Source organism: Amblyomma americanum, chromosome 1, assembly GCF_052857255.1.
Source record: "Amblyomma americanum isolate KBUSLIRL-KWMA chromosome 1, ASM5285725v1, whole genome shotgun sequence".
Classification (NCBI taxonomy): Eukaryota; Metazoa; Arthropoda; class Arachnida; order Ixodida; family Ixodidae; genus Amblyomma; species Amblyomma americanum.
Window position 1 is genome coordinate 107,335,898 of NC_135497.1, and position 144,179 is coordinate 107,480,076.

At 47.5% G+C, this 144,179-nt stretch overlaps 1 protein-coding gene across 1 annotated transcript; it reads left to right on the plus strand.

Annotated features, from left to right (window-relative positions):
- The first annotated feature begins 63,622 nt into the window (after positions 1–63,622).
- LOC144113414 (uncharacterized) lies at positions 63,623–112,938 on the plus strand. The gene is made up of 12 exons (XM_077646482.1): positions 63,623–64,102; positions 64,403–64,588; positions 64,828–65,003; positions 67,732–67,833; positions 68,058–68,173; positions 73,256–73,309; positions 79,923–80,048; positions 81,813–81,925; positions 88,050–88,135; positions 94,343–94,469; positions 96,815–96,905; positions 109,118–112,938. Exons 1-12 carry the CDS (start codon positions 64,049–64,051, stop codon positions 109,636–109,638), a joined length of 1,752 nt encoding a protein of 583 aa, XP_077502608.1. The 5' UTR covers positions 63,623–64,048; the 3' UTR covers positions 109,639–112,938.
- Positions 112,939–144,179: the final 31,241 nt, after the last annotated feature.

A 144,179-nucleotide genomic window follows, 5' to 3' on the forward strand; every position in this document is an offset into this window, starting at 1 on the left:
CAGAGGTGTCATACACCACGAGTTCGTCCCACAACGACAGGCGGTGAATCAGGCGGTGAATCACGCATGTGCTCCAACTCATGCGTGATGCACTGCGACGCCATCGCCCTGACTTACGGGCATCTGGACAATGGAGCCTTCTACACGATAACGCAAAGCCGCACACTGCTTTTAGCGTGTCAAAATTTCTCGCCAAGCACAGCATTACTGTACTTCCCCATCCGCCATACTCGCCTGACCTCTCCCCATGCGATTTTTTCCTGTTTCCTCGTGTGAAGAGAGCCCTAAAAGGTCACTGGATGGGGAGCGTGGCGGCCAGTCAAGACGCCACGACAAAGGAGCTGACAGCCCTGCCAAAAGAAGCGTTTTCCAACTTTACAAGACCTCAAGAAGCGTTGGAAGCTGTGTATTGACTGCAAGGGAGACTATTTCGAAGGGATGCTGCACAAATGATTTCAATGTTAAACGCATTCTTTTTAATGGACTCAGTCTCGGAACTTTACGGACAAAGGTTGTACTTTGCGAGAGCTGCGGCTTCAGGGATATTGCGGCATTTTGTGCAACGTGCTTGACGATGCTGGTGAATCAGTTCGTGAAGTGTGTTTATTTGCGCCTCGGCCTGGAGGGCGTGAATTGGGGTAATTTGTGGGACGCCCGTAATAACACGCACTGCAGCTCGATTGATCGATTCCAAGCGATCCCACTCCGCGTGTGTCATGTGCTGGAATTGGGCTTGGTAAATCGATCTTGGCTGTAGCACAGAACGTATGAGGAGGCGGGCGATGGTGGACGTGGCACCACCTCACTTCTGATGAGATGCAGCATTTGGGACGCCTTCTGGCGTGCTGTGCGAAGCCAGGGGATTGCGGAGCCGGAATCATGCAGGTCAAGGCGGAGGACTCGGAGTGAGGTGAGGACTGGAAATCATTTCCGTTCAGATAAAGGCTGGTAGGGGTGCTGTTAAACACACGGTAGCCACGCGCGTTCGCGATGGGAAGCAGAGCAGTCTTTTGGAGCTTTAACGCGAGTGCTACAAAAGAACGCCATTGATCTGTAATTGTTAGAGGGAGCTGTAAACTTGTGGCTTGAGTTTGGAGAGATGGATGAACGGACCAGACTGTAATGTCATCCGCATAAATAAGTGCGTGATGGTCAGCAATGTCGCCCAAGCGCCATGCCAAAGGTAGGAGGCAAATGTTGAAAAGTGGTGGAGCCAGCACTGACCCTTGTGGTGCACGACAATGTGGCCGAAAGGATCCCACATTTTCTTTGTTGATGCGGATGGCGAATTCACGAGATGCAAGAAAGGTGTGAAGAAAGGAGCACATGTTGGCGGGTAAGTGGATCCAATGTAGCACTTCAATGAGGGCAGCATGACTGATATGCACTGTAAAAAGAAAAGAACAAAAAGGGAGTAAGCTGTCCTCTAGCGCGCTCCCGCTTACAAAAGGCAGTGAACTAGAGAACAGCTTACTCCCTTTTTGCTCCCACATAGGCGTATTCGTGTTTAGAGTTTGGCGATATGCCTTGTGCACATCCATGCCGAAAACTGTCCGAATACGGGTCGATCGACCACCGATCAGAATCATAGAGGATAAGTGATCTAGGCCATCCTCTGCGTCAAGGTGTGGGCGAACGCCAATCTGTGACGGATGAAAAGTGATGTACGTCTAGCCGCCACTGCAGACGGCTCGCCAACATACGTTCCAAATTTTCAAAAAGGTGACGTGAGAGAAATTGGGCGAAGATTGGATATGTTGTCCTGAGGCTTTCCGGGCTGTTGGATGGCGATGATAGCTGCTTGCAGCCATTTCTCAGGTACCTCTCCTGACTGCCAGGCTGCAGTGTTTAATGTACCGAGGACAGGTGCCAAGCTGTATTAAAACACCTCATATGTCACTCCTTCAGGAACAGGGGCAGTCTTCAGTTTTGCTTGATCTATTGCAGCGATAAATTCAGCCAAAGGGAACGAAGAGTGCATCCCAGGGATGACATGTGCAGATGGAAATGCTCCTGCATTCGGTGGAAAGATGAATGGGGCGGAGACCACAGGTCGCTGCGTGTCATAGCTTGGAAATAACGTCTGCTCCTGGTCAAACGCAAATACATCTGGGGCTTTTCCCGACGCGAGGCGCGCGCTGGAAGCCGGTTCAGGGGAGTGTCCACTGCCTTGCATTGCTGGGAAAGTTCTCCAGATGGAGGCTGCACTCGTGGTTGGACCCAGCGCAGAGCACCACGCTAACCAGTGCTGGCGCGAGAGGCGGCGTTCGTGACGTCTGGCTGCAGCTGTCAGCTGACGGTTGCGGAGCTGAGCCTCCATGAATTCCGGGTGTCGGCTGGCGTGAACCTCTGCCTGGAGACACTGCGCCCAAACCTGAAGGCGCCGATGATCGGGTGCTGGACGAGATTCCTCGACCCGTGGTGATAAGGTGGCTGTGTCGACCGCCGCTTGCAGCATTGGGATGGGGTTGCGAACAGGGCCGAGCGCGTCCCTTGCTAACGAGGCACGAAACGCGTCCCATTGAATCACCCTGCACTGGCGACGAAAGCGATGTGGTGCGTGAGGGGTGAGGCCGGGCCGAATGGGATGGTGATCACTCCCCAGCAGACCGGTTCGCGATGCCCGAACCAGGCCAGGTCCAATGAATGCGGCGGCAATGCGTGGGTGGGTGCTGCGTCGTGTAGGCATGGATACGTGTGGATAGCCTTCGGTGTGTCGTGCTTATTTTTAACGCAACATCGCTGTCATGCAGCGAAGCTGGCGTTTGGTGCACCAGTTGTCATGCGGGAAAGCCAGCCTAATGAAAGGAACGGCGGCGCAAACAAGGACACTGCACCAACTCGCTCCTCAGGCCGTTAAAGCCAGTCTAGTTGACTTAAAGCTTGCGGCAGCTGTCTTCGCTCTCTAAGCTACTGAAGGCGCCGCAGAAATCAAATGCACCTTAATTTTTAATCGAGATTATTTTCTTTATAAATTACCGGTAATAGGAGTAGATCTCTTACCATAGGCAGTGGCTAGTTAAAAAGCATCGACCACTGCGACTTTAGTAGGGAGCGCGCCAGGCTTAGCGACATCCGGCGAGCGGCGCGCTGACAACACGCCGGTGGGCGGCATGTCGCTGCAGGAAGCGCGCCGCGCTTTGCGGGTACGTGCGAAGTGTTCACGCTTCTAGGTCACAGATAAGCTTATATACTGCCATGTTTTGTATATCGAATTATCGGTATATCGAACTATTTTGCAATCCTGTTCGAGTTCGATATGTTCGGGATCGCGTGTATTTCTCTTCGAGGGCCCAAACTAGCACGCTGTGATGGCCCATGAGGTTCGCTTACCTGAACTCTAGTTCACTCTACCTGAACTTTCCAGGTGGTGCGGGGGTCCAACCCGATCATCTTGTGGACGCAATTCTACTGTGATATAACCACATGTCAACGAACTGCTTATCTCCGTATATCGTTATGTTTATGGAATGCTTTAACAGTGCCACTAACCATTATTTGAGCTAGCGGCCCTCCTTCAAGCTTGGCAGGGACGTTTGCAGTACGCAGACGTATGGTCCGCGCGCTCGGCTCCGCGGTCACGGACCCGATCGCGAGTGGGTTGGACCAGGCTGTGGTTGGATCCACCCACGGACGTACGCTCTAGATCGTGCGTGGTGGGGACCTGTTCTTTTCCTCTCTCCCCTTCATGGCGGGGTTCAGGTGTCCACCCAGAGTGAGACTGTTACTGCGCTTTTCCTTTTTATAAAGTTGAATGGCGCAAGGGAACGAATACAGAGACAGAAAGAGCGCCTACTACCAACTGAGTTTATTGCGGAAAACACCACCTTTATATGCCATACATTATCACCATCAGTGCGTTATCATAGCCGGGACAAGGTAACAAGAAAATATATGTACAGAAAAAGATTACATTTAAGCATAAAAGCCAGAAAATTGCTACTCACACAACAAGGCATGAAAAATTTACGAACATGATAACAAGACTGGATGACAGGATCTACACATGACCATCTAAAAAATCCATCCTTGCGCCATTCAAAAATCCCTTGCGCCATTCAACTTTATGATGAACCAACTAGTCCAGCAGCAAGTACTTCTGCTTTACCTTTCTTCATAACGTTCTCCTCTTCCTCCCTCAAGCTTTGGAGGCGAGAAACGATAGTGCACTGAGGAGAAAATAAGTGGATTATTGGTAAATGTACTATCGGGGACAAAAGTCTCCAGGACACGGGAAAAGCGACCTAGGCGCATAGGTGTCACGCCTGCTAACGAATATCTTGTTTCACTGCCCTACATTCGAGCGCGTGAGTCCGACTACCACTTCCACAAGTTAGGCTCGGATGAACCGCCTAATAACGGAGCTATAGTCTCTGGTTCCCGGTCATGCGTCCTGGATACTTTTGTCTCCGACAGTGCACGTTGCGCACACTAACTGGCATTAAAAAGCTCAATACAGAAATCCACAAATAGTTTCTAGGGCAACTTAATTAAGATTCATGGCATATACTTCCCATGAAACCCGCGGTGGCTGAAAACCTATGTATGGAACCTCCTGTGCACCGCAACGCCAGATTTGCCTTAGAATGCTGCTTGCAACGATACGGGCGAGTTTGCGCAGTTATGCCAGGTGCAGAGTCATATAGACACCAGCGCGCCGTCACCGCCACCAAGATACCGGGATCCGCGCGCTTCAGCGCTCCGTATAGTCGTGCGTATCGTATTCCAGTTTTCGCTGTGGTAGCGACGCATGCTGCGCCACGATTCACTCGTAGTGTTGTGTGCTTTCGTTGATTACTTTCGCGGGAGCAGTGCCTCGTGGCGTCAGGTCCCCACGTCCAGTCAGCACAACGGCGCAGACCAGCTGCTCGTCCCTCCACTGAGCTCGCCATAGTTGCTGCTAGCGCCATCGCAGTGAGCGGGCAACGCGTGGCAGCGGTTTACAGTATGAGCGGCTGACAAGCGAATGAAGTGTCCCAGGTGCGTTCTCAGTAAATCACAAAATATCTGTATAGACCTTTTCCCTGCTCACAGCTTGATTGAGTGCGCGTGCGTGTTGGACTGTGCGGCGCATGCGCAGTAGATGCCTGTATGAAATCTGCCAATCGGAACGTTGCTGGCACAGTTCAGTGGTGAGATGGTTGCGCTCAAAAAGGCAAATGTGAAAAGGTCTGTAGTCAATGGGCCATTTCTAAAAGTCGCGTCACAACGCTAAGCATTCTGGCAGCTGTACTTATGCCCAGCGTGTACCGGAGCCGCTTGTGGCGCACGGGTATGCATGCGCGACAGTCTTGCACATAACGTCGCGCACAGGCGCACGAATTAATTTCCGCCAGGAAAAGTATGAATGCAATTAACGTGGCGCTACCACATTCTGAAGCATACACAACATCGAGGTTTTGGCCTCCCTCGGGAACCGAGATGGGCCTAACTTGATTGAAGTGCCTTTAACACGCTTTGCAGGCAGTGACTCTAGTTTAAACTAAAAGGAAGATTAGTTTAAACTACAGAAACAAAAAAAAAGCTGTCGAGGAAAGGGTTAATGTCGTTATGAATCGATTTTCTGTGCAGGGCGCTTCAAAAGCCTCAAACGTTAATAGCTCTATATTAAAAAAAAAAAAAAAACATGCTGAAGCTTGCGCACCTTGATTGTTTTCATTCCATGCATGGAAGACGGAAGTCTAATAGCGCGATGGGCTGTGTTGAAAATGTAGGTGTCGCTTAAATTGTTAATACTCGCCACTACACAAAAAGGCCCGTGGGCGGCTTAACAATAGATAAACGCTTTTCAGCGAACAATGCCTCCGGCACAGCGGACCGAAATATTGACCGCGTGCGTTCCCTCAAAAGAACCGAGACACCTTTTTTTTTTTTTTTAGGCTGGAAAGTATTGAATTGCGTCACACAACGGATCAGATTATGAATGAAAACGATAGGCTAGATGGGGTCGTAATACAATTTTAAACTGTGAGCCTGCCTATTCTGGAAACCAAGCTGCTTTATTTTTACAGTATTCGCGTGGAGGTATTTTTATACAGTTCGTCCTTTTTGTCGGTGACTCTTAAAAAACAGTCGTTCAGTGCGAAAGGCAAATAAAATATGAACTCACAAATTTCACTTCGAGTATATCGTATAAAATGTTGCCGCCGCAGAAGGGCGTCATGAAACAGATATACAGACTGATGTTCACGAAAAAGACGTGAACGTGTAAAATGCAGGCATAACTTCAAGGCATGAAAGGGACTCGGGCTGACTCATACTTTGTTTATGAATTAGTTTCTTGCTTTGAAAGTAGGGATATATCAGAATAACGATTTTCAAAACCGAATACGAATCCAAACGGAATGTTTTGCGAATAATTTTCGAATAGCATTCGAATATCGCTGTATTAATTATGCGATATGTTTGAAATAAAACGAACCCCCCACCCACACAGCTGCTGAGCCTAGCGCGAGATCTATCGCGACCGCGGAAGCCGCATTACGATGGAGGCGAAATGCAAAAACGCTCGTGTGCATGTGCGATGTCAGTGCGCATCAAAGAACACCAGATGGTCAATTCGGAGCCCTCCGCTACGGCGTCTCTCACAGCTCGTGCGCAGCTTTGGGACGTTGAACCCCACATACCTTACCGTACCGTACCACAACACACTATTCCATACCACACCATACCACACCATACCACACCATACCGTACCATACCACACCATGCCATACTATTCCATACCATACTGTACCATACCGTACCACACCATGCCATCCACACCACACCATACCGTACCACACCACAACCATGTCATACCATACGGTGACGTGCCATATCATGTCATACCGTACCGTACCATACCAAAGCATACCACACTACACCACACCATGCCATTCCATACAGTACCGTACCATACCACACCGTGCCATACCACACCACACTGTACAATACTGTACCATGCCACAGCATACCATACCGTACCACGTCATAGCGTACCATTTAATTCAATTCAATTTTATTTTCCCATGTACACATTGTGAGGGTCGAGGGAAAAAAAGACAAATTGTGGCTTGACATGCCCCTCGGCCCCTACATTGCAGGACAGCAGGCAACATGCAAATTACTTACATTAGTAACGTCGCAAAATGCAAACAATGGTTGTCAAGGACGGTTGGCGCATCATTAGAAAAAACAATAAGGTATGAAGCGCACACAAAAATGATAAAAAACAGAAAAATATACTTCATAGAAAAACAGATCTTTGGTTATTCAAATCAGGTCAACACTTTATGGAACGAAAGAGATAAAGAAGCAGTGAAAGCATGGTGCAATCTAAAAAGTAGCACATACATCATGTATATCTTTGCGGCATGCTCGTGATACATCAACTTTTGGAGCATGAAACTTATTTAAAAGACGGGGCAATGTGTTTTCTAGGCTATATATGTACCATATTGTGCGGCATGTTGGGATATGCCATAGGTCGCTGTGTCTGCTAGGGTAAACTTGTACATTTGAGCGAAAGGTGTGCTGTGTCACGCAAGTAATTCACATTTTGTTTTGTGGCCTTCTTATATCTTTCAGCCAGCCTATAGCATTATACATTTCAGATATATTTACGGCATTGCACTGGTAGAATAAATCGCCGTACCATACCGTACCACACCATGCCATACATTACCGTTCCATGCCACAGCGTACCATACCATGCCGTACCGTGGTGTATCACACCATACCGTACCATTGTCGTACCACAGCACGCCATACAGTACCATGTCATGCCACACCATACCGGACCGTACCACACCACGCCATGCCATAGCGTACCTAACCGTGCCATACTACACCACACCACGCCATACCACACCACACCATCATACAGTACCATGCCGTACCATACCACACCATGCCATACCATACCGTGCCATACCACCCGACGAACGGAAAGAAAAAACGCTCACTATTTTCCCTCTACCGCTTTCCGTCTGATAGTGAGAACCAAAATGCTCTTAGAGGAACAAAGGATAGAAGTATGAATAAAAAGGCTTCAGGTGGAAAGCAGAAGATACGCAGCAACTGTCTCTCGCATGGAGGACACCTCAGCCTTCCCGTTGTGGGGATAGTTGGGCTAAAAAAAAAAAAAAACGAGCAAGAACATTTCCAGAATGAAGGATTTTCAGGGTTGCTTTTTTTTTTTCGAAATGAGTCTAGTCCACCAAAACGCAAACTGAGGAAAACGGGATAGTTTGTGAAGGGCTATCAAAGCTGTTATATAACATGCTTTACATGTTAAAGTAATATGCTACAGCGCGACTCAATGAAAAATTATGCAAATAATTTAGTCAATATCAATATCTAAACTTTGGATTTGGCTCTTTTCGATGTGAAACTCTGAATTTGACCCAGTTATTTTTTCAGAAAACTGTTTCTATGGTTGTTTTCGAGCTCTGTTTAATAGTACTTAAAAATTATGCTGTGAATTCAGCAGCAGAACAATTGCATCATTCATTGTGTGCAATCGGGATCTGCTGTGCTTCAACACGAGCAAGTAAATACAAATCACGGGCGTCTGTCTGACGCGACAACATTGTTTTCAATTGTTCACCCTTTTCTATTGTTCACTAGCTACGACATATAAAAAATAGTATATATTTTACTTCGCTGTAGCATTCTACTTTTATCAGCAGTAGCGACCTGGTAGACTCTTGCGAGAGTACAACGGCTAATACTGTCCTTTCTTGTCTTCCTATGTTATTTCGATTGTCATAATGAATTAAGAAAGCCACTGCCAACCAGGCCAACTGAGCGCTTCAACTACACTGTAGCAGAGGCGCATCCTTGCACAATCGGCGACGGGGAAAATGATCCCATCGTTATCGCCGTCTTCTGGATTCTGATCTTCCGCCGACCTATTTATATTGTCACGTGGTGGTGACGGCAGTCCGGCGAGCAGGAAGACAGCGAAAAGGCTTCCAAAGGAAACTCTTTAGGGGCTGCCTGGCACCCACAAAAAGCTGAATGACTCGGCGGCGGCGTAGTAACAAGCGTGATTGGCGGTCGTCGAATAGAATGCCCGCAATTTATAGCTGACACCGAACTTTTGAGATAAGGCTTGCAAAGTAGTAACAACAGTCTCTAACAACGTAGAATCAGTTCCGCCTGGCTGCGATAATTCGAGATAAATATGGTCGCATCTTGCGTCACAAACAGTGATAAATCCGTGTGCCGGCGGCATTGAGCATGAGCAGCCGATGAAAGGTAGCGCTTGGAAATGAATCAATGAAACCAATCTCGAAACAGTCTGACCTATGCGGCTGAGGCTGACAAAGAAGGTTCTCACGAGTGAATGTGGCTCATTTCGATCCGCACAGCTAGAAGCAACATGAGAGGGAACATGCGAGCGCGTGGCCTCCACGCTTCGCACAGCGCTGCCGTCTGCGGCCGACGAGAATGGGCGGCGCCATGGGCATGCACGGAAAAAAGCAGCGGGCCATGCTTGCTGGGCATGCACCTTTCCCGCCGATTCTCGCCGCATCTCGACGCCAGCGGTCCGGAAAGTGTGGCGGCCACGAGCTCCCCTGTTCCCTCTCATGTTGTTTCTACCTGTACGTACTTACATCAGCAGGATCCTGCTCATTTCTGATTTGACAGAGGATCTGTGCGATGGTTTTTAGGTGTTATTGGGCACCTTTCGTTCTTACCGCTTTTCCAAACGTAAGATTAATCGATGAGCTTTCCATTACAACAAAATTTGACTTAGTTTCTATTCCTGAATTTGGCTCATTTCGAAAAAAAAAAACGAAAAAAAACTTAATTTGTTTATGTGCTTGTCGCGGTTGCTTGTGGGGATTAATGTCCCGAACTTGCACATGGGGCTATGGGGGACGCCGTGTATTGGAGGGCTCCAGATTAATTTAGATCGCAGTTGCGTTCCTTTTACCCCTTTCTCTTCTTTGATGTCAGCCCGAAGCCCGAAGGGGAAAGGTAGAAGAAGGTGTTGGATGCCGACGTCTTGAGGTTCTAAACTTGCTCAGTCACATTACTCGAGGAACTTCAGGAAGTAAACTGTTTAATCACATATAAAATAGTTAAGACGGAACGGAAGGTACAACAAGGATAACAACTATGTACATAGTGATTGATTCGCAGAGTGACCAGACGAAATCAACCCCCGGTCCCACCAAAACGTCTTCTTTTAATCCCTAAGTCCCCGCACTCACCTCCGGCGCCGTCCGATTGACTCATTAGTTCCATGTGGAGTCAAAAAAAAAAAAATCACAGCGTACGCACTCTTGCCCACACACAGGTGGCGTTCCGTACGTGTTTACTTGGGGCTCCGGATGAGACCAAGCCAGCCGCGTACGACAATCGCCATTAGGGGTTCTTTAACCTGCGCTGAAATAACAGTACACAGGAGTGATTCAACCAAAAATGTGTGGAGTTTGACTATTGATTGCCTCAAAATGGCGTAGTAAGTCTTAATTCTTACATGAACTTTAGGATGTGCGTACATAGCATAGAGCTGGATTGAAGCGGCCAACACTTAATTATTTATATAAATTCCCGTGACTTCCTCACGCTTCAAGATGTCTATCACCAAATGACGTTCTGACATTTTTTTTTTACTGGGCCCACAAAACATTCCGGGACTGATTTGACCCATCGCTAATTCACGACTGCGGGCCCTCACCAAGCCATCATCAATTCGTAAGTACCTCAACTCCCTGGTACCACACATCGACGAGTTAAGAATCTTGCATGCAAGAGTAGAAGCGATTGAGCTGTATGGTCTGCTGTGGTGAACGATTCATATTGTTGTACGCCATGCGGGAAAATTCTTCGGCCAGTCCTCTATTGCCTTGACTTTTGGTGAGGGTAGACATCTTATGCATTCTTGTGGTTATCATAAGTGTCAGCACGGGCAGATTACGTGTTTTCTTTCCTTCTGCGGTTGAGCTTTTTGTTTCGTTTTGTTAGTTCTTGGAAAAGGTATGTTACCTGTCCCCGCGCAAATAAAGCTCAAATGTGAGTCGGTGCTTTTCCTGTCGCTTCCTGCGTAAAAGAGGGAGAGTATAGGCTGTGTGTTCTTTAATAGGCTATACCATCTTGCCCTTCTGCATCACCTGACACGCCCGTGAAGCGGCAGGCATATGCCTAGGCTGCATCTCTATTTCAATGTACACCAACGGCACAAACTCTTTAAATGAATAGAAGAGTTAATCAGCACGATGCACTCAACTCGTCAATTGTAGAGATTTTATTTTAGTTACACTGGCTGTCCGAAGCAGACGACATACTTGCTGAAAGCGCTTCAATCCGAGTTCCCTTTCATCAAAACTAACTGCTCACACGTACACAGCATACTTAGCTATGTAGGTAGCGAAAAGAGGCTGCTTATACTGACGTAGAGTCACCTTTATTCTATTAAGTGAACCAGGCGGAGAAATTGCCGACGGACCACTGTAAGGCTAATCCCCGACTGCAAAAATACCACCGCCATCAAGATAAGCCTAAAAATCTGGACCTATAGAGTCAACATAACGACCACAAACAACTCCTGATTTTCGACTACAACAGTTGAAAGAAAACTCTTTCAAGCCGTATCCATGGATTACGGTCCTCGGCCGCATCGTATTGTACTCTGCCATGACTGTGATTGTACAATCCGCTTTAGACGCATATGGCTGTGTTAGGACATAACGGACGGTCTCGGAGCTCAGAGTACGCGAGGCACTGAGATTTCTTAGACTAATTGGTCACGCTTAGAACTCCAAACATTGTGTATTCGCGTAATACTGCGTTATAAAACTGATTGCCTAGATAGTCGGTTACTTATTCACAATTTTCGAATTTTCCCGCACCGCTAACTAAGAGGGCCCTTTATCGGCTGTGAAGGATGCACGCACTTCGTTACGGGGCGAGTCTGGCTAACTGTTCTCTGAGCCACCACGCGTTTCAGCGCTAAACCGCAACCGGATTATACTAATCGGTGCAACAGACGTCGCTTTCAGCACAAACTGAACGAAACAGCCGGGCTTTCGGGATAGAACCGTCCGAAGCACGTTGTGCTCTGCGCAAATGCGTCGGCGAAGTTTCTTTTTGTGGTCTAACGTCCCAAAAGCCACTCAGGCTATGAGGGACGCCGTAGCTGAGGGCTCTGGATAATTTCGATCGCCTGGGGTTCTTTGATGTGCACTCACATTACTAGCATTTCGCCGCGGTCGGGATCGAACCCGGGTCTTTCGGGCCAGCAGCCGAGCATCATAGGGAACCGGCGACGAAATTTGCCTTGTCGATTACAGCGCCGTAACACACAGTCTATAGCACCGCAGCGGTGGCCTAATCTGTCGAAACAGGCAATAAAGACAAAAAAAAAAGCGGTGGCCTAATCGTTTGAGCAACCTCCTCGCATGCGGGAGGTGAGGGGTTCGATCCCCAGTTCCGCCGGGTACCCACCGGTGATACAATGGGTACAAGCTTTCCCCTAGTCTGGTGTTCGGCTTATTTAGGGTGAAATTTTTGGGAAATGGGTCTTTGACCCCCACCTTGAGTAGTAGAAAAAAACCTTGTGCCATGGCGCTCTTTGGCCGCGGATGCCCTTGCGTCATAAAAATGCATCACAATCATCACGCAGCCTGTAGCGACAGGATCAAGTTGTTTTTGGTGCACTCGTAATACTTTTTTCACGCCACCTTCTTGCGCTTATTGACGTGAGTTTCCGCACTCTGTCGAAGCCACACGTGCCGTGCGTAAGCTGTCAGGGCTACGCCGAGAGAAGCTAGGCAATGAACGCTTGGACAGCAGTTTTTATTCGTCGAATGGAACAACTGCAGTGCCACCTGGGCAGCGCAGGTTCCCTAATCCACCGCGGCGACTATAAGGGGTCGCCGGAGTGCTGATCCGCGGTGCGTTTGTTCGCGACGGCGCCGCCATACGAGCGTTGTCCTTATCGCTCGCATTTCACCGGGAGCAGAAGGCGAAAATATGCTTTGCTCTGCTGGCGGGTCGCCACCAACGGAAGTGCTTTTTTTTTATTTGCCCCTGATCACAATGGGGGTCCTCTTACCTGAGCCTGTCTTCAGGTTAATACAGCATCACCGCTGAATCAGATGATTACGATATTTCTAGGTTAACGAAATGCGGTTAATAACCAGTGAGGCATAATTACTCCCTCTGCACGATTAGCGGTGTGATTACTAGTACCGGGGACGAAGACAAAAAAAAACAAAAGTACTTCACAGACAGAGCACCTGATGGAATCCCTGCAGTCTCTCGCGCAATTAGTATTCATGTTGTTTCTTATTGGCAACAGTCGGGCTTTGCTGCAATGCACGGCGTAAACCATATAAGGCATACCCGATGAAACTCTGCATACCATTACGGAGGCAGTGATCTTGGGCGTTCTGTTTGCGGTGGAAACAGCTATACAGTCTGTTCCTTGATGGCGTTGCGCGCACATGCATGCGTTGAGTGCGCTGAAATCCAGTTTTTGGTATCCTTCCAACATGACCAACGCCCCATCCGGACCAATTATGCTGCTTATATTAAACCCCGCATGGCATACCGAAAGCAGCGATCGTGCGCGTATAGGGTTTTATTGAGGCGAAGCTCCTGGCTACGTAGTATATGATAACGCCGCAACTGTGGTATACGTCAACTAACAGCTTCCCACCTGCAAAGTCCAAACGCAGACAGACTATGAGCAGTATATAGCGTAGTTTCTATATAATTTTTTTGACTGCCCGTTGCTGCAACTTGAGCGCATAAAGTGTTGTGTTGTGTCGGGTTTTATGGCACGTAGGCTACTAAGGCCATCATGCGCCAAGCTCAAGGTATAGGAAATGTTTTCATCAGAATTTAACAGAATTATGAAAAATCATCGCTGGTGTAAGGGGCCTAAAATTTGCACAATTAGACACCGCGAAGAGCAGCCGTAACCGTCTCTCGTCGCCGTCTTGTGAAATTATTAATCTGTGCACATAAACCACATCCAAGATCGTTGGCATTGTGTATAAAGGACTACAAGGGATGGGCACTGAAAAATGCGGCGTTTTTTTTTTTTTTACACTAAGGTGTAAAATATCGGACCTTCGCAGAGCTGTATTTACACATGCAACTTGCCTGCATGACGGCGCACACATGAAGAGAACTGGAAGTTATGATTATTACTCCACTAATCATCACAGCACACGGGTGTTTTTGCAGTTCGCCTGCATCTAAACGCGACCGAAGCGTCTGGGGTTCGACCTAGCGACCAGGGACTCAGCAGCCGAACGCCAAAGCCACTAAGCCAACGCGGCGAGTTACCTCAGCGGTGTACAACTTCGCTGTGTTATTCTCTCACAGGTGTACAAATTGCTCAAGGTTACGCCTTCAAGGATTTTAAATCTTCCGATTTGTCGCCGTCGATCGCTCGATAATTCTGAGGCTCTAAACAATAACGTAGCCGGGCAGCGCCGAAAAATTGCAGCAATGTTACTCTTTTTGTTTCGGTGAAACGTTAATACATTGTTCTTAATGTGCTTTTTACTTACATTTGTGGAACGGTACAAATAAAATTTGGATTAACATTTTCCTCACATCAGTTACATGTTTAAACAACATACGTGAAACTTTGCTAAAACGGTAAAGTAAGACTTCAGAAAGGAACTCCTCCGGCGCCGCACACGTGCTCTCATCCCTCCTTGTGCGGTAACCCTCCCCCGCGGTCTTACCCGTGCAGAGGAGGTTGCGCTTAGGAGGATCCGTGTCGGGGTTGCCCTCACACTAGCCGTCACTCGGAAGTGGCCTCAGTACCGAGAATTGTTTCCTCTGCCAGGGTGTCCGATATGTAAACACGAGGACATTGAGGCCGACATTTATCACTTACTGTGGGATTGTCCAGCTCTCAAGCCTACAAGGATCCGGCACCTGATGGTAGCAGGTCTTTCACCAAGCAACCCTGCTTCATACATTGCCTGGACGCAAGGACCGTACCATCGTTCTCTACTGGACTTCATCAAATCAGCTAACATTTTTCCATTCATTTAATCTCTACTACATCATTCATCACACCTTCACCCATCATTGATGCCCTGGGGAATAAATTTCGCTTTAAAAAAAAAAAGACCGGACCCGTCAATTGTGATCCGCCATAAATTCAGTCCACTTTGCAAGAAGCATGGGGCAGCGAGGGCGACATGCATTGCAATACACTTCAACTAATACATGCAACACACACTCACCTTCTAACAGGCAGCATGTTCTGAAGCTTATGCAGCCAGCCGTGAAGGATGCCATAAGTTGTAGTAGTGGATGGGTAACATGCAAAATTTTCGGATGAAATTTTTGGGCTGCGCATGCACTGTGGCAGACATCATCTCACACGTTCAACTGAAAAGTTCTGCTAGTTTAGAAACAACACTGCACGAACAGTGAGGAAGTTTTGAGATGCAGTGTTGAAAATATTGACAAGGTTGTTTTATGATTTGAACATAAAAATAACGCTTTGAGCACAGCATTTGCATAATACCTAGTTTGAACGTTAAGCTAATGCTTACCACGCAACCTATAAGGTTAATTTTAATTTTTGACAAAAGCATAACGTCCCAGTGTAGCATGTAGCGTTACTGGAACTTAAAAACAGCAATTCTATAACATGTGGGACTTTTTGGTGCTAACATGTTACAACGGTAATATTACTAATACCCCTGTCATACGGGCCCTCAAAAGGCACTTTGAACTAATGCTCCTTTACGCTCCCAAAGGAGCACTACTTCAAGGGAGTTCGTCCGTGCTACACGGTCGCGGAACGACCTTCGCAAGAAGTTTTTAGCGCCCTCATCGGCGAAAAGCGTTATTAGAATTGCAAACCTCACTGCACATGTAAATACAGAAATGTCACATTTCTTTTGGTAAATTAGTTTTATAACCGTATTATGTTAAAGCAACGCAGTTTTAACTGCAATAATGACATGATTTTCCATGTACAGAGCATAACATCACAGTGCTGGCCACACTGAGCCCAACTCGCTCAGTCTGGCTCAGGCTCAGCTTCGTTCTTCGGTTGTTCCCTTAATCTTATGAACCACTTATGAAGTGAATTTATAAAATGAAAATTGAACGTTTCTTTTCTCAATTTATTTATGCTGTTAACTCCCTTGAAGCCTCAAAGGACGAACTCGAGCTGCCTTGGTTCGAAGCTCCTTTGAGCTAGGTGTCCTTTGGTGCGTCCGTGTGGCAGCGCGCGTTCGTCCTTAGAGTAATGGAGCATTAGTTCAAAGTATCTTTACAGTGTCCGTGTGACAGGGGTATTCGACGCAAACTATTTTTACATTAAAAAGTATTTGAATACATCAGTTACACGTGCAGCACGTAGACTGTTTTTGTTAGGGCGCTGGCCATCCTGGCAATAAAGCACCATCTGTCGCCTGGTGTGATCCCAGCCACGCTTCAGAATTACTTCTTTTCGCACGGCTTTTGCTTCAGCGGTGGTCGTATTACGAGAACAAACATTTCATTCCCTTGTCACAGGCGAACGCCGAAGCCGTTCTGCGCCTAAAATTTGCGTTGGGCAGATATGTCGCCTGTGTCTTTTCGTATTGGTTTCTTAGGAATTCGCGTTGTCTTCAGCGTTTGAACAACGCACACAGTGCACGATACTGAAGACGCGGCCTTACTAAGACAACATTTCAGTTCACCCATTAGGCTATACTGCATGCATAGCCCAATGTGCGACCACAGCATGAGTTTTTTTGAGTTTGCTTTAATAAGGCTAGGTCAAATCTCAATTTATCTGGTGTGCGACGCCAGACAGATAAGAGGTGTGCGTGAAGCGACCGCAGTCTCTCAACCCCCAAATTGACACAGCCTGCCCCCGTTTCCGAACTTGTCTTTTTCCAATTTCCTGACTCGACCTGCTGGTCTCGCTATAGCATGCCGTTAAGTTGGACAGACAAGCATAATGCGCCAGAGGACGGACGCATCTTGAAAGGCACGGGTAATTAATATTAATCCTGCTTACCGATGTCTTGGACCTGCCAGTTATTCGCCATATCTCTCTCTGCGGTAAACCCTCCACAAAAAGTTTAATGATGAACATTCGATCTTCAATCGGAATACGTGGCACCATTTCACTAGGCGACGCACCTTTGCTCGGAGCTCCACACTTTTATACCTTTAAGAAGTTTCACTGGCCAATGAAAAGCCCGAACACATGGCGAGCGGGTGAAGATAAAGTAATGGCGTGACAGCCGCATTGTAGTCGAACCACTGAAAATCAGCTTGTTTTCTGTGTAGAACAATCTTCATGCCCCTCTCGATAGCAGGTTTTCTTTTTTCTTTCATGGCCGCCTGCTCTCAGTGGCCCCCAAAAAGTCCGTCTTGAGAACAACCCGACCGCGGCGGCTGCGTTTTTATGGAGGAAAAACGCTAAGGCGCCCGTGTGCTGTGCGATGTCAGTGCACGTTAAAGATCCCCAGGTGGTCGAAATTATTCCGGAGCCCTCCACTACGGCACCTATTCTTCCTTTCTTCTTTCACTCCCTCCCTTATCCCTTCCCATACGGCGCGGTTCAGGTGTCCAACGATATATGAGACAGATACTGCGCCATTTCCTTTCCCCTCAAGAAACCTATTATTATTATTATTATTATTATGGTCGAAAACGCTTCACATGTCACGAGACGAGTATAAGATTGCTTTCCTAGGAAGCATCGGTGAATGCATTGTTTTGCTAGTGAATCCTCTATTGCGTTGATGTAATTCTTTTAAAATGGTCTAGTTCAGGTCAACGCAATTGCTTACAACTCCATGATATACAATGCCCTTTAGCCTAGTGGCCTGCAAATGGCGCACACATGACGAAAATACAATGCGTAGATCCGCTAGTGAAATGTTGTGTGTTGTAATTATGGAACCATGTTTATGAACTGCACGGCACAGTCCTTTGGTCGTGTTGCTGCAAACTATTTTTTATAAAGCTGTATGGCACACCCAAACTTTCATAGAGATCAACACGACAAAGAGATGTGGAATCTTTTTTATTCCTATAACTTGAAGAACCACACGCTAACTTGAAGAATACCTAGCCGCAACTTTTTATCATTAAATGTTCAAAGGGGCAGCTGTAAAGGAAAGCTGTATGCCAATGAGCAATTTCTCCCTTATTTCAAATTACTCCAGCTTGGGGGATTCCCCTAAGCATTTCAACATTTTCAACGTCATGTCGATATGCAAAACGACCTTGGGAGGCAAGCGCAAAACAATAAAATTAGAAATTAAAACAACAATAAAATAAAAAACAAACAAAAAACGAGACGAAAAATGGAAAAGAAAAATGAAAACCACAAAAGAAATAAAAAAATACGTAAATATAAAAAGCTATCAAACAGAAAAACAACAAAAATTAAAAACAACATGATTAAAGGTTAACAACTGCCGAAAGAAATGTGTAAATAATTTTCAGAAAAGCAACTTTCGCTCTGCGTTAAGGTTCGCAGAATTAGACGAACCTGCACCAGTTTTTTTCTCTCACAACGGCGACAACGTCGACACCGGATTTTCTAGACAATGAGGCTCCACTGAAAATTTCTCTACCGGTTTGTCTTCGAGGCAGTAACGTACAGACACAAGGTGATGACGGCAGGCAGGGGCACCGGTGCATAGGAGAGACGGACAGGCTGGCGTGTCATTCACGCTCTTTAGTGAGAAACTTGTTCCCACAAATAGAAATCTCATCAGCGGCAATACTTGCCGCTGCAGTGAGCTGTCATTGAACGCAGACAAACCGTTGCTTCGTGTAGTTGCGCGCAACAAACGATCGAGAACTTTTCGGACAGGAAGCCTATAATGATGCAAATAGTACCATACATCTTCCGAACTGTCACGTGTGATCACGCCCCTTCAGGGCAATCTGCTCGCGTCTAGCGAGCATGAAAATTACAACGCGTGGTTACAGAAATGACCCAGGCCACGTGCCATCAGCGATGAACAATAGCACGCTAAATATGACAGAGATCTCGCTGGCTATGTGCTGTCTGTCTAATCAGGGCAAAGGGAGCAGCGCACGCACCCAGCTTCACCTTCGTCATACCCGCGCCGAACTGCGCGCTTGACGCAGAGAATAAAGAAAGCGACTCCCACTGCAAATCGCTGCATGTAATCAGCTAGTCCACTGCAAGCGGGAAAAAATCAGTAGAGCTAAGCTTACCGACTTAGTGCATTAATCAGCGGAAGCTGGTTGTCATTAGCGGCGTTTCCGGCAGGTAAGACAGTAAATGGGGTCGCGCGTGCTCGACCGCCGGTGCCGGCGTCTCTGTCGAAGCATTTCCGTCTTCGCCACCTGCATGCATTGGCACCATCGCTCGTCGTCGCAGCGCAACTATAGCGTCAGCACCACCGCTTGTGGCGCGGTATTGCACGTTCGGCCCGGATATCGACACGCTTTCGAGTTTTCCGTTGGAAAAAGAATATCCACTTCCGCCGGCATGGCGACTGTACGAGCATTACTCGGCGCACCTTCCGCGAACACCCGTCGCGTCTCCTTTTCTTCGCACCTCGTTGACGCGGCATTGAACTCCACAGCTGCCTCCTGCCTCATGCGGGTGCTGCGGCTGGCGTTACGTGACGCGCTCCACCACCGTGTCTAGTGATTCTCCAACAAAATACGGTTTTTAGGAAAGGATATGGCGTAATAACTGTCTCCCTTCTCGGTGGACACCGCAATCGTGTCGGGAGGTAGGAGGAAAATGTGGCGGAGAGTTTGAAGGATGCTTCACTCCCGCCACCGGTTGGTCCGGTATTGCACTACCTCCGGGATCGGCCTTGTCTTTAGCGCGTCTTTGCTATCGTGTCTTTCTATCCCCTCTTTCAACGCTCCTTCTATCTGCACGTGGTAGCGATTGTGGCTCGGCTTGAGCCAGTGAGCAGGCCTGTGCACTTTCATTTCTTTCTTCCTAGCAGTGACAGACAGACAGACAGACAGACAGACAGACAGACAGACAGACAGACACAGACACAGACACAGACAGACAGACAGACAGACAGACAGACAGACAGACAGACAGACAGACAGACAGACAGACAGACAGACAGACAGACAGACAGAGGAAGGTGGGAGGGAAGGAAAAAGTCAGTGGAGATTCCGGAATGGAAGGTTTCGAAAATAATTTCGACCATCTAGGGATTTTTAAAGTTAACCGATATCGCACAGCGCACGGGAGCCTTTGCGTTTCCCCTGCGGCCTCCGCGGCCGGGTTCGATCCCGCGTATACCGCGGCTCAGTAGCCGAGCGCCCTCACCACTGATGATGATTGTGATTTCGTTGGAGAAGTTGCTCGTTGTGAGCCTACATCTCGTCGGGGAACACTGCTTGGGGTCGTTGGGGGAGGGTAAGGTCCCGGGGGAAAGCAGGAGGGTTGGAGGTGGATCCATGGTGGGCACCAAGCGCGCTACGCGCGTTTGGTCCGGACGGGGTCAGGAGGACATGGTTACGGGGGGAGGGGGCTGGTCCGCAGGGCTCCGTCCTCGAGACCATGGTCAGGCATCGGCTCACAGCCGGGATTCCAGGCCCGTTGCCCGCAGGAACTTCAGCAGGTTCTGGAGGGCCGCCAGCTGATGTCGCGCAGGAAAGAAAAAAGGTCGGCGGCCGAGTCCGACGGTAGAAGACCATATAGACTGTAGCCGTCCACCAAGGTCCACCGGGCCTGGTCCAGGGCTTGCAAGGAAGACAGCAGGTGATCTACAGTTATCGTCATCTCCACAGGAGGGACAGACAGGAGACGGTGAGTGGCCATGGCGGTGACGGTGAGAGGCCGTCCAGCAGCACCCCGTGCGAAGTCGCAGCAGGAGGCGCTTCACGTGTCGGCGTAACCTCAGTAGCGGATTAGGGTCGGGGTGCAGGGCAGTTACCGCCTCCCGGGGGACGTGCCTAGAAAAGTCAAAGGCCGTGACAGCCTCGGTCTCGGGGGTGGTGGCGTCGTTGTGGGCGACCTTGGTGATCCTGTCTGCCTCTTCATTCCCGCCAATGTTGAGGTGACCTGGTAGCCACTGCAGTGTGAGGGACCCCAGGCCTCGCATGGACAGGAGGCGGGACCGCAGCAGGGCGACGGACATCTGCCGGCCCCAGGGACGCCTCAGCAACTGAAGTGCTGCTCTCTAGTCGGACAGGATGGAGACTGGCAGATGGGGAGAGACCTCAGCCAGGAGGTCGGCAGACAGGTGGCGACCGGCCAGCTCGGCTGCTGTCGAGCTGGCTGGGAAAGCCAGATGGCAGGAATTGGCCAGCCCAATCTCAGAGATGATGCAGACTGCAGCAGCCTGCCCCTTAGACGGTAGGGCCGAGCCGTCGGTGTAGACCTGGATACAGTCCTCCAGGCACACCCTGAGGATGGAAGCCACAGCCTGCTGGAGGGCAGCAACCGGTGTGCGACGCTTGCTGTGCATCTCGGGATGTCCACGTTGATCTCCAGTGGAAGGCGGACCACCGTATTCGCCGGACAGTCCCCGAATATCGCTGCATAAAAGGCGCACATGGGGCCCATCCTGTAGGCAGGTGCTCGGCGGAGGCGAGACAGGAGGGCAGCATCATTTGGAGCATGGGGCAGCCGGTCGACGTTTAAAGGACAGCCTGTAGTAGCAGCAGGGATAGAGGTAAGGTGCCGGATTCTGCGTGGGTGGCCGCAGTCGGGGACTTGGCCGACAGACCTATCTCCTCACGAGGGACCGGTAGGCCGTCTGGAGGAGTTTGAGGTGTGTGGTGCGCAAGTTCACTAGAGGGAAGGCGTACAGCAGCTGGTATGTAGCCGCCGCCCAGTAGTGTCGCGGGCACAGGTAGGTGCTGCAGCCGTTTCCTCCTGCAAGCAGCCGCAGGACAGACAGCCCGATGTGCTTCACGAGGAAGGAGGGCCTTCTCGGAAGGGATTTAAGTGAGCTTGCGGTCGATCACTAGGCCGAGGTATATTACTTAGTCTCGCCATGGAAGGCTCGTGCCGTGGATGGCCAAGGGGGCTGTTCGCGACCGGATCCTCTTCGGGTGGATGAGGAGGGCCCTTTGTCTTCGTTCTGGAGACAGAGAGGCCGATGGTTCCTGGCGGCGGGTACCACCTCGTTAAACCACTGCGCTAGCCTCCCCCTCCCCCTGCTTCCGCGACGAGCGAGCCGCCGGAGCCTCGGCAAGCTGCGGCTCGACTTCTTTCTCTCCCACCTTCCTGCCTACCCCCAAGGCGCGGTTCCACGTCTCCCCTTTCCTCCCCGTCCTCCTCGTTACTCCAGCTTCGGCTAAACCGGCTTTACCTGTACTCGACGGCGCGTTCCGCTCGGCCGGTGCCAAGCAATCTGCGGCTCTCTCTCCCGGCTTTCGTTCTCACTCGTAAACGAGGGGGAGTGAACGCGTTAAGCGTTACATGGCTGCCGTTGTACCCCCTAAATGGCTTGTACAAAGCTGTTTGTAAAAAGACACGGCTGCGAGCATGAAAGGACGCGCACGCGCACTGCAATGTCTTGACACCAGAAGCGCAACATCAGACGGCGCGGCGATGCAGTTGTTTCTAGGGTGTTTCGATGCGCCCCCCCCCCCCCCCCCCACCTATCTGTATCTAGTTGTATCTCATATGTGTCGGCTGTCGGGTTCCCCGACCTATTTTGCCGTTGGTTCCACATGTACGCCGCCCCTCATGCGCCGGCTGTCAGCTGATGCGCACTAGAACCCCCAGTGCTGGGCACACATTGCAGGCCGACCCACATCTCTTTCCTGCCACTGTGCGTATACCTCGACGGCCACCGAAAGCTCGGCCGCTACGCCACAGCCAGAGTCGCCCGCCTGATCCTCGCCTTAGGACCCCGGATGCCCTGAACGACTCTTTCGACGACTTGGACATCGACTTGCATCGAACCCTTTGTGCGTAGCTCTTGTAGAGGGGCGTTGGAATGAAACACGAACAGAGCGGAGCCTAGGCGCCCCGCTGTTCGCATTCTTTTCGTCACGATTTTACTTCGGTGCTATCAAAAAAACGCTAGAGTCGTCCGCGATGCATTCTAGAATGGCAACGTCTCTTTCGTACCACCGAGGTAAAAAGCGCGATCAAAAGAAATTCGAACTGCGGAGCGCATAGGCGCCGCGTTGTACGCGTTTCTTTTCATCGCGATAGTATATAGCCACAACTTCGCTTTCTTTATCGACTAATCGTCTAGGTGTGTGTGTGTGTGGGGGGGGGGCTCTGACCCGCGTGGCTAGCGGCGGTCAAATACCGAAGGTGGGGAAGTGTCACCAGCACGTTAGAACGTTCGGCACCTTTGCCTCGGCCGGACGCTGCTACCGTTGTTCCGCCGATCTCTACGTTGGCCTGCCCTCAATAAATGTGGCCGCTGTCGTATAACAGGCGACCTCCACAAGGCCTTTCTTTATAGCCAAGTGCTGACAAAACCTTTCGTTCCTGAACTTTTCTTCTGTGCACTACATCGAGCTACCGAAAACAGACAGCGCTCACAGTTCGCTGCTCCAGCACGGGTCACGAGGCAAAATTGTTACGTGGTAGTGTGGCACGTCATCTGTGTCTTCGAGCATATCGTCTAAAGCACCACATGAGCTCTAGCTTGCGCGCTTGAATCGCCTGACTGTAGAGCGACCAGTCCGGAAATCCAAGGAAAGCCTCGAAACGACAGGCGAACATAACAAAAGGAGACAGCGGCTAGCAGAAACCAAGACGAACTATAGACTACGTCAATGGTGGAAGCAGGGCGCTGTGCACTCCTCGAATCAGACAAGTACCATGCTTTAACCGCGGAAACAGAGTCCACCGAAGGATGATACAATGGAAGTCACTCCTCGGTCAATAAGGCAAGTTGACACTTCAGAAGGTAGCAGGTGCGGCCATGAATCACCCGGCGAAAAAAAGCAGCTGACGTGCCATCTGCCGAGGTCCTTTGAGAGGTGAAAAGAAGGCCATAACTTCTGGCAGAAAGGCCCGTTTTCCAAGCGCGTTTATAAGCGTTTCGTCAGTCATTACCGTGAACAGATCCGCGCATGAGTCGGACCCGTCGTATGGCCTGTAGCGAAGCCGCGTCAGCAGACGGCGTCGCCCCCCTTACCGTCGTGGATCCCGAGCAAGGTCTTCCAGCCGTAGCGTCGCAGGCCAGGGGCTGGTAGAAAGCGCCGCTGCCCCGCTGGAGGTCATCAAGAGGGAAGCGCCAGACTGAGACACCGCTGCCACTCCATGGCGCCTCATCGGAGGGCAGTGCCGCAAATTTGGGAAGAAAGCACGCGCCTCCACGAGTTTTGCGAAAGCAACCGGCGGTAAGCGCAGGGCCGCCAACTTATGCCCAGCTTTCTGGGACATCTACTACTTGCGCCATCTACCGGCAGTAGCGGCGACAGGGAGCGTATCTGAATGGGAAGGGGTACAAAAAAAATCGTAAAACGTGCACCTACAAAAAATGCTTCGGGGATTTGTGCAATAATACACTTAGCTGAGGAATGTGCCGAAGTTTCAGTCCTGTGCTATTAATACACGAGCTTCCCAGCGCGTTTGAATATTATACGATGCTGCCTACGGGAGGGGGCCAAAGTTTTGGCATTTTTCCAGACTTTGAAACTGCATAGCACCGTAACACAGATAGATATCGAAAATGCTTCCCGGTTTTAGGTACCCAAATATATGGTGTTTAAAATGGTGTGCAACGATCTGGCATAGCTTTGATCAAGAAGCTTCCTGAGGCCTTTTAATTGAAACCTGATATTGCCTAAAATATGAAAGATGGCGCCCGGTAGCGAGCTATGCTGCAGAAATGGTTCGGACTGCTGAAGTTGCGTCCATTTCGACGCAACGTAACTGACAAAGGATGCAAGGTACTGGGGAGAGTTATTCCAACTCCAAGCTATAGGGACCATGCCCAATGGAAGCTTCGCACGGAGGCTGAGGGAAGACCCTGGGACAGACGTGCTTTCCTTGCGCCACAAAATTGGTATTTGACATTTATCTTAAAATGAACTACTTGGCCAGAAATCCTTCGACCTGTAAGCATCGGATGCTCGAAATCTGTGCGAGGCGACCAATAATGCGTATGGCCAGAATTTGGACCTACGGCAACCAGTGATCGCGACCAAATCTGAAGCCGTTTAGGTGGTGGTTACTGCATAAAGAGGAAACTTGTTCGTAAAATCTCTCAAGTGCTATTACACTATGTTCCCAGACAGTGTTGTTGTTGCTGCTGACCTCAGTAAACATGGCACATACCCACCCGGGTGGATTGCCCAAGGTTTGGTGGGGAGTGCCAAGGAAAATCGCATAGGTAATTGCGCGGAAAAGAAAGGTATGAGGCGGAGAAGTAGAATAGGGAAAGGACTGAAACTAGGAAACAAATAATAATTGTAGAAAAATTAAAACAAATAAAACAATTTTTAAGTACCAGGAATAGAAAAAAGTATATTTTAGACATGCGGAAGAATTTTGAACACAGTTAACAAGACAACCTTCCAGTTGCAATAATTAATGTACTCGTGAAGGTATCCGCAATCCCTACTTAACGCAAAACCCTTGGCGCTCGCACCGAAACACAGAAGTACTGGGAGTGACACAGGAAGCCTATAACCTCGAATGAGGGACCTCCAGATAAGTCTTTCTCTGAAATGCGAACCGCCGGCAAGACAGGGGAAAATGTTCTGTTGCTTCAACTTCCCCGCATGTGTCACAAAGGTAGCGCATCCGAATCCGCATAAATATAAATTGGCATTAATGTTTTCTTTTTCATCGCATCAATGCGCTTGCGATAGGTGACGTTAAAATTTTTGGCCATTTCAACGGCGAGAAATCTGCGAAAACGCCGATCTGATTTCCATGGACCTCTCAGAATTTCTGAGGACCAAGGTGTTTTCTGCTTTTGAGCCAAAAAAATCACGCTAGAATTACTGCTGTATTTCTACGGAGTGCGTTCCATTCATTTGTTTGTATTCAGCGACGGCAATTTTTTCAGAACACGGCATTCCGTAATTCCTACAGATCTGACAGACATTGAGTTCTGCCTTGGGAAATATTCAGTGCAACGCATAACCGAATTCCAGTGATTAAAAAAAAAACGCCAACGCGAAATGTGCTCGTGACAGCTGGGAGCGGCTCGGGAGTGACTACCCGCTATACTACTCGAACAGACCTTCGAAACTGGGGAATGAATCATATGAGTCATGATAGCTGTGCTCTTGTATGCCCTTTCTCACAAAGATCGCGACGGGAACAGGTGGAGGTGCTCGCAGCCATTGCCCCTCCACCCAAAATAAGTGTCGGCGGCAGGAAGTGTCACCCAGTTACACAGTCCTAATATGCTGGTTAAAATGCTGCCGCGTTTTTTGGTGGCAGTTATATATGGCACACATATGCGCCGAAACCCCGAATCTTTCCGTTCAACAGCAGTGCCAAACCCAGAGGGGAGCAATTGCTGCACAGCGAAACACTGTGCAAGCTACGGGGAAGTGGGCAAAAGGTGCGACCACCGGCTCACGCAGCCCTTCATCGTCATCGGGTGCAATAGGTAAGGCCTCGCCAAATGCTTCAAAACGCCTCTCGGACGCTGCACGTAGGCGGGAGAGCGCAGGGAACACACGCCCGGGACGCTGCCCGAAAACATCCACCAGTCTGCGCCTACATATTTCACGGACAAAAACTGACAACGCTTGTGCCATGCGGCAGACTCGGAGGCAGCATCACCTGTTCGCGTTGGTGATGCTTCACACCTGATTCGTGGCATAGCTCGAGGCACGAGCGTCCTCGTTCTGCCGAAGCCACAGTGCGCGCGCATCTGTTTGGAGGTTATAAGTAGTTGAAAGGAAAGAAAAAGGCGTGCTAGCAGCGTCTTATACAGTGGGTAGACACCGGGAACATACCCTTAAGGAGAGGATTAAGGAAGGAGTGAAAAGGGCAGAGGTTTAAAAGATTAATTCAACTATGGTATAGCTACCACTTAATTTCACGATTTACGCAACAAGCGTAACGCCGTCACCACGTTGTCACTTTTCATGCGATCAGGGCCCGTGGCGTCGGAGTAACGGTGACGTCACACACGGCGTACGCTCCGACAGAGATGGTGAAGGATGCAAATGAGATGAATTGCCAACATAGCGGCCCGCTCTGAGGCCTCTCTCTTCGGAGTGAACTGGTCGGTGGTACTGCGTTTTTCAGCGCGTCAACTGGCTATAAATTGTATGAAGGGCTTTATTTCTCTTCGTCTTTCATGCCTGTAACAAACTGCATGGACGATAAATTTGGCCTGTTTTTGTTTTTATTCGTTACACAAGTGCGTAGCTCCTAGGCCTAACGTGCACCGGTTGGTTGCAGAAGTGGTTCACTTTAAGAAAACCAGATGACGCCACTATCACCGAAGTTACCGTTGCGTCTGTGTACGTTGAACGATGCGGCATAAAACGCCATGTACCACAAAATGGTTGTGTTTACTGTATGCAAACGTGAATTCGCTGTTCTAGTACTTTGTATATTACCTGTCGGAACGTCCCGCATCACAATCCTGTGCGCTGTCTGGCAGCATGAACCCGCTCAACATGCGGATTGTGTGGATGGTAAGTCGCCAGCGACGCGTTTGACACGTCAAAGGTGGTTTTTCGGGGCTCCGAAAAAATGTCCCCGGAAAAACCGTCCCCATTTTCGAAGTAGAAAAAAAAGAGTCCCCAGACGGGTGCAACCAAACGTCTCGCAATCCCCTGTGATTTGAGCATCCGCCTCGCATGCGGGAGGCGGGGGGCTCCATCCCCAGTGCTGAAAGGTAACCTCCCGTTTTGGAATGGGTATACAAGCTTTTACCTGGTCTGCTGCTCAGCTTGTCTTTCGTTACGTGGAGTACAGGTACGCAGTGCGCTCTAAACTGGACACTTCTTCCCGCTGGTGTTGTGCAAACGTAATGGCTGCAGAGGTGTTTTAACTGTGGACCATTTTTTAAGAGACTAATGCCAGAAGCTGCCCGAGAAATATTAGATTGTTTTGATACATGATACGTTTCCGGTACCTACAGGCTGGTAAACAGAGCTATGAGATGGTAAGTTTCCGGCGAACGCCTCCCGCCTATCCCCTTGCTATGTAAAGCGTACACTCAGTCACTCTTGTTGGAGGACACAGGACCAACAATCATGCAACACTGTGCGCTACAGCGCCAGTCTTTGCGAAACATGTCTCATCAACTTGCTCAAACGTTTACGCTTTTTGATAACGCTAGATTACGTAGCGCAGCTGTACGTTTTGAGGCAATGCTGCAGGCAGTATTCTCCGAAAAATCAAACAAATGAAAATTGGATTATTAAATAAACGGTAAATCCGCCCATTTTTCAAGACATAAAAAATATAAGCAGGTCCCCTCTCTCGCAGTGGCGAAAAGTACTAAGTGTTTGCTAAAAGGACACCAAAGAGGAAAATTAACTGGAGGAGGAAGCAGCGCTATACTGATAGATTACCCGTCGGGAACACTGCCAGCGCATTTTCTGCCCGAAAAGCGAGCGCGTTGCTCAGAAAATTGCAAACGAAGTCCTCGATTTTCCTAAAATTTACATCTCCACGCAACGCGGGCGGTGTTGCGTCATTCCAGAGAGGCGGCATTGTCTCGACTACCAAGGTCGTGGTATCGTCCGCAGGGAGGAAGTGAAGAGGGAGAGATGGCCTCGCTCGGAACCCTGCGGCCACATGTGGTCTTTTTGCGCTGCAGCGTATGGGAGTGTACGTGAAACCGCCAAGAAAAAAAAAAGGGTTAATGTACCCCAAGGGTACGACGAGAGATCAGCGCTAGCTGGTTCGCGAAGTCGTTAAAGCAGTGATGGCGCCAAGCATAGCGTTACAGCAATTGTGTTTGTTTTGGGAGTGTCACAACGAGTGCTTTGTGCTCTGAGAAAAATATGGGCGCGGACTGGCGGATCCATCCTCGCGGACAGCTTTCTGTGACACTGCAGTCAGGGCTGGAGGATCGAAGCGCAAGTGTCACTTCGCGGTGGAATATATAGTCCAGAAGACGGGGCTGACGAGAACAGCAGTCTGCCTCTGTCGCTCTCTACAATAAAAGGACTCAGCCACCTCTCGCAATTGTAGATTTAGGCAGCAGGAAAGATATCGGCGGTCAAGGCATTGTGTCGGCGATCGAAGACCAAAGCCGGAATGCTACGGGCTTCGGACGCCGAAACAAAGAAACAAAAGGAAAGACCCATACAAAAATTTCTTTAGACAGTCTGCAGACTGTCCAATAGTTCTGTCTTTAAAGTCTATGGACATTCTGTAGCCAAATTCTATAGACAAGTCTATCATCATCATCAGCCTGACTACGCCCACTGCAGGGCGAATGCCTCTCCCATGTCTCTCCAATTAACCCTGTCCTTTGCCAGAAGCGCCCACCTCTATATGCCTGCAAACTTCCTAATCTCATCCACCCACCTAACCTTCTGCCGCCCCCTGCTACGCTTGCCTCACTATAGGCAATGCAAATCCCTTAGACAGTCTATAGACAATCTATAGATTTATGGCCACACACTTTTAGTAGACCGTTTTCTATAAACAGTCTATATACTAAGAATAAACAAAACTAAATATCTGCCGCCGTACGGGGTGGATCAGTGGTTATGGCGCTCGGCTGCTGACCCGAAAGACGCGGGTTCGATCCCGGCCGCGGTGGTCGAATTACGATGAAGGCGAAATTCTAGAGGCCCGTGTACTGTGCGGTGTCAGTGCACGTTGAAGAACCCCAGGTGGTCGAAATTATCTGGAGCCCCTCACTGCGGCGTCCATCACAGCCTGAGTCGCTTTGGGACGTTAACCCCCCCCACCCCACACACACACACACACACACACACACACACACACACACACACACACACACACACACACACACACACACACACACACACACACACACACACACACACACACACACACACACACACACACACACACACACACACACACACACACACACACACACACACACACACACACACACACACACACACACACACACACACACACACACACACACACACACACACACACACACAAAACTAAATATCTATAGGAAAGCAATAGAGTCTAAAAGAAGTCCACAGACCGTCATACTATTTTTATAAGGGGAACGCTCGTAGTGTGGCTAAGCGCTCGTTTACAGGCCGGACTACTTGGGGCAGTGGCACATTGGCAGATGACCGCCTCATTCCCTTTCTCGTCTATAGCCTTGGTTGCAGTATCGCATGAAGCTGTCCGCGTTTGCGGGCACCGTTCCGAGCGCATTGGCTCTGCATTTGACCCGCCTAACGTTTGCGTGCTCCTGTTCCGTCCCGAGCACCACGTGTCTCTCCTCGGAACGAATCCGGTGCGCCACGTCGCCGTTCGCGATTATGTCACTGCGGCGGCCACTACTGGCAACAGAACAATGCGCGTCACGTCATCGTGGCGAAGAGGAAGACTGAAAGCTTCGTGCTCGTCCGCGCCTGGCCCTCTCCTCATGCGTGCCTTCCCGAGCGCCTTCCTTCTTCCCACTGCGATTACTACGCCGCGGAACCCGTTGGTGTCGAACTAGCACAAAGAGCTATCGCTGCGAAATAGCGCCTCGCTCGGCATGCTGCGGCTGCTCTTCTCACGCATGCGCTTCGCTTTCGCAGCGGAGCGTGGCTGGCGGGCCTGCTGCGCAGCGTTTCCTTTTTCTGACGCAATGGGAAAGCCGGCGATTACAGCAGTGTGCGTATACTGCACAAGCTTTCCTCAAGTTTCGTGTTGCGAGTGAAAGTGGTGAACCAATCCTGGCCGGCGAAGAACTCACTTGGCTGGGAGCAGCTACTGGAATTCCCGAGGGACGTAATAATGTGTATTTCGCGTTTACGTAATTTTTACGCCCATGCAACCTCTGCTGCCTGCAAAAATGGCATATTTGCAATCTGGGGACACAATTGTTTCTCAGTAGAGCTGGACCGTTTCATGTCTCTTTAATTCACAGGTGGGCAAATGTCATCATTTTTACTTTTCCTCCCTCACCCTCACTTTTGAATCCATGGCCCTCCCTGATTTTGAAAATTTATCCGGCCCTCCCTCCCCCTCACGTCGGAAAACTTGCTGGCCCTCCCGCGTCCTCACCCTCACATTGTCAACCCTCACTATTAATAGTTGTTTTAAAACTCAAGCTATTTTTTCTTGTCGGCAGCTTCCGGTGATATTACTGAGTAATGAACATATAAGGCAAGCCCTTATATCCCCGAACGAGACGTTCCGATCCGGTCGTGACTCAGAGGCTGACGGAGATCCGACTTGGTGCAGACCCTATGGCCTTATTCCACAGTGTGCAACTTGTTGTTTGCGTGTTAGACTCTTGAATAGTTGGAGGCTGACGGGGATCCCGCTTGGTGAGGACTACGGCCAGCTTGAGAGTTTGTAACTTTTACGGGGAGTGCCTGCCGGCCACTTTGTAATATAACTGTAAATAAACGCGATCCCAACGCCGGCATGTGGTTGTTTTTTCTTCTGTTTTCTAATCAGTTATCCTTAAAATAATTACCCTATTCATCTCCCATTGATGAACACCACAAATTAAAAAAATCCCCTATGCTTCTTGGTTTGAAGTGACTGCCTTCCGTCACGTGTGCAAATAAACGGTTACAGATGAAGCGTTGTCCTCTCCGCCCGTCGCAACGTGTCGCCGGGCCAGCAAACAAGCGGGAACATCATCCATGAGGAACAGAAACATCGTTGCATCATCTAACCTCAGTACTTGTTACGCCGAATTTCTTCGAACAAGAGCTTCTTTTATCAACACTGATACGAGCTTTGTAATCCCAGCGCACACAGTGCCCATTCAAGACACCCAATGACGAGAAGTAACGCACAACCTGCGGTGGCGCCGCGGTGGGACACACATGATCATAACGCGAGCAGAGGTCGGCATTTGACCTAAAAAATCTCGACCTCACCTCAACCTAATCAGTTGAGGTTGAGGTTTTCTGAGACGCCCTCACCTCAGTTTTCCTGAGGCTACTGGCGACCTCACTCAACCTCACCTCAACCTCAAATTTTGAGGCTGAGGTCGGCTGCTCGACCTCAGGAAACAAAAAAAGCGATTAAGAAGTTTTTCAGTTAAAAAAATTGGCGGTGGTTTAGCTCTGGTTAAACCTGGAGTGACGCGATAGCTACAGCTGGCCGAGTGGAACTTGGTCACGTGACCAACCACGTTACGAACCACGTGATCAGCTACGGCGCCGCGCCGCCGGCAGCTGCTCCGCATCACGTGACCAACCATGTGACAGCATGGCGGCGCAGCCATAGGGCGGCAGCGCCGCCACTAGGGTGCCTCGATGCCAGCGCCGGGGTGTAGGCAACTTAAGCGACGCCGCCATATTTGAATCACAACTGGCCTCTCCCATGTACCGCGAAATGCTCGACTGGTAGCCCAGTGTAGCTCTCGCTGCAAAAGGCCGTTCAAGTTAAAGCACTTTGAAGCGCGCCGAGAGCATGAACGGCGCCGTTACAAACGCTAGCGCCGCTGATCCCGTGTGATTCAATATGGCGGCGCCGCTCACGTTGTCTACACCCCGGCGGCGCTGGCATCGAGGCACCCTAGCCGCCACAGGGTGGCAGCGCCGCCACATGGTTGCAGCGCCGCTACCGCCACGGCGCCGCCACGCCGAAGGCTCGGAAAGCTACCGTTCTGTAGCTATCGCTACAAAACAATTCTCAGAATCCTCTGAGACAGGAAAGTCAAAATGATGATGGTACTGTTTAATAAGGTGTGTACAGACATTATTGATGTGCACGCAATAGGAGAAGTTTATAATCTAGGATGAACACTCGGAAGAGTTTATGGCCTGCGGACAGGGGTGTCCCTTACGCGGTTACTACCTGTACGGCGGAGGGTACTTTTTTCATTAAATTTGCTCCCACTATTTGTAAGCTTATCAGCGTCAATATTCGGCAACCTGCCTCGCGTATACGTGCTCGTATTGGACGCCCCTCGCTCATTCACGCACGGACCGGCAATTGACAAACCCAGACCTTCCACACCATCTACCAGGAATTGGGAGGAGGGGGGGGGGGGTATTCACGATACTGTTCTTAGGCTTGAGAATAGTTAGCGAATGCAAAGAAGCTGGTCGCCGATGTACTTTGCAATGTGACGTCACATCTTGTCGCGTGACAACGATGTAATGTCACGTCATACCAGGTCCCCACCCACACCTCCCACCCACATTTCAAGATCCATATGGGTCCCATATTACTACACATGCACGCATGACGCATTACAGAGTGCCCACAACTCGGTCCACATTAATGACATTCGGACTGTCCAGCAGGTGCACACGCGCCAGTTCTCATGTATGACATACTGCAACCATCATGCAACGACACATGCTGTTGACACTCGAGATGATGTCGATGATGATGATGATGATGCTAATAGTGTACCTTTATGAGCCCAGAGAAGTCTGATATACCGATGCCAAATTAAAAGTTTCCAGAATATTGATTAAATATTTTACACTACCCAGCAACCGAAGACAATTAATCTGCGATAAAAACATGAATACCTGCAGCTAATAATTAAGGATGATGACATTGATGTTCTTGGGAGGTCAAGGCCCTTTCCCGTTTCCGCCACTTTCCTCCAGGTGGCGTTGGTAATGGTTTCGAGATCCTGGGATTTTCTCCGAAGACTCCGTGATCCCGCGGCGCTTTGCAAGAATGGGCTAGGTTACGTCTTTAAACACTGTGCCGACTATCAAAATCACACGGGTCAAAACAACTGGCCTAGAGTGCACAGCGTGAACCGCTCTCTGTCAAGAGCACCATGGCACTCCGCTCAAATTTCGCCACAGCGAAATCTTTTTCCTAGCCCCCCCCCCCCCCCCCCCCCCCGGACGAAAAAAAAAACACTGCCTAAATACTGATACGCATGAACGGAATTCTGGATACCATTACGTCAACCAGTTTGAGACAAGCTGCTTTAAGTCAATCACTTGTATTCCTTCAAAACTGAACTAATCAATGCTACGCCGGCATCCTAGACGTTTTTACCCGCGAGCATTCCTCGAAGCCGTTTAAGGTTAACGACTGGTATCTGCAAAATAGTTAAAGGAAATATATGCCTGGTCGTCTGCAAGGCAGGCCGCCAACCTAACTGATTCATACGAGCAAAAAAACAACAACACAGCGAATGATTAAAACTTACAAACAAATATCGCACACTAAAACCGAAGCAAACAGTGTGCCACATTTAGCGTCATATTAGGAGGTATGAAACAGCGACTCAGCAGAACATGTAGAGCCAGCACGTGATCAGTTCTATACAAATATCTTTATTTAAAAAAAAAGGAAAAAGGATCAGCTACCACAAAATCAAACATTCATTTAGTTTTGCATTTTTTTTACCTCTATAACACCGCTATGATGGTACGTTCGCCCCGTGCTGCAGTGTTTCGGCATAATAAGCGCATTTCCGAGAATGGACTAGGAACCGGAGACCAAAAGAGAGGTTATTCGGAAGGATATAAAAGTGAAATTATATTTGCATCTGCTTGCATTACGGAAAGGAGAAATACAGAATTAGTGTGAGATTCGAAAGGGGAAGACGCCGATTAAAAGCTTCGACGGTGTTATGCAGGTTTTTGTGGCTTAGTGCTTTTTTCATGAAATCTGCAGGTGTCTTTAGTAGGAATCGCCTGAATCACATTCTCCTGTGCCGAATGCTCCAGTTTCTGTTAAGCCACCGTGTAATGTACATATATATGGACATATAATATGGTGGAGCTGCCATAAAAAGAATGTAAACCAATAAGCTCCTGCCTGCACCACTGACGTATAACAGGCTTGACCCAATCGTAAAATAAATGAAAAGGCCCGAAGGCATTCCATCGTTTTGCCACCCGTAGGTGGAAAAATAAAAGAAAGGGGGGGAAATGCTACAAGCGACCCATCGCCGGGGGAACGGGCCCGGGGAGACTCCCCTGATCTCCCCTAGGACGTAGCGGAGGGGGTGGGATATAGGGTATGGGAAATTGGAGTTGGGAAAGGGTTATGGGAAATGGGGTGGGAATGGGGACAGCGAGATTTTGCTCTGATCCTTCGTTTGACATCGACTCCATTTCTGGCCCGCCTGGCCAGGACAGGTAGGGCATCGAGCTTTTCCAATAGTGCGGCTCCCCCACGGGATGCACGACCACCCACTGGCTCCGACCGTCGGAGACAGGAAAGGAAGAAAAAAAAAATTCCTAACTTGGGGTCCGCAGCCACCTGCTCCTCCACTATTTTAAGGGTTGGATCGGACCGGCCGGTTACTAGCCGTCGACTGTGTTTCGCGGTTTTTCAGACTCCGGAAGTGTGTGTGGTGTGGTCCGGCCAACAGAGGCCCAGGTCGTCAGCCTATCGGCGCTTGGCCCTCGGCACCATAACCCGGTAACCCTGGGGGACCCACCTGTGCTACCTTCCAACCACCATGCACTTATTTCCTCCCCTTGCTTGCTCCACGCCTACTGAGGAGGGAGTATTCAAGGCCGGGCGCCCGGGCCACGAACCAAGAATCGGGCATAGGGTGAGATAAGCCGGGCCTACTCCACCGGTACTCCACACATCGACGGTTTTCGCACTGGTCCTACTGCACACCCTCTACCTCGGCGTCCCCAGTGGCCCCCAAGACCGGGTCAGCCTCGGCGTCCGCAATATGCCAACCCATCATAAGCGATCCGCAATGAGACTGCTTCCCCGAGGACATCGATTCCGAGGAGCTCGGGCTGTCGGGACCCCCGCGCGGACCTGGCCTCTATGTAGCCAGAAACCGTGCGTCGGCACGCTACCGCGCGGACCTGACCTCTTCGTAGCCAGAAACCGAGCATTAGTAGCCGTGCACGTTCCCGTGAGCGGAGGTTTTTGACTTTTGACATTCCTTTCTACCGGATTTCGTGGGTCCAACCTGGTCTGCCTCCAGGCCTGCCTCCGCACAGACAACGGACCTCACGATTCGGCTGGCCCTCACAGCCGTGGGAGTCGCTGCAGCTCCAAAGAGGATGGGCCCCGGACAACCCGTCCCCACCGCTGGCGTTGCATGCACCGGAACAAAGCCTAGTAGCCGAAACTACACCGGCCCGTATCCGGCGGCAGGGGGGGCCACGGGCAGGCCGCACAGTCGGATTTCCCCCCCCACCCCCACCGTGTAATGTACAGCAGGATCCCTTTACTCGACTGCAAGGCAAGAGCCATGACGTCAGCGCCGACAACGAGCATGAACACGAAGCAGTCTTGCTTGGCGCCATCAGCGCTGCGACGAATTTATTGCGTGCTTGTTGGACTGAACTTATTTGTTTGCGACATCAAAGTTACCGCGGGTCAACGTGAGTTATGTGGTTTGTGCGCTCCCGGGAGTTGGAGCCACCCGCCAGGCAGCCGGGTGCAACGCCAGCGGGGCAAGGGGGAGGGAGAGTGGCGTGCTGTGACAGCAGCACTCCTTCCTGGAAGAACAGAGGGGTGCGTCTTCCTGTAGGCTCAGGCTGAACGGACATTACGGCGCAGCACCGGAAGCTAAGAGGGAACTGTGGCATCCGGTTGTCCAAACAGGGGAATCCGAACACCAAGCTTCATTGCATGAACACTGCTGTAGATGTGCTCCAACTCTGCTTCAGAAGCGGCACTCGTCGGAGTAACACGCGGCAACTGCAAAAAGTCTCGACCTCAAAATTTCGACCTCACAGAATAAAGACCTCACTCAACCTCAAACTCAGGCGTGAGGTTGAGATCTGATTTGCTGACCTCACTCAAAAAATTTCGAGCCGTCACCGACCTCACCTCAACCTCACCTCACGACGTGAGGTTGAGGTCATTTTGAGGTTAAGGTCGACCTCATGAGGTTGCCCACCTCTGAACGCGAGACGTTCCAACCGTGCCGCGATGGGCCGAACTCGAGACAGCCATCCCAATTTCCATCTTACGCGCGTCGGTTCGGGAAGACATGGCCAAATTTATTATCACGACTTTGCAATGATTGCCGCGCGTTGGTACACATGTATTTACTCATCAACGCGCTCTTCTTTACTCTATGTCGCGCAGTCCGCTCCCTGGGTTATTCCTTAGTCTTTTTCTTCCACAAGCGCATGAAAAAAAAAGCGCACGCACCTGCACACTCTTGTTTTGCTTGGACGTCTCGAACGGCAGCTGGCTCGCTCATGCAGTTTCGTTGCAACTTGAGACCACAGGGCTCGACACCTATAACCTGAATGCGGAATGCGCGCCCCGCATACATGAGCGCTTCTCCGCTTTCAAAACTAAACGCTCCCTTCATTCATAGCGCATTAAGTTCAAGTAAGAGAAGCCCCAAAAGAAAAGAAGGCAACAAAATCAGAGGGCGCTTGCTTACGCAAAGCGAGGATGATCGCATAACCAACGTATAGTCGCATCAATTTATCTTGTCGTACGCCTATTACTCGTAATTCCTACGTGCGACTCAGTAACAAAACACATAGGTCTTGCTATACTCGCCTCACATTTCTTTCGTTTCATTAAAAAAATGATTTTTTTTTCTTAAGACACTGCGCTATCGCTGCGGAGACTAGACGCCATCAGCCGGGCCAGGGTGTTTAAAAAATCCGCGGTTGATGCAAACATAGCAAATTCAGTCACCAAAGAATATCTTTCCAGTGGCGCTTGAACATCGCAACTTCGCCGTTATGTATATTCCCTAAGCAGCGGATGTTACGATTATAATTTGTTTCAAGAGAAAACTTTAATGGGGCCTACATTCCGCAACGTAAGGAGAGAAGACGACGTGCCTCGGGTCTGTATAACTTTGGCTGTCTATTAGAATAACTGATGATTGGAATCGTGTGAGGATATAAACATTAACGCGACAGTGAGCATAAGAAGGCTCGTCTAACCTCCAATGTAACCAAATAAGCAAGGGAAGCTATTGGACTCTCGAGGCTACAGATACACAAAGAGACGTTAGACAGAATGAACAACATAAGGATCCTTCTTTACTGCTATTGTTTGTTGTCTTTGCTGTCTGGATATGCGGAGGGGGCCCGGCCGTTTCTCGCGGACTAGGCCTTTTTTTCTACCAAACTTGCCCTGACAGCACCGCCGATGAAGCCAGATATCGGGTTAATACGAGCGCGCAGAGCGGTAAGTCTTCGCAGTCGGCCGCTCCCTCTAGAAAACACACACAAACAATCGCACAGGTGGGCACAGAGGCGACGAGAAGAGGAAGACATTAATAAAGATCACGCGAGTAAGAGCCGTTCAACGAAGACGCACTTTAGTAACGCGCATGGTAATGCGGATAATGAGTGCTAGCTATGGAGACACAATCACGTTTCAGTTCCATTAATCATCGCCGAGGCCACTCATGCAGGCTGCTTCGCTCTTCCAAGTTTCAGATCCACGGAGCGTCCCTATAGTTCCGCGAAATCCAGCGGAAGGGGCGGAAGAAAACAGAGGCAGAGAGGTAGAATCTGCGAAATTCTACTTTCGACCCCCCCCCCCCCCCCACCCACCCACCTCCTTCCCCCTCCTGAAGCCCCCGTAAGCGCACCTGTACACGGGAACTACTAGACCAGAGCGGTGCAAGGTGATAGTCATGGACACCCACTCCAAGTCGCAAGGCGGCGGCCGCTTCGAGCAGCAGAACGTGTTAAAGCCCCGCGGCTCGCTGCTGGGTCGGTGCTCATTATGAGGGTCGTCTATCGTAAGCCTTCGTTCACCAAGCGTGCCGACTGTTTTATGGCTTTCGTTCCCGCTTTTTCGCCGTTTGTTGCGTTTTTTCTTTCCATTCGAAACCTATATGTGGCGGTCCGTGCGCGCTTCCTTCGTTTGTTTTATTTACAACACGGCCGCGGCGACGGAGAAGGCGTGTGGCTTCGCGCCTTTCGTGTCCGTATCCTGACTGCAACAACCACGTCTTCCACGGGAACCTCCTCCCCAAGAACAAGCGGGAAGGAAATGTGCTCCCGCTTCTTCTACTTGACAGGCCACAAGTTCAATTCGGTCTTCCTTCAACGCCCTTATTAATGATCATCAAATTAAACAGATACCGTCATCTGCAGAAAATATCGTTAGCAATTCTTTTGGCAGTCGGACGAAACCACCACCTGAGATTCGCCAACTACGTGTGATATCTTTGAATGCCAGAAGCATTGTTAATAAAACAGACAGCCTTGAGGTAGTGCTCTTCTCTTATGATCCCCATGTACTGGTGATAAGCGAGACATGGTTACACAGTGGTATTTTTGATGAAGAAATTGTGCCACCGGGCTACGTCATTTACAGACGTGATCGCGGTTCACGTGGTGGTGGGGTTGCTGTGATTGCTAGGTGTGAAGTGAACGTAACGCTCCTTCACCAAATTGATCAGCATGAAAGCTTGTTTTTGCGCCTAGTAACGCATGGCTTCACCTTTTACCTTTGCGCTGTGTATCATCCACCTGATGCAACGGATTCTTTTATGTCTAGTCTTTTCGATCATTTAATACATTACCAGAATCGGAATCTTATCCTTACCGGTGACTTCAATCTTCCTGCCATCGACTGAGACAAACCATCGTATGGCCTATGTGCCTCATGTGATATCGTTTTAGATCTGATGTTTTCTTTAAACCTTAAGCAAGCTGTTCGTGAATACACCAGACAGTCATCTGTACTAGACCTATTCTTTGTTAGCCAAACCTTTTTTGATGGAGTGCTTGACGTTGAACCGGGAATATCAGATCATTGTCTTTTATACTTTTGTTGTGTTTCGCCTGGTGCTTCGGGGGTGCATCAGGCTAAAATGATAAAGGACTTCGTTCGTGCTAATGATAATACAGTCATCGACGGCTTACAGTCGCTGTTAAGCAGCTCCTCCGGGAATGACGTTCATATAGTTTGTGGCATCACTTTAAGAATGCAGTGCAGTACTGTACCGAACATTTTATTCCACTTAGAAAAGCTCATATCAACCGTCGCAATCCTTGGATAAGTCGAGAACTTCTTCAACTGAAACGCAAAGTGAAGCGATTTAGGAAGAAAAAGGTATCTTCATTACAACAGTTCCAACTACTCAAACAGAAACTTGCCTTGAAGTTAAAATCAGCAAAAGTTTCATTATTTTGAAATGACGCTCCCCGAATTCATCAGAAGCAATCCCCAAAAGTTTTGGAAATTTTTAGGTCGAAAGAATGAGCAGTTGAGTAAGGCTCGAATTAATGACGACATTGTGACCGACTGCACAGTGATTGCAGAAGGTTTTAACTCTTACTTTCAAAGCTTATTTCTGACGGAGAGGGCAACCACAGCTAGAATTCGAGGTGATGATCTTGGTAACGTACCGGCTATTTCTGTGAATGGTGTTCTGTCGATGCTGCGTAAACTTGATGATAAGAAATGTTCTGGTCCTGATTGGCTTGCAAATGCTTTTCTTAAACATTTTGCAACGGAATTATCCGAGTTTTTAACACAGATATTTCAAGTCTCTTTAACTTCTGGTGATGTGCCGGAGGACTGGAAAATGGCCCGCGTTGTACCAATCCATAAAAAAGAGATAAGCTAAGTATTTCTAACTACAGACCGATTTCAATTACTTCTTCTTGTTGTAAGTTAATAGAACACATAGTCTCTGTGTACCTTAATTCGTTTCTAGCTGAAAATAACATTTTATCCCCTTTGCAACACGGCTTCAGAAAGGGTATGTCCACCGTGACGCAGTTGGTTTCTACTGTTAATGAATTCCAAGTTGTTCTTGATAAATCCGGGCAGGTTGATGTTCTTTTTTTAGACTTCCGCAAGGCTTTTGACACTGTTTCTCATGGCAAACTCATTTCTAAATTAGATAGTATTGGCGTCCCTACTTATCTTGTCAACTGGATTCATGCTTATCTTAAACATAGGAAATAATACGTAGACGTTAATGGCTGCAGATCTAACGATCTTCCAATTACTTCAGGCGTACCTCAAGGCAGCGTCTTAGGGCCACTGCTTTTCCTAATCTATATAAATGATCTGTCTGCTTCCATCCCCGGAAATGCCTCTTTAAAGCTTTTTGCAGATGATTGCATACTTTTTAAGACCATAAATAACCAGAACGATCACTACTTCTTGCAAAATGCGCTTCTAGCTGTTCATCAGTGGTGTGTAAAATGGGATATGCAACTAAACCTCGATAAAACTATTTTCTTACGCATTTCGCGCAAAAAGCATCTTAGTCCTTTCTCATACACCCTGCAAAATCATGTAATCCACGAGGTTACACAATATAAATATTTAGGGGTAACGTTAACTCATGACTTAACATGGACTTCACACATTGCAGACATTTGCTCCTCGTCCTTTTCTAAGCTTTGTTACTTAAGGCGGAAGCTTAATGATGCCCCAAGTAAAGTTAAACTCCTTGCATACTCAACATTCATTAGGTCCAAATTGGAGTACGCTTCGGCATTATGGGATCCATTCATAAAGAAAGACATATACAAGATAGAGATGGTGCAAAGGAAAGCGGTTAGGTTTATTTATAACAAATACAGGAGGTTAGACTCACCTACAACACTAATGAAAACCAACCATATTCCATTACTTGAAGTACGCAGAAAAATTTCCCGTCTGTTGTTTATGCATAACCTTTTAACACATAAACTAAACATACCCCGCCCTGAAATTCTCAAACAATTGACGCGCCGAACACACCATTCACGAATTAATTTGCTGGAACCCATTTTTGCAAAGACTGACTCATTCAAGCACAGTTTTTTTCCACGGACTGTTTCCAACTGGAACTCTCTTCCCGAGGCCATTTTCCAGTCCTCAAATTTTAGTAAAGCTCTTGAGAAGCATTTTCTCGAGTAAATGAGCGTTGTATTTCGTTATTCTGCTCATTGTTTGTAACCCCATGTATTTTCTTAGTATTTGTCATTTTCAATGCCTTGTATAGCCCCTCCTGCATGGGCCAATCTATTGGCCTGCAGTATTATGAAATAAATAAATAAACAGGCTGCACAGACAAGAAACGTTAGCCCGGAGTACCCGGTAGCCCGGAGTCGGGCCCCCACCCTCACCCTCAGAACGTGCCTCTTGCCCCCACCCCCTCGCCCTCACCTCATCATGTCTTCCCTCCCTCACCCTCGTCCTCACGAATTTTCATGCGCCGATCCTTCTACACCCTCACCTCACCGAGTGATATCCTCATGAGGTGAGGGTGAAGACGCCCTCATGAGGGCTCGTCGACCTCGTGAGGATGCCCAGGTCTGCTCTTCATTAGACGGCTCCGACATAGAATGAAATGGAAGAACGCACTTAAACTTCGGAGGGGGGCGAGGGGAGGCGTGTGCCGCAGGTTGGGGTGCAACACGCTCTGTGCACGGCGCATAAGGGGAATGGCATTAAGACATTTGCCCATTTTTATTTAACAGGGCTGTGTTTCAGGTTTATCATGTTATATTTCTTCATGGGTTCCGTCTATCTGTCGGCACTTGGAAGAAGCTTCCCAGACAAGCATCGGGTTACAAGTTGAAATTTATTTGTCTACATCATCAGCCGAATTTCCTAGTCCCTCTAAAACATACGATTAAATATGCGTTGCAAAACAAAGAGCACCAATCCGGTCCGAGGTTCAGCCCCGGGACGGCACCGCCCGCCCGCTGGCAGTGTTCCTTCTTTCCCTTGGAGATCGCCGCGAATCTCAATTGCACACACAACCTCGCCGCTCTTCGGACATCACCGCACAGCTGCGCCTCACGTGCGGGTGCTCCATTCTTGGAAGAATCTCTTGTCGTCGCCGCCGTCATCGCCGTCATCGCCGGCGGCCCGGCTGCCGCCTCCACCAAGGTCGGGCGTGAACCTTCGTTTATCGCACCCGCGCCAGGACGCCATTGCTTCGCTCGCACGAGCCCGTCCGTCTCCCCGACACACCGTCTGCTGACCGGCCGTATACCCAAGGGGGAACATTCTTCCGTTGTACCAAGGCGGGATGGAGGATACCGCTCGTTTCCGGTCCTCAGGCGACCTCGCGGTATGCGTCGAGCGTAACAATCACCAATGAACTCGTGAGCCTGAGCACACGTCCTTTCCCATGACTGATGTAAATGTTCGTAGAAATGGGCTATTCGAGCTCAGCGCATTCACACAGAACACTGGACCTGGCGTCATCTATAGCGTCTGCCCTCAAGCTCTCGTCCTTTATCTTCTTTTCCTTGGGCACGGCTGTTCAATCTCACAGTGAAGACGGTAGCGCGTGCCCAAATTTGACCAAAGGTCCGCGAAACGCTATGTAACGAGGACGAGGAGAAGTGGCAGAAGCGAAAGGCGCGGTGAGGTTTTGCTCTGGGTGGACATCCAAACCACGCCGTGAAGGAAGGGATAAAGCCAGTGGAAAGGGAAAGAAATGTGCTCCAGTAGCACTAAATATGATCTACAACACGTTTCGAGTGAACCAAAAGAGTTTTCAGCTTTTTAGCAGATCAGCGCGGTTTCATTCAGAGCATCGAACGTGCACAAACATTGAAAGTACTTTGTAATTTTCTTCAGGCGCTAAATGCATAACTTTCCTGCGCTGCTGGCTGCTTTGTGAACTGAGCTCCGACCCGGAGCACTGGCTGCTCAGTGGCTTTGACGTTCGTTCTGCTGATCTCAGGTGACGGTTTCGAACCCGTCCGCGTGGCTGCATTTCGATGGAGGCGAAATGCAAAAAAAAATATCGGGACACCTGATCAACCGAATTCACAAAACCCACTGCACATGCGCGCGCTTACAGGAAGCAGTTAAGCCCCCATCTGAGCTGTAGCCCTACGCAACGCCGCCTGTGAGGCGGTCCGTTGTCTTTCACTTTTTGAATGAGGTACGTATGTTGGCAGTGGGTATTTTTTCGCGGCATTTATCGCATTGCTTCGGCATTTATAGCATTCACTGAATGTGTAGCTCCCAGAGAGGGCAGCTGCTGCGACGCGGGGAGGTGGCGACAGCAGCGGCGGCTATATACAACCTATGTCCGTAAAGTTCCGAGACTAAGTTCATTTAAAAAAATGCGTTTAACATTGAAATCATTTGTGCAGCACCCCTTCGAAATAGTCTCTCTTCTAGTCTATACACAGCTTCCAACGCTTCTTGAGGTCTTGGAAACAGTTGGAAAACGCTTCTTTTGGCAGAGCTGTCAGCTCCTTTGTCGTGGCGCCTTGAATGGCCTCCACGCTTCCATCCAGCTACCTTTTAGGGCTCTCTTCCCACGAGGAAACAAGAAAAATTCTCATGCGGAGAGGTTAGGCGAGTATGGCGGATGGGGAAGTACAGTAATGCTGTGCTTGGCGAGAAATTTTGTCGGTTGAGAGCAGTGTGCAGACTTGCATATGGGGGAGAAGGCTCCATTGTCTAGATGCCCATAAGTCAGGGCGACGGCGTCGCAGTGCATCACGCATGTGTTGGAGCAGGCGGATATAAAACTCTTGATTCACCGTCTGCCCTTGTGGGACGAACTTGTGGTATATGACACCTCTGGAATCGAAAAAAAAACTATCAACATCGTCTTTGTTTCGGTCTTCTGTCACCGCAACCTTTTTCGACGCCGGAGAGCTTGTGGACCGCCATTCCGCGCTCTGCCTGTTTTTTGAGGATCGTACTGAAAACACCATGTTTCGTCTTCAGCAATGAAGCTGTCGATGAATGCCCTTCTCTGCCTCGGAGAGCAAATCAGCGCTCACTGATGTCCGCGTGTCCTTCTTGTGAGGGAGTGCGGCACAAGTCTGGCATTCAGCTTTCGTTTCCCCAAGTTCTCACGCAAAATTTTGTGGCATGTTGTCTTACTAATGTCGAGAGCATCTGATAGCATGCCGACTGTAATGGTGCGGTCTTACTGTACGATTTCCCTGATCCGAGTCACGTTGTTTTCACTCCGTGAGGTTTAAGGGCGTCCCTGCCTTGTGTCGTCTTTCACCGACGTTCTCCCCGAAGCGAACCTCTTGTGCCACTCGAAAACTCGCGCCCGCGATAATGTCTCTTTGCCGTAAGCGTCACGAAGGAGCTAATACGTCTCTGTGGCTGTCTTGCCAAGCTTCACACAGAATCATGTTTGGAATGGAATGGAATAACTTTATTGCTCTATTTACAGCTTTCAGTGGCCAACAGAGGTCTTCATGTTTTACTGAAGTCTCCGTCGTCTTGAGTGGTCGGCGCCCCTATTCCAGAGCACCGCTGAGCATGGCCACTTTGAGAGCATGCTGCACCAATCCTTTTCTGACTGTGAGCAGCCGCTGGTGAGCAGGCACTCCCACTGTGCCGCACTGGGTTTTTCTTCTTTGTGGAAAGAGAAGTTATTTCTGCACTCCCATGTGATGTGATATAGTGTTGGAATGGCTCCACACCATGGGCATGTGTCCCTGTATTGACTGGGAAACATTTTATGTAGGATGTGTAGATTTGAGAATGTTCCTGTCTGCAGCCTTCGCCAGCCGACTGCTTCATGTTGTGTCAAAGATCGGTGGAGTACACGCTGTTCGAGGTGGACGTCCATATCTCCACATTCACTCACAGTGGAATGCGCAGACTAGTGACAACGTATTTTTCTACATGTAGTGCCATCTAGCGGCTGCCACAGCAATTAACTTAAATAGCTCAGGTTATCCCGAAAAGATGGCCCTATACATACGAACCAACGTTTGTTTTGGGGAATCATTTCTAGAGAAGAAAATAAATCAGTCTCGAAACATTACGGACAAAGGTTGTATATGCACTTGTCACTCCGACTCACTCAATTTTTTAGGTTTGAAATGTTGATGGTGGCGAGCAAAACGCGCTTGCCCCTTAATTTTTCACTCGCGCGCAGTCCGTTTACTAGAGCCGGTTACAAACACCTTTCCCAACCTCCACTTGTACCACGCACAAAAAAATGGAGGGAACACTTAAGCTCCGCCTTAAGGGTTGACGCGATACGGTTAATGAGTTAATGTACATATATGCGGAATTGTTCATTCTGTACTTAACATTCATATATCCCCGGGAGTCCTCATAGTACTCTTGGAGCAGTGGTGCAGCGGTTAAGCGGTGCGCCACTGCCCTTCGATGGCAGGTGCTGCCGCCTATGAGGCTTGTGCGACGCAGGTTGCTATTCCCGAGCAACCTCTCGCGACCTATCATTAATGTAACAACCTGACACCGTGGATAGACTGCTCACAGTCCGGTGAACAGATTGTGATAACGCCAGGTCTCGCGACTTATAGGTGGCCCACCTGCCACCTAATCTGTTGCTTATTTGGGGATTTGGGGGATTTTTCGCTCACGGTCAACGACGCCGATGACGTGGCCGCTTTTCTGCGACACGGGCTCCTTAAAGGGACCCTGAAATGATTTGTCTTCGAGAGGTCTTGGAGAGGTTCAGCTTGGGTGTGTTACGGGATGCGGTCGCCTGCCCAGTACTTGGGACAATCCGAGCCATGTGTGAAAACCTGAAGGCTACTGATAGGGTCTCCTCCAAGAGTGCTGCGGCTGCTTGCTGGCTTGCAGCGATGGGAATGCGGCGCTTAATTGGAATGACCCTGCAAGTCGAAGTGCACCGGGATGGGTGTCGAGTTAGAGGAGGAGGGACTACAGCGTAGACCGGAGCGGGGCCGAAGTAATGACGGTAGATGGCTCTGAAATGTCCAACTATTGAGGAGGGAAGATGACGCAGCCGAGCCAGGAGGGGAGCACCGACAGGGGCATGGTGTAGCCTATCGAGGTGAAGTAGGCCCGTTCTAAGTAGCAGAAGGGAGAGAGGAAGTGCTGCTGCCTCGGGAAAGGCTGTAGGGACCTCGAATGACTTCGGAGCCCGAGACATTGCGGATGATATAGTGGTATCGGGTCTCCAGCCTCTTCGTTCGGGAGCGGCGAAGGGAGACGAGAGGCAAGGCATAGAGCAGCAGGTTGGTGCCAGCTGCATTTAGAGCTTGAGGGCCCCTGTGGGGGTGCAGACTTTCCCGCCTGCAAGTATCTAGGGAACGACCCGGCCTAAGCGATGAAGTCGTGGAACAAGGGTCCTCTTCGCCAGGATCCAAATCAGCCTGTGCTCAATAACGAGACCAAGGTGCTTCACCTGGGTCCTCCAGGAAAGAATGGTTCCGTTGAGGTGCAGGTTGGTGACCCGTGTTCTGGCTCCTCTGGGAGGGATCAAGAGGTCATTCGTCTTGGTTGTCGAGACGGCGAGCACTATAGAGGCCATGATGTAGTGGGCCCCTTCGAGGGCGTTTCGCGGGGGCTTCCTTGCTGTGATGAGCCTCCTCGCTGGGTCAGGAACCCGCACGGCCACGTCGGTACCGTGGATTGAGCACTTTACCTGGAGGCAGAGCACTTTCTTCTTTATTTTTCTCGCCCTTTCTAATATATGTACCTGGAGGCCGGTGGGGGATGGCGTCAGGGAGACGGGCCAAGCCCATGTTAAAGAGGGAGCGACTCAAAACTTAGCCCTGTTGGATGCCTGCTGTGACTGGGCTGTGAGTGTTTTGGCTGGAGTGCTGAGGGTGTTTCCGATGCGGACCGTCATGGTACATCTGTTGGGGAAAGCGGTGATAAGACACGCAGGCAGCCATCCACTCCAAGAAGGTCTAGTGCCTCCATTACTGTGGCGTGAGAGGGGTTCTCGAAGGCAGCCTGAACGTCCAGCAGGACCAGGAGGGCCAGCTTATCATTCTGCTTAGTCTCCTCTAGGGTACCAACCACGTCAGCAATGGAATTGGCTGTTGCGCGATTCACCAGAAGCCCGTCTGGCGTTCGGAGAAAATCCTATGAACCGTGCGATCCAGCATAGCCGGGCCAATTCCACTGCCTCTAGCGTCTTACAAGCAACAGATGTGAGTGATACCGGCCTGTAAGAACTGAGCCGCTAGGCCGAGTCCTTGGTCTTGATTATCGGGATAATGATGACCGTCAGCCAGGTATCGGCAAGTCGGCCGAGGTCCAAACGGCGTTCTGTAACTCTAGGAGGCGTTCCTTCTCGGGGTGGTCCAGACTGTGCAGCATCTGGTGGGTAACCTTGTCTGCTCCAGGGACACTCTTCCATTTGGAGTGGTTCAGCACTGCAGTCAGTTCATGGAATGTCTGTCTTGCACAGTCTGTGTTGCGCAGGTGTTTAACGTTCACCGTGGTTTTGATCTAGAGGCCTTCCACTGGTTTGCTGCGAGGAGCCGGATTGCCTTGGCACCTGCTGGGAGGAGGCGCGAATGAGGACCGCGGGGGGGGGGGGGGGGTATGAGGTGTCATGGACGGAATATGCCGGAGCGTGCCTGTAGCACGCGACATGGAAACGCAGCATCAAGGGTCTACGCCCCTACTTCGGTGTCTGAGCATGTGTCTACAATGGACCCCGAGGCGCGACATGAGAAGAGAGCACCCCTGCGTACGTGACACACTGCAAGTCGGCAATGAATGTCAACGTGCGGCTCGGGAGGGGGAACGCCCCTGCGTACGCGACTCACCACACCTCAGCGATAGCCGTCAAAGTCGAGGTGCGGGAGAGGAGGAAAACGACAAGCTCCAGGAAAAGGGTATAAGAACGCGAGCATCGGACCCCTCGATTAGCTAGACGCCCGCTTCAACACTGGTCTAGGCAGTTGCGGACACGCCGTAGGATAAATCCGACAGCGGTTCCCACTTTCGCCGCGGACGGGCAACAGCGACGAGACAGGTGTACCTCCTGTAGCTATGGGAAATGGGGCCTGACCTAAGGGCATCAACCTCTGGAGGACTCCCTCCACCCTTTGCTAAAGTTTTTCTCTCTCTCCTGTTATGCTAACTGTCTCCGTACCAGGCAGCCACTACCTCGCCCCGTAACCACCGACGCGCCGGCCGTCTCCGGAATACAGCACATAACACCAGATGGTTAGAGCCAGCTCCGGCAGACTCCAGCCGGCTTAATCGTAGCACCGCATCCATGGTTGAGCCGTACTGGCACCAGTCACAGTTGAAATTAATAATTAAACCTTTTCTCTGTTACCGGGTCTTGTGTCTCATTTACCCTGAACTCTGCGTCGGATATCTATGTCGGATCTTTGAAGGCCGTAGAAGTGCCATGAGTAGCCGCCACGCCCTGGAGGATTGCTGCGCAGTCTGGATGGAGCTGCAGATTCCTTCTCATCTCTCGCGCCAACGGCGCTTGGCGTGACGTCGACAGACGGCGTCAGTCCTTTTGTGGACAGTCCAGTCCTCAAGCCTTTCCTCTCTGCTCGGGAGCTGAGGGCGCCGTGCATCGGATAGTTTCGAGGAAATGTCCCTAGACTGGAGCCTCTGTAGAACGCACGCAAAACGGACCACCTCACCAATCGGTACACCTTGTCACCAAGTCTCTTCGTGCTGGGAGTGAGAAAAATGGAGGAGTGGTCCTACCCCCACTTGTCCGGTACCCTATCGCACATGCATCGACCCGCGCCCGCGACGAGGGCCATGTCAGTCTTGGAGTACAATGTAGCTCGCACAGAGGTTGACGGGTATGGCTGGAGGAGAGAGACCAGCCTTGGCAATGGCGGCAGGAGTTGACGTCCACGGCGATTGGAAGTGACACATCCCCAGTCCCTGCGGTGTGCGTTGAAGACCCCAACAATGACGGCCCCTTTGCTCAACGAAGTATGGAAGGGAAAAGAAAGGCACGAAGGGTCCCATGGTCTGCCCGGTTCGACGTAAATCGACGCCATGGTAGTGTCGAGGGTTCCCTTTCGGACTCGAACGGCGCACTCCAGGGGACTAATATTATGGTTAGGGTTTTACAAAATAACAAAAAGAAAATTTCTCTGCCTGCACCTCACGTGTATACACAGGAGGCAATGTCCAACACATACACCTCGGAACAAGAATTTGAGTTCCTTACGTAGATGACAGTGCGTGTGGCGCCTTGAGGGTGGCCGGGGTTCAGGTATGGGATACTTGAACAGACCTGGTTGGTGAAGGAGGTGACGCCGAAGTAGCCAGTATAGCCTTGGAGACGAAAGTCGGCTGTCCTGGCATGAGATTCTTAGAGGGAAAGAATATCGATGTCTTGTTGGGGTAGAGACCCTGCCAGGCTGGCGTACGGCCGTCCTGTGGCACGCTTGTTATTAACTATGGTTGCTTGACTGGGCGCTCTGGGAGGCTAAGGCAGCGTCGCCAAGTCCACGGCGACTTGTGGGGAACCAGTGCAGTGTTGGTGCCGTCAGCACGCTTGGGAGGGGTCGTCCATGAGGCTGGACGTGACGCAGGGGCATGTTCTGTATGCTTCGGAGCAGGCGTCTCCAGGATCGCTTGTGGATGGAAGTCATCATCATCATCATCAGCCTGACTACACCCACTGCAGGGCAAAGGCCTCTCCCATGTCTCTCCAATTAACCCTATCCTTTGCCAGCTACATCCACCCTTTGCCTGCAAACTTCTTAATCTCATCCGCCCACCTTACCTTCTGCCGCCCCCTGCTACGCTTACTTTCTCTTGGAACCCACTCCGTTACCCGTAAGGACCAGCGGTTATCCACTCCGTTACCCTTAAGGACCAGCGGTTATCTTGCCTTCGCATTACATGTCCTGCCCAAGCCCATTTCTTTCTCTTGATTTCGACTAGGATGTCATTAACCCGCGTTTGTTCCCTCACCCACTCTGCCCGCTTCCGGTCTCTTAACGTTACACCTATCATTTTTCTTTCCATGGCTCGCTGCGTTGTCCTTAACTTAAGCTGAACTCTTTTCGTTAGCCTCCACGTTTCTGCCCCGTAGGTGAGTACCGGTAAGATAAAGCTGTTGTACACTTTCCTCTTGAGGGAAGTTGGTAAACTGCCACTCATGATCTGCGAGAATTTGCCATATGCCCTCCACCCGATTCTTATCCTTCTAGTTATCTCCCTCTCATGATCCGGATCAGCTGTCACTACCTGCCCTAAGTAGACGAATTCCTTTACCACTTCCAGCATCTCATTGCCAATTGTGAACTGCTGTTCGCTTGCTATACTCCGTCTCACAAGATGTTTGCAGCACTACGAAAGGTACAGCTCTCTCGTCCAATCAGGATGGCGCGCACTACATTAGTGTGTTCCTACGCGCCTGTGGCTCGATCCACCTGATGTCCAGGTGGCTTCTTTCTACCTCTATTTATAGTAGCACCGAGCCACAGGTGTTCCACCGCGCAGCGCCGCGCCTTTCCTCAAAATCCAACTTTCAATTTTCAGTTTTCTCTCGCTTCTTTCCCTCCTTTATCTCTTCCTTTACGATGCGGTTCGGGTGTCCACCGAGATATTGTCTTTCTTCTTTCCCTCCCTCCTTTATCCCTTCCTTTACTGCGCGGTTCGGGTGTCCACCGATATATGTGAGACAACCAGGGTACTGTTCTCATCAGTTCCTCTGTTGTCGCGTCGCAGTAAATTTCAGTAATCGTGTCATGTGCATATAAATTTATTTACTCCAGCGTGCCGAGGCAGCCGAGTGTCGATGGTGGCGAAATGCAAAACAAGCCCATGTGCTGCGCGAGAGGCAACGCACGTTAAACGGGTTCGATCATCTCATCGTCCTCATAACAACTGAATTCAGCACTGCTGGTTGTGTCGTCCTCCAGGTTGACAACAATGGCGTCGCCGGGTGGTAGTAGTGGGAGAAGTCTCCTGGAGAACCAGTTTTCGTAGTGTTCCCCGTTCATTTCCTCGTGGTAATCACCCGAGTTTTTCTTCGCTCGGAAAACTTCCGCTGCTCCTTCGACAAAACCTTGCTCACTACCGCAATGCGTCACAATAAGCCTGCCACCTTTGCCACTGGGGTTTTGTAGACCAGTCGACAGTCCGGATCGATGCGCTTGGTGTGCAGATTGGATGGTGCAGTCAGTCCACACTCGACTTCGCGTGTGGCCGGCGTTAACCCACGTTTCGTCGGTGAAGAAAATAGGCCTACCCTGGCGTCGCAGCTCCGCTATCTGGCGCAGGTACCGGCGGCGACACTGCACAATGTGCGTCGCTTCGATTAACATCGCATTCCGAGAGCGCTTCTTATATCGGAAGCCAAGTTTCTTCAACATCCTCTGCATTGTCGCTGCGGACACGGTCGGTAGCGTTTCGTCCTCTTCGAAATGCGCAACCACCTTCGCGATAGTTGGAATTTCCCCTCTCTGGAAAAAGGTGTGTACCACCCTTCGCAACACGCTCAGGTCAAAATCGTCCAGCTTCTTCGTCCGCTCGCGGCCTCTTCCGCCAGCACGCTTCTTCGGTGACAACACTCGGCCCGCGTTCAACGTCTCCGTTGTCCACTTGTAAAGCGTTCGCTCGCTCACCTGCGTGAGTTTTGCCGTCCTCTTGATGAGCGCATTTGTACTCCAACTGCCCCCGCACTCGACGCGAAGCGCTTCAAGAACATTTAAAGCCACCTGCTTCGCCTGCTTGGGGAAACAGCGCACTGTCGGTGTAGAGCACACAGGAGACACAACAGACTCGTCCGACGCCATGTTGGAAAGTGGCGACGCATCACTACCTCGCAGCAGGCCTCCGCAGAGCTGTGTCCGTACGGGCTTTGTCTGGTAATTTCACCAGTGATTGAAACACTCCCTACCATTTAAATATACCTGTCCAAATCATGTTTTTAGTTGCAATGCTTATTGTTTTGATTAATAGTCATACACTCCTCAAATATTCGAGGGACTATTTTCTGCGTTTCTGCAGCCCTGATTGGACGAGAGAGCTCTACCTTCCGTAGTGCTGCAAACATCTTGTGAGACGAAGTATAGACTGTTGAACATTAGCTTGGTTTTCTGCATGTTAATTTTTAGACCCGGCGTTCTGCTCTGCCTGTCTAACTCATTGACCATGATTTGCAGTTCATCTCCTGAGTGACTCAGCAAGGCAATATCATCAGCGAATCGCAGATTATTTAGGTATTCTCCATTTACTCTTATTCCCAACTGTTCCCAATTCATGCCTCGGAATACCTCCTGTAAACAGGCGGTGAATAGCATTGGCGAGATCGTGTCTCCTTGCCTGACGCCCTTCCTTATTGGAATTTTATTGCTGACTTTATGGAGGACTACAGTAGCTGTGCAGTTGCTATATATATCTTCCAGTATTTTGATATAAGGCTCTTCTATCCCCTGATTACGCAATGCCTGCATGACTGCTGAGGTTTCCACTGAGTCGAATGCTTTCTCGTAATCAATGAAAGCTGTATATAGAGGTTGGTTATATTCTGCGCATTTCTCTATCACCTGATTGATAGTGTGAATATGATCTATTGTGGAATATCCTTTACGAAAGCCTGCCTGATCATTTGGTTGATTGAAGTCTAACGTTGCCCTGACTTTGTTAGCGATTACCTTAGTAAATAATTTGTAGGCAACGGATAGTAAGCTGATCGGCCTGTAATTTTTCAAGTCCTTGGCGTCTCCCTTCTTATGAATTAAGATAATGTTTGCATTCTTCCAAGCTTCTGGTACAGTCGAGGTCATAAGGCATTGCGTATACAGGGTGGCTAGTTTTTCTAGCACGATGTCCCCTCCATCCTTCAACAGATCTGCTGTTACCTGGTCCTCCCATGCTGCTTTTCCCCTTTTCATTGCTTCTAAGGCTTTCTTTACTTCATCTTTCGTTACTGGCAGGATGACGCATTGCTGTGCACTGCTGTCTTCCTCCTTAACGCTCTGATTACATTGGCTACTGTACAGATCTGTGTATAACTCTTCGACTACATTAACTATATTATCCATATTGCTAATGACATTGCCCTGCTCGTCTCTTAATGCATACATCTGGTTTTTACCTATGCCTAGTTTCCTCTTCACTGCTTTTAGGCTACCTCCGTTGAGGTTGAGGTTGAGGTTGAGGTGTTGAAATGCTACAGGTGGGGTTAGCCTTGCTTTGTCTGCCGGCAATTGCTCCACCGCAGCGTCCCTTCGATATTAACAATGCCGCATCTACCCCGCTAAGCGCTTCTTTAGAGCATGCTCGATTCTCTCCATATTAAACTTCCTTATGTCGGCTACCTTGCGCTTGTTTATTAATTTCGAAAGCTCTGCTATTTCTATTCTGTCCGTAGGGTTAGACGCCCTCATGCTTTGGCGCTTCTTAATGAGATCTTTCGTCACCTGAGATAGCTTCCCGGTTTCCTGTCGAACTGTCCTACCGCCTACTTCTACTGCGCACTCCGTAATTATTGATGTCAGATTATCGTGCATTGTAAGAACATCAAGATCGTCTTCCTCAGTTAAAGCCGAATATCTGTTTTGCAGCGCTATCCTAAACTCCTGTGCTTTCCCTCTTACGGCTAACTCGTTAATGGTCTTCTTCTTCACTAGCTTCTTCCGTTCCCTCTTCAAGTCTAAGCTAAGTCTAGACCTTACCATTCTGTGGTCTCTACAACGGACCTTTCCGAGCACGGCCACATCCTGAATGATGCCAGGTTTAGCGCATAGTATGAAGTCGATTTCATTTTTAGTTTCACCATTGGGGCTCTTCCAGGTCCACTTCCTGTTTTCTCGTTTGCGGAAGAAGGTATTCATGAACTGTAAATTATTTTTATCCGCGAATTCGACTAATAGCTCTCCCCTGCTATTTCTAGAGCCTATCCCATAGTCACCTACCACGTGGTCGTCAGCCTGCTTCTTGCCCACCTTCGCATTGAAGTCACCCATCAGAACAGTGTACTGCGATTTTACTTTATTCATTGCCGATTCTATGTCCTCATAGAAACTTTCAACGGTCTGGTCATCATGGCTGGATGTGGGCGCGTAGGCCTGCACCACTTTCAGCTTGTACCTCCTATTCAGCCTAATTACTATTGCTGCTACCCTCTCGTTAATACTATAGAACTCCTCTACGTTGCCAGCTATATCCTTATTAATGAGGAATCCCACACCTAGTTCTCGTCTATCCTCTAATCCGCGATAGCACAGTATGTGTCCGTCCTTTAGTACTGTATATGCCTCATCTGTCCTCCTAACTTCGCTAAGCCCTATCACATCCCATTTAATTCCCGCTAGTTCCTCGAACAGCACTACTAGGCTAGCCTCACTAGATAAAGTTCTTACGTTCAACGTTGCCAGGTTCAGATTCCAATGGCGGCCTGTCCGGATGGAAGTGGGGAGTGGCTTTCTCGGGCCTCCTGGATGAAACCAGAGTTTCGTTCGAAAAGTGGAAGGGAGCAGTTCTCCCCACGCCTCACTCTACGCACGGCGTCTCTCGCACGTGGGCCGTCGCCTCCCTGCCGCAGGCGGGCGGCAGCGGTGCCTTTTCTGTCCCTTTCCCAGCGCATATACTATACCTACCCGGCGAGCGCTGGCCGCAGGTTTGAAGCCTGTTCTCGTGGGCTATCGCGTTTATCGTGTCATAAGCGCGCTCTTGCATGCATGGGTTCCTGCTGTGGAGATCATCGGCCCGTGTGCTGCATTCCTGCTGCATGGCGGCCGTCCCGTGCGCACGCCGCTTCAACGCGGCGCCGGAAATGGCGGTCATCAGCGTGCCCGTCTCCCAGCGGTTCCCCTGCTGCCACCTCCGCCTGTCTGCAGCCCTCGCTGCGCCGCTGCCTGGACAAGGTGCAGTAATGGCCTCCCACCAGACGCTCGGCTTCCTCGCAGGACGGCGACCAACTTGAGCACCCTAACACGCATGCAGCCCCGGACCGTTCGCGCGCCACTCCCAGCGCGCGGCGGCTCTTGCTTTCATCCCTAGGCTGTCGTGAACTTTGTCGGATTCATGGTAGCCTTCCCGCGCACTTCGGCGTGTCCACGACATTACCATCGGAAGAGATGCAGCGGCGGTGCATCGCACGTACTTTACGCAGCATCAACCCCCTACTCCATGATGCCGCTGTTCCGTGCGGCGTTCGCGGCGGCGGAGCTCGTTGCAATGGGCGACTCCTAGCACGCACCCGGCATTTCCCAGCGCCTCCGATAGCGAGCATGGCTGCAATGTGCTGTTGGTGGCAGCCGTCCCCTCCCAGACAACGCAAAGGCGTCCTGAGCATGACCTCAGGATGCCAATGTCAGGATGTTCAGATGTCCTCAGATTGTCCCTACTGGTCCTCAAGCAATCCAACTGGGATCCATTTGTCAGTCCATTGCGCATAGTCAGGATGTCTTGAGGATCATGTTTGGAGACGTTTTCTGTGCTACTTCAGGATTTGTATGAAAAACTTTTTTTCATATGAGCGCCGTATTCAAAGCTAATGTAAGAGAAGCTAACCAGAATAAGCAAAAACAAGATGCACAGCACGTGTTTACCATGCCCAGGGCCGCAGAGATATAGCTCTCTATGGAGTTGAATTCTGCTGCCTGAATAGAAAAGACGAGCGACATCGATCGATGAATTCAAAAGGTACTTGTAATAATGTCCTGTTCGGGATGAGGACGTTCTGACCATCTGAGTACATCCTCAGGGCATTTGGTGCTGTCTGGGCTGCGGTCATCGCCTGCAGGGACCTTCAGAGACATACCCCCCTCTTTCTGCGAGTGCTCAAGGTAATCCTCAAGGTAGCCCGCTCTACTTCACCGTCATAGTTGTCATCCTGTCGCAGCAGTACTTTGTGTGTGTTGTGTCCGCGTCGCTCGTGACCACCCTCCATGTGCCCTGGAATAACATGGCCTAGCGGATTTCCTCCAATGTCCAGGGTCATTTTATCTTGACCTCGCCTCCCGCGCTGGACTCTGCTGCGCGCGCGGCCTGCTGGGTACGCGCCAAGGCTCCTACTTCCAAGACATCCCTCCCGTTCCCCCTCCCCTCACCCCAGGCCCTAAGCAAACAAAGCCCCCCCCCCCCCCCCCCACCCCATTTAGTCGCAAGAAAAAAAATTGAGTGGTTCAATCTGGCTTAACCTAGTAACACGAGCGAAAGCTCTGTTAAGGTAAGCACACGCCACACGCTTGTATATAACGAACGGCGCATCACGCGATTTCCGGAAGTTGCGAGAGTGCCGTCGGCTCTACATACGCAGCCGTGGCGAGGCGCAGCAAGTCACGTGATTCGATAGTTGCTAGGCGAGCGAGCGCCGTCGGCTCAACGCGCGCAGCTGTGGCGAGTCACGTGGTATGACGTCAGAGCCAAGCCTCCGCTCCTCTTGGTTTGAAGGTCGAATTTCGCAGCCACACGACCTTCAGCTTTGTACGGGAGTAGAGCTTTCGCTATAAAATTTGCAGGACAGCTACCTACATGTAACGCCAATGTTTGAGTGTTCGTTGCGATGTGAGAAGGCGCAGGACAGTAGGCTGTGTGGAACTAACGGTTGCAGCCTTCTATTTAATCTCTGGGTTTTGGCTGGTGACTTCATCAAGGTATGTTGCTTAAACACTTTTTTTTTCTCGCCAAGTAGGACAAAAACCACTTTTTTCTGTTTGGATAATCCGTCACTGAACCTTGCTCCGAGACTCGTACGAGTCGTACCTGAGTGGCAGGTTTCAATATATAGAAAATGCGTGCCTTTAAGACTCTTATTTGCTGTCTACACCAGTCCTGTCTTCTCTTTTGATCTCCCAAGCTGCTCTTTGCGTGCGTTTGCTCTTGTGTATATATGCATTTATGGTTCTTATAGAGTGTTTGCCCAAGGTGTCTCAACTTTCAATCTGCTTTGTTTTTTTTTTGTTGCTTGATTTTTCAGATTCATTACAACTGGAAAAACCTACAGTATTGAGATGAAGTGGCATTGTTATATGCCGATTCCGTGGCGCTGCAGTGTGCTTTAATGGTGCATGCACATTGCTGCTTGTCTTCATTTCGGCCCACTGCATACATTACGTGCTGAAGACTGTTGGTGCAGTCGTGCGCGGAGCATGGCATATTGCAAACGTGACCGATACGATGACCTCATGCTCTACAGCAAAAAAGGAACGCAGTGCGTCTAACCAGAGCAGAGAAATAGGTGGTGCCCAAACTACGGCGGACATTGCGTCACGGCGAAGCTCCGCCACGTGAATTTGGACTTCCGGGTCGTTCCTGCGGTTTCGTTTGTATAGCCATTGCTTGCAGACGTGCAGTTTCGACGTTTCTTTCCTTAATAACAACGCTCACATCGCTGAAAAAAGGGTGTTGTGCGGCGTTGCCTCAAACTGCAGCAACTTCGCTGCAACGCAATGCAACATGCTCCGAGTGCCGTTAAGTAATGAACGGCGAAAACAGTATGCCGTTGCGATCCGCTCGCAGACTGCCTGCTACGAGCTCCACGGACAACCCTTGGCTTTACTTCGAGCATTTTGTTGGCGGTAAACGTTCCAGAGCGTTGCGGAAGTTTGGGAATTTGGTTAAGTAGGCTGTTTTCTCTCCTAGAGGAGCACCAATTTCTGTCTCGGACAACTTCGGCCACAGCCGGTCTTGCAGGACGGCGGTGTAGCACCGTGCAGTCGTTGGTGTGCAGATATGTGCTATTCGGCCTCCGTCACTACAGCTCGACAAGATGTTAAAGGACAGAGCGACTTATTCCTCAGAAATTTGCGCTGCATGCGAGCTGCTGGAATTCAGAGCTAACTACATGTCCAAAGTGAAACACATGCTTTCACCAGCAGACCAGTCGACATGTGCACGCAGCAGGTATGGAAAAATTATAAGCGAGCTGTTAAGTTAAAGTTCCCAGTTTGCATAGACCCGCATGTTGCAGTTAAGTTTCTTCATTCCTGTGTGCGGAGAGGGAGGGTGACTGACAAGGTGATCGCATTACAAAGTGATAAGAATTATTCACCACCATTCTTTTTATACTCTGAGGCAGTAAGTTATGGGAAGCTTCACTTCAGGATAACCGAACTTTAAAATTTTAGCAGCCAACAGAGTCTAGCTGTTTATCGCCTTTCATTGTACAGCACATAACAGAATTGACATCTGAGACAAATGTTATAATACTGAACTGTCGCTGCGCAGCAAAGCATCATTTGAAAACTGTCTAGGGGCTGAATGTGCATGTGAAGTATATAGATAAATGCCTGCGTCTCTAGCTTACGTGTGATGCATCGCATGCTTGCATGTCGGAATATTGCACTGAATGGTTGACTTATTAATTGAGAGTGACGTTGCACGTTGGTGATTTCAAGAAGTGCAGAATGCTGCATGGACAGCAAAGGATGGTCTGGTGGTCGGCCGGGTCAATTATCCGTAAGCATAAAGAGTAATAAACATGCTATAAAACTGCTAGTTTTAAAGGGCCAAGGAACAGACTTTCCAGAATTTTTGGTATCACTAGTGTCTTAGGGACGGTTTACCAAAGTCAGCTAACATGCAAGCTATGCCGCAGTGTTCACGCCAAAACTAAAACTGGGTGGAAATGCCTTTCGTTCAACATTGCAGAAGACTTTGTCAAAGGAACTTGTAGAAAATGCTGAAAACAACTCCGATCAAGCTTCTGTGTGTGCTGGAAAAGCCGAAGCATGATTTTTTACGCTCTACCATGCTATTTATTATAATTTACTATTTGGCACTCGGATCTCCTGCATTAAAATCGTTTATAGCATGCTGCGCAGTATAATTTGTGCCTGCAAGAGTTTTTGCAAGACAAAGGCTATATCAGGTGTTATTACCCACATGGCAAGAAGAGTTTCCAATTAACAGCCGATGAACTTTCTCATTTTGCAGTTCAACAGTAAAGCTGCCTATGTGAAGAGTTAGTCCTGCTTTTGGCTGCAGTCTGCTTTCTGTTTTATCTTTGTGCCTGACTTCGTTTATGTTGTGGTGCCTGTAGCGAAGCTGTGCATGCAACAGGCTTTGATGATTTGCTTTGGCTTGAGGTTTTCATTAAAAACACACAAGACAAGCTAATCTTCTGCCTAGCTGCTTGTGTTGTTCCTTGCCTACCTTACCTTGCTCACTTTGCATACAATGCATAAGATTTATATTTCCACATTTCTGTACATGTGCATCAACAGCTGAGGTGCCCGCCATTGGGGATATCTGTCCGTACAGGGGCTGGCGGTTCTTCTTGGACCATAGGCTCTGAGCACTAAGTACACGACAGCAAAATGGCTACAGGCTCTCCTCTGCCTTGATGGGAAGCCACATTGATTTGCTTTCTGAAGCTAGTGAACATTCAAGAGATGCCATGAAACAAAGCATTTATTTTAGTACTTCTTTTTCTTCCACATAATGCAGCAACCAGCATTGGGGAAATCAGGCACAGGAATTCTTAACATTCAGAGCTGCAAGTTATATGTAAATGGCATGTAGTGTCGCACACCACCATTCAGGCTGTGCAATGCATTGCAGTGCATAACTATGCGTGGTCAATTTTGTGTGTGAGTGTAATTAAGGTTCTTATGCACGTACCAAAGCCTAAGTAAATGGGTGCACCTCTCTCAGTGCTGGAATAGCTGCTATGTCACTTGCCTATCCATGCCCTTGACGCACATTAGTTGAGGGGTTCAGCCACAAGGTCTCGGCGCATGCTCGGTGCAATTCGCACTGGCAGAAAGAATACAGTAGGGCTGAAAATGCAACACATTTCTCATGCAGTTGCATTTTTGCATTACGGACGAACTGAAATTCAGTTGCTTGAGACAGTTGTTATGCATGCCAGCTTGTGCAATAATTATTCCATAAGCCATACCAAATATTCGACAAAAGCAGTTGAGCTGACAAGAACATTAATCGACAGCAAAACAGATTGTGCACCTCTGCTAAGGTTGTGAAGCATTGTTAAGTGCAGACTTTTTGGAGGAGCTCAACGCGCCGCATGTGCCAATTTTAGCGCAGCAAATAAAACGCGGCCTACCTTGCTTGCATGCAGGCAACGACAGCTCCGGTGCTACCGCGTGGCAAGAAGCCCTCCGATGCAGTGCACGTGAAAGCTTTGTAAATGCTATAAACTCACAAAATATTGTAAATTGTATGGTGTTACGTCTGAAAGCGATACATGGGCAATGAGGGACGCCGTAGTGAAAGACTCCGGATTAGTTTAGACGGGTTCTATCGCAGAGCACACGGGCGCCTTTCGCGCTTCGCCTCCATCGAAACGCGGCCGCCGCATCCCGGATTTAACCCGGGTCCACCGATTCGGTAGCCGACTGCCTTAACCACTAGGCCACCTCGGCTGGTGTAGAAAAAGCACCGCAAGTACTACGAAGATTTGCATGATGCAAGCTCTTCGCCGTCGTAGCCACTCTTCTACAATATGCGCAGCAGTGCGTTAGTACGCAATGCTAGGCTACGGTTGCTGGTAGTCCATATATTCAGCGCCTGGTAGCGTGAAACCTCTCGGAAATATGTACCCTAACATATATTAGAGATCAATGTAGCAGCCGCATGATAATAGTAACAACAGGTGAACTTTTTAGCGAGTGAATGAAGCGTCTTAAACTTCTGCGCGAACAGACGACGCACGCCGAAGCGTTCGCACTTGTAACGCTTTTTCGCCATTAATTCAAATACGGAACGTCGAGCGCGGACATAATAATGCACGTACAGCATCCTGACCTTTTTTACGGCTTCATTCGCGCGTATTAACGCATGAAGAGCCGAATTCAAGCTTGTCAGTTATGCATTTCAAGCAAAGCGCTGTACACACGCATCTCGCCGAACGACCCGGAAGTCGAAGTATGCCCAGCATGCCTAGCGGCCCGCTCAGACTGGGCACCACCTATTACGGAGTAACCTTTTAGGGTCTTCTCTGGGACGCACAACGCTTTGGACAAGGTCATGGAAACGTTATTTGGATGTGTTGAGGAAAAATGAGCACCTCCTGAGGAAATTCCAAACTATTAGTGATTATTTATTTAAAATAACAAAAGGAAGGTAAAAGATATTTGCTCACCCCGGCATCTGCCATCACTAATCGGCGGCACCTGAGCTGGGGTAGCGGAAATAAAGGATAGCAGGCAGTTTGAAGGAGTGAAACGAAAGAGGTGAGGGGATAGTAGGAAAGAGATAGGGGTGAGGGCATATATACACTATTGACAAATTATAATTCAATTGTTCAGGCTGCGCGCGTGCGCCAACGAACATAGAAACAACTGCGACACACGCGCACAGCACTTGCACACAACAGCTGGTGTGGGGCAGCCAGCTGTTTTAAGCGTCCGAGGTAGCACAAGCGGAGCGTTCAGTCACTGCATAACACTACCTGGCGCAGAACAGACGGGCCTGACGTCCCGTCTGTTCGAGAAATTCCAAATATCGCGATGGGTTATTTTGGGATATTTTGAGGAGGATTTGTGTTGGGATGTCAGGCCGACCAACATGAGCGCCAAAATATATTCTCTAACATTTCGGCCCATATAATACTGTATGCATCAATTTTGAACAAAATAACATAAATGTTGCAAATTATATGCTCAAAAGCGAAGGATCAAACATTGATTCGCGGCTGTGGAATACTGGGCGCCAAGTACACGCGTGGTTCGATAGCTGTTTCGTGGCTAAAATTGCACTGCGCAACCCTCGATCTCATGTTAAATTTAAGGGTTACCACAGCTCGGTGCAGAACCGCAGAACATCACGATTTGCTCTGAACGTCAATACTTTTTGATAAAAATGCGAGTGGCGTACACTGGAGCAGCATTTGCACTTCGTATATACAACGCTGTCATTTTCCGCTCCGCAACGTGTAGCCTGGTTGTCTAGAAATAAAGAAAAAAGTCTGGTCTTGTGTGCAGCGCACCTTCTTGGTATTCCAAAGGTCATGAGTTGAATCTCAGCGATTCCGCGTTTCCTTCTTTTCTTGAAATCTGCTTGAGCCGAGATTTCAAAAACTATTGCATGCAACTACAGCCGGGCGTCAGTCTTGGTGGGTTTGTGCGTTTCCCAACCTTGGCTGTAGCTTGGGAATCCGTCGGGCCAACATAGGTAAGAGCATTCAATGCTGGTCCAAGACTGGGCTCCCTACGCTGGGCCGCGTAGGGCACGTGTTCGTCTCCGAGATCTCAAAAACTATTGCACGCAACTACAGCCGGGTCTTGGCGGGTTTGTACTTTTCTAAATAACTTTTTCCCAACCTTAGCTGTAGCCTGGGAATCCGTCGCGCCAACATAGGTAAGAGCATTAAATACTGGTCCAAGGCTGGGCTCCCTACGCTGGGCCGCGTAATTAAGGCACGTGTTCATCTCCGAGCCTGGCTCGACCTCTTTTGCCAAGGTCGGGCGGAGCGTTGAGTAGCGACGTTGGGCTCGACTTTGTGCTAAAGTTGTTTTTCCTGTTGGGCTCGAGGGTCAAGCATACAACTTCTTTTAAACTAAAGAGTGTGTGCACATGGTTTGCGCCTCCTCCGTTGGGAGACTCCTTCAAAAGCCAGCGAGCGAGTAATAAGGTCCGCAAATCCATAAGTGGTTTAGTCACCGTTCCTGCTCCATCCTTGTTGCAGTTCAGGCATGTCCAAATTTGCCCTGCTTCTCTTTCCAGGACCATCTGGATTTGCTCAAGAAGCTGAGAGTTGATTGATTTAGTTAAGCTGCTGGCTCTTTCAAGATCCAATTATTCGCGGACCGGAGGGACGGATGTTGCTTTTTACAACAGAGGTCCTTTTTTTTCGCATGGTATTGTGTTTAACATGAAAAATAAAAAAAAATGCCTCCGTAATAGGTAGGAGAAACCAAAGCCTACATCAATGAAATTCATGCGAAAGTGCGCTGGGCCCAACCTCGCCGGTACACGCGTGTTTGTTTCCCCGAAGCATAGCTCGTAGCTCCTCTCTTCATTCTGAGGATTTTCTGCTTCGCTTCCAGCTTCGAGCGGCGAATGTCGGAGAGAGTTCTGAGAACAAAAAGTAAAGGGAAACTGGGAGCGCCGGCAGCGCCGGCGATGCCCCTAGCGATCGCTCCCGAAGCATTTCCCGGGCCTTCCCGGCTTTCCTTCTCTGCCTGCAACCAAGGCAACCAGGGAGCTAGGTTCACAGCCATGCACGGCCATGTATCCGTGCGTGCTCGCATATAAACCTGCGATTGTAAGATAGAGAAAATGCGACTTAGGCTGCTCTGAGCAACCTACCAGTGCAAATGTCGGTTCTAGGCTCGGGTTTTCTATTTGATTCGCCTTTTGCCCGGCAGGTCAGCTTTCAAGATCACCGCGCAAGGTTTTGCTCTTGTTTCTGCGCGTCAATATGCTAGGGTGCCTTGGCAGCTTATTCGTTTACGCCTAAAGCGTTAGCCTGTTGTCCCAAGGCACTGACCTTGTGGCTCATGTTTAGTGATGCTTCGTTTTACAGCCTTATTGTGCACTTTGTTCGTTGCGTAGACGTGCGTTATTCACCTCTAGCTTATACCAGGCTGTGCTACGGAAGCTGCTATGAAGAGAGATATCCTGCAGACCCGCTGCGCTCACCTTTTGGGAGTATGCCAGGTTGGTGACCGCTTTATTTGTACTTAATCCTGGCAGCTTGTTGTGTTTGTCGTGATGCGATAGCAAATCGTGTGTAGTACCTGAGCTTACTGGAGTTTCGCGTTGAAAGTTATGTAAACGAAACTGCGTTTCTGTTTTCGATTTCTTCACTTATTTTTCATCCTCTCAGCGGGTGTTGCGAGGGGCATGGGAGGTTTTTCGGAATGCTTATTTTACTGGTGATCAACCATTATTCTTGCTGATTTTGCGGGTGGTTGCGCGGCATTTGCGCTTTATAATTATTAATGCAAATGTTTGCAGGTGCTTGTTGACTGTGGCGTGAAGACCACGAAAGGTGGTGAATGGAGCCGCCAAAACGGGTGGAGCCTGCCGCTGCATCCACTGCAACTTGTAGCCTGGTTTTTTCTCGCGTACTTCTTGGTCATGTATTTTGCTGTGCTTGTGCCCAGCTGCCCGGCTGGGGGCTGGCAGATTGGCCTTTCACTTGTATCCTTTACACATGTGTTCTGGTGGGCTATGTGATGCTATTGGGAAACGACGCGCGTATTAATAAGTTAATGTGAAAGAAAAAAATGGAACAGTACCTGGTGTCAGGAAACATATGCACTGCCTACCTTTGAGTCTGCTTGTTGAGGTTTTGAGTTTCTCAACATTAACCTACTCCATCTCAGAAAATGTAGACTTCAAGATTGTTTACTTTGATGCATCCTTGACAACCATGATAGGTGAACGCTGCAGTTGGTATTGTCCATTTGGTGTCCCACATTTTGAGTGTTACCATTGACCCAGCAGATGCCAACGTACGAGCCAAAAATATTAAAGGTCCACTTCCACAGTTTGATCGAAGCAAGCATGCTCATGTGATTGAGAACCAGTTCTGCTACATCTGTGAAGTAAAAGTGTAAGTACAGAATCTTTACTTTTTCATCAGGTGTGGTTGCTGTCAGATTTAACTCAAAACAGAAGGAGTGAGTGTCGTGATCGAAGATGACTTTTTCTGATTTATTTCAGGCATGGGTACAATGGGGCATCAAAAAGTGTGGTGGTAATTTGTTTTGGTGCATGGTGGCACTCAGAAATGCCGTCATGTACTTACGTGCAAGCTAATCTTTTTTCTCACTTTTAGTTAACCTACATATTTTCTTTGTCTTGTTCTGTCAAAGACAAATTTCTCATGGTTGCCTTCTCACTTTTTGAATGCCTCATTTCTGTTGGTTTTGCTACATAACAGCGATAGATGAGTGACACTTTGAAATGAATAGAACTGAAAATTTTATTGAAATGGGGATGTCTGTGGACGGTAAATTTTGACTTTCAGTTATTGATACTTTTATATTGAACAGCATCACTTGATTGGTGCGTTTTGTGGTTCTGCACCCACGTAGAAGCTGTTCACACAGTGGATATGTTCATCATACCTTTGGGCTTACAAAAAACTTGTGAAAAAAAGTAGCATGCACCTTAAAAAGCTTTGCTGCGCTGCCCACCGATAAAAAAGTAAAAGTGCTTGCGATTGTTTATTTAACAAAATGATTTAAGTGTGACAATATGTGAACTATATAGTGAACCTAATATGGGCTGACTACTGAAAGGAACCTAGTGCAAACTTGAGGAGAAAGCTGCGGTGTCGCATTTGTGCCTCACTGATTACATTCCCCAAGTTTGCACGTTATACTGGTGTCACGCCAGCAGTCTCAATGGTTGTTGAGTGCTTTTTTTCACTGAAGTTGTGGTAGTCTGTTTATGTGCTGTGCTACGTGGCATTTGCCTTGTAATCACTCAGTGATGGTTTTCTGATGCTGAGCTGCTGAGGTAACTGTTAAGACTGCCTATATGATTCCTGTGTACTCTGTTTGCTTTTGCTCCAAGGAACCTTGCAGCTACACTGTGTCCTTCCTCAAACCTGTGTGTGTGTGTGTGTGTGTGTGTGTGTGGGGGGGGGTGCCTGCATACGTGCATGTGTGTGTGTGTGCGCGCACATGCATGCGTGCATGTATGAGTGTGAGTGAATGAGTGAGTAGTAACTTGTAGAGTTCTGGCTAATGTGTTAACCTTTTGTGAAAGATTCCACTGAGGCTCTGTCTGCCCTCACATTCATTTTACTGGTTGACAATTGTCTAGCTTTTTGGCAGAGGCAAAAATTTAAAAATGCTCATGTGCTGTGCAATGTCAGATCAGGTGGTCAAATTAATCTGGAGCACTCCACTACGGCGTCCCTCATAATAATAATAATAATAATAATAATGATAATAATTGGTTTTTGGGGAAAGGAAATGGCGCAGTATCTGTCTCATATATCGTTGGACACCTGAACCGCGCCTTAAGGGAAGGGATAAGGGAGGGAGTGAAAGAAGAAAGGAAGAATGAGGTGCCGTAGTGGAGGGCTCCGGAATAATTTCGACCACCTGGGGATCTTTAACGTACACTGACATCCCACAGCACACGGGCGCCTTAGCGTTTTTCCTCCATAAAACGCAGCCGCCGCGGTCGGGTTCGAACCCGGGAACTCCAGATCAGTAGTCGAGCGCCCTAACCACTGAGCCACCGCGGCGGGCGTCCCTCATAGCCAACATGCAGTTTTGGGGCGTTTAACTCCACATATACCAAATCGTGCGTAACTCATTCATCTTGTAACAACAGCAAAGAACACAAAGTTTTTTACTTCAGCTGCCATGTGTTGTAAAAAAAACCCATCTACCTGCCCTCTCTCTACCATAGCATAGTTCACAGTCAAACCCATAATTCGAAGGGCGAAATAGTTTGATATGTTGATAATTCGATATATAAGAAATAGCAATAGGAAAGCTTTTGTGTAACATACAAGCAAGAATACATTGCACCGACGCATGATGCATTCATGCAGTGATGTGCTGGCAGCGCACTGCTGGCTAGGTATTTCTAAGCCTAATCTGCTTCGCATCTGATCTGCAGCAGAAGATGGTTTAGAACTACCTACTGTCTATTATAAGGTGTTTGACCCTGTTACCGGTAAACTATAAATGCAATAATTTCATTAAAACTAATGTACAGTCGGTTTCAGTAGCGACTTCGGCGGCGAAGCATGCCAGGCGAGAGCTGTTGCAAGGGCTTGGTTAGGTTGGCTTCACCGCATGACAGCAATGTAGCAAAAAGTAGTACAAGAGACTGCACGTCGCCCTCAAATACTCCTCACGTTCGCCTTGTCACGCGATTTCATGGCGCCAGCACTGCCAGCAGCTGTCCAAGGCTGTGCAATCAATCTGTCTCCACTTGTGAAAAGAGTTCGAAGAGCGCCATTAGAAGTGTCACTTAAGGGGCACTGTGTACAGTTCGATGTATTGAATGTTATGCTGAACTTAAGTTCGATATATGCGAGGCGATGTTCTAACTGTTCAGTATAAACAATAATTCGATGTATTCGGGTTCGACATGTCCGGGCTGGACCGTAGTTATTTCTAGCCACTCGAAATGTTTGTTTGTTACTCGGTCTTCGTGCATAGTGCCTAATAAGCACAATCATTTATGCTTTCTCCTGAACACTTCCATCACCCCATTTGTGCTCTCCTAGATATAAGTGCAGTATCATAACTTGACTCCTTGTGCCAACCTTTCTGCTTGTGCTTGATGACAATGCCTTTTTTTTTTGTTAGGGGAAACCGATCAAAACACTGCAGCAGTTGCAACAAGTGTATCGAAAAATTTGATCATCACTGCAAATGGCTGAACAATTGTGTTGGATCACAAAACTACAAGTGGGTATACACCTTAGTTGTTCACACTTCATGAAAATGAATGTTTTTGTATTTTGTTCATTTGTTGTGAGATGGTAGACATTGCATACTTTTTGTTTGTTACCAACCATATCCTATGGATCATTGCAGTCACATTATCTCTACATTTCCTTTTGTTATGCACGAAGATACAACAGCTGTGTAACCATTCATGATCTTTGTAACATTTATGTGTTCTTTTGCAGGTACTTCGCTGTATGTGTGGCTAGTGCTTTGATGGCTTGCCTTCTGACTTTTCTGGTGTCAGCTGGGCTCATTGTGGCATATTTCGCAAAAACCGGCTTATTTCACAGCTTACCAGGTAAGTCGTGACTGGGTCTTTAGTCATCACATATTGTAAAAATCAGCAGTTCCACAGAAAATTTAAAAGAAGTTATAAGAGTTGTGAAAGAAGTGATCATTGCAAAGGAAGAATATGTATATTGGACATTTTTTGCTGTGGTAATTAAGGACTTGGAAAGTTCTGGTTACAGTTCTGTTTTGAATATTTGAAAGGAAACAGAATTGTGAACGTAGCAGTGTAGTATAGAAACTTAGCATGAAGCAACACAATCGATCTAGCCACTGGTGGTATACCATGCCTCCTTCTCTTTTATTAGCCCATTTATGATTCTTAAGTGTGCTTATTTAACCTTAAATAGTACTCGTAAGAACATTTGACTTTTGTAATTTCTACTTATGTCACGCCAAATAGGATGTAGCTAACAGGTGCCTACCTGTTAAATATTTTAGTGTAGGGAAGGGACTCTCAGGATTTATGAATTTTACAGCTGGTTTTCAGCTTATATAAAAAGTTTGCATTCAGTCACCTTTTGCATGTTGTAAATAGGCTTTTAAAAAAATCGTCCTTCCTTCGTTGCTCATTTTGCATAGTGATCAGAAACCAGCTAGCCAGATTTGTTGCATTGTTTGCCTTACTTGTTCTTCCATAATTTTTAGCTGTTATATCCTTCTTGCAAAATTGTTTTGTATTTAGTTTGCCTCATCTGGAATACCTGTATTAGAAAGAAAGGCTTCATTTTCCACAGAAAAAATTTGTGTTGTGAACTATAAGGGCTTTTAACTTGCAGAAAATATGCTGTGCTGTCTTGTAAACATTTTAAGTTTTGTGCTCTTTGTTTCCTTTGTGTAAATTTGTGTTGTGAACTATAAGGGCTTTTAACTTGCAGAAAATATGCTGTGCTGTCTTGTAAACATTTTAAGTTTTGTGCTCTTTGTTTCCTTTGTGTTACTTTCAATAGCTAATAAACAGCATCTGATGAGGAATTTCCGTACACTAAGGTGAACCATCGGTTCATGTTTTATGATGAATTTGATATTGAAGATTAGACTCATTAAAAAGCATTGTAAATTATGGGGTTTGATGTCCCAAATTGACACGTGGGCTATGAGTGGAGGGCTCCGGAATAACTTAGCCCGGATTATTGTGCTTAACCCTTCATGTTGTCTTTAACTCTGTCCTTGTCAGTCTAAGCAGCGTACTTCTTGCATATAACTTTGACCGCCTGGGGTTCTGTGACGTGCACTGACATCACACAGCGCATGTCATCTTTTGTGTTTCACCTCTATCGAAAAGCAGTCACTGCAACAGGGATTGAACCCGGATCCTCCGGTTCAGTGCATGAATTCTGGATCGAAACATCAGTTCTGCCAATGAGGAGTAATAAAGTTTAAAAGAAAGGTTTATTTCTTCTTCTCTATCCTTAGGTTCTCTATATTTGAACCCAGTGGAGTCAAAAACAGCATGATGTTAAAAACTAGTGGCACAAATGTGATGATGTTTTTGCACATTTGTGACATAGGCCTTGTGGTGATGTGTGCAATCTCACAAACATGACTCAGTTGCCACTCATGACCGCATATTCTGTGAGCTTGAAACGTTAAGACAGCAGAGCTTGATGGCAGCACTACTGCAGTGTGCACAGCATTTCATAACATCAGGCAGCAATGCCTATTGTGGCTTGGAGAGCTAAGAGCAGGGTGCAGGGAGATGTGACTGCTTTCTGCTGCCAGGGGTTAGTGCAGCTTAGACTTGCACACATACTGTTCAGTCTGTTGTGTTGTTACATTGATTGCCTAACTCGAAGCAATTTAAACGATCACTACTCCATGGCAAGAACCATGTAAATACTCTGGCTTTGGAAATCTTAAACTATGCTATGTAATTATCTTTTTTATTACTTACTGCATGCAAAAGAAAAAGGTGATTCCTTCACATTTGTACTTTCTTTATGCAGTTGTAGCTTGGTATTAGTTGTGTGAATGTGCCCTGAACATTATAATTCCTCCAACAAACATAGCTGAATGTAAACTGAGTAAACTGATGTTTGAAATTTTATATATAATGGCTTTATTATCAGTTGTGTTATCTTTCCATGACCGTCTTTGCCAAGATGCATGATTATAGTGGGAGGAAGCTGTCATGGCTCCCCACTGAGAGAACAAGAATGGGAACAAATTGCTTGTTGCAAAATTGACTTATCTAAACTATCTTTTACCAGGACTGAAAACTGCCCTTATTGTTAACTTTTATCCGAGGTGTTTTTAACATTTTAGGTATTTACGGTCATGGCCATAATTAAGGCCCTTAGTTGCGGAATGTCACGGAATGTGACATTTTTCGAGAAATTGTGTGTTAGGAGCCGCCCCCTTTTTTTTGATGATATTGTGTTTGTGGATGTCAGCAGGAATAATGAACTCATGGAAATGTGATAAGTTTAATTGTCTGATTGCTCTTGAAATGTAGAATGTGGTAATGAACGAAGTTCTGCTGGTGCTTGACACGCTTGCTCCCCCATCCACTCAAGCATGCTGGCACGCCAAGCTGTGTGGTTCTGGCAGCAGCACACCTGCATATTCCTGTGTGGAATTACTGGCTCCTGTTGAAAGCAATAATGCCGCATTTGCACAGATATAGTGCGGGTTCTTCATTTTCTTGAATCATCTGCTTCAGAAAGTACCTCATGTTATATTTGGAACCAAACTAGGAATATAGTGCAAAATTTTTTTTTTCACTGTTTTTTTCGAGATACCCACAGCAAGCTCGCCCACTATACTCATGAGCTGCGAGGAAAACCCAACTCCTTAACAACATTGGGCTATCGAGGCGAAATACATAGCCATTTCTGCGCGAAGGGCCGCATGCTTTAACATATGGGAGGCTGCCCATGGGACATTACAGATTCTTTGTACTCACTTTGCAGAATTTTGAGTAATTCTGCTGCAGAAAGTTAAGGGCGTTAGCCATAATAATATGAAGCACGCAAAAGTGGTCAGACTCCGCATGTTCTTTACCGAGCAAAATTAGCGGGTACTTAATGATGTGCTTTTAAATTCTGCTTTATCTTTGTATTTTCTTTATGGAATATGTGAGGAAAGTTCGAATGCTGAACTATCCTACACATTATTTAGGCCACACCTGTACATGGCTAAATAATTATTGCAACTTCTGGTATCGTCTGTGTCTTTGCATTGAGCTTTCTTAGTACAGAAAGTCAGGCGAGTTGTTGAACATTCATTTAGTGCAATGTGAAAAGACATGGTACAAAGGAGGTAACCTGCGAGAGAAGTGCTGATTTGTGGTATATTTTAATTAAATGCTCTTGACGTGTTAAGAGTGCAAGCAATTAAGTCATGAAAAAGGAACTTGCAAAATCTTGCAGATCATATCTGTGTAAATGGCACATTCCTGAGTGTGCCTATTGCCCAGCATGCATATTTCTTACAGGTTGCACCGAGCTGGGTGTCATTCTCTTTAGCCAGCAGAAGAACATTAGAGCTTTTGGTTACTACATAGTGTGCTGATGGCACTGCCATATATTATGGTGAAATCCCTCGAGCAGTTATGATTGCAAAACTTTGCATTGTTAATTGCTCCACATTTGCCCAGCCCCTTGCATGAGAGGCCCACTTCTAGGTCAGCCCAGATCCTATTAGCACAGGGAATATGAGCAGTGGCCATCTGGTGAATATGACAACCCTTCATTCTCATTGGCCATAAGATGGCCATGATATCTTGGATTGGTGGTGTCAAGGTTTCCATTTTGACAAATATATTTCTACAACTACTACAATGCCACTAACTCTGGAAAAGACACTAAGTGCGGCACTCAGGCACCCACTGGTTTCCAATGGGTACATGCTTTCCCCTGGCCTGATGCTCAGCTTCCCTGGGGTGAAGGGCTTTGACCCCACCTTGAATAGACTAAAACACCTTGTAACATGGCACTCTTTGACCAAAGTTTCCCTTGCGTCATTACAATCCATCATCATCAGTTGCAGTGTTCTCCATGACATGTTCCGTGCTGCCATGAAAGTCCTGCACTCTTTCGTACGCTTTCAGACAGCTGTTCAAAAACTAATGCAAAGAATTACCTTTACCTCAGCTTAATAACATTCTGATATCTAATTTCAACTTAGTAGTGCTCATTTGCTGGCAGCACAACAGGTTGCCGTATCAGAATGTCGAGAGGCCTCTGCGTCAGTCCAACCAGCAATGAAACTGAATGCACCATAGTCGTCTTTATTGCCTCTTGTGGTGCTGTGTGCCCTTTTTGCAGGCCAAAATAGTTGGAGGAAAATTCACTGTAGTGGCATCTATCATGACGTTTTGCTTTGCTGTAAGCACACAACTACACAACTGTCAGCACTCTATGTCAGCATAATTGCATAGCTAATAGAGCATCCTGCATCATGTGCAGTAGTCAAAGCCTCTTCTGATCAGCATTTTTTATTCATTGTACTTTGATCTTTATCAAACTGTCATCACTGAAAACTGACTAATGTGGCTATCATTAAGATACTGTCAGTATATTATAAAAATCGTGCAGAAAATTTAACTGAATTGCCTTCTTAAATTTATGAGACATAGCCATTGATGACCTGATCTAGACAGTGGTAACTGATGAAAGAATTTATTAAGAGGTTTGGGTCTGTGGCATGTGCCTTCACTTAACACAGAACCCGGGCTTTTATGTTTTCTCAAAGGTGCTACTATGTTTCTTGATTATGTTGTTCTCATCAAGTTACTTGTTAATGCACTGACTTCTCAGTCTGATGAAACAGGTTCCACATGGAAAGACATCCTGTATAGTCAGTGCTTTCCTTGTTTCATTCTTCCTCCCTTTTTTCTCTGCCCCTTTGCACCACACAAAAATCAGTGTTGTGATGTTGAGCTGCTTTTGTTATTTTCTGCGAGAATGTCTTTTTATGACTGAATTCGGAACCCTACTTTGTTATGCCCAGCCCTGCTCATGTGCTGATCAGTAGTATAACATTTTTACTGTGCTTCATATGCAGTGCAAAAAGTATGCAGTTTAGGTCCTTGAACTGTTATATAATGTGGCCTTTGCTGACCTGGAATTTCTGTTTCTTGTCACTGTAGTTCAACGTGGAAATTTGACTGTAAGTGCAGTTGGCTCAGGAGAAGACCAGTCAGGTTAGCACTCACTTTCTTTACTTTTGCTTTGCATTCAGTGATCTGTCTGCAAAATGCTTTGGTGCAGTGAAATGCTTATTCATTTTTCAGAGGATTTCAGCTAAGGAACTTTTGTGAAGGGCATTGCTGATGGGAGTCGGGTTATAAGATAACACTCAGTTTTTCATTTGTGAAAATCGGTGAAATGCCTTGTTTTGGCAACTCATTTTTTGCCACTCATCCTGGAAACTGTATCTGCAAATTGCTGAAAGAATAGCAATTGCTTAAATGGCCACAGAAAGGGGTGTTCGAGCTTGGCTTTAAAATGCTTGCACTATGTAGAGTACAGGCCACCGAGCGTCCATGCCGCGTACGAAACCTCAGAAGCGGGCAGGAAATTTACAATACATTTTTAAAAATTCCCGCTTTCGCACCTCGCAGCAACGCGCAGTGCCGGGCTTTCACACGAAAACCTGGCAGACGACGTCACGTCTTGCAAATGACGTCAGCAGCCGGGGGTTATCATTGGTTCACAGCGCCAAACTCTTTCAGACGTCACGCGCTACAGCGGCCGCGGCCACTCCGCGTGCGCCACATCCGGCGGAGTTAGGGGAGCGGCCGAGTGGGTGGGGCTGGCGGAGGAGCGCCGCTGTTTTGGCGTGCGAGAGGAGAGCGAAAGGCGCGAAGACGCGGAAGTTCAAATTTTGTCTGCATATAACTCAGCTTCCACAAAACGCATTAAAATAATTCTTGCTGGGGATAATTATGAGCTGTCGCCTTTTAACATCCCAGACATATCGCACCTTTATTGAGACCCCCTTTCTGGGTCCCTTTAAAGCTGGCATTGCTGCATCCTTGACATGGGAGCTCTTACTGCATGCTCGTTTAACATAAAGCTTCACTCTGCGGTTTTCAAAAACTCACTGAATATACTGCTGCTATTATTGTGGAGTGTTGGTATCATCATCATTTGCAAAATTTGCTTATTATGAGTAAGTCAAGTTGTCCATCGATGCTGCGTCATCTTCTGTATGGTTCTTACGAGTGGCAGCTCTGTAATGCATCACTGGCTACATCACTTGACAGACAGCATACAATGGTATGTTCACAAAAAACAGTTTATGCTGGTAGCACCAGTGCACAAAGGAAAAAAGTGCTTCACTGACTTTTGGGCATCGCGGCATGCCATCGTGCTTACAACAGCAGAGGCCATGCTTCACGTGGCAGAGACGTGGCTTTATCGATATTTCTTCGTGTTCAGATGATGAATACCATTTCAGAGCTGCAGTATTTCTACTACTGAATTTCAATTCAAAATGTCAGTGCAAAAATAATTTCTCATTTATAACTTGTCTTCATGCTATATATATTGATTTAAAAATTAATACTCAGATGTGCTGTGGTCAAAGCTGGCAGCAAGCAATGCAAAAGACTGGAAGCTCTGAAACTTAAAATAAAAAAGAAAAGCTCATAGGATGGTTATCGCTGTGTAATGCAAAGCTCAGCGACAGCTGTTGAGGTATAACTCTCCCTCCTCCTTCCACAGTTACTGCTGTTTGAGTTCTTCATGTGGCAGCCACCCTCCGTTTGCGCATTCCTCCACTCTCATCATACCCTCCTCCCTCCACACCCTTCAGATGGTTCCTGCAGTAACCTCCTTCTGGTCATGCACTCCACTCTCAACATACCCTTCTTCACATTAACTGTCCTCCTCCAACTCCTCTCAGCTTGCACATTTTTACGCTGTTGCCATACCCTCCTTCAATGGTTACCACCTGGGGGTGACTTCCCTTGGCAACCACCCTCTGGTTGCACATTCCTCACATTCGCCATACACTCCTCCTTCCACAATAACCACCCTTCATATGGTTCCAGTGGCCACCATTCACCAGTCACACTGACTACTACTATTACTAATAAACAGATGCGAAACCCAGGAACAGGCACTTAAATGCTATCACTGTAAAAAAATCATTCTATGCCATTTTCTGCTCAAAATAATGACAGCCTGGTTTCATTTTAGGCGTATTCCCTGAAATGGTGATTGGAGAAAAAAACTAAAAAAACTGAATTTTAGGCACAGAAAGGTTTAAAGGGAAACCGCATAGGTTTTACAAATCGACAAGCTTAAAAGGGTCGAATGTGTGAAGCTTGAAGGTAAAGCATACGAAATCCTTTCGGGCTAGCATTTAAAATGGTGACGTAATCACTGATTAAAATCGCAATGGCCTTCAAGCTTCTCTGCAGCGCACAGTGCCAAGTGGGGGGGGCATCATGACGTCATCGAAGGTGCCGGTGCATTTACAATGCATAGACGCTTGCTTTCAAGGAAAAAAAGCCAACGCCACCAAAGGCAAAGGCTGCCAAGCGTTGTGTAGCAGTATCTAACGAAGCACAGCAGGATGTGGTTGAGAGCGGCAGAATTTGAAATCTTACCTTCTGCAACGTCACACCAAGCTTCTCCGCACTCCTCTGTTGCTGTGAGGAGAAGCATAAAATTTAATTGTCAGTTACATCACTATTTTAAGTGCTAGTGCAAAAACACTTGGCATGCTTCACCTAGAGCCTATATAGATTTGAAACCAATAGTGTGGAATTCTCAATAAGTGGTGCAGCTGCCCTTTAAGCACCTTGGATCACACTGTCTCATCAGCAGCTTGTTCATAAACTGCCAATGATGAGGCTGTCCCATCTTCAGTTTTTTTTTTTTTTTTCAGAAAGTATTGCAGACAAGACTGACTGTCCACTCATTCTGCTGTTTTAAATTGTGAATTGTGGGGTCCCACATCCCAAAGCAACTCATTGGCTATATGCGGGAGGTGTTGGGCTCGATCTGCAGTGCCTCTGGGTACCCATCGGAGATACATTTTATAAAAGCTTTTTCCTGGCCTGGTGCTCAGGCTTCTTTTGGTTGACATGCTTGGGAAATAGGTTTTGGACCCCGCCTTGACTTGACGAAAAACACCTTGTGCCATGTCGATCTTTGGCCACCGATGCCCTTGCGACAAAAAAATATGCTTCATTATATTATCACACATTGGCTATGAGGGACGCCGTAATGGAGGGCTCCAGAATAATTTAGGCGACCTGAGGTTCTTTAATGTGTGGTGACATCATACAGCACATAGGTGTTTGTATTTCGTCTCCACTGAAATAAGGCCGTCATGGCCAGGATCAAATCTGCGACCCTGGGATCAACAGCCAAACGCCAAAGCCACTTAGCCTTGCTGCCATTTTAAATGAACACCAGCAATGAGAAAGTATGAAAAACATTCGTTAAGAGTAGTTGATTAAGCATTAAAAAAAATCAAATATATGCAATGGAAAAATCAATATGTTTTGCTTTGTTTTGGTTTTGGAATCAGCACTTAAGTGACTAATTCATAGACTAGTACTCATAGCAGGATACGTTTGTAGTGTATTTAAGGTAGCTGTTTATGCTGTACTCAGTTTGTGGTTGGGCTAGATGGTGGTTACTTCCTTGTATGGCCTTAGTTACAGCTTTCTTTTACCTCATATAGTTCACTTGGAGTGTTTCTGAAATTTGATTTATAGGGCATTGAGTTGCTGCCATTGTTTATTCTTTTGTTAAAGGCCTGCTGCATTCATTCTGTAAAATGGGATAGTTTTCTTTTTAGAGAAGATTAATGTTCTGCAAGAAGCCATATAGCTGCTTCAATTTGCTTTCTCAGCTGTGCCTATGTCTTAGTGATTAGTACTGCAATCAGTGCTGTATGTGTGAAAGCAAATAAAAATGCTACCAAGCCAACTGCAACTTTTGATTGTGTGCCTACTGGAGAGTCTGCAGTAATAAATGGCTTTGTTGGAGGTCTTTCCAGTAAGTCAGGCCAGGCAAACATCTCTAGTAACATTAAAGAGTCTCATCAGCAACTCGGCAGGACAGCTTGTGGCTGTGCGCTGCCATTTTTGGGTATGAATTTTGAAGGTTCGACAAGTTGTGCACTTATTGCCACAGTGGAATTTCTATATCATGTCTGAAGTGCATTTATATAGAACCAGTTGGTTCTAGTACGTGTGTAATGCTTGTCACCACTCAGAGCAAGCAGTGAGAAATAAATGAAAAAGTTGGTTTGTTGTCATAGTAATGTAAGTGACACTGTATATTAGTAATGTGGTCGCTTTGAATTCTATACAGCAGAACAAGGCATCTGAAATAAGTACTTTAATTGCTCCAGATTTTTTTTGTTCTGAAGTGCAGACACCGAGAATAAATGAATTTAAATGCTGTCGCTCTTAATTATGTTTTGCAGTTAGTGTATTTATGCCTTTTTGCACGCATTATTTATATAGAACTCTTTATGCCTTGTTGATTGTGAAATTGCCTCCTGCTGTAATGCCTGACCAGGCTATGTAGGTGCCAGATAAATACATAAAGAATGAAGAGTACAGCCTTTTTAAAAAATTTAGAGCTCAAGCGGTTTGCTTCTGGGCTGGGCTGTGCTGTCTGGCTCGATATGTATTGCCAGCATTTCAGATCTCTTGAAGCTGAGAGCAACTCTCGTCCTCATTGCTCCAAAGGTTAGGACTAGCACAGGTGCTACAAGAACCTCGCTAAATGGCTTAGAAGCAAACTCCTTGGTCTCCTTACTTTTGGCAAAGGCTGTATGTGCACTTCCCATTGTTTTTAAAGTTCAGGCCTACTCATGACTGTTGCAGTGTTCATTGCCAAACTGGTATCAATAATGCAGGAAAAGTATTAAAAAAATTGTGGAAAGGCAGAGTTTTACTAAGGGATCAGGCTGAGGCCTTAAATGTGCATATTGTGGGAACCGGCTCACTTCTCCACAGTTTGCCACGTCGCTGTGTGATATCGGCTGATGTGACGCCACGTGGTGACGAGGCCAATCGCGTGCAGCAAACTGCGGAGAAGTGAGCCGGTTCCAATGTGAACAGTCTGGTGGATTGCGCCCCTGCATTCCATTTCTCTCATCCCTCCACGAGCTTTTCATAACAAAAAACTCTCCTTCCACAGGAGCATATTGCTGTTTGATATATGTGTTCTGTGCTTATAGTGTGCACTGTGAGTGTTTGTGAGTCTCAGCAGACTTAAATCTGGTATGAGGGCAACCCAGAACTTGGGGTTTCTTAAGTAAAGTTAGAATGGTCCCATAAAATCTGGGACAGTTGGCTACCTTATTAAGTACTTACATTTATGCGTATTCAGAGCACAAGTTTGGTTACACCACGAGAGCTGCCAAAAATCTTTTAAGATGCAATCTGCACTTGTGTGTAGTAGTGGAACTGTGTAGCCATGTAGCCGTATGGCTGCGCTCGGGTGGATGTCAGTGAGTAATTACTCCCTTATTAGTGGAACTGTGCGCCTCTTAATTCCAGGCTACACACACAGATTGCAAACAACTTTAGGTTTTTCATGCCATTTGGGGTATGCAGACTTTCATTCCTGACAAGACAGTTAATGCATTCTGTGGATAAGTCAGTGGTTGATTTTGGTGCACGATGGCCTTAGTTGTTTATGCCATAAAACACCACACAACATAAGTCAGTGGCTGATTTTTAGCATGTATATGTCAAACCTCGTTATAGCGAACAGGTGAAAAATCGTAAAAAAAAACAGTTCATAAAGAATGCATGCAAGAGCAGCGCAGTTTAGCCATTAAAGGAATGGCAACTTGGACGATTCTTAGTAGGAAAATGGGCAGACCTTTTTCGAAGTTTTTCCGAAGGCAGAAAAAAACAGAGTGCCAGATAGGTTGGCTTCCCCACACAGCACCACCAGGGCTCAACAGCGGCAGGCCAAGTGCCACTTAGGGTGGCCTCCTCAAATTACAGCCACTTTGTGTGGAAAATGGTACCTCAGAGCTAAAGCTATCGCTGTTTTCATCACCTTTGTGACAGTTGACATGAGCACAGGATGGTTACTGCAAAGCTACAACTGTCCATTCCGCTGCTTCCGGGGCACTGCCAGCAGGTGGGATAGGCAAACGCAAACGCGTGCTGACTGCCTGGCTACCAGCCTTCCACACTGCTGTATCTTGAGTGGTGCTGTTGGCGAGTGCGATATAAGAGTACTAGTGTGAGATGGAGAACACTAAAGATTGGCACTGGGGAAATCAATGTATCTGCTTTATGGCAAACGGCGTTGTGTTGTGTTGGGCTTTATGGCACATAAGCAGCAAAGGCTGTCATGCTCCAAGCACAAACCACGTTTGCTATATAAAGTAAAAATTGCATGTGCTTGCTAAAAATATTTATGAAGAGCTCACTATAGTCAATAATTCATAATATTTGTGTTGGATATATCAGAGTTCAACTAGTGCTAAAAATTAGTCTTTGAAGATAAAGTGAGTTGATGGCCAGCTGCCTTCAAGGTAGGTTGAGGGATGAGCAAGTGATTATGAAATTGGGAAATGGTGATACCTTAGATGTGATGACAAGAAATAAAGGGAAAATATAAAAGTGGAGTGGGGTACTTTTCCACAGCTAGATTATTTGAAAGGAGTGCACAAATCTATATTAATATTATTTTCTTTAGTATTCACAGGAGTTTGTAGATTTTCATTTGGAGTTGAAGAGAACTGAGCTGCTTCTTACAGGGTTGTGTGTTTGCAGAACATAGTTCACCGTCTCTCACGACAATTTCTTATTTTTACAGGTTCATTTTATGTGTTTGTGCCAGTAGACAAGACCATCTGGCTTCTCATGGTGGAAGTGTGTGCAGCACTTTCTCTCCTTGCCATCGCTCTTCTGAGTCACCTGCTTGGCTTTCACTTATTTCTTGGTATGTGTTTGTCTTGGTCACAGGTGCTCTGTTTCTATCCATGTGAACACTACAAACATCTCATGTAACTCATGTGAGCTGCATATAACTCAGCCACCTCTCAAGAAATATTCACCGTTCTTCAAATGTTAATGTTTCCAGTTTTTAAAAGATGCAGTTTGTTAAAATATGGGTCAAAAGTTTGTTCCTTCAGTGTAATGGTATATTTAGCACCGTGAGATAACAGAGTCATAACATTTTTTTTTTGCATATTTCGGTGGACTGAGTTAAGTTGTATTTATCGCAGCTGTGCTGAACATGTGCATCATAAAATGCTAGCAGCAAAACATACTAATTAACTCTAAAGCAGAAGTCAGGTTATCAGAAAAACTCCAGAGTTCTCGGCATTTCCTATGATCCCATGACCTGACACATTCTCAAGGTCATGCACTATTACCTTCATGAGGTGACATGGACTTAACGAGGGCCCACATGGGTAACTTTTTAAATTGTCAATGGGTGAGCGGCGGAGTTTTTGATTGTAGTATACTTAGACAGCCATGCTGCTTACTCCAGAGAAAGCCTCCTGAATAGCCGTCACCATAAAATCACGGTCAAGGAATCAATTTGCATGTTGGGCATTTAGCCATTCCCTTCGCTTTGGTTTGGATGTGTTCAGTTTGGCACATTGCTTTTTTTTTTTTATGCTTTCACCTAAAATTTAGGTTGTTTTCAATGCTATCCCACACATCAACACTCTCCAATAAGCTAAACATATATAAACTTGGCATCAAGGAAGGCCTCATTCACTATGAAGCACACACGTCATGCTGAGACACACTACTGAGTATAGCTACTTACCTGACATGTAATGGTTTTTTGAACTTTTTTCACTGACGGGAGCAGTATTTGCTTGTTTAGATAATCACCGATATGTGCATTATAGAATGGTAAAAATATTCAACCTTCTGGAATATTTCCATACTTCAAAGCCCACAGTATCCCATGTTGCAGAGGCCGATCATCACTACAATGCATCAAGAAATGACTATGGCACTGCCACTGTAACTGAAACACACAAATTGTTTTTGCATATGTTTAGAGCTGAAGTGCATGTTAATTAACTCAAGTTGTGAAATAGCCGCACGTTTCGATGAATGGTCATAAGCCCATTCCATGTGTATACGTTCCTCTAGACAGCAAAACATTTCACGTAAAGTCTGCATTAATGGAACCGTCTGTTTTTGTTCCTATTTGTAGCACTTGTGTGGAATGAGGTTTGAAACATTTGCTCATTAGTATGGCGATGCAAAGGATCAGTCATGGCATCATATGAAACAGCATGGTGTTGATAAATATAGCTAAAGAAAGTCAAAACACAGCTTAATATTGATGGAACTACTTGCAGACCAAACATGTAGACTGGCTTGTAAAGATGAGGCTACAGTGTCCTGGCTGCTTGCAAACCTTAACATCAGTGACAGTTAAGCGCAGGCAGTTTTTTTCACAGACCTTCTTCAGATATGTGTGTAAACTGCCCCTCATGTATTCAGTAGAATTCTCAGTAGCTAAGAAAAAATTGTTCAATGCTTGGCTGTTGGGTAAAATTTGGGGGTGGCTAGCACTCTCTGCAGCAGGAGGTTTTTGTTTTCTTTTGGGATCACTAGGCAAGGAGTAAAGATTAACAAAAAACACTTTTAATGAAGTATTAATTGCATTTTTTAGACTGCTCACCAAGTTCATCATATGCAAATTGTGTCGTCTACTGTGCTTGACTTATTTCAGCATTCAAAGGACTGTCGACGTATGATTACATCGTTCTCAAGCGTAACGCATCATTCCATGGAGGTACTCGAGAGGAGAAGAAAAATTTCTTCTTGAAGTGGTGCAAGCACAAGGCAAGATTACGAGTCTTCATTCAAATTATATTCATAAAACGTGTGCGGTACACACTTCTTTAAAGGCAAGCTGAAACGGTTTTTTGAGAATTCGATGACATTCAAGGATTCGAATGTTTGAAGCTTCTGAGTAAACCATGCCAAGTATTTTTACGACATCATTCAAAATGATGACGTAATCGCTGATCTAAGTCATAACAATCTTCAGGCTTCTCACAGTGTTGGGAAAGTGTGGAGAAGCTTGGTGATGATGTCATTGTTGCTGAGACATCAGCTTTCCACTACCTTTGTCCACATCCTGCCATACACCATCCAGTGGCGCAAACAAAAATTCTTCGAGGGCTTAACCTTTGATGGCGTTGGTTTTCTTTCCTCAAGCAGGCATTTCTGTTTTGGATATGTAGCGTCGTAGTAGATGAAATAATCATCGGGCCCCTACCCGGCACTGTGCTCTGCCGAGAAGCCTGAACACCATCGCGGCTTTATTCAGCAATTACATCACCATTTTATATGCTTGCGCAAAAAAACTTCTTGTGCTTTACCTGCTAGTTTCACACGTTTGACCTCTTTAAGCTCATCGAATTCTAAAACATAATATATTTACTCGCATAATTTATGCATTTTTTTTCCTAAAATTAAGGCTTCAAAAAGAGGGTGGCATGTCCTAAAAAACTACAAAGGTCATAATGCGCAATGTATACGGTATATTTGCCACGTATACGTCGACCCCACAACTCGCATCCCTCTCTTCCCAAAAAGAAAGTTGACTTCAACTACAAGTCTACGCATACATCACCCCTCCCCCGTTCGATCCCAGCCGCGGTGGTCGAATTTCGATGGAGGCGAAATTCCAGAGGCCTGTGTACTGTGCGATGTCAGTGCACGTTAAAGAACCCCAGGCGGTCGAAATTTCCGGAGCCCTTCACTACGGCGTCCCTCATAGCCTGAGTGGCTTTGGGACATTAAAACCTCATTAACCAAACCATAAACCAAATCCCCCCTCCCTCCTTCCTGCCCCCTCTAGGCCCACGTTATGTAGCTCCCCACTTGATAGCATGGCAGCAAGTGCACAGCTCGAAGCAATAAACATGGAGTGGTACAATTACTGTCAAAGGCAAATGGAGATACAAGGTGATGAAAAGGCTCCTTCGCATGCGACCCGGGTTAACAGAATAGCCAACGATTCGGTAGTTTCGGATTCTGGTGCGATGCACACTCCGGAGGTTACCGGAAGTTTACTCTCGCAGCTATTCGTACGGGAAAGTGACCACTGGAGCGAGCGAGCTGGGTAAACGGTGTGCTATTGACTTTTCTTTACCGGGACCAACTTACGAACGAATCAGACATTTTTTTACACCACTCACTCACCTTTCGCAGCCAAAAGTGGCAACGCGGCCACACCGATCTTCCCAAGCGTGCCTTGCGCGCAGTCACATGAATGCTGGTGTGCTTGCGCAGCAAGGCGCGCAAAATATACAAGTAACAGTTTTTTTTTGCCAATCTGGATAATAAATCAGAAGTGTGCAAATTGCGCGAGTTAATACAGTATTCAGCTGCCCTTAAAGACAAACTTGGAGGACCATAGAAATTTATTCATCTTATCAGGAGTTTTTGTTGCCAAAAGTGCCCCAAAAAATGATATGTGAGCATGCTACACATGTCCAAATATACTGTTTCATGATAACAGTTAATGAAATGGCCTTATAGTGAGAAAATATTTGCAGTATGTATTGCACTATGCATCAAATGAGTTGAAAAGTGAGGTCATGAAACAACTTCATGTCATCCTACTTGAAAATGACATTGGTCGGATTATTATTATTATTATTATTATTATTATTATTATTATTATTATTATTATTATTATTATTATTATTATCATAAGCCTCTGTGATGGCTTAGACGAACCTGTTTTCTGTAATTGTGCTTGTAGATATCTGATTAAAATGATTATATTGTTATTATTATTCTGTCTGTTATGCTCTCTTTTTACTTAATACCACCTGTTTTTTTTTTTTGTGGTTCGTTCGGGAGGGTTCTCTCTCTATTTTTCTACTCTCCAGCTCCTAGCGCTCTGAATACAGTTGAACCTCGTAATAAGGAAACCGCCGGAAAAGGAAAGCTTTTTCGTTCTTGCGAGAATTTCGCTGTCGCGAAAATGGACAAATAAGCACACCCATTACTTTCACCGCCTGTTTGCAGGAGGTATTCCGAGGCCTGAATTGGGAACAGTTGGGGATAAGAGTTAGCAGAGAATACCTAAATAATCTGCGATTCGCTGATGACATTGCCTTGCTGAGTCACTCAGGAGGTGAACTGCAAATCATGGTCAATGAGTTAGACAGGCAGAGCAGAACGGTCGGTCTGAAAATTAACATTCAGAGAACCAAAGTAATGTTCAACAGTCTAGCAAGGGAACAGCAGTTCACAATTGGCAGTGAGGTGCTGGAAGTGGTAAAGTAGACTACTTGGGGCAGGTAGTGACAGCTGATCCGGATCCTGAGAGGGAAATAACTAGAAGGACAAGAATGGGATGGAGGGCATATGGCAGATTCTTTCAGATCATGAATGGCAGTTTACCAGTATCCCTCAAGGGCAAAGTGTACAACAGCTGTATCTTACTGGTACTCACCTATGGGGCAGAAACGTGGAGGCCAACAAAAAGGGTTCATCTCAAGTTAAGCACAATGCAGTGAACCATGGAAAGAAAAATGATAGGCGTAACAGTAAGAGACCGGAAGCAGGCAGAGTGGGTGTGGGAACAAACACAGGTTAATGACATCCCAGTCGAAATCAAAAGGAAGAAATGGGCTTGGACAGGGCATATAATGCGAAGGCAAGATAACCGCTGGTCCTTAAGGGTAATGGAGTGGATTCCAAGAGAAGTCAAGTGTAGCAGGGGGCGGCAGAAGGTTAGGTGGGCGGATGAGATAATGAAGTTTGCAGGCATAGAGTGGGCGTAGCTGGCAAAGGACACGGCTAATTGGAGAGACATGGGAGAGGCCTTTGCCCTGCAGTGGGTGTAGTCAAGCTGATGATGATGATGATGATTACTTTTCAGAACCAAAATTTAATGAAAAAAGTCACTTATTTTGCTCTGCTTCACGTTGCTGTGCAGGAGCTTCACAACTCAGGCTTAGCATCTTGATAAGCTATGCATAGCTTCGTCGTGGTTGCCGAGGAAAGTCTGGATAACGTCAAGCATCAAGCACATCATGCGAGCTTACTCACCATCCTTGTCGTCACTCCCCCCATTTCCTTTGTGCGCACTGTCGATAATAGCGTCGTTGCTGAACTCCTAGTGCATGATCAAGTCGACGTCCGCGCACAAAAAAGTCATCCAGTTCAACAGCATCTGGCACCACGGCGTCCACACTGCAAAGCAGGTCCCGTGCTTCGGTTACTGGCTGCAGATCGTCACTGCTTGCAGGAACACTCGCTTTCGGCTCTGCCAAGGCGTGCTGACCAGCCGCAAAACTGGCGTACCTGAAGCAGTTCTGGATAAGGGTGGCTGAAGTAACAGTCCACGCCCCAGCAAGCATCTCCAGCGCCATGAAAAGATCAATTTTCGTGGGTCGCTTCATTTCGATATTTCACGACATCCGCCGGATGAGTCTCCCCCGTTACGCAGACTTGACACTCTTAATAACCCCTTGGTCGAGAGGTTTGTTAACGGATGTGCAGTTGCGAAGGAAAAAAAATCAAGCGGACACTCGTCAGGACAACGTCATCGTTGTGGTGGGCACTGCAGTTATCCAAAAAAAGGCCGACGGATCTGCCCTGCTTCCGCATATCCGCATCAAAGGCTTCCAGCCAGCTGGAGAATATTGAGCGCATCATCCAAGCTTTCTGGTTAGCAGTGTACTCGACCGGAAGCCTTCGATTACCTTTAAAGCACCATGGCATCTTGCTCCGGCCGATCACGAGGAGGGGACGCTTGTCAGATCTGTCCATGTTTGAACACAAAAGAATGGTCACCCGCTTTTTGCTCAGCTTGCTGCCATGACATTTTTTCCCCTCAGGTCGAGCATTTTCGATGCGGGCATTTTGTAGGAAAAACCAGTTTCATCTGCATTATAAATTTCGGAGGGCTCTTATTTGTCCAATATGTTTTCGCAACTTTCCTGCATCCAGGCTGATGCTGCTTCAGTGTCGACGCTTGCAGACTACCAGTACAACACCTTGGCAATGATGCAGTGCCCTGTTTTGAATCAGCTCAGCCATCTGGCGCTCGCCTTAAAGTTGCTGTGACCAAGAATTCATGCGAAGTCAATAGCTTTTTGCTGCAGAAGGCTTCCAGACAAAGGCAGCTTGTTCACTCTCATGTCAAGGAACCACTGGAATACAGCTTTGTTGACGTCTTCATAGACAGGCATTGCCACTGTATTGTGCTGCGCGTGTGCGCCGTTCTGAAGTGCCGCCATGATGCTGTTTTTGAATTTCAGAATCATAGAAAGTGAGCTGCACGGGATGCTGAATTCCTCTGCAATGTCCGACTTCTTTCTGCCTTTTGCAGCTTTGGCGATGATTGCAGACTTTTCCTGAGTGTCAAAACCTGTGCTTTTTAACAGAAGGCATCATCTTTCTGACAGGCCAACAAATCACTAGATGTAAGCAAGGCTCGGGCGATTTTAGCGTTTCGGCGTGCATGTGGTGGACGGCGAGATAACGTGGTAGGGTGCAGTGTCGGTGGCCAGCTAGGAGAAAAAAAAAGTGCCGGATAGCCGGCAGTGTCGTCACGTGAAACGTCACATGCCTGCGTAGTTTCCAACAAATGGGCTAGCAAAAAGCCGCTTTCAGGGAACAAAAAAAAAAATCTCATTGCTATCGTCATCATTATCTAACCGACAGGATGTTAACAGCAATGGCCGCGCCGATTTGGCAGAAATGTATGTGCCCGACTTGTCGGATGAGTGTGCTGCTGCAGTTTTGGCACTTCTCTGTTTCCAGCTATCTGATGTGCTGAAAAACTGTTGCAGGCCACTACCTCAAACTTTTATTAATGCCGGATTGCTTTTTAATAACTCTTCGCTGTTGAGAGGAAGCGAATGCATTGAACTCTATTGTTGGGGCGGCAGATTTTTTTCGTTGCCGCGAGAATTTCGTTCTTGAGGGCTTTCTTTATTGAGGGGTTCAACTGTATCCCCAGCTGGCTAGCCGTGTGGCGCAGGCTTAGAAATCACATGATCATGATTTTTCTGTCATATCTTATCTCACTTCTTCCGAAGCATGGCAGCTACCAGGTCTGCAAGCCGGTGCACCAGACATCTTCTGTCTGCCGCAGGCGATGCATGCGATGCTCATATCTGGGTGTGTTAAATATCTGCACCACAAAAACTCTGTTTAAGCCCCAAATCGATGAGTAATGCATTCCATGCCTAGACGCTTTTTCATTCGCTGGAGGCAACACACAGCATGTGATGCACGCAACGCCAAGCTCTGGTAAAGTCAGATCTCTGCACTACGCACAGGCGAGTGCAAAGATGCTCTGCCTTCACCGGACGCAATAGAGCACCTCGACAAGAGAGCTTCCCTACACCTTTGCACAAAAGTGCAGGGAAGTTCACTTGTGGGGCTGTGCTTCCTTGTGGGGATGTGTCGAGAGGGCTGCACAGATTCTGCGCGAGTACTACAGCGTGTAATCTGGGGTTCCTTGTCGCTGTAAAAATCTTAACAGAGTGACATGTGAAACAGTTTGTCTTAAGCGGATATTTTTGTACCTCGAGTCTATGGGAAACCAGCCAAATGCTCTCACATTTTTCGTCATATTTGATTATTCATCTTAGCCGAGTTTGTCTTGACAGGAGTCTGCTGTATTTTATATATATTTTAAAGGCACAGGTTTTAAATAAAATACTAACCTGCACGTTCAAATGTGCCAGTCAGGAAGAGCAAGAGAGGTAACTCCTGAGATAGATAGTTGAAGGACAAGGTTATGGTGTGTCTGAAAGGACCGAGAAAGTCATCAGTCATAGTGCTTTTCTTTGAAAAATGGCTGCAATTTTCATGATAACTGAGCATTTGTAACATGATGCTTCCCTTTGAGTGTTTTCTTTGTTGTGTTCACATGTTCTAGTGGCTGAGTACTGCTTGGCTGCCTGTGTAGCTTATGTTGCTTCCACAGGTCAACCAAGTTTCACCGGTCCAGCAGAAATCTTCTGCAGTTCCAAAGAATGATAACGTCGATGCAAGTGGAAGAACAAGTGTAAGGTAAATAACCACACTGTTGAACTTAATGGTCCTACATTTCACTACAGTTATATGTCCGATTGAAGCGTTTGAGTTCTCTTGGCCTGTGCCAGTTTGTTTGTGTAGCAAAATCCTCGCATATCACCATTAGTGTAGTGCCTGTCCATAGCTCGGACATGCTTTTGTATACTAAGCAGCAGCATGGTGTACAAATACAGTCACTGCAATAATCTTTCAGTATGGAATGTACTTATTTGTGGTTTGGCAACTTATAACAACAATGTTCTGCAGTTCACGGAGGCCAAAATTATTTTAATCTGGTTTTAATGATCTTGTGCGGCCAAGCTTGCATACTTGCATTGTCACATCTTTAGGTCACTGTGGCATAACATGAAAAGAATATAAAGCTGGTACGCATGCTTCTTTTTGATCCAGTCAGCTTACCTTTCCTTGTCTGTCCTCTACTGCTCACTCGATCTGCTTTAGTCGTAACACATTTTTATAGCCTGTTACAAGCATAGCCTATCGTCGGCATTGTCTGTCGCCATATCAAAAACCGTGCTTATTTGCTTTCTTTGCAAGAACTGACACTTTAAGTTAGCAGTACATGTGCCATTGCATAAATAGATTGTAAAAGATGAGCTCCTGCAAGACACCGAGAAAGTAAAACTCTTGATCACCCAAAATTAGACCATGGAGAACTTGTGCTGCAGGAACAGAAGCAAAACAGTGGGTAGGATTCAAGAGAAACGACCCCATGCCAGCCATGGTAATTAGTTTCAGGAGTCTTTTGCATAGTGTACTCTACATGTCACATCATGTTGGTACTCTTCTGCTGCTTTTGTGCAAATTCTAAAGCCGTTTACACTTTTTAATAGGATTCAGAACACAAAGGAACCATGCTGGCATTTAGAAATGTAGCATTCCCACTCGGGGCGGGTATTCAAGAAGAGGGCAAAGTGTGAAACATGGCATTAGCAAGCCACCATGTTCAGTAATCCCCTGATCATTTCTTCGTCCTTTCGCCTGTTTCCTGCTTTTTTTTTCACAATTTCACCCTCCGAGGTTTCTTTTGCTGATCCCTCCTGGAGTAATGCTTATAAACATTACTAGTGGAAGAAGCTTGTTGTACACTGGGCCCTCCATTTTGTCAGACAGTCTTAAGGGTGCTACATTGCAACATTGCCTTCACCACAGGGTAGGGTCTACATTAATTGGTGTCATAGTTTCCTTATCCTCTTCTGGACTAACATGATCTTAGGCATAAATATTTGGGATACCGCTTCTGTATCTCTTGTCTAGGTTCTTTTGTGCATTCTCTGTATTTCTGCTTTTTGCTTTACTGGTTTCAATCGGCTGGAGATTCTGCAGCAGCCCCAACTCGCGGTCTGCGTACAGAATAAGATTTTCACTTAAAGTGGTCACTTAAAGCATAGGTCATAGCCTAAGCCACTTGTGTAGAATTCATTATGGTGACATACAGCTGCTTCAAGACAATATTTCCACCTGGCATGGTAGTTCAGATACAGTATAATAAATTTCTTAATGTCTCATGTGGCCCATTCAGCCAGATCATTGGATGCAATGTGGTAGGGTGCACAGAACTTGATTGGTAAACCATAAGTATGTACCCAGCTCTTCAGCTTCGCATTCTAGAAAGCTGGACTTTTGTCGCACAACAGTGTTCACACTCCTCAACACTTCTCTTTGAAGAAGGGCAATGACACCCTCCAGGTGCTGCTCATGCCATCACCATTTTTCTCTTTGTCTACGGTCAGCAAAAAAACTGTGTAGCCTCCAAGCTCCCTCATGTTTCTTATTTAACCCTACAAAATCAAGGTGCATGACTTTGAAGTATACGCTTAAAAACTGTGGCAGGATCATGACTTCACATCAGTTGGGTCCCTGAATTTCAGCTTGTCGATTCCACAAAAGGCACATGAACAATATTCCTGGTGTTTTCCTTCAAGCCCAGCCATGTAAATCGCTTGACATGTTTGTTATATGTGTGTCAGAACTTGGCATGTCTCCCAGATTGAAGAGAGTCATAAGAGAGCTGCAGTTTGCAACCATTGTTAGCAGTATGTGATATCGCTAGGGGTGTGTGAGTATTGCAATTTTCGAACATGAATCGAATATGAACATGAAGAAAAAATGAGTTCAAACATAAAATCAAATATCGAATATCTGTTCAGAAAGAAAAAAATATTTTAGAAAAAGGTTAACAGGCAAATGGTGTTGCCTTTATATTTTTTTTTACAAAATAGTGTATGGTCATTGCAACTCGTGTGAAATTAGACTGACTCAGCACCATATAAAAAAATGTGATGGGCACAAAAATGTATACTACTTGACAGCATAACAGTATGCAACCTGTCCCGCCGCGGTGGCTCAGTGGTTGTGGTACTCGGCTGCTGACCTGAAAGACGCGGGTTTGAGGAGTCTCCATTGCACAAACACCTAAAAGCCAGTGCACGTGATGAGCGCACAGTTCCAGCATGCTGGAAGAACAACGCAGACATAAGCGAGGCAAACGTACATTGGCACAAACAGCAAAAGCTGTTTAAAAAAGAAAAAGAAATGACCAGCGATGCGCCAGTCAGCGTCCGAAAGCGGTACAGAGCTGGATTCGAACAACCGGTGATTGTGCGGGCTGACAGCTGCCGTCGCCGTAGGCTTGCGGAGAAGTTCAGAAACCAAAACTGCATGGCCATGCTATTTTTTGGCCTGGCGACAGGGCCCTCCTGTAGTCATCACACCTGCATCTAAGAGGTGCGCAGGTTACAATGTACCATGCAATAGGCGGGGTTTTTGCATGATCGCTAGCCTTGCTGTGACGCCTACCTCTACTCGCCCCTTCGGGAGCCTCATGCAAAGTTCCGCAACTGGGCTTTCTCAATGCACACATCATAGTTGACCAGTAACAGATTGCTTCGCTCACGCTAGGAAAGTTATGAAGGCGACAGGACGAATTACATGAGTGTGGGCGTTAAGTATGTAACACATTATGGAAGGATCAAAGAAAAGAATGCACGCTTTCTCGATGTGATGATTGTTTGAAGTGGGTGGTTGTCCATCTTGTTAACATTAGGTGTCATATGTGGGAAAGCCCGCTTGCAGAATTTCACACAAGTTCAAGCCTTGCGGTGTCCAAATGCGATCGGTCTACACAATAAACGCCGGAGAAGAAAGTAAAGTGCCAGGAAATCAATGCAAATACATCCTCTTCAAACTCAGTCGTCAAATAATTTGCCCAGATATTGTGGTTTTGCCATGTTCGAATTAATGAATGTCGGCATGGTTAGATTGCTGGCGAATAATAGAAAATTTTCGAATATTCGTAAATTCTTGAATATCAATTTCTTGAATACGAATATGAACTCAATAGCAAACATGTTCCATTTGTATTAGAAATTTTGAATATTTGCACACCCCTAGATATCACCCATCCATCAACTTTAGTTCCTCAGTACCTTCCCACAGTTTAACTTGGCTGATTTATTCAGGATGCTGCGGTGTCAATTAATTGTACAACCACCCTATACATTGCATCTACATCTGTAAGCAATGGTCCAGGATGATAAATTTTAGAATATACAGTCCCATTTTGTGCCTTTGGGTGGGGCTGGTCACCCTCATTTATTAGTTTCTTGTAGACGACTGTCCTTTAACGTCATCAGCATTGTGCACTTGATTTGGAGGACCACTCCATCAAATGTTCCTCCGCTGAGAGGCTAGTGGGCTTGGAGGTTAGATGTAGAGGCCATACTGCTTCTGTTGTGATTTTTGAGTGATGAGGCTGGTCTAAACCTCCCTTGTCACTCCACTAACGAAGGAACAGGCAGGAAGTCCGAGCTATTCATTGCGGCAGCAGTTGGTGTGTCCAATGTAGCACTTGCTGCAGCTGAGCAGGGTATTGTAGTGCTATGTGAGCACTGCACTGATTTGGCGATGTGTGTGTTTTTGCAAATGGATGCCTTGTGTGCTTCATTAACAACAAACCATATTTCATGCCAACTTGTCGGGTGCTGCAATCACAATGGGCGCCCCACACTTGCCACCTGCCTTTTTTAGGTAAAAAGTAAAAAGTTGGTAAAAAGAACTCTGGCCTCTAACTGTTTTTTGAGGTACTCGAATAATATCATGCACAAACTAGGTTGGCCCGAGCATACAACAGCAAACAAAAAAAAACACGAAAAAGCAGGATATGCCCAGGAACTTGTACACATGCAATGGACAGCATTGTCAAGGTCATCAAGTAGAAAGAATGGCACAGGCCGAAAAGGAAGGGAAAGCCGCTTTGAGTGAAAGTCAGTGGTGCACATCCAACAAATGTGCTCATTGATGATGTGGAGGTTTAGCCTATGAAGCCTTTCATCCTCTGCCCTTTCGTAAGTGAAACTGAGTCCAGTAGAACAGGAGAAAAAAAATGTAAAGAACACCGTTGACAGCAGCTTGTCTTTCAGGAGAGACAGAATAATCTGCAAGGTACCCATTATGTTTACAGCACTTGACATACTTGTGCATATGTACCCCATTGTTAGTGAAGCACACAAAGCATCCATTTCCAAATATATACCCCCAAATTTGTGCAATGCTTGATGGGTGTTCTGAACAGTTCTGTATGAGTGCACCATCTGTGCTGACAAATAAAGAATTGCAATATATTGATTTATTCCCCTGTTATGTAGCCAATTCAAGGTCTCATCACATTGATATGTTTATATTTGTTGGGACGTTCAACCTATTTTTGTTCGACATTCCTTTTTTTTTTTATACTGCATGTTTACTTGTTAACCCTTTAACCACCAACCCCGAGCTATACTCGCCATGGGAGTTAGTACCAGTATTGCCAACGACGAGCCACACTCGTCCGTCCCGATTTTCCGCTGTTTCCGGCGCCAAGGAAGAGTTACGGTCGCCTGTTGGTTTGTGTGAAATTGCCGTCCCTAGAGGGCAATAGCTGGCCATGAAAAACCGCTTTTTGTGCTTTTCGCGGTGTGTTTTGCTTAGGAACTGCTTTTTCATAATGGCACTTCACATGAAGGATGCCAGTAACGGTGCTGCTCAGAGAAAAAGAGGTGCTTCTTGGAGTAGTTACAGAAAGCAGCGTTGCTGAAGACATGGAATTTGCATCTGATAGTGACTCGGAGTTCTTGTTTGAGCTGGATATTGCTTCAGATGACGACGAGAGCGACGACAATGGCAACGGTGACGCGCTGAGTTGTGCACGTTTGTGGCAGCGTGTGAACACCGATAACCTGCCACCTGCGCCTCTGCACTTTTCCTTTTCTTCACTGCCCGGAATCTTGCGGTAGCCCCCTGGCGAGAGTGATATTCTCGGCTAGTTCCATGTATTTTTTGACCGGGGCACTAATCATGACGGAGACGAACCACTATGCGGTAGCGTATTGTGCTCGGGGTTCTACACGGAAAGCAGTAGACCGCGAAGAAATTATGGTCTTCTTTGAACTAATAATGTTGCAGCGTATTGTTGGAAAACCTCAAATTGAGATATACTGGTCAACAAAGAAATTTTGGAGACACCAGTGTTCAGGAAATTCATGAGCGGGAACCGCTTCAGCGCGTTGATGCGCTGCCTGCATTTCACCAACTTGAAAACCGTAGATGAAGCTACCCACCCGCACCCCAGGACGAAGCAACGTCTGTGAACTTTTCAGCGTGTCATCGTGTTTTGCATCAGAATAAATACTTCGAATTTCAGTACGTTGTGACCAATTACCACAGCATACATTCAGGGAAAGCCGCCCTCAACAACAGCTTTTGTTTTCCAGTTTTTGTGCTTATTCAAACCAGACAGAAATCAATGATGTAATATATTTTCAGTAACGGAATTGCAAGGCAAAACTTGGGAGAACTTAAAAAAAAATTGGCGATCTTGGCAAGTTTTTTGGCAGTGAAATTGGCAATTAAAGGGTTAAAGTTGTCTCGGGTGCAGTAAACTTTACTCTTAATAGCCAGTGTTGGTCCTGCATACTTCAGTCCTGCATAAGTCTGTACCAGCCTTTCTTGCACTGAAAAGTGCCTTCTCTGTATTTGTGCACTGTTTGAGCACACCGTGTATTCAATTTCTTTTTGGATTTTGTTTAGCTCCTAATTCTGGGTGTATTCTTTCTGTTTTCATGTTGTGAAACAGTGAAAGTAATTCTGCATGTGTGAAGATGGCTAAAATTTTTGCATCTTCTTTTTCACTGTGCATCGCACTAGGATTGACGTTCCTAATGGTCATGACAAAACTATCCGTGGTAGCTCCCTCCACTCACGTGATGTGCAAAACAACAGTCCGTCACGGCAGCGCTACATCCTCAGGGAGATACACAAGTCAAGACTTAAGGTGAGGCCAGAAAAGCAGCCATGACATGATGTTTTCAAATCAAAGTGTTCTTTTCCACGTATAGTTGCCTGATGCCTTGCAGCTTGCATCAGCATCAGCTGTTCTAAAATATGTCTTAGTTTGAACTTTGTGGCTGGTCAGCTTTACAAAACATTTTTTTTCACGTGATGATGTGAGCCAGCTTGCAAAGTAAAGTATATTATAATGTGAATTTATGCAGACTTGTGTAACATACATACATAAAAGAATGGTGAATGGTAGCTGACATTTAGCTCAATGTGGACACTGAGACCTCTTTGGCCACGTGAGAGATTTGTAGGGATGTTCACGGGATGTCGCACTAACTCCATCCCGGTAGTATATTAAAACAAAACCAGTTCGTATAGATGAGAAGTAATTATTTGGGTTGTTTTGTGCTGCTTCCCATCAGTATTGTGACTGCTGTGTTTCACTGAAAGGGGACCTGTCAGTGCAGAAGGTTGGCAGTGGGGAAGGGCTATGGAAGCAAAGGCTGATGTCAGGGCCCACCTACAAAATGCTACATGCCCATATGATTGCCTCCTGCTTCTGCTCTCAACTGAGAGCTGTGTACACACTGTAGTGAATACTATGGCCTTAAAGCAGTGGAGACACCAAATTTTTATGGTGTGTTCTCCTTTGGAACGATGTGCAACACATTATTAAATACTGATCACCATGTGGAATGCTGAGTAAATAATTTATCATTAAATTTCTTCTCCCGCTCTGTTCGTTTTGCTTTCAGCAGCTGAACAGTGGCTGTGACATGACGGATAGGTTTGAGGTTGTGTGATGCATGCAAAAAGTGCAATATAATTGTTGCTGCACCAGTTTAATTTGCTACAAGGCATATGCTAGCCAGCCTCAAAAACCAGAGTGACAGTGAATCAACAAGCAGCTATTATTTTGTAGCTTCTGTGTGCTTCACATGATCTCAAACCTGCTTCTGCCACAGCTACCATTTGGCTTGGCTGCTGAAACCGAAACCAAAACTACGTAGGAAAAGGAACAGTTACAGATAATTACTGAGTGCAGGAAAATTTCATGTGGCAGTCCATTTATTTCTTTTTCATCATTCCAAGGAAAAAAACATGCAACAGAAGTTTCATATTCTACCCTTTAAAAGGGATAGGCAAGTACTATCGCGATAAAAAAAAATGCGAGTTAAAAAAGACGCTAGAGTTGCCCATGACGACTATAACGTCTTTTTCGCACTACCCAGATAAAAGCGCGATGAAAAGAAATTCGAACAGCGAAGCATGTAGGCGCCACGTTGTTCGCATTTCTTTCGGTCGCGATAGTACATGGTCCTGCTTGTCAGCTCAGTGGGGGCAGAGGTTTTATGCATTTGCATCGAGCTTTGTTTCATAGCTGGTGAGGGGTTCATATTGTTGCTGTGGCATCATGCTAATTAAGCAAAATTTGAAGGATAATAAAAAAAATTATTCCAGCTATCAAGTATTCTCCTTAACAGCTGCCAGCCAGAATTGGCACATAAATAAAGAATGAATTGTCTTGTCAATATTTCTTGCCTGTTGTAGCATTTTGTGCTGGCTTTGAAGTCCTTTGAGTTGTAAGACACATTGTGACCATGTTTTCCTAGTCACAGTCTTAATGTTGCCAGATCAAAAGGCTACTCTCAGCCAGTCAAACCATATGCAGGGTTTCAAACATATGATTCAAACATATGGCTCTATTTCAGCACATAGCAGCAGCATTTTCGCTTTCAGAGCTTTTTTGTGGGTATTAATTGTGACTGACATTGTGCACATCTTTTGCTACCCGCCGCAGTGGCTCGGTGGCTTTGGCATTCGGCTGCTGATTCTAAGGTTATGAAATCGATCCCTGCTGTGACGGCTATATTTCGATGGAGGCAAAATACGAAGACACAGTTGTGTACTGTACAATGTCAGTGCACGTTTATAAAGAACCAGGTGGTCTAAATTAGTACGGAGCCCTCCACTACAGCGCGTCTCATAGCCCATGTGCCACTTTGGGACATTAAAACTGCACAGTTCACAATTCACTTATGTCTTGTACTAAGAAATGTGTATGTGTGGGAGTTGTATCTATCTTGGCCAAGTTGGAAGGATTGCTAATGATCCCAGTTCTTGTTTGTGGCTCTGTGTATTTTGCACTGTCGTGCTAACTTGCTTGTGTTGTCATGGAAGGCAACAACAACATCATTTTTATCCAGCATTTATTTTCATTGCTTGTGTTTCAGCATATGTATTTAGCTTTTCGGCGTAAAATGTGTGCAATCAGGCAAACGACACTGTGGCAACCTTGCAATTAAAGTTGTGGTTCAAACTGGGGCAACCTTTCAGGTGGCCCGCAAGAACCGGGGTGGCAAACTCATGGAGGTGTCGGAGCATGGAAGTCATGCCACTGCTGTTGTGGGGCTCGCCCATCAGCAAGGTAGTGGTTCTTGGGGTCACCGCACAGATGCTGTGAGGCTGTGAGCGTGCATGTTTCACCACACTGCACCTGCATTGGCTACCCTGCTGCAAGGTACCGGCTTCTGCTTTCTCCTCACCTCTCCCAGCCCTTTGTTTTTCAAAAAAGCTTTGCTCCACTTGGCCCAACTGTCAGCTGATGCTTTGTTATTGCCGTTTCTAAAAGTCAGCAAGTGAGGATGCAGTTTCTTTTTTTTCTTTTTCTTTTTTTAGAAGGGTTGTCATCACTTACCCCTCCAGCATAATTCTACATTGTAATTTGCTTTATTTCTTTTCTTTGTACAATGTGGTAAAGCATACAAGGCCGTGCCGCAAGACGGAAAGCCCACTTCAGCATTCTGAAGTTCACTTCTTATTATTTGGTATTTGTTCTCACTGAAACCCATTAGTGTAGTTCATGCCTTGCAGTTATTTAGTGATGTCAGTAAGTGCTATGGTATACACCTTTCTATTGTGATAGGTTGTATAGGTTCTATCGTGGCCGTTGAGTGTGATGCAAGTTAAAAGAACAAGGTCGCAGAATATGAAGTAATGCAGGTTGTTACAGTTGTAGGTATGCAGGTACCCGAGCTTATGTGAGATCTTCGTGCTCACAACCAGGACTTGATGATAGTTTCAAAAGAAAATTGTATTTGAGGTAGAAAAGAGGAAAAATACTGCTTTGCTTCAATCTTCAAAATCAGTTGCTCACCTGGAGGTACCAGAGGCAAGCAAATCAGCAGCTTTAGAAACTATTGGGTTCAAAGGGTGATTAAGGACTGCACCCAGCATGTAGAACTTAGTCATAATCATCATTGTAAAGCATTAGTAATAGCCTTATTTGTAGCTTTGTTGGTTTCAGTATCCCTTTGATGTGGCAATGAAGCAACCATCCAGTGACGACACACAACCTGTGTCCCTAGTTTACTGAACTTTAACTTTTGCTGAGAGTCTCACTATCTCTTTTTTTTTCTCTGTATGGTAAAAGTCTGCACTATGCTTTGGCGCTAGTGGATGTGCAAATCCCATTCATTTGTAGCAAGATTGTTTTATTATGTTTTTACATAGTAGTTTACTCTGCACTGCTGAAGCTGCACAGTGTATTTTTATTTATTTGTTTTTAAGCTTCAAAGCTGACAGTCTTTTGACCTTCACTTTTTATTGCAATATTTGCAAAGCACCGCACTCACTTTCCATGCTTTCTTTGACATAAAGTACATGAAGTGTGCTTTTGCTTTAAAATGACTGGTGAAAAACCAAAGTAATCATACAGGTTGCCTTCACTTGGTATCTTTGTGGTCAGTTTTTTATTGGCATCTTATATGTTATACATATGTTGAGTGCAATCACTATAAAAGCATATAGCTTTTTTTATTGTCATTGTTGCTGTAATAGTCGAACAATCTGTCAATTTTGCGCTACAGTTGTGCCCAGTTGCTGTTCCTGAGTTTAGAAGAGGCCAAGGGGAAAAAATATTTTGCTCAAAAAGCTGATTACTGATCATATTCTCAATGAAATTTGGTAGTTTATGCAGTGATTTGGGGTATCTGCTATTTACAGAGGGCATTTTTGGTAAGAGCTCGTATTTGACAATTCTCAGTATGCTTGTTTTGTAGTGGATTTATCTATTGCAAATTCTGTTTACTTTGGTTGATCTGATTTGTATGTTTTAATGAATCCATTACAGCAGAGGGTTTTTTTTAAACCTTTTGGCCCCAAACCATCTGCTAGACATGTCGCAGAAAAAACTGCACAGGGGCATTGTAATAATATACTGTATTTACTCGCGTAATTTACGCAGTTTTTTTTTTCCTAAAATTAAGGCTTCAAAAGGGGGGTGCGCAAATTGCACGGAGATTTTGTGAACATGTCCTAAAAAACTCTATAAAGAAGGTCATAACGTGCAGTGTATGCGATATTTTGCAGAGTATAAGTCGACCCCGCAACTCGTGCCCTCCACTGACCAAAAAAAAAAATTGGCTGTGGTTTAGCTCTGGTTAAGCCTGGTAGGTAGCGAGAGCTGCAGGCCATGACTACGCTTAGGCTTCGCAGTGGTTAAGCGATGTAATGCTACTGATGATTTACTTCGGTCTCTTCGACACGCTCTCTCTTCCTTGTTTCGTTCCAACGCTGAAGTCTGGCTTCTTTCAGCCTAGCCGACGCATCATTCTCCATAACAGCCGAACCACAAGGCAGCGTTTCTTCGGCGTCGCATCAGTGGCTCGGCTACTGGCGTTGCCGGAGGAAAAAATTCAGTGCTTGGAGCAAGGCGATGCAGAGAGACGCAGATATCTGGCGAGGCCAGATCTCAGCGTTGGAGCCGGAAATACCTCATAGGTGGGGATTGGTGGGGACCAAAAGCCGCGGCCCGTTTCTGCGAAGGCAGCAGCGCCCCTTCTGTACCCTTGCTATTGCCCCCTTGCCCCCGCATAATGTTCCGGTCACCGCTGAATGGGACGATTAGCTACGGACAGGGGATAATTGAGGGGCTTTGCCCCGGATGTCTCCCCACCCCCGTCTGGAGATGCCAGTTCGTATGCCCTCATGTGTTTGGTCGCCCTCTCCTGTGGGCTCTGAGCGATGACGCCGATAGACAAGATGTTGACGCGACGCCAAACAAATGCTGTGGCTCGCCTCCCGCTATGCCGAACCGTATGTATGTACACACTGCGACAGCCCCCCTCCCTCTACTACACATGCGTACAACTGGCGAGGCGAGCGGCTTCTGCTCCACAACGAGCGCAACGGCGGAGTGACGTCATGCCAGATGGTGCGCTGAGTTGCTAGGCAATGGCTCAAGGTCGGTGCAACCACGGCCGAGGTGCAACCACAGCGAAAGTACGACCATGCTGAAGAGGCGAAGCGACTGGCGTAGTGTAGCTCTCGCTACAGAAAAAAGTTTACTCCAAATTTAAGTCGACGCATACCCACCCCCCTTTGCCCATGCGCCCCAGACCTATGTTATATAGTTCCCTATGTGATGGCATGATGGCGCGTGTGCAGCACAATTCAATAAATGCGGAATGATACAATCAGAAAGCCAGCAGGCAGAGGCAAATGGTGCTACAAGGCGATAAAATGCCGCCCTCGCATGCGGCCCGGCTGAGCAGTGGCAAACAGAATAGCCAGCGGTTCAATAGTTTCAGATTCTGGCACAACGCACGCTCCGGAGGTTACTGAGAGTTTGCTTTCGCAGCCATTCGTACGGGAAAGTGACAGCCAGCGTGAGCAAGCTGGGTAAATGGCGTACACTTAATTTTTTTTTTACCGAAACCAATTCACAAACGAATTACTGATATTTTTTACACCATTCACTCACCTTTTGCAGCCGCATACGGCGATGCGGCCACGCCAATCTTCCCAAGCCTTCCTTGCATGCATCCGTGTGCAAGGCTGGTGTGCTTGTGCAGCAGGGATTGCAAAATATGCGAGTAAAAGTTCTTTCCAAAACTCCGGGTAAAAAGTTGAGGGTTCAGAAATCATGCGAGTAAATGTGGTATATTTTTGTGTTTTGTTTTTTCAGTAGGTTCTATTTTATTTTTTAAATCTTCCATGCTGACTGGTTGATCAAGAAGGCGTGGTGGTACCATGGCCAATGACAAAGGGCAGCAAAAAGGAATAGAAATGGAGTATCATCGTTATATTGCCCCAGCACAGATGTGGTGCCCCTTCAAAAAAAAGATGGCCATATTCGGTCCATAGTAATTGGCCATAGCAATGAAGCGGTGGTGTACACAGCTGCAGCATTGTCAATTTGCACTGTAAAGTCATGAAGAAAAGGTAGTAGGAGGAGCATGCCAGAATGTGGTGGCTCATAAAACCCAGAAAGACAATCCAGGAACCCAAGGCCTCCAGGGAGCCAATTTGATAACCACTGCATTGTGCAGCGAAAGTGCATTTACTCTTATTGTGTTTGTTTGAAAAAATTTTTTCATGGTATTCAAGCTGTAGGAAACTATGTCAGAGGTGCTCAAGCTGGGTTCTGCAAAACCCTTGGGTTCCTTAGACAGCTTTCTGGGTTTCCCAAGTGCTTAAATCCATGCATGCCTGAACCTCAACTTTCCTTTACCAATTTTATTTTAGGACGAAACATACTGTAATTGCTTATAGCAGACTGCTTCACTATACAGTCAAATCCGGATATATTGAACTCGAATGGGATCGCAAAATAGTTTGAGATATCGCTAATTCAATATATAAAAAATGGCAGTACAAAGGCTTTTGTGTAACCTAGAAGCAAGAATACATTGCACCCACGTTTGACGCGCTGTTGCAGTGACATGCTGCCCAACGGCGTGCTAGCAGTGCACCCCTCGCTAGGCGTTTATACGCCTAACCAGCTTTGCATCGAATTTGCAGCAAAATATGTTTTGGGACTACCTACTGCCTATCATAAGATGTTTGATCTTGTTACCGGTAAACTATAAATACAATTATCTATTAAAACTAAGGCATGGTTGATTTCAGCTACGACTTCGGCAGCAAAGCGCTCTAGGCAAGGCGCTGCAAGGGCTTAGTTAGGTTGGCTTCACCGTATGACAGGAATGTGGCGTGGAAAATCAGTACAAGAGACAGCAGGTCTCCCCCACGTGTCCAGCATTCTTGGAAAATAATTTTGAATATTGGAATAGTGTAAAGTACTTTTATGAAAATATTGAAGGTAATGGTCCATCCTTCCAATGCATAGCAAAATCTTTCTTTAACGTTTTTCCTTTGCTCGCATCGAGCAGTTAAGACTGCCATAGGAAACCAATGGGAAACGTTCTTGATGCAAACAAAAAACGTTAATAGAAAAAAAAAGTAAGTCTTCTGACGGGAGATCTGCAGATATATTTGTGGTTATATTGAAATCTTGCAGTACATGAAAAAATTGCGTTCATAAACTCTTTGTCAGTGAATCAATCAATCAATAAATCCTTTATTCCTAGGGAGGGATGGCACTCGGCTGCTTTTGGGTAATTAGGAGGAGGGATGGGGGTGTAGGTGCAGAGGCAAATTCTAGTCGGTCGTCTTGACAGCCTTCAAGGCTGTGCGTCATAAGTCCGTCGACCTCTCTTACACTACAAGAAGCTGGCTGCTTTCACTACCGTATGCTGCGATGGCATGTTATGCTGCGGTGCTTGATCGTATCTGTTCTCCTAGGTTGGCCATGTTGTCGTGTAGTATGTGCTGAATTTTGTGTCTTCCTTGCAAGAAAGACGGGCAAGTCCATATAAGATGTGAGAAATGCTTTTGTCCACAATTTCTATGTATGAATACTCACGTTCACCTCATCACGCTGTTCCACAGTGCCAGCACTGCCAGCAGCTGCTTAAGGCTACACAGTCAGTACGTCTCTGCATGTGAAGAGGGTTCGAAGGGCGCCTTTAGAAGCGGCACTTAAGGGGCGCGGTGCACAGTTCAATATATCGAATGTTTCGCTGAATGCAAGTTCGATATACACGAACAATGAGGCTTACTTTTGCGTGTTATTCTCAAGGAGATGTTCTGGCTGCTCAATATAAACAATAATTCGATATATCCAGGTTCGATACATCCGGGTTCGACTGTACATTTGTTAATTAAATTTGGACATTTTTTGAAGGGCTGTGCATCTACATGCACTTTTTTTTTGCACGCATGTCTGGAAGGACAGGACAAAAGTCAATACACGGTTTTCCTGAGCACCTTTTGAACGCCATTAATGTTCCCCAAGACCAAAAGATTGAGAACCTTAGTCATATACTGAGGTGTCGTAATGGTGACGCTCTCATTGTAAAGCAAAATGGGCAAGTGGGAAGTCATGCAGCGTAAAATAATTGTACTTGTCAGAATATGTACCTGCACATTTCATCTTATTGTTTTGACATACTTCAAAACCCTTAAATATTTGATTCATAACAAAGGGGATGTAGAGAAAAACATTGAATATAGACGCAAAGTGAATTTGGGTGCCACATTTAAACCAGATCGTCAGTCAAAGTGCTCACTTTTTCAAGAAACAGTGGTATGAACTATCTTGAGCTCTGTAACACGGATATTACCATATTCTTTTTGGACAACCAGCAGCATGTCTTTTGTGCTCCTCTGTACTGCCTTTGTTCTAACAGCAAGGGGCTTGCTGTTTTCTCGGTATATTGCTGCAGCTTTTACTGTTGTTCTTAGTTGCAATAATAAAAAATTGGGCCAACTTTTTATCTGACTGAATGGTAAAAAATCTCTTGCACAGATGAAATAAACTGTCTTTGAAAGCTGCCAAATCCATGGCACTGACCTAACCTGCCAGTGTATTTCCTGCTACCAGGGCACAGTTACGTCTTGCTTTCTTCCTTTTCTGTGGCATATACCTAGAAGTGGGTGCAGAAAATGTAAGCCCCGTTCAGAGGAGTTGCTGCTTATGTTTATCCATATCTAGACAGCTGTTTGAATCTTAAAGTTGCAGTCATTTATTTTCAGTAGTAAATGGGTAGACATCTCTCTCCATAAGACTCATCTCTGTGCTATATATATATATTTATGAAGGGAGCCAACAGTCACCGAAACCAAAGGTGCATAGGGAAACGTTAATTTTATTATTATTTTTTTTAATGTGTTATGCTTATCAGTGGGAGAATAATACTTAGATTAATAAATTGCTTAAAGAAAATTACTTATAAAGCAGCAGAAAAAACAACCATGCCGCCGGTGGGATCCGAACCCACGACCTCCGAATATCGCGTCCGGTGCTCTTACCAACTGAGCTACGGTGACGGCTGTCCAATCTGCTGCTCTCGTGGGTATTTATGTTTACTGCGTGTGAGCGAGCCTTGAGAGTGTTCACCAGCGCCACCCTCGACCATAGCGGCGGACGTAGCACGTCCTGTAATACCGCGAGCGTGACGTAGAACGTCATCTAACGGAGAGGGCGGAAACTGTGCGAGAGCCCTCTTATGCTACCTATGGCATCAAGACTGCCAGAACCGAGACCCTCGTTAAGCTATTAGCAGACAGGTTAAAGGAAATGAAGGGCCCGTTTGACAAATTTATGAAGGGAGCCAACAGTCACCGAAACCAAAGGTGCATAGGGAAACGTTAATTTTATTATTATTTTTTTTAATGTGTTATGCTTATCAGTGGGAGAATAATACTTAGATTAATAAATTGCTTAAAGAAAATTACTTATAAAGCAGCAGAAAAAACAACCATGCCGCCGGTGGGATCCGAACCCACGACCTCCGAATATCGCGTCCGGTGCTCTTACCAACTGAGCTACGGCGACGGCTGTCCAATCTGCTGCTCTCGTGGGTATTTATGTTTACTGCGTGTGAGCGAGCCTTGAGAGTGTTCACCAGCGCCACCCTCGACCATAGCGGCGAACGTAGCACGTCCTGTAATACCGCGAGCGTGACGTAGAACGTCATCTAACGGAGAGGGCGGAAACTGTGCGAGAGCCCTCTTATGCTACCTATGGCATCAAGACTGCCAGAACCGAGACCCTCGTTAAGCTATTAGCAGACAGGTTAAAGGAAATGAGGGGCCCGTTTGACAAATTTATGAAGGGAGCCAACAGTCACCGAAACCAAAGGTGCATAGGGAAACGTTAATTTTATTATTATTTTTTTTTAATGTGTTATGCTTATCAGTGGGAGAATAATACTTAGATTAATAAATTGCTTAAAGAAAATTACTTATAAAGCAGCAGAAAAAACAACCATGCCGCCGGTGGGATCCGAACCCACGACCTCCGAATATCGCGTCCGGTGCTCTTACCAACTGAGCTACGGCGACGGCTGTCCAATCTGCTGCTCTCGTGGGTATTTATGTTTACTGCGTGTGAGCGAGCCTTGAGAGTGTTCACCAGCGCCACCCTCGACCATAGCGGCGGACGTAGCACGTCCTGTAATACCGCGAGCGTGACGTAGAACGTCATCTAACGGAGAGGGCGGAAACTGTGCGAGAGCCCTCTTATGCTACCTATGGCATCAAGACTGCCAGAACCGAGACCCTCGTTAAGCTATTAGCAGACAGGTTAAAGGAAATGAGGGGCCCGTTTGACAAATTTATGAAGGGAGCCAACAGTCACCGAAACCAAAGGTGCATAGGGAAACGTTAATTTTATTATTATTTTTTTTAATGTGTTATGCTTATCAGTGGGTGAATAATACTTAGATTAATAAATTGCTTAAAGAAAATTACTTATAAAGCAGCAGAAAAAACAACCATGCCGCCGGTGGGATCCGAACCCACGACCTCCGAATATCGCGTCCGGTGCTCTTACCAACTGAGCTACGGCGACGGCTGTCCAATCTGCTGCTCTCGTGGGTATTTATGTTTACTGCGTGTGAGCGAGCCTTGAGAGTGTTCACCAGCGCCACCCTCGACCATAGCGGCGGACGTAGCACGTCCTGTAATACCGCGAGCGTGACGTAGAACGTCATCTAACGGAGAGGGCGGAAACTGTGCGAGAGCCCTCTTATGCTACCTATGGCATCAAGACTGCCAGAACCGAGACCCTCGTTAAGCTATTAGCAGACAGGTTAAAGGAAATGAGGGGCCCGTTTGACAAATTTATGAAGGGAGCCAACAGTCACCGAAACCAAAGGTGCATAGGGAAACGTTAATTTTATTATTATTTTTTTTTAATGTGTTATGCTTATCAGTGGGAGAATAATACTTAGATTAATAAATTGCTTAAAGAAAATTACTTATAAAGCAGCAGAAAAAACAACCATGCCGCCGGTGGGATCCGAACCCACGACCTCCGAATATCGCGTCCGGTGCTCTTACCAACTGAGCTACGGCGACGGCTGTCCAATCTGCTGCTCTCGTGGGTATTTATGTTTACTGCGTGTGAGCGAGCCTTGAGAGTGTTCACCAGCGCCACCCTCGACCATAGCGGCGGACGTAGCACGTCCTGTAATACCGCGAGCGTGACGTAGAACGTCATCTAACGGAGAGGGCGGAAACTGTGCGAGAGCCCTCTTATGCTACCTATGGCATCAAGACTGCCAGAACCGAGACCCTCGTTAAGCTATTAGCAGACAGGTTAAAGGAAATGAGGGGCCCGTTTGACAAATTTATGAAGGGAGCCAACAGTCACCGAAACCAAAGGTGCATAGGGAAACGTTAATTTTATTATTATTTTTTTTAATGTGTTATGCTTATCAGTGGGAGAATAATACTTAGATTAATAAATTGCTTAAAGAAAATTACTTATAAAGCAGCAGAAAAAACAACCATGCCGCCGGTGGGATCCGAACCCACGACCTCCGAATATCGCGTCCGGTGCTCTTACCAACTGAGCTACGGTGACGGCTGTCCAATCTGCTGCTCTCGTGGGTATTTATGTTTACTGCGTGTGAGCGAGCCTTGAGAGTGTTCACCAGCGCCACCCTCGACCATAGCGGCGGACGTAGCACGTCCTGTAATACCGCGAGCGTGACGTAGAACGTCATCTAACGGAGAGGGCGGAAACTGTGCGAGAGCCCTCTTATGCTACCTATGGCATCAAGACTGCCAGAACCGAGACCCTCGTTAAGCTATTAGCAGACAGGTTAAAGGAAATGAGGGGCCCGTTTGACAAATTTATGAAGGGAGCCAACAGTCACCGAAACCAAAGGTGCATAGGGAAACGTTAATTTTATTATTATTTTTTTTAATGTGTTATGCTTATCAGTGGGAGAATAATACTTAGATTAATAAATTGCTTAAAGAAAATTACTTATAAAGCAGCAGAAAAAACAACCATGCCGCCGGTGGGATCCGAACCCACGACCTCCGAATATCGCGTCCGGTGCTCTTACCAACTGAGCTACGGCGACGGCTGTCCAATCTGCTGCTCTCGTGGGTATTTATGTTTACTGCGTGTGAGCGAGCCTTGAGAGTGTTCACCAGCGCCACCCTCGACCATAGCGGCGGACGTAGCACGTCCTGTAATACCGCGAGCGTGACGTAGAACGTCATCTAACGGAGAGGGCGGAAACTGTGCGAGAGCCCTCTTATGCTACCTATGGCATCAAGACTGCCAGAACCGAGACCCTCGTTAAGCTGACGTTCTACGTCACGCTCGCGGTATTACAGGACGTGCTACGTCCGCCGCTATGGTCGAGGGTGGCGCTGGTGAACACTCTCAAGGCTCGCTCACACGCAGTAAACATAAATACCCACGAGAGCAGCAGATTGGACAGCCGTCGCCGTAGCTCAGTTGGTAAGAGCACCGGACGCGATATTCGGAGGTCGTGGGTTCGGATCCCACCGGCGGCATGGTTGTTTTTTCTGCTGCTTTATAAGTAATTTTCTTTAAGCAATTTATTAATCTAAGTATTATTCTCCCACTGATAAGCATAACACATTAAAAAAAATAATAATAAAATTAACGTTTCCCTATGCACCTTTGGTTTCGGTGACTGTTGGCTCCCTTCATAAATTTGTCAAACGGGCCCCTCATTTCCTTTAACCTGTCTGCTATATATATATATATATATATATATATATATATATATATATATATATATATATATATATATATATATATATATATATATATATATATATATATATATATAAACCATGCCTCACTGCTGAAGTTTTTCACTACAGACAAGGGGCGTGTGTCTGTGTTTTGACAAGCACTGCACCCTTAGCACCGCACTGTCCAGGCTGGATCTCAAATGTAGCTTTAAGCCATCCCTATAGTTGTTCTTTTAGCATTTTTATTAATTTTAATAAATATTTCTAGATGCCATAATGCTCGAAAGTGTATTGTTCTGTTCCTCTCTTATATTCCTCTGTAGAAAACCACCTGTGGTTTTAGGGAGCAACTTTATGTGCAACTGCTTGCCGAAGTGGGCTGGTAGCTTGTTATAGATATGAAAGTTTGCCTAGCAAGCTTCTCCACATTCTGTGGAGAATGTTTTGCATGTAATTCAATGTATTGCCTAAAATACTTTTTATTCAAAATAATGTGTAAATAGAGAGCTGTATTGATTAGTGTCAGGCAGTGATGGCTGCATCAGGCATGAAATTTGTTTAGTTGTCCTTTTAGTAGAATACTAGCAGCAGTTGCATGCAGTTGTCAGAACAGACATGGTCTACTTTGGCACTTTGATAAATATTGTGGCTTCTGCAGAGGGTGAAAACAGCACAGAAAAAAAAAAATTTCAAGTTCTATACCTTCTTTCAGTAATGAAACAAATGAGTAATTTTTTCCCAATGCGGCCGTATAGAGAAGTAGCATTAATGTTGGCTTCAAGACGGCTGGGTGCAGGCAGTTAGGTTCCTTAGGAAGTTTCATAATCAGTCTGGGGCCAACAAAGCAGGCTTCATTTCCATATTAATCTGATTGTAGAGGAATCAATGTGGCATTCAAGGGTGCTATCCCGCAAACATTTGCATTTCAAAGTCACCTTTAGTGAAGTTATCTAATACCCCTGTCACACGGGCACTGCAAAGGCCTTTGAGAATCAGGTCCTTATATCCGAAGGCGTTAGGAGTGCAGCTACACAGCACAAATGTTGCGCCTTTGCCGCTAAGGGCCTTGGAGGCGAAGGCGCTCGTCAGAGACCTTTGGAGCCTAGAGGCGCGGCCTTCGAGAACCTGCGGTCGCAGTGCCATCCAATGTCAAAAAGTAAAAGCAATAAAAAAAAATAGATACAGCGAACAATGTTTGAAAACATATTTTAAAAATATGAAAGGTGTGTCTGGCTTTGCTTTTTGTATGGGTGTTTATATTTGATGCCCAGATTTCAAGACAGTGAAAGTGTTGCAGCAACACAGAGTGCCCCTGGTGGCCAAGGCAATACACAAAACCTGCTGCTGCTGATGAGAATAGCTGTTGCATTGCTTTTAACGAAGCAGTCAGAATAAAAAAAATTCTCTGAGCCCAATGAATGAACAGAATACTACCCCCCTTTAATTTTAAAACGCTCACTTCAGCCGCCTCGGGCACAGTAGTGGGTGCTAAGCCTGAACGACTGTTTCACCTTTGGGCTGCACCATGTAGCTGCGTTGCGGCTCCTTTAAGCTTTCACTCCTTTGGTGAAAAAAGGGGGCCTTTGCTGGAAAGGCCTTCGAGGAATGCCGTGTGACGGGTATAAAGTGCCATGTTTTTGTATATGTTTTCTTGCACTAGTTATACAAGTGATCTGGCATTGTGCAGGTAACCTTTTCTCTTGGGTCTCCCTCATGTGACCGTAAGTGGCTTGTGTGCCAAAAATCTGTACTCTTTCATGCAATTAGGAGCAACGGCATCACCTGCAACAGCCCCTGATCCCGCAAGAACTAAGCTTGATTCCATCAGCTTGGCCGGCGCTGCCTCAGCCAGCCGGTCAGTTTCCCAGTCATCATTGGACACTGACGATGCTGTTCAGGTTCCTATGGCAGCAAGTGCAGCCTTGAGTCTGGGTACTTCTGCCTTTGGAGGAAGCTTGAGCAATCTGCTGTTCTCTGAAAGTACTGTGCTGCCAGCCCCCACACCTGGAGAGTTGCTCATGGAGCACCACTCAGATTCGTACAAGGAGAGCCCACAGGAAGCTCGGCCTCTTGTCAGGGCCCTGCCACCCCTCACCAAACGCACTGTGGTTCCAGCCACTGCCACAGTGGCTTCCAGTGCTGATACTGAGGGCGAAGTGTTTACCCTGTCATCTCGATTGCCTGAAGCAACAGATGGCAACCTCCAGCGTTGGGCTGTCCGGTCGGCTTCCATACCCTGTGGTAAGACATTTGAAGTTTCGGCTGATGTTGTATCAGACCCCCGGTGATTCGAGCCGCTCAGGAAAAACAAAGCTTAACAGCTGGTGTCACACTGTGTTTCGGTGTCTTGTTCTCGCACTTATAAGCTGCTTTCTGGAGAGGAACAGCTAAATGAGCATGTTTTCCTTTGAGCATAGTGTCAGGTTGGTATCGTTGTATACCTTGTTGTAGATGTTGTATGTCCTGTATCGTGAAGAGCGCAGAGCATGTCACCTGGCCTTCATTTATTGTTTGTGTGCTTGTCTAGCTCACATTGCAGTTACTGTATGCACAACTGCTGTTTGTTTTGCCATACTTGAGTCTGTGCTGTTGTGGCTATTGTAAAGTTTCTGTTTAATTTGACAGAGTGTGTGTTTAATTTGCTCATGGAACTTGACACCTTCATGTGTGTCTGTGTATTTGTGTGTCTATTTGTCTGGTCTACATGTGCTTGTACAACTTGTGTACATACAGCATGCAAATCAGTTATGGGCACCATATTAAATGTGGCCAATGTCGATTACTGTTTATTGATTCACTCGTTTTATTTTAACATAGCATATTGACAGAGTTTACTGAAATGTCATTCCCCATCAAGACTTGCAGTGGTTCTTGCTAGTGTAAGCATTGTTGCTTTAGGCTGAGGAATGCAGGATCTTTGTGTGCCACTTGGCATGAACTTCTAGTCATGTTTAGCCTTCTGCCATGTTAATTGATCAGCATGTTTGAACAAAACACTTGTGAACACTGCCGTGTTTACTTGAACCTTTTTCTACAGTTGTAGAAGGTATAGAAGTTCAAAACTGTTTTTTTTTTAGTCTCATATATTTGCACTGAAACATCACTTGGAACAAGATTTAAGCTCCAGAAAAATGTCAACTATCAAGACTGGGCTGGTCTCAAACTGTACCAAACTGTTTGTGTTTTTAGCAGCTACTTACTCTAATGTTCACTTTGGCGATGTATGCAAAATGCAAGATATATTACTTGAGGTCAATTCATAGTTTCTGCATGCTCGATGCAGTGTTGTAAAATGTATAGAACAATAATTATGTCACCTCATAAGGCAGCTGTAGTTTAATCCACATTAAAGGCTGCTCATCTGACATACATTTGCGTATAGTTCTCCGTGGTGTAACTTCAAATATGTTGAGTGTTCTTTCAACTCATGCTTCAGTGCAGTGCATACCCCATAATTGTCCACTCATTTGAAGATATGCAGTGTGAAGCTTGTTAAGTGAAGTTTCAGTGTATTCTAAACAGTGAGTATTGCAGAACAATGTGAGGCAGGTGCTGTGGGAGCCCAACTTCAAGAAAAAGTGGTGGTGTAATATGCTTGTGCCTGTAATTAAGCCTTCTTAAAAACTTGTGTACAGTAAAGGCACAGTATGCCCAACTGTGGTTTAATGGAACAGGCTTTAAGCCAGCAGTTGCTGGATGTAGTACATTATTTAGCTATGTGTTTTTATAAACTGTAAACAGAATGATCGCATATGTGTCAAAGACAGGGCGCAATGCATAAAAATGCATTTTTTACCGCATGCCCTCACGTAGTAACTTATTAGAAGAGGTATAGTTTTGACACAGTTGCCACGGTTCTACGAGTTTTGCTTGTCAGTAAATAATGTTAATATAGTCACTCTCTTGGTCAAGCAATGCTGCACATAATGAAAACATTCCTGTTCTAACTTGTGCTGTGAGTTTATATTTTTTACTGTGCATATCAAGCTCTCTGCTCATGCTCACCCAACATTTGGTGCTGGCACCACAACAGGTAAAGAAAAGTTCAATTAAGCAACAAATATCTTCCACCACTAACTTATCTTGCATATACTATGCTCATAATGTCTAAGAACGATTGAACTCATTAATGAATTGACTGCTACATGACTTGCAAGATAAGGTGCTGCTTTGACAGTGGCATACCTTTCTTTACATCATTTTAGAAATGTTACTTTCAAGACCCAACACCATTTGTGAGCTAAACTACTGACACAGAACATGTAGAATACATTGTCAAGATCATCTGTTGAAGCTCTATTAGTAAAGAAGCAAAAATATTTTTTACTTAATTTTTAGAGTTTGCCAGCAGTATATTTTATCTGAAATTCTCTTTCCTAAGAGAAGTCAGATTTTCAAGGATTAAAACTTTCGGTTTCACTAATGATTTTGTTAAAACATTTTTTAATTGCACTCAGATTTTAGAAATACTGAGAAAAAAAAACATTTATTACAGAAATGGAGATTGTATGGAAAGCAATTTTTCTCCACATTAAAGCATTGCTCTGAATTATTTCCTTATATTTTTTTTTGCACTGCTGTTCTTTGTGATCTCTGATTCTCACTCTGTTAAAGTGTGCAGTTCCTGAACATTCAAGTGTGATCAGGGTTGAGACAAGTTACATTCATTGTCTCACTGCTGTTCTATTGTGTGTGGTTAGCTTATGCCCTCCTAGTCATGAATGTCATAAGCACCACCAGCTGTACAGATACATAATGTGCCGAGCAAATCAGTGGCCCAACGTTTTCTTTTCATCGCACTTCATTGTTGTTGATGGGTACATATGGTGTGTACACGATGTGAAGTGTTTACTGCTGGAACATAGTTTCTAGTGGGTCTTGTCTGTCTGTCTGCATGTCTGCTGAGTCTCCTTTTGATGGACTGCATACGTGCTGCATATACTATTAAGGTGTACGCCATGCCTTTCACGTGCTGAAGTGTTAGACTTGCTCAGAACAAACGTGTTCATCAATAGGCGAAGTGGATATTGTTGATCTTGTTGCTTTTTATTCATTCTTGTAATGTGTGTCTAGAATGTGTCCATTGTTAAAGTCGTATAGCTTATTCTCATAGCTCTATTTTGCTGAAAACTGGTTCTCAGGCTAACATAAGATTAACAGATATATGAAAAATATTTAGAAAATATATAAAAGTGCTTTTGTCTGCTCAGGCATGCCAGTGCTACAAGATATTTACAAGTTTTACAACCACAACTGCCCATTATTTGATGACTGTTTTGCTTTAGTAACTTAAGTTTAATTTAAAGACCTGTTTCTAATCATTGTGACTTAACTTAATACAGTGCTGTGTTTAGTGATATTTATGTGGACATAGCACAAGCATATTTTTGTGTATAGATTGTGATATTTTTTTGGCTCTTATTGTTCATGAAAGAAATGTAGCAGCCTTTGATGAATCTCTGGGCTTAGTTTTGAGATGTTGTGGGTAGCCATATTTTTGGATGCCATTTTTTGCCTCTCTGCGCTTCACTAATGTTGTGTAACAGCACGGCACCAGTGTCAAATAAAAAGTAACGTTTGCATGCTGCAACAGTGCTGTGCCATCATTCTTTGGAAGTGCCCAGAACCAAGCGTGAGGTATGAAGTTGAGCATATATTATGAACCAGTCTTTGAAAGAGACAACTCATCCAATGTCAGTGCACAATATGATTTGTCAGCAACGTGGGTGAAAATCACCATTCATAGTACATATGTGAATACATCCGGTATGCATATTTTTGCTTGGTGGCTGACATTGTTGATTCTAGCTATCAAAAGTCCACCCTTCTTCATGTTTTGTGCAGCGTGCCTCACAACTAATTGGAAGTGGTATCAGTGACGCTATCATTTAGACAGGAAATTAGTGTTGCCACTTAGAGACCTTTGTAATAACATTCAAAGGTATTTTTAGCCTGTTGACAACCAAATTTTTCTATTCAGTAACAAACAACTGTATATCTTATATTCGTCCATTATATCTATGTTGTTTTGTGGTATCGGGCAGTGTGGGCACGTGAATTAAGTTTCGAGTTAGAATTCAAGAAATTAGTTATATGTTGAGTTTCGTGTTTTTGGCATTTATTTTTCTTCAAATTCAGGAGTTATTTATTGGTGTCTATTTTTTCTCTTTGATTCAGTGCTTTTCAGTGTCAAATTTTAATGCCGGAAAGAAATCAGTGTTTATCGGGGCTTGTGTTGTGAAGCGACTGCATAATGACTGGAGAAAATATAATGTACCTAACATTAGACAACTTTGCTCAGAATACATAAAAGCACCATGAATGAAGCTCCATGAATGAATGCAGCGAGTGAAAATAACGTCTGAAACGCGACACTTTCAGGAGCATGAAATTAATACATAAACTTATAGAAAAAAATGTACATTTACATTGAGAAAGATTTGTCAGCGATCAGAGCACGCTCCTTGCAGGGAAGTGCAGGCCAAAAACTCATGTCCTACGTTTTCGCTTGGCACGGGGCTGGCATGAAAATCGAAGGAAGCTTTTGACAAGACTGGCCATTCTTTTCTGTGCATTCTCCAGAAGTTGCCAAGGCAAACTTCAGCAGATGGAACATTATACAGTGAATATCCTAAAAGCTCCTCTTTCAAATATGGTAGGTCTACAGAGCTCGCTCCAGGCAAAAACAATCCACTGAAGTCTTCTTCTGCTATCATTAGTTCCTGCTTCCTGTCTGGGTCCACCACGTGCAGGGCTTAAAGTCTGGCTCCATCGGAGGGGGGTCTCTAGATATTCGAGCACAGGTAGAGAGGGTAGTAGAAGGAGAGAGAGAAAGCTGCTGGCAGCCTGTTTTACACATAGTTTTCTACAAAGGGGAGAAATAAATTTAAGGTGGTTTTTTGTTCAATTTATAACACACTTTTATACAAAGTGCGTGGAGAAATCATCAGTTTATGACACAGACCTTAAACAAGCGATCCCCACGCTCTGCCAGTGTGCTCGATGGTATCTGAAGTGAAACATCTTACAGTGAAACGAAGCGTAGGTAATTCTGCCGTATGCATATTTAAGAAACCACTACTTTACACTATTTTTGAAAACGTGGATAAAGGTAGCATATGTGAACAGTGTACAGTGGACTGTGGTGCATGCATGCACGAATTTGGAGAGCGGGTCTGTGTATGCTCGCTTGCAAAAAAAAAGATCGGTGTGTGCATATTCCGATTCGCCAATATCCAAAGACAATGAAGGCAAGGGGAGTCTCAGACCCCTCGTCAATATTGGAGGGCTCAGACCACCCGAGACCCCCTGACTTTAAGCCCTGACCGCGTGCATTTGGTGCCAGAAGTCATTTCTAGAGAAATTAAACTCGCCAGAGTGTTCTTGTTTACAATGGCTTCTCATTTTGTCTGAATCTCAAGCGAGTGTTTGCTGAAGCTGGACACACATTTCTCTCGGACGTCAAAACTCATTGTGCCTAAAGGATGTCGGTCGTCGCACCAAACGCTTGGAAGGCACTGACTAGCAAGCATAGACTTTAAGCAAACGATGAGTGAGTATGTGTGGCAGACAAGCGCCTCCGCAGACTCCTGGAATTTCATTGCGGTGATTATTGGCTGGACGTTCTCAGCCAAGCTGTTTGATTGCTCTACAGCACGGTGTAAGAATATATTTAGGTGTTCCCACTGACCTCCCACCACGGCGGAGAGCGCGCACTGCAGATAATTGCTCCGAATAAAGTTGCGGTATGCCTAGGATGTTAAAGAACGCCGCTTCACAAATATCCTCCAGCAAGAATTCTTTTAACCCCTTAACCGCCAATTTATTTTCAGAAAAACATACCAAAATCGGCAATTTTTTTTAAGTGACCATAATTTACGTTATGTAATTCTGTTTCTGAAAATGTATTACTTTGATGGTTTCTGGTTAAAATTAACACAAAAAGTTTAAAAAGAATGTTTACGAGGGTGGCTTTCCCATAGTGCATGCTGTAGTAGTGGGTAGAACACACTGAAATATGGCTTATTTAATTCATATTATACGCTGTGACACACAAGAAAGTGCATAGACATTGCTTCGTCCAAAAAGAGAACAAAATTTCTTCCTTAGTATTGAAACTTCGTGAGGTAAATCTCAAAACACAGTGTTGCACAAAGCGGGACTTTACAGTCTTCGCACCACGTTCTCGTTTCTTTGCATGGCTTCCTAGCTTGATCCTTCAAATGGGCGCATGTGCATACAGCACATCTCCGCGTTGGCTCTTGCTTTTTTGGTGTTGGTGGAATTTTTCGGGGAAAGTGACGCCCTTTAAGCCTTGTCAGAGTGCTGTCGGATCTCCGACCTGCTCCTGTTTTGGCCAAAGAGTGGAGGTACTTGTCAAGTAATAACTCCACAAGTCGGACTCTGAAATCCAGGTGGCTCAGCCTTCCTCCAGACTTCTTGTAGAGGCAAAATGCACTGAAGATGGCTATGTAAAGAAAATGACAAAACAATTTCTTATCGTAAATATTCTGACCTTTGCGCAACGATGGATAGTACGACAGGTTTTGGTCTGATCGGTTGACCCCGCCCATTGTGTTGTTGTGGTCGAGAGCAATTGCGGGCTTCGAAACTTCTTCATTCTTGCGGTTGACAACATCTTGCATCGTAGGTGAATGAACCATGCTTAGGAATGTCACAAGCTTCTTGTCTCTCCTTGGCGGGCAAGGCATTTTCCATGCTGAAAGGCTGCAATTTCACCTCTTTTCATCTTGATGGTTTTGAACAGAGGCATGTCTTTCTTCCAGGGCGAGCTGTTCCATAGATATCGGTCTTCCGCTTGATAAGAACATCAACGAGTTCCAGGGAATTGTAATAGTTATCAACCGTCTAGGTGTATCCCTTGTCAAGTATTGGCTCCATAAGGTCCAGCACTACCTTGGTACCCATCGCTTGCCTTCCGTATCTACCGTCCCTTTGCCAGTGTACACTATCAAATTGCAGATGTAGCCGCTGGAGGATTCGCACAGTAACACATTTTCAACCCAAACCTTGCACGTTTTAGCAGGAGATATTGTTTTCATGCTAATCTTTTCTTGTAAAGCAAGAGGCCTTCATCAGCGGACACATCCTGTTCTGGCACGTAGGATGCAAGGAAGGCCTCGTTCAGCCTTGAGATCACGGGCCACAGCTTCCAGAGCCTGGGGTGCGGGTGCGTCGCTTCATCCACGGTTTTCATGTCGGTGAAATGGAGGCAGCGCGATGAACCGGTTCCTGCTCATGGCCTTCCTGAACACTGGTGTCTCCAAAATTTCTTTTGTAGACCAGTACATCTCCACTTGAGGTTTACCAACAATACCCTGCAATATTATCAGTACAAGGAACACCATAATCTCATCGTGGTCTGCCGGTTTCCATGCAGAACCATGAGAAGCAAAGTATTCCACCGCGTAGCGGTTCGTCTCTGTGACGATTACGTCAACTATGTCCCAGTCAAAAAATACCCGAAACCAGGCGAGAATGTTGTGCTCGTCAGTGGGCTGCCGCAAGATCCCAGGCACTGAAGAAAAATGGAACCGTGGAGGCTCGGGCGGCGGGTTTTTCGTGCTCACACACTGCTGCACGTGCACTTTGCAGCGACTAACCCTCGTTGCCGTCGCCGCTTTCGTCACTATCTGAAGCCGACTCCAACACGTACACAAAGTCCGAGTCGCTTTCAGAAAAAAATTCCATGTCTGAAATGCTGCTGTCACAACTGCTTGAAGAAGAAGCTCTTTTTCTCGGGACACTGCCACCGCCGGCATTCCTCATGGATGGCGCCATTGCGAAATGACTCGATCTTTTGAGCCTCCAAGTACGCTCCAAAGGCTCAAAATGCGTTGGATGGGTGGAATGTAGGAGCATCCCCTTTGAAACGGGCCAGTGGTTGTTGCCACTATGCTCAGTTTTTTTCTTTATTTTTGTTTACTCTGCTGTGGTTTTTGTTAGTGTTCCTAGATATGCTCCCGCAGGGAGCAGAGTTGCGCGACTGTTTTCCTCGCACCGCTCGTAACACTTCGCGGAGCGGCGATCACGTGACCACGCTGACGTATTTTGTTCCAAACCGTGTCTGCTCATGGCCAACACATGAACCGGAGGGGGACAGCCGCTCCCATCTTGAGCAGAGTCTCCTTTGTTATCCGACTGAGGGGGTATTGTGAAGTCCCCACTGGGAAGAGGATGAGGCCGGAGATTCCCCATGTTGAGCCCAGCCTGCTTTCTTATCCGACTGAGAGGGTATTGTGAAGCCCCGACAGGGATGAGGATGGGTGCTTCTAAACGGTCTTCTCATGAGGCTCCTGCCACACGAGAAGCAGCTTTCCAGCAGAGCTTGGAACAAATTGGCGGACTTCCGCGTAACTCTGCTCCCTGCGGGAGCATATAGAGGAACATTAGTTTTTGTGGTCGACTACTGCCCTCTAGTGTTCAAAATCGCAACCAATGCAACTGACGACTGCAACTCGTCTTTCGAGGTGGCAGCACCGCAATATCCGGCCGGACGAGTGTGTCTCGTCATTGGCGATTTTGGTACGATCTCTCATGACGAGTACAGCTCGGGGTTGGCGGTTGAAGGGTTAATGCATTTTGTGGAAGCTGAGTTACCTGGTCAAAATTCGAATTTACGCGTCTTCGCGCCCTTCCTCTCGTCACTTTTTGCACACTGAAAGGTTGGCGCTCCTCCGCCAGCGCGCGCGGGAGGGAGGAGGTGGAGCTTCTGACCGCGGCCATGGGAGCTGCGTGACGTCAGATATCACGGCTAACCGATGACAGTCCTTCGCTGCTGACGTAACGAGCGCTGCATGACGCGTTGCGCGTGGATTCGGGCAAGTCGAAGCGCGAATTAAAAAAAAAATATTGTAAATGATCGGTTCGCTTTTGAGGTCCTGCACGTGGCATGAACACTCGGTGGCCTGTGCTCTACATAATGCAAGCGTATTATAGGCAACCTCAAACACCCTTTTAAGTACATGCGCCGACTGCAGCAGCGCGGGGGAGCTGCGGCAGACGCAGCCAAGGCCATGAAATACCCCGAGTGGCCGAATACAAGTATCGGGGTATGGGTAAACGAAGGGCAGATGTACACGGAAAGGCACGAACAGTCTCTCATACCAAAAGGGCGAAGAGATGCCGGGATAATGAAACATAGAAAATTGTGGGGGTACAACAGGTATGAAGTACTGAGGTATTTGAAAAGAAATAATGGTGCCGGGGCTAATTCTGTGCTTAAGGGCAGAAGTTCAGTCGTGATTAGAAGTAAATCAGAGAGCTGTGGGAAGATTAGCACTAGGTGCCCACGAGGTGCAAACGAGGCAGCACAGGGGGATATGGGCTGGGCATCGTTCGAAGCACGGGAAGCTCAGAGTAAAATACTATACGAAGAACGCCTGAGGAAGTTGGACGATAACAGGTGGACAGCTAATAATAATAATTGGTTTTGGGGGAAAGGAAATGGCGCAGTATCTGTCTCATATATCGGCGGACACCTGCGCCGTAAGGGAAGGGATAAAGGAGGGAGTGAAAGAATAAAGGAAGAAAGGTACCATAGTGGTGGGCTCCGGAATAATTTTGACCACCTGGGGATGTTTAACGTGCACTGACATCGCACAGCACACGGGCGCCTCAGCGTTTTGCCTCCATAAAAACGCAGCCGCCGCGGTTGGGTTCGAGCCCGGGAACTCCGGATCAGTAGCCGAGCGCCCTAACCACTCAGCCACCGCGGCGGGTAGTGGACAGCTAAGGCATTTAAATACCTGTACAGAAAGTGCGTTGACTCACACTGGCGGAAAAACTAGGAAGCTAACCAGTAAGTATGCCAGGCACGAGGACGGAGAAAGAGCGTTAAACGAGGGGTTAAAAACGCGGAAGGTAAAAATTTGGTAGATTCAATGGAAAAGAAGCATAGCGTAGAACTATATCGATACTGGAAAAGGCAGATCAGGAAGGAAGCGTTTTATGATAACTCAAGAGTTGAGTTGAGTGGTTGTAAACTACCGGTGGGATTAGCCTTGCAGTTGCTGCCGGCAATTGCTCCACCGTAGCGACACTTAAATAAAAAACACATAAACACTGTCCACAAAAACCCAAATAGACACTCCTGAGGTCACCATGTGGAGGCCAAATCCGTGTCCTGCAGGTAAAGTAGAAGAAGGCGAGAAGCATCCCTTCTACTCGACTGGCTCCCGCGCGGGAAAACAATGTCCTGAAGAGAACTGTGAGGAACTCCTGCCTTCTTGAGGGATCCGAATAACACAGCCCGTTCCGCGTTGTACAAAGTACAGCACAAGAGGTAATGTTCTATGTCACCACACACACCACACGTTGAACAGAATGGTGACAACGCTAGGCCAGTCTTATACATCCACGCCGGCGTACGAGCAGAATCCGTGCGAACGCGGTGCAGCAAAGTGGCTTGGTACCTTTTGAGACCCTTGGTCACACATGGCTGATGAGGAGAGCTCCACAAAGAACTGAAGTGGCACAACACCACATCTCTGAACATTTGCTTGACTTCATGAGGGACTCCATGTACTGGAATCCCGGAGAGAGCTGTATGGGCGAGGTTGTCTGCTATCTCATTGCCTAAGACACCTATGTGCGAGGGCACCCATTGAAAACGTATAGAGAAGCCTTTGCTATGTAGATTCTGCACCAAACGTAGGGATCTAAGACTCGAGGCATCAGTGGGAAACCCATACTCTAACCTTTGAAGGGCAGATTTTGAATCCGTAATTATGACAGTAGGTTGAGGCGTACAACAACGTATCTTCTTTAGAGCTGCCTCAATGGCAACGCTTTCGGCCATTGTGGAGGACACGACTTTAGTAAAACGAACAGACCAATCATACTTCAAAGACGGAATATGAAAAGCAGCTGCACTAGATCCTCTGACCTTGTCCACAGAGCCGTCTGTAAAAATTTGAAGATGACTGGCATATTCGGTCTCAAGATGTTCCAGTACTAGCGAACGCATTGCCGCTAAAGGAGAATTCCGCTTAGCGCGAACGTGGGGAATTGTCAAGGAACAATCGAGGCTCGGAAAGGACCAAGGTGGCTTCAACGTCTTAGGTCGATCTAGAAGGTCGAGACCCAGAGAACGAAGAGTATTTAAAGCCAAGTACGACCGGGACTCAGATCTCTTTCGAAGGCGCTGTAGAAGCGCTCTCCCGGCAACAGTCTCTCCGAGGCGGCCAATTTGCAGCAAAAGTCTTTGTGAAGCGGCTAGCCGAAGAGGTTTCGATTGAGACTCATACAGTACTGCATTGTTTGGAGCAGCCTGCGGAACGCCGAGAGCCCTCCTTAGTCCCATTCTGTGCAAAACCTCAAGGCGTTCCAGCTGCGATACCGAGGGGGAAATTAAAGGGAGCTGGTACATTATGCGACTTGTCACCAGGGCATCGTGAAGCCTGATCATTGAAGCAGCATGGTTTCCCCATTGCTCACTAGCAACTCTACGAAGCACATTGAGACGTGAAGATAGTGAAGCCACAATCGAGTCCACAGCTCGTCGCCACTGTAGACGTGAGTCAATAGTGACGCCCAAAAAACGTATGTGGTTAACCTGACGAAGGCAAGACTGATCAAGGTCTATGCTCAGCCGCGCATACCGTCGTCCCCTACCTGGAAACAGGACGAAGCCAGATTTTTCCACCGAGAGAGTCAACCCAATACCTTGAAGGTAACTTTTAACTGAAAGCACGGCCTGTCGCGCTAATAGAGCTAAGCGTTTGTGTTGATATCCGGTTAACCAAAGACAAATGTCGTCTGCATATATCGACATATGGACATGCCTACAATGTTTTTGCACTTTTGCGGGAAGACCAGCCATGACAACATTAAAGAGCGTTGGGGACAGGACACTACCCTGAGGTACCCCTCGCGATACCGCCCTTTCGGAGCTCATTGTACTGCCTAACCGCACTCGAAATTTACGATCACTGAGAAATGAGTGAATGAATCGCAGAAGATAGCCCTGTACGCCTATGACCTGCAGACTATTCAGTATTGAGCTCTGGAGGACGCTATCATAAGCCTTTGATACGTCTAGGAAAATAGAGGCAGTGCCCTGCTCTTTGAAGCAAGGTCAGGATGTCTTAGAACGCGCAGCTACAAAAAGAAACGAAGAAGATGGCACATGTGCTGTGCGTGGTAAATCTGTAGAAATAATAGAGCACCTCATACTAAAATGTGATGGTATCCATCCCGATGTCGATGCAGGCACTGTCACTCTTCCAGGGGCCCTATGGTTTAGAGATAACAATAGCCATGTAAATAAATCTGCAATGGAAATTAGCAAACGGCGATTATAAACAAAAAAAAATAGATTGGTGGCTCATAAGCAGAGGTGACATATATGGTTAAAAGTGTAGGAAGACGTATTTAAAGAAAATGGCGAATTATAATAACTTACAACTCGGTTAAACAAAAATAAAGGGGAAAAAATTGGCAGTGGCTTAGCTCGACTCTGCCAGGATATACGTAGCGAGGCGTACGTTTACCTGGCTAAGCTTGTTGTGATCACTATGTTTAACAATGAGAGACATTTGGTATACATATCTTTTATTCGTTTTGCTTGACAGAGGAGGAAGAAGACGAAGTTGTTCTAGACTAGAACGCTACTCATCGATTAGGAGGCGACTATTAGAAGTTCCAATGCAGAATCTCAGTTTGCGCCTGTCTTCTGCGGTTGTTCTGTCTCTTGGCGCTTCTATGCTTGGCCATACCAATGGGAATCTTTGCTCTGCCGTTCAAAATTATCTCCTAGAATCAAAACGTCTACCATCATGAACTTTCGTCCTGCCCATCCCATTATCAGCTTCTGTATTTCGGTTTTTACAACCACTTATAGTAATCCCTACCCCTTCTTTGCCTAAATTTTAGTTTGTATGCCCCCCTAACCTCCTGCAACCACCTCGGCTACGGAAACTGTGCGATCTAAATTTTGGTAGGTCACCCCATGCTTGCCACATGCAACTGGTCATTTAAATAGTCACCGCCTGGTTATGGCCAATCCCCCTTGTGGGTATGTGCCATTGTGTGAGGTCAACAACAACAACGCTATCTCTTTGCCTCTGAAGCTTCATCGTTTTTCTCACAATCAGGGAGGCGCCGCTCCCTATTCGTGACGGCGATGGAAGTGGAGGACGTCAGGCCTTTTCTGGAACCCGGTGGGTCGGCGGCAGGCGCCCAGAAGAAGCGCTTCTACCAATCGAGCGAGGCAAGCAGCCAGGCCACCGTGCTGCACTCAGCCACTAGAGAACTCCTCGGCGGACGACAGGTTCGAAGTCCCAGTGATGAGCAAGAAAGCCAAGAGAAGACTGCGTAAAAGTGAGGACTCGTGCTCATCAAGTACATCTACCGTCATCACGGCACGTGGTGCACCGGCGCATACAGTCCTGTTTGCGCCTGAAACGCCCATCGACAACATCAACCTGCTGAACAGACAAGCTACGCCGGTGTTCCTCGAGGCTCGCGTCCCGGGGGTGATCAAGAACGTCAGAGTCAACAGCCGAATGAACCTCCTTGTCATTGATGTAACGGAGCGGAGCGCCTTGGAAAGTCTAGCCACCATCAAGAAGATCGGAGACATCCCTGTCCGCTCTCTTGTTCTGGAAAGCAATGGCGCAAACGCTGGCGTCATTTACGACATCGATGCGAATTCATCTCTGACTCCGACCTGCCGATACTCATTAAACCAGCGACGAACAGCATCGAAATAACCAATCTAGGTTCAGCGCCTCGGCAAGTCAAGGTGCGTCAAACTCACTTTTGAGGGCGATTGTATTCCATCACACGTGAAGGTTGGCCACTTTCGACATGCAGTTCGCCCATTCGTCCCGAAGCCGCTTCAGTGTCAGAAGTGCATGAAAATTGGGCATGTAAGTGGTGTTTGTAATAACACCATAGCGTGCCCGCGCTGCTCTGAACCACATAGCGGTGACAGTTGCCGCGCTGCTGTCTTCAAGTTCGCCAACTACCGTGGCCCTCATGACGCTTCTTCGAAAGTATGTCCCTGCCTGAAGAAAGAACGGGCGATGTCAATTGAAGCAAATGGTGCGAGACCATTCAACGCACAGAGAGGAAGGAAGGAAGGCCTCAGACGTTGCTGGCACATACCCACTACGGGGGAGTGGCCAAGACACAGGCGGTTAATTGCTGGATACAGGAAAGTTTTGACGGGAAAAGAAGTGGTAATAGGATGTAGCCTGATAGATTGGAAGACGGAAAGACAGGGGTCCTGTTAACTTGGAGATCGAAGACGGGATAATGGCTTAATGTGCATAATAGTATACAATGCCTGTAATTTTCCAATGTCGTAGTGACTGAGAGCGGGAAGAAGAAATTAGAATGGGAGGCGCTGCGTTTCTTGAAGAAAATTTTGCACAGCAGAGCGCACACTCCTGTCGCTTCGTCCAAGCAAAGAAGCGCCAATTGAAAGAACAACCGCGGAAGACACAGGCAAGCCCAGTTGATGAAATGGAATTTGCAAAAGACGCTTCCTCAAATGAGAGAAGCGGTGGCAGAACAGCAGGAAATGATCTATTGTCTCAGGTTCGGCACAAAAAGGGCACAGTGGGGAAGCCGCCAGGCCAGATCTGTGAAGGTAGAAATTTAGAAGTGGAACCCGGCAACGCAAGCGCGTGAAAGAGACCTCTAGTCTGCGTGAGCGCCAGGCTTTGCTACTCCAAGGATGCAGAAGATGCTGATATTCGGGAGATGATGTAAGAGTCGAGGCAGCAAATTCCTGAAATATTGTGTAGCTGCGAAACCTCACCGCAGCTGTATATGCACACGTTGGTAGGACAGCAACAATTGGGCCGCAGAGAGAGGCTCTTGCTAAGGAATCTGCAACCTCATTTAAGTGAAAACCCATGTGGCCTGGTACCCAAAGCAACCTTACCGAATTTAGATGGAGCGGAATCAGGAACTTAAAGAGGCGTAATGCCCGAGACTCAGTGGGTGAGGATAAGGAAGAGCAAATGGACAGAGAGTCTGTCATAACCACAACCTGGGAAACGGTAGTTTCTAATTTTCGTAAGGCTAAGATTGCTGCTAATAATTCAGCCAGAAAAATGGGAGTGAAGTCAGGAAGACGGAGAGAAAAAGACCAATCCAGTGAAGGCGAAAAAATTCCCACACCTGCCTTCTCGCGATCTTGCGAGGCATCGGTAACAATAAGAACATGAGAGGGAAAGGACCTTAGGTGGTCCTGCAACAGACCCTGAAGAAGCGGGAAGGGCTACAGCTTTGCATTCGATGGGAAAATGTCATCGAATTCAATCTGGACAGATGATGAGTTGTTATACAATTGGTGGACATCTGTGAAATGAATATTTATGGGATCAAGGAGGGACTGCACGTAACATATCTGCAGGGTATGAAAACGAGACCAGGCAGCACTAAAAAAGGCGGAAGGTTGACTAAGAAATATTATACTGGAAGCGTGAAGAGGTGAGTCGCACAATTTTAAAAATGTTTGAACTGTTAAAAGGCGAAACCTAGCTGATAACGATGGCATTCGCGCCTCAAGGTGCAGAACAGCATTGGCGACATATTTAGGAAGCCCAAGATAAAGGCGCAACGCCTCACACTCCAACAGCACAAGAGGGCGAAGTTTATAGGCAGGAGCTCCCGAGAATAAAACACACCCGAACTCCAAAATTGGGCGGACGTACATTTTATAAATCATCAGAAGTGTATGCCTTCTCATGCCTGAGCTAGCACTACAAAGCCTACGCAGGATGCTGTGACGACCCCCCCCCCATAATGCGCAGGTCCACATGGGACGGAGAGGCAAAGAGACACCGTATGGCTCAGTTTAAACAAACAGATATATTCGATAATTATACATGATTATTGATTATACATCAGAGGCTGGGGTGTCCGAGCTTACGTGCCGACGACTTCATGGGGACGATGTAGGGGCTCCGGAGTTGAGCTCGAACGGTTGCTGGCAGAAGCTGCTCGCCGTCGGGCTTCGGCGCTGAAGGCCCCCTTGGCGAACGATGTCGTCCTGAGCGTTCTCTCTTCCGTACTCCTTGTCGATTTTTATATCCTCTTATCCCCACATTCCCTAGGGTGAGGACGCCCACGCCGGAGTGGGAGGGGCCTAGGGCTTTCACTTGGGCGCACAAACACACCACCGCACTTATGGTCTCGCCCCCGTCACGTGCTGAGTCCGAGGGAAAGAAGGTTGTCGTCGAGGTAGCGTCGGCGGTGGTAGACGGTCTCTGGCCCGCTGACGGTTCCCGCGGGTCACCGACCTCCGTTCTCCATCAAATGACACTCGCCACTCAAGGCCGGAACGCGAGGTCACTAAAAGGCCGGGAAAGTGGTCCCTTGTCCTGGGATGTGCTCGGGAGGGTTGGTGATGATGTCCGCCGTCTTGTCACGGGGCCAGGCCCGCCGAAACGAGGCCCCTTTGTCCCCGGCACGGTCACGGCAATTGGGGAAGATAACGCCCGTCTCCCCGCGGCGGCGGCGGCGGCGTTCGACACGTGCCGACACTATGGAAAGGGGGTCCGGTTGTGCTTAAACCCCTTCGTTTTGGTCGTTCACTCTCAACGAGTATGGCTTGGTAATTGGACGCAGCTGTCACCTGGGTCTTTTCCGTGCGGTCCATGGCGGCAGGCCCGAAAGCAATCCCACTCAAGTTGCTTGCAGCCATATATAGTAGAAACATGTGTGCTGGCTGCTTCCAAAACGAGACCGGCTGTCGCCGATCTCCTCTCTTCCAGCTGAATTGTTTTCCCTTGAGTGCTTTCGCCGCCACTTGGGGCTCCGTCTACGCCGCGCCGTCGAACGCGGACCCTCGTAGCACACACAAGGAACGTCACACTCGCTCACCCTCCAGAAGAATGTTCTCCGAACATTTGAGTCCATGCAGCTCCCCTTCGCTTTCTGAATCGCCTCACACAGTGCGTCCGACAAAACACTTTTCGCTGCACTCAACACCACTGCACAACACCATATGCCTCAGCTGTAATAACTGGCGTCTCCAGGGGCAGCACTGATGTTCTTTTACAGATAAACATGAAACTCAGCACCCAAGCTTCTCCTTTCTAGTCCAAACTGGACGGAATAAATTTACCACAGTTACAAAGGAGCTCCCACTTCTAGCACGATCACGGCACAGACAAAAATATAGATAACGAAAGGAAGCAGGGCAGATTCTGCATGCGCTCCGCATGCTCTCCTGTGAAGGTGTTACTTAATGACAGAAAGGTTTAACTACCAACTCCGATATCTTAACACATAAGCACATAGCAATGTTATGAGCTGCGGCATTACACAATTCTAACCAGTTCACAACTCCGCTCTGTTTACGCCATTAGTCCGACTTAGCTTTCAGATTTCGCAGCGGATATCGGCCTTCATGAGTCATACCAAGCAAGTCTGTGACCCTTTGTCTGCTTTGAGACTCGCGAGGGCTCGTGGCAGGAGCCTCTCCTGGCGTCATCTGCGCGGCAACCTCACGCGCTTCTTCTTCTTCTAGCAATGCATGAAGTAAATCCGGTGGCATTCCGGCCGTCACCTCTGGCGCCTGCCGAACAAATGTAGGAGAGGGCGTTTCTTGCGAACTATCTGCGCGCTCCGCTTCACTTCTGTCCCCATCAAAATCCGCGCTTTCCCTTTCCTCATTTCGTGAATACTGAACCGGTGCCGACTTGAGGCGATTTGCGTGTATCCTTATCAAGCGCTGGATCACGTCTCGGACTCTGAAGTTTACCGGAGAAAGCTTCTCGACAACCTCGCACGGTCCTCTCCACTTCGTCTGGAACTTACGAGCTAGCCCAATCTGCCTTTGGCAGTTTTCAATGTACACGCTGTCCCCCACATCAAGCGGCGCGTCTCTAGCACTGCGATCGTGCACCTCCTTCCTGCGCTTCGCCGCTTTCTTTAAGGCCTCCTTTGCGATGTCCCTCGCCACTTGCAAGCGCGATTCTAGCTCAACCTTATAGTCGTCCAGTGAAGCGTATGGGACACGACGGGGGCCCTCTGGCACTTCACTAGGCTGGTCCGGGTCTCGGCCGTAGAGAAGAAAGAATGGCGATTCGCCCGTGCTCTCGTGTGCTGCGGAATTGTAGGCAAACATTGCATACGGGAGCCACAAGTCCCAGTCCCGCTGGTCGCGCGAAACAAAATGCGACAGGAACCCGGCCACGGTTTGGTTCAGTCGCTCCACCGCGCCGTTGAAAGCCGGATATTACGGTGTTGTCTGCTTCTTAGCGATCTTAAGCAGCTCGCAAACTCTCCTCATTAGCTGCGACACGAAGTTCGTTCCCCGATCTGTCAGGAGTTGCCTCGGGGGTCCATGTCGGAGCACGATCTGTTCGACAAATGCTCTTGCAACCGTGTCTGCCTTCTGATCTGGGAGTGCTACCGCTTCCGCGTATTTTGAAAGGTGATCGACAAATACTAAAATGTACCTGTTTCCGGAAGTGGTCGTGGGCAATGGGCCCATTATGTCCATACCTGTCCGCTCGAAGGGAGCCGAAACCTCAGGGAACGGCTGAATTGGAGCTGGTCTTCGTCCCTTGGGTGTTTTTCTTTCGAGACAGGAATGACACTTCGCACAGTAGTCTCTAACATCCTGTCGCATGCCACTCCAAAAGTACAAACGCTCCACACGCCTGCGTGTCTTCGCTACGCCAAAATGACCGGCGCATGGCGCATCGTGAAACGCGCGAAGAACCCTTTCTGTCCACGACCGAGGTATGACGTCTCTCTCCCAAGCGGTTTTCTCTGGTCTCCCTTTCCTGGTTGGCCTCGTGCGCCGACACAGGGTGCCGTCTTTGCCAATGAAATAACCTAGCTGTTCGGGGTGAGACGGTGCGCCCTCTAAGCTTTCGATTATTCGCTTCAGGTCAGGATCTTTGCACTGCTCTGTGCGTAATTCGGCGGGGTCGACTACGGGGACAAACTCATCTATAGCTGCCACGGCAGCTGTGCGGCTGAGTGCATCAGCATTCAGATGTGTCTTTCCTGACTTGTGCTCCACTTCAAAGCAGTATTCCTGCAGGTGTAGATTCCATCTAGCGAGTCGCGAGCTAGGGTCCCTGACACTCATCACCCATTTCAGAGGATGGCAGTCTGTGACTAGCTTGAATTTGCGGCCGTAAAGGAAGCATCTGAAGTGCTTTACTGCCCAGACAACGGCGAGGCACTCCCTTTCCGTAGCTCCGTACTTTTGCTCTGTGGGGCTCAGCTGTCGGCTAGCAAAAGCAACGGGATGTTCTTTGCCCTCGATAACCTGAGATAGCACGGCACCAACTGCGAACTTTGACGCATCTGTGGCCATAACGAAGGGCAAATTAAAATCCGGGTGGCGCAACAGCGGTGCACTCATTAGCTTCCTTTTCAGGGCCCCAAAAGCATCCTCCGCGTTTTCGTCCCAGCGAAAGGCGACATTTTTGGCTGTTAAGGCGGTGAGCGGCTTAGCGAGCTTGGCGAACTCCTCTATGTGCCTTCGGTAGTAACCGATCAGGCCGAGAAACTGCCGGACCTGGCGGACGCTAGTCGGGGATGAAAAATCCGAGACACACCTTAGTTTCTCAGGGTCCGGTCGCACGCCGTCAGCTGAAACAACGTGCCCGAGGTATTTCACCTCGTTTTTGAGGAATTGGCACTTAGAGGGCTTCAGCTTGAGACCCGCTCCTCTTAGTCGCACCAAAACCTGCTCAATATCGCGCAAATGGTTCTCAAAACTGTCACTGTATATGATTATGTCATCCATATACACGAAGCACAGCCTCCCCAGAAGACCTGCCAGGATAACATCAGCGGTTCTCTGCCAGACAGCAGGGCTGTTGGCCAGACCCATCGGCATTCTTTTCCATTCATAGTGCCCTGAGGGCGTGTTGAATGCCGTTTTCTCGGCATCTGCCGGATCCATTGCTATCTGCCAGAATCCCGCCGCCATGTCCACTACCGTGAAGTACCTGGCAGAGCCCAGCTGAGAAAGCGTCTCCTGTATATTGGGGATGGGGTATGGATCGATGCGAGTTACGGCATTTAGTTTGCGGTAGTCCACTACCAATCGATACGAGCCATCTGGCTTTTCCACCAATAGTGCTGGTGCTCCCCAGGGTGACTTTGAGTGTTCGACAATGTCGCGATCAATCAGGTCCTGCACCTGCCGCTCCATCTCCTCACGTTGGGAGTAAGGAATCCTGTACGCACGCTGGTAAACGGGCGATGAAGTGCCGGTTTCTATCCTGTGCTTTATAACGCCACAGCAGCCCAAATCCAGGTTGGACGTGGCGAATACCTCCGAGTAGTCGTTCAGCAAACCAGCCAGAGCCTCCCTCTCCCTGGATTTTACGTGAGAAAGATCGAACGACGCCTTTGGAGCAGCCGAAGGACTAGCATGCTCTACAGTTGCGAGTACCGTATCGGTGGGCTCACGTTTCTCTATCGCAGAGGTGAAGAAAGCCAATGTCTTGTTCTTGGGAAGGCTCAGTGGCTGCTGGCTACAGTTAACCACCCGTAGGGGCACTCTGTGGGCGTCATTAACTGTCACGAGGCACGCGGCTGCCTTCAGGCCATTGCTGAGAGAGTCGACCGGCTCAAGCACTCCCACGGCGCCGCTCTCTACATCTGAAGGCACACACGCGTACAAAATGTGCTCCGACCAAGGAAGGACGACCGCCTCATCGACTAGCCTGACGGCAACCCGAGAATATACCTTCTCCAATGATCCCACTGTTTGACGGGTGTCAATATCGGTAAAGCGAATCTCAGCCCCTCTCCTGTTCAAAAACGGAACTTTTGAGCCGCCCGCATTAACCTCTTCCTCAGAGAATGAGACTACTACCTTCCCTTTTCTCAAAAAATCCTGCCCTAATATACATGACACTCCGTTTGGCAGAGACACCGTGTCCGGGCATACGTAGCAGGGGTGCTCCAATGCAATTCCACCGAGAGAGAAGTGTAACCGGTAGAGTCCACTTATGCCAAGAGGATCCCCCGTTATGCCTACAAATTTGGTTGCCATACCACCAGACGCTTCCAACACCTCGCGGTCCCCCTTCCTTCGAAGCGTGTTAAAACTGCTCTCCTTAAGCAATGTCACCTTTGACCCCGTATCTATCAACAATTCCATGCAACAACCATTTAACTTGCAACGCACAACAGGGCATGCCTCGTCGGCCACACAAACCACCACCACCTCATCACCCACTGCTCCCTCCCCACGCTTCTCAGGATGGGGAGGACTATCTAGTTTTTTGTCTCGGTATCTGGAGCCCCGCTGTAGGCTTGCTTAGGGCATGTCTCGCCTGCTTCTCTTTGTGGCTCCCCACGGCGCACGTTTTGGCAGAACCTGGCGATGTGTCCGCGACCCTGGCAAGCGAAGCATACGATTTCTTCAAAATCTCGCATACCGCGCCTGTAGCTTTGTGGCGGTCTCCGGTTTCCAGCGAATGGGCGCTGTTGAGCGCGCGCTTCAACCTGGCGTTCCACCTGCTGAGATCGCAGCTGTTCTAAGCGATCTAACCGCTCTGTCAAGAGAGCAACCTCAGGGTTGAGCACCGCTCTCTCTCTATGACGCGTGCTCTCGCTGCGGCTGTCGTTAACGCCTCGTTTCGTTCCTCATCCAATGCGGCCGCCACGGCTTGGTCGAAATTGCTCGGCTTGCGCGAGAGCACGAACCGGCGCACGGGGTCTTGCAGACCAGCCACGAACAAAGCGGTCATTTCCTCTTTAAGTAGATCCTCCGCGTATTTCTTCCTTAGCTGGTCTCCTTCCTCCTCCCTGCTTAACGTATCGCGTGCTAGGCGCTGAAGCCGCGACGCAAACGTTCGCACGTCCTCCCCTACCATCTGTCCGGCGTCACGGAACCTCTGTACCCGCACGTGACGTGGTTCAGTGTCGAAATGCTCAAACGCGAGCTTCTTAAATTCCGCAAATGATTTTGTGGATTTTACTTTTTCGTCTCGCCATGCAAAATCATGAGCAGCTCCTGCCATCTTACACCTCGCCATTCCCAGCTTTTGAGCATCGGACCATCCCCCCATTTTCCCAATCTCTTCTAGCATGGAAAATAAATCGCAGATTGGAACCCCTGTCTTATCTCCCGTAAACGTCGGAATGACGCTTCCTAATGCCAGCATGCTTGCTCCGAGCGACGGCTGTGGAGTGGGAGCTCCCTCAGATGCAGACATTTTTTTTTTCGCTCAAGCCCTCCGGTGCCTCAAGCCTCTCAAACGGGGGTAAAAGTCCCACAATCAGTCCCATGATTCCCTTTTGATTACAATTTTGAAGTCATGAATGTCGCAGCATTCAGAGGACATTGGCTTTTGAGACCCCACTTCTGACACCAGTGTGACGACCCCCCCCCCATAATGCGCAGGTCCACACGGGACGGAGAAGCAGACACCGTATGGCTCAGTTTAAACAAACAGATATATTCAATAATTATACATGATTATTGATTATACATCAGAGGCTGGGGTGTCCGAGCTTACGTGCCGACGACTTCATGGGGACGATGGAGGGGCTCCGGAGTTGAGCTCGAACGGTTGCTGGCAGAAGCTGCACGCCGTCGGGCTTCGGCGCTGAAGGCCCCCTTGGCGAACGATGTCGTCCTGAGCGTTCTCTCTTCCGTACTCCTTGTCGATTTTTATATCCTCTTATCCCCACATTCCCTAGGGTGAGGACGCCCACACCGGAGTGGGCGGGGCCTAGGGCTTTCACTTGGGCGCACAAACACACCACCGCACTTATGGTCTCGCCCCCGTCACGTGTTGAGTCCGAGGGAAAGAAGGTTGTCGTCGAGGTAGCGTCGGCAGTGGTAGACGGTCTCTGGCCCGCTGACGGTTCCCGCGGGTCACCGACCTCCGTTCTCCATCAAATGACACTCGCCACTCAAGTTCGGAACGCGAGGTCACTAAAATGCCGGGAAAGTGGTCCCTTGTCCTGGGATGTGCTCGGGAGGGTTGGTGATGATGCCCGCCGTCTTGTCACGGGGCCAGGCCCGCCGAAACGAGGCCCCTTTGTCCCCGGCACTGTCACGGCAATTGGGGAAGATAACGCCCGTCTCCCCGCGGCGGCGGCGGCGGCGTTCGACACGTGCCGACACTATGGAAAGGGGCTCCGGTTGTGCCTAAACCCCTTCGTTTTGGTCGTTCACTCTCAACGAGTATGGCTCGGTAATTGGACGCAGCTGACACCTGGGTCTTTTCCGTGCGGTCCATGGCGGCAGGCCCGAAAGCAATCCCACTCAAGTTGCTTGCAGCCATATATAGTAGAAACATGTGTGCTGGCTGCTTCCAAAACGAGACCGGCTGTCGCCGATCTCCTCTCTTCCAGCTGAATTGTTTTCCCTTGAGTGCTTTCGCCGCCACTGGGGGCTCCGTCTACGCCGCGCCGTCGAACGCGGACCCTGGTAGCACACACAAGGAACGTCACAATACCAATGGCCCGAACTCCTTTTGCAGAAAGTTGCTCAATGTGTGGCCGCCAGGAAAGAGTAGAGTCGTATATTACTCCGAGATACTTCACCGTCTGAACTTGAGGTATTATGTTATTTCTATAGACCAGGCAGATATTTACAGGAACAGAAACCGGAAATACTAACAATGCGCATTTCTTCACATTAAGGGACAGATGAATTCTTCCTAACCAGTTGTCAAGAACATTGAGGTAATTTTGCAGGGTTCGATAAAGAGTATGAATGTCACCTGCTGTTGCAAAAAATGCAATATCGTCGGCGTACACATAAGTGTTCACATTTTGAATGCATGGAATTGAGCTTAGAAAAATGTTAAAGAGAACAGGTGAGAGAACTGATCCTTGCGGTACACCTCTTGTCTGTGGAAATCTCCTTGAGGAAACACCATTTTGGCAGCAGTAAAATTCTCTATTTTCCAAAAAAGCAGAAATCCAGGCTACAAAATAGCATGGGAAGTTCAGTTCCTGTAATCTTAGTAATAGAGTCGAGTGCTCAACGCTGTCGTATGCTTTACTGACATCCAAGGTGACAAGCGCCGCAAACTGGTTTCTATTGCGAGCTACTTTAATACGACTCTCTAGGTCAGTATGAGCACACCAAATTGAACAACCCGGCCTGAAACCAATTTGACATGGATTCAATATAGCATTTCCTGAAATGAATGACATGACACGGCTGAGAAGGACCCTTTCCACCAATTTCACTAGGTTCGATGTTAAGGAAATAGGGCGTATGCTGTCTAAAGTTAAGCCCTCCCCTTGCTTTTTAAGCAGTGGAACTATTTCAGCAAGACGCCACTCATGCGGTATCCAAGGACCTTTAATAGAATGGTTAACTAGAGCCAACAGGTCTGCAGGAGATTCATTGAACAAAATTTTGATCATAGATGAAATGACCTTATCGGGGCCAGGAGCCGCTGGGGATAAGCGCAGAACAATTTGCGACAGCTCAGGCATAGAGACCTCAGTGAAATCACTTGAGGTGCATGTAAATATAGTAGGAGAAGGTAAGGCAGATGTCAAGCGAAGCTCTAAGTCACACGCAATATCCTTAAGGCCTTTGCGATGTCAGCAGGGGACTGAACGAGGGATTCAATGTTGGCAGCCGGTGGAATCACCTTGTTGCGCCTCATGAAATTAAACAAAGCTCGTTTATTTCCTGACTGTGAAAGAAAATCGTAATGATTTGTATTATACTCCTCCTTTGCCCGGGCGACGGTGCGCTTAAATGTTGCTGCAACATACTTATAATCCAACCAATTTTTGGGGCATTGATTGATGAGAAGTTTCTTCCAAGCTGCTTTCCGTCGTCTATATGCACGCGTGCACTCAGCATTCCACCAATTGTTCGCGATTGCACCATTGGTTCTCTTAACCAAAAATTCAGACTTTTGCCTTGCATGGTCCAGTACTGAACATAGATGTGCAGCCTTGCTTTCGGCACTTGTCGGAACGCAAGTGTCTGAAGTGAGTTGGAGGGCTGATTTTAGCGTGTCTTTAAAGCAACTGTAATTTATTAACGTGCGCTGATGTCGCTCAGGAAGAGTTAATTTACACGCAAACTTGAAACTAATCGGTGCATGATCACTGTTTGTTGCATTGTCAACAGGCGCCCAAGACATAACAGAGACTCCTGGGGAGGAAAAAGTTAAATCCAAGGCAGAGCGGCATTGGCTCCGAACAAACGTAGGCAATCCGGAATTGTTGCAAATCAAGTTGTCGGAAGCCCAATCAAATAGTCTAGAATCAAAGCTGTCTGTTTTAAACCCCCACGCCACAAGGTGCGAATTGAAGTCTCCAAGTAATAGAACCTGAAATCGGCTACTAGGCATGAGTGAGTCAAGGGGCCGAGTGTCACGCACACCAGACGGGAAATATGCATTAGCTACCGTAAAGGGCTGGTGACCTGGGACGCTGAGGTCAACCGCAAGGATTTCACATTCATTGTCCGCATATTGGAAAGAAATGCATGCCCTGTGACAAAACTTTGTAGAGATGAGCACTAACAACCCTCCCCCTCGTGATGACCGGTCAAGCCGGAAAGGACGGTAATTCTGAGATTATAATTGAAATTTGAAGTTAGCCATGTTTCCTGTAAAGCAACTAAATCTGGTAGAAGCTGATTGCATAGGCAATTTAAATCTGTTGAAGCTGAGAATATAGATCGACAATTCCACTGTAGTACACTTAAGAACCCTATCTTGGCGGGAGCGCCGCAGCCGCGACTGCCTTTTCTAGAATCCTGGTCTTAGCATTTTTACTTGCGTTACTTTTCTTTGTCTTTGACTGGGGGCAAGATGGAGCAGCAATATTCAAAGGAGACGCACTTCGTTTCTGGGCGCGGAGATCAGACTCCATATCCATACAGTCCATAGAGGATGCGTCCATAACGCTGGTCGAAGGAGAGGCCTGAGAGGCCTTTTGTTTGTTGCTCACATTGTTTTTGGCCCTGTGGAGCGGAATCGATTACTACAGAAGGAGGGGTAGCTTCCGAAGCCAAAGAAGACAAGAGCGGAGCGGTGGACGCCTGCAGAAGAATGGTCATCTGTGCAGCTATGACCTGCGAAATGCACGCGGACACAGTTTCCATAGTGCGATCCATTGCATTTGCCACAGCTTTCTCAACTGCCGCTGTAATAGCCTGGGACCAACTAGAATCCATTATGGGTGGGCATTTGGCGGCCACACTAGAGTAGCCTGAGGCTCTCTCCTTGACTGCGGCAAAAGCCTCTCTCCGCGTGCATCTGCGCTTGTCTATAAGCTCGAGCACCTGAACTTCTTGTGCTCGTGCAGCACAGTCAGGCGAATCAGCAGGGTGAGCACCGCTACACAAACAACATTTCTCTTGGTGTTCAGGACATTCCTCTCTGCAATGACGTTCCCCACAGGCACAGCAGCGTAAGGCCGATTTGCAGGCTTTGCCGCTGTGGCCAAATCGCCAGCAGTTTGGACACTGAAGGGGCCGGGAGTTAAAGGCATCGACTTGAAAAACCAATGGCCACACCTTTATCTCTGACGGGCAAAATATTCCTGCAAATGTGGTAATGACGGACTCCGTAGGAATTTTTACTCCGTCAACCATCCTGCTGCATCGATGGACAGCAATCACTCCTGCAGGCGAGAGGTTCTCAAGCGTTTCCGCAGGGCTCAATCGAGAGTCGACTCCTCGGACCAAGCCCTTGGAACATGCTAGATGAGGCGGAATGAATGCGCTCACCGGGTGGTTGGCGAAGGTCGTACACTTAGAAGGTCTTCAATACAGTCTTTATCCGGCGACCTGCAGAAAATACCACCCCTGCCGAACTGCCGGACATCGGTAATGTGCATAAAGTGCTTCGATGTGGACTGAAGGGCCGCCTGCACTGCCTCCGGGTTGTTCAGTCGGATAGCGCCTCCATCGGAAGGCACTAAAGCGACCGGAATGCTCGAAACACCACTGCGGAAAAAGAGATCAATTGGGAGCTGGTCTTGAGGAAGAGATGCCGACCAAGGGGAAAACCCCTGGCCGGGAGAAGAAGTAGACATTAAGCTCTCGTCCCTCGCCCGATCACCCCAGAACAGGAGCAAGCAGGCTCAGACAAAAAGAAGAAGAATTTAGGAAGCTAGCGCAACACCGCCAGGTACTTAGCCACTGCCCCGAAGCCTGGGTTGCTGGGCCACATCACCAAGAGCCTCCGCGGTAGCAGAGAGGACGCAGCTACGCTGCGTCGGCGTCGTTCTCGTCGTCGACGGTCTGCTAGACAAAAGGCTGACAGCGGCAGGGAAGCCCCCATCGCTACTGCTACTTGTGCTTCCCCTCCACCGAGTAATGTAAGCCCGGTGACTGGTGAGGCCGGAAAGAGTGCTTCAGAGGTGACTAGGCCACCATCGCCGAAGCCACGCTCGACCTTGGTGTCTGAACAGGCACAACGACCCCACTATCCCACGCCTACAGCTGAGCGAGCCAAATGCAGAGATTCAGCCCTAGGTGAGGAAGTGCAGGTGTTCGCCATCTTGAGGTCCGTTATGAACGCCATGCGGGTGATGCTGTCTAGCTTTCACTCGCCAGCAGCACGGAATGCATTGCAGGTACTGGACGCGCTAAATCCAGTCCTTGCAGCTTTCCAATAGTAGACACAATGGCACCCTAGCGTTACCATTTGAAAGCCAAGTCATAGAAGCATCCATTTTCCAGTGGAATGCCCGTGGACTCAATTCCCGCACTTCGGACATTCGCGAATACCTCTATAAACACAGATTTCCAATCCTTGTGATTTGTGAGCCCAATTTAGAAAATCCCATCCGAATTTCTGGTTATGAAGCGTTTGCATCCTCCACGCACAGGGGAAATAGCAAGGTCATCCTCTACAATTGAAGGGAGCTTACTTATGTGCACCATACGGTTCCCCCTGACAACCATAACCAGTACGTCCGTATAACGGTGAAAAGGCGCACCCTGACGTTTACGCTTGTGGGCGCGTACTTATCTCCAACATGGTTTGACGCCGACAGACTGAGGGACCTGTTGGCTGTAACACCTGGGCCTTGGATCGTCACTGGTGACTTTAATGCACATCACGCCATGTGTGGAGGCATCCGGATGAATTCGAAGGGAAGAAGTCTTGTCTGTTTTGTTTCTGACCACGACCTACAATGCCTTAACGACGGTTCTCCAACGTACATTCGCGGGCTGCCTTACAGCAGTTGTCTGGACTTGGCGTTTGTGTCTCGGTGCCTTGCGAGACGCGTCCGGTGATTTGCCGACGTAGGAACGCATGGAAGTGACCACATCCCCACATATATTGTTCCTGGTCTCGCTGGATGCAGATCTGCCAAACGTTTGTAACGAATAGACTGGTCTATGTTTAAAACCTTTTTTTTTATTCGACAAGTGTGCCATGAGGTATAAGTTGAAAAAGGAAAGGGGGGAGGGGAGGAATGCACGGGATTGAAAGTTAAAAGAAGGAGTGAAGAACCGTTGCGCTGAGGTAGTCGCAGAGGTTGTCAACCCCCCTACTCTCCAATATGGCGGGGCGGAGCACTAATTCTCTCCCCATTTTAACCTGGAACTGCCGTGGTTTCCGGGCCAAGCGCGCACCTCTGCAACTTCTCCTTCCCACCCTCATGCCCACTCCCCATATACTTCTTCTCCAGGAGACTGCACACCGGGCAACCCTCCCCAGCTACACATCTACACACTCAGACACCACTAGCGCAACCAGGGCGTCCACACTCATCCACCACAGCCTCACCTATAAAACTCATCACATCACGTCTGAGACGCCCTGCGTGATCACTGAACCTATACATAACACACATACACTTGCTTCAATCTTTATAGCAAATATATACCACCCCCCGTCCCAGCCGATGGCCTCGCTAGAAACCCTTCTGCGAGAGCTACACCACCTAGCGGGGAAACATCCTCTACTAATCGGTGGGGACTTCAACAGTCAGCATACTGACTGGGGATACAGAACCACGACACGTCGAGGTCGCAGGTTGTGGCTGCTCCTGCAGAAGCTCCAACTCACTGTTCACAACACGTTTCAGATGCCCACGCGGATCGGCAACAGTGTCAGCATGGACACCAGTCCGGACCTGACGCTGAGCCGCTACATCCGCGGTGTTACCTGGAACAGAACTCAACATACATTGGGCAGTGATCATTACATTATACAAATCACTGTCCCGTACAAACCACCCCGTCACTCCTATACAACACATAAACTGGTTAACTGGGACGCACTTCGCGCAGCACGCACCGCCCACCCAGACACTCCTATCACAGAGATCGACGCCTGGGTGCAATCACTCAAGCATGACGTTCACCACAACACGCAACACATTGAAACGATTACCGAAACCCCTACCCTGGACACACGCCTAGCCCACCTCTGGGAGGCTTATCAGAGCCTCCTGGAACGCTGGAAAGGCAATAAATACAACAAGACACTAAAAAAGCGGCTGGCCGCGCTGCAGACACAAATCCAACAACACTCGGAGGAGCTCTGCCGGTCCAACTGGGGATAGATATGTGACGGCATCGCCGGAAACCTGTCCAGCAAACGCGCATGGCAACTTCTCGGACACCTCATCGACCCCACAAACACCAAATCATCAACACAACACCACGTGACACGCCTCATACACCAACATATTGACGATCCCGAGGCCCTCATAAACACACTTCAGAATACATACACCTCTCCTGGTGCCCCCACAGTTCTACCCGCCTACACAGGACCAGCCAATCCAACACTCGACACAGACATCACTGAGACGGAAGTCAGAGCGGCCCTCCTGACTCTCCGAACCAACTCCGCACTTGGTGCAGACCAAATCACAAACTCCATGCTGCGTAATCTAGACGACCAATCGATCACCCAGATTACGCAATACTTCAACCAGTGCAGGAGAGAGGGTATCCTCCCGCAGTCCTGGCGCCATGCGAAGGTAATATTCATACCCAAACCAAACAAAACACTTACACTTCAAAACCTTCGCCCCATTTCGCTAACCTCATGCCTCGGAAAGCTCTTCGAGCATGTTGTGTTAGCGAGGCTCACAGCGCACATGGCGGACAACCATCTATACCCGCATAGCATGGTGGGATTCCGCCCCATCTATCCGCACAGGACGCCATGCTTCAACTCACACATGACATTTTCGACCCGCTTCTGCCTGGTCACACCAAGGCAGTCTTAGCTTTGGATCTCTCCAAAGCTTTTGATCGCATCGAACATCAGGCGATCATGACTGCCCTATCTTCATTGAATGTGGGTGCGCGCACGTACGCCTACTTCAAGCATTCCTCAATGACCGCACGGCTGAGATACATTTTGGCCCTCTCTCTTCCCCCTCCTGCACGCTTCAGAGTACCGGAACCCCTCAAGGGTCCGTCCTCTCCCCCTTCCTTTTCAACATCACCCTCATCTCCCTCGCCCGAAAATTGGCAACTATTCCCCACCTTAAGCACACTCTTTATGCCGACGACATCACACTGTGGACAACCCACGGCAGTGACGGTGACATAGAGAACACCTTACAGGAAGCAGCCACCCTCACCCAAAATTATGTACAGAACATCGGACTGTCTTGTTCCCCAGAGAAGTCCGAACTGCTCCTCATCCGGCCTAAGAACCTCCGCTCCCCCCGCTCCCCCATTGCCATCGAATTGAATGGGGACCCTGTACCGGAGGTTGACACCCTCCGCGTATTGGGCCTGCATATCCAGAACGATGGCAAAAACACCACCACCCTCAAGAAACTCAAGCAGGTTGCAGGCGCGATATCGCATCTCATCCGCAGAGTTTCGGGCCATCATAGAGGCATGAAGGAGCGCGACCTCTGTCGCCTCATTCATGCCTTTGTCCTCAGCCGTGTGCTCTACACTACCGCATACCTAGAACTATCCAAACCCGACATAAATGCTTTGGATGCCTTGATCCGCAAGGCATTCAAAGTCGCACTTCATCTTCCCCTCAACACCCCCACAGAAAGATTACTAGGCCTGGGCCTCCACAACACGATCTGGGAACTCGTGGAGACCCATCGACAGGCCCAATACATAAGGCTTACACAAACCTCCACAGGCCGGTATATCCTGGACTCCCTCGGAATCAGAATACCGGCCAACGACCCAACCCTCCTCCCCATTCCTCGATCCCTTCACCGAGAGCTGGTCATCAAGCCACTGCCAAAAAATATGCACCCTTCCCACCATGAGCAACGCCGCAGAGCCCGTGCGAAGGCACTCCACCGAGTATACGGCTCCGAGGCGGACGCCGTATGGGTGGACGCCACCTGCACGGGTGACGAAGCAACCGCACCCGTGGTGGACTCCTCTTCATCCGCCCTCCTCACACTATCTCTCCCCCCTGACACCGCCCCAGAGGCTGCAGAGGAAGCCGCCATCGCAATTGCCATCACCCGCACGGAAGCCCGGTACATTTTAACAGACTCAAAAACTGCAATTCTAAATTTTGCGCGAGGCCGAGTCCACGTCCCTGCTTTTAGCATACTGGACTCGCCCGATGCACCCCCACCCCGCCATGTAGAGCTTATATGGGTGCCTGCTCACTCCGGGAATCCCGGAAACGAGGCCGCCAACCTTTTAGCCCGCGGTTCTTTGAACCGGGCTCAGGTGGCCTCGGATCGGGGATTCGCGAGGGAGCGAATGCACTCGTTCAGCGAGATGACGCAGGCCTATAGAGCCTCGCGCCAGCTCTACCCCCCGCCCCACCTCTCCCTAGATAACAAACACGCAACACTCTGGCGCAAACTACAGACACACACACTCTCCTCACCCCTGACCCTAGCCCACTATCATCCCTCCTTCCCCACTCCTGCCTGCACCTTGTGCCCAGAACCCTTCGCCTCCTCCCTCCACATCCTCTCCCTCTGCCCGGCGGACCCTCCCCCGCGCGGCCTAGAGGACCTCAAGACCTGGGAGGACTGGGAGACCCTGCTGCACTCAGAGGACCCGGCCGTGCAGACCATCGCCACAGGCCGGGCTGCCAGTGTTATGGACCTTAGGGACATAAACACTTGAGTGAAGTGGGGTCGTGCGGGGACCCAGGGGCATGCCCCGATTTCCTCTCGACAATAAAGTTTTTCTCTCTCTCTCTCCTGCCGAGTAAGACTACGGGGGAGAGGGTGCGAACACGGAGGAATTAGAGCGCGTGTTCGCTGGCGCAGAACTTCGAAATCGGAAACATGGGACAGGAACGGATCTGGGGGAAGAGGGGAAGGTGGCGGATCGTCTAATGTATGAAGATGAGTCATAGCATCCGCTTGAATGTTATGTGGATCCTGAGCATGGCCGCGAATCCAGTGTATGCGCACAGGACATGGATACTTTGCGCAGAGCACATGAATAGATTGTGAAATCTGGAATGTTCGTCGAACAGCTTGAATGTTGGGACGAGCGGAAGGGAAGCAATGGCATTATAAATGGCTTGAAGTTCCAATGCCAGGGGAGTGAACGTATCCGCAGTATACGTCGTGCGAGAGTTGAGATGCGGATGAGATGGACTATACACAGCAGTAACTCCCCTCTCTGCAGAATATGATGCATCCGTGTATAATATGCACCCTTCAGGCAGATACGCTGCTGATACCGACGGGGAAACAGTGGGACGATTGTCAGTGAGCTGGCAATAGGACCACGGTGAAAGTGTCTTTAAACGATGAAGTTTGAGAGACTGTTTTCGAGCTCTATTTGCCACCCGTTGGTCGATGATTTCACTGAGTGTATTAAGTTGGGCGAACTCCTGTAGCACAGGTATGGGTGTTAAACGAGGCAGATATGTTATGACGCGCATAGCCTCACGATTGATAGCTTCAAGGGAGTCCCACTGTCTGCGGGTGAGACGTTGAAATTGTGCCTGATATACTATCGTGGCTGAAGGATAGAGCTCAGAAGCTGGCGGGCCGTATGAGCACGTGCGCCACCAGAGCGCATAGCTATGCGACGAATCAGACCTAGAGTAGCGTGAGCCGATTTACGGGTGGCTGTCAGCCACGGGGTGCCAGTCCCAGATGTATGGAGGAGAAGACCAAGAATACGAACAGTTTCTACCTGAGGAATCGGAGAATTATGTACCGTAAAATTTAAAGGGGGAGCTTTCCGTAAGGCGGCTTTATTTCCAATTCGAATGAAACATGATTTAGTAGGAGAGAGTGTTAGACCCAGAGGTGGGAGGCGAGATGTCAATACATCCAGCGCGTGTTGAAGTTTAAAACCTTTATGGAAGAAGCCTGCAGAGAAGGCATTACAACATGCGTTGAAGAGCGCGTCAAGGAGGCTATGAAATACGCGATATGCTTCTTCACTCCAATGCCAAAGTTCAAAGACTTCGATGTAGAGCTGCAGCGCCTCCGATCACTTCGACGAAGAGCAGGGAGAAGATACAGGCGCACAAAGTCGCTGCATGACTTAAGGGATGCAAGGTGCACACAGAAGAAAATACAGCGCAGAATTCAAATCTTGCAGGCTGACTGTTGGAAAGCATTCTGTGAATCTCTGGATCCTCGAAAGCCTCTCTCACGCATCTGGAGTGTGGTTCGTGGTTTGCGAACGTCTCCTCAGCAACTCCAACCATTCAAGTCTCTCGCACTTCATCAAGGACGTAGCGAAGCGGAGATTGGTGAAGATTTTTGCGCAAGAATGACAGGTCCCAGGAACCAATGCACAACTATGAATTGCTGCGAAGTGCCTAGATCTACGGATTCGCGAATGGACCTTCTTTTCTCCATGGAAGAACTAGACACCGCCATGGCCGGTTGCAGACTGTCTTCATCGCCGGGGCCCGATGGAGTAACATACTCTGCACTTGCAAACCTTGGTCAGAAAGCTCGACGTGTTCTTTTAGACCATTTTAACTCATCATGGTGTGCGGGTACAGTTCCGGACGCGTGGAAATCAAGTCGTCTGGTTCCAGTCCTTAAACCTGGAAAATTGCTGCTTGACCTAGCATCGTACTGTCCAATCGCATTGGCTAGTTGCGAGGGCAAAATTATGGAAAGGATGGTACTTACGCGAATTGAGTGGTATCTGGAGCACTATCAAATATACCCAGATGTAATGTCCGGGTTTCGGCGGGGACGTTCGTCTATTGATAGCGTGATTGACCTGGTGTCATCAGTTCAACATCAGGAGCATCTGAAGCGCTTGACCGCGGCGTTGTTTCCGGATGTTAAAGGGGCGTATGATAACGTCACTCATCAAGCTATTTTATGCTCTCTGGAAGCTGCAGAACTTGGTGGTCGCATATTCTGCTGGATACGCAGTTATCTATCCAACCAATCACTATTTATGCAGACTGTAACGTTTCTGGCGACAGCCCGTCTGGTTCGGGTGCGTAGTTGGCCCGGCATACCTGCAGGCGGGGTCACTGCACGGCGATAGGCATCTTGGTTCCCACGGCCTGTCCCCGCCTGGTTTATTGGATTCGAGACGCAGGATTCTGCTCCCGTTTGTAAACAACATTGTTCCCGGAAGGATCGACCGTGCGGTACAGAGGCAGTTAGCGACCGCCAAAACCGAGCAGAAGTGGCTCACCCCTTCAACTGTGCCTGCTCACCGGCTCCTCGCTCATTCGGACTTCCCGGAAGACGTGTCCGGCTTGACAGCGTGAGAACTGTCGTTCGGACGCGAAGACAACGCTCTCTCTGGTGGGGGCGATTGTTCAGCGGCACCCTCTCTCTCCGGCGAGGCATGTGCCGGGGGCGTACCCCTATGTGAAGTGGTGTGTGCGTGCGTGTGTGTGCGTGTGCGTGTGTGTGCGTGCGTGTGTGTGTGCGTGTGTGTGTGTGTGTGTGTGCGTGTGTGTGTGTGTGTGTGTGCGTGCGTGCGTGTGCGTGTGCGTGTGCGTGCGTG

Excerpts from the sequence above, each read along its gene's own strand:
- LOC144113414 (XM_077646482.1), top strand. The coding sequence starts at position 64,049 with ATGAAGAGAGATATCCTGCAGACCCGCTGCGCTCACCTTTTGGGAGTA. Across the intron at positions 68,174-73,255 it reads CTTATTTCACAGCTTACCAG|TTCAACGTGGAAATTTGACT; the intron begins GTAAGTCGTGAC and ends TTGTCACTGTAG. Across the intron at positions 81,926-88,049 it reads TGAAGTGGTGCAAGCACAAG|GTCAACCAAGTTTCACCGGT; the intron begins GCAAGATTACGA and ends TTGCTTCCACAG.